The sequence below is a fragment of the Lampetra planeri genome, chromosome 23 (assembly GCF_965212315.1).
Source record: "Lampetra planeri chromosome 23, kcLamPlan1.2.h2, whole genome shotgun sequence".
In the NCBI taxonomy this organism is placed as follows: domain Eukaryota; kingdom Metazoa; phylum Chordata; class Hyperoartia; order Petromyzontiformes; family Petromyzontidae; genus Lampetra; species Lampetra planeri.
Window position 1 is genome coordinate 6,423,976 of NC_136129.1, and position 142,892 is coordinate 6,566,867.

At 46.4% G+C, this 142,892-nt stretch overlaps 7 protein-coding genes and 1 long non-coding RNA gene across 12 annotated transcripts; 4 read left to right on the forward strand and 4 right to left on the reverse strand.

The window, feature by feature from the left end:
- Nucleotides 1-1,181: 1,181 nt before the first annotated feature.
- LOC144726350 (cytochrome P450 3A8-like) lies at nt 1,182-19,453 on the forward strand. Its single transcript, XM_078604981.1, has 14 exons — nt 1,182-1,314; nt 4,008-4,108; nt 4,913-5,006; nt 8,578-8,630; nt 10,209-10,308; nt 10,805-10,918; nt 11,032-11,120; nt 12,344-12,492; nt 13,811-13,941; nt 14,556-14,640; nt 15,460-15,620; nt 16,599-16,825; nt 18,034-18,196; nt 18,345-19,453. The coding sequence occupies exons 2-14, from the start codon at nt 4,029-4,031 to the stop codon at nt 18,429-18,431; spliced, it is 1,533 nt and encodes a 510-aa protein (XP_078461107.1). The 5' UTR covers nt 1,182-1,314; nt 4,008-4,028; the 3' UTR covers nt 18,432-19,453.
- A 1,022-nt stretch (nt 19,454-20,475) lies between these two features.
- Nucleotides 20,476-32,830, forward strand: LOC144726347 (keratin, type II cytoskeletal 8-like). Of its 2 annotated transcripts, XM_078604977.1 has the most exons (10): nt 20,476-20,912; nt 21,945-22,457; nt 24,710-24,918; nt 25,158-25,218; nt 25,432-25,527; nt 26,417-26,581; nt 28,088-28,213; nt 28,822-29,042; nt 29,887-30,062; nt 31,638-32,830. In XM_078604977.1, exons 2-10 carry the CDS (start codon nt 22,035-22,037, stop codon nt 31,805-31,807), a joined length of 1,647 nt encoding a protein of 548 aa, XP_078461103.1. In that variant the 5' UTR covers nt 20,476-20,912; nt 21,945-22,034; the 3' UTR covers nt 31,808-32,830. The 2 variants fall into 2 exon arrangements, with proteins under 2 accessions (XP_078461103.1, XP_078461102.1); XM_078604976.1 differs by lacking the exon at nt 20,476-20,912 and having other exon boundaries at nt 20,920-22,457.
- Nucleotides 32,831-36,485: 3,655 nt separating this feature from the next.
- Nucleotides 36,486-50,627, forward strand: LRP11 (LDL receptor related protein 11). The gene is made up of 7 exons (XM_078605328.1): nt 36,486-36,601; nt 38,175-39,325; nt 41,371-41,528; nt 42,589-42,781; nt 44,385-44,456; nt 45,607-45,669; nt 46,158-50,627. The coding sequence occupies exons 1-7, from the start codon at nt 36,486-36,488 to the stop codon at nt 46,310-46,312; spliced, it is 1,908 nt and encodes a 635-aa protein (XP_078461454.1). The 3' UTR covers nt 46,313-50,627.
- Nucleotides 50,628-53,807: 3,180 nt separating this feature from the next.
- Nucleotides 53,808-58,110, reverse strand: AMT (aminomethyltransferase). The gene has a single exon (XM_078604949.1). It carries the CDS (start codon nt 57,388-57,390, stop codon nt 56,146-56,148), a length of 1,245 nt encoding a protein of 414 aa, XP_078461075.1. The 5' UTR covers nt 57,391-58,110; the 3' UTR covers nt 53,808-56,145.
- Nucleotides 58,111-59,873: 1,763 nt separating this feature from the next.
- Nucleotides 59,874-68,276, reverse strand: LOC144726333 (C-signal-like). The gene is made up of 7 exons (XM_078604950.1): nt 67,984-68,276; nt 66,490-66,661; nt 64,083-64,134; nt 63,230-63,417; nt 62,205-62,366; nt 61,680-61,790; nt 59,874-60,706 (listed from the first exon to the last, which is right to left on the reverse strand). The coding sequence occupies exons 2-7, from the start codon at nt 66,652-66,654 to the stop codon at nt 60,593-60,595; spliced, it is 792 nt and encodes a 263-aa protein (XP_078461076.1). The 5' UTR covers nt 66,655-66,661; nt 67,984-68,276; the 3' UTR covers nt 59,874-60,592.
- A 13,429-nt stretch (nt 68,277-81,705) lies between these two features.
- Nucleotides 81,706-101,399, reverse strand: FOXRED2 (FAD dependent oxidoreductase domain containing 2). 4 transcript variants are annotated; one of them, XM_078604953.1, is made up of 11 exons: nt 101,138-101,391; nt 99,249-99,417; nt 98,577-98,643; nt 95,777-96,407; nt 92,525-92,776; nt 90,305-90,577; nt 89,165-89,331; nt 87,908-88,073; nt 87,090-87,331; nt 85,940-86,110; nt 81,706-82,876 (listed from the first exon to the last, which is right to left on the reverse strand). In XM_078604953.1, the coding sequence occupies exons 4-11, from the start codon at nt 96,304-96,306 to the stop codon at nt 82,776-82,778; spliced, it is 1,902 nt and encodes a 633-aa protein (XP_078461079.1). In that variant the 5' UTR covers nt 96,307-96,407; nt 98,577-98,643; nt 99,249-99,417; nt 101,138-101,391; the 3' UTR covers nt 81,706-82,775. The 4 variants fall into 4 exon arrangements, with proteins under 4 accessions (XP_078461079.1, XP_078461078.1, XP_078461077.1 ...); XM_078604952.1 differs by having other exon boundaries at nt 99,130-99,417; XM_078604951.1 differs by lacking the exon at nt 99,249-99,417.
- Nucleotides 101,400-118,965: 17,566 nt separating this feature from the next.
- On the forward strand, nt 118,966-135,555 carry TMEM204 (transmembrane protein 204). The gene is made up of 3 exons (XM_078604955.1): nt 118,966-119,623; nt 124,450-124,605; nt 133,382-135,555. Exons 1-3 carry the CDS (start codon nt 119,320-119,322, stop codon nt 133,633-133,635), a joined length of 714 nt encoding a protein of 237 aa, XP_078461081.1. The 5' UTR covers nt 118,966-119,319; the 3' UTR covers nt 133,636-135,555.
- Nucleotides 132,343-137,532, reverse strand: LOC144726336 (uncharacterized). The gene is made up of 2 exons (XR_013587265.1): nt 136,358-137,532; nt 132,343-132,521 (listed from the first exon to the last, which is right to left on the reverse strand). It is a non-coding gene; the product is annotated as an uncharacterized LOC144726336 (long non-coding RNA).
- Between the last annotated feature and the right edge of the window lie 5,360 nt (nt 137,533-142,892).

Below are 142,892 nucleotides of genomic sequence, written 5' to 3' on the forward strand. Positions count from 1 at the left end.
GAGGACCCGGAGAAAAATCTACACGACCACGGGGAGAACACGCAAACTCCAAATATACAGGCGTGAGGGTCAGCATCGAACCCACGACCTCCTGTATAGAAGGCGAGGTAGTTAACATCCCGCGTGTTCACAGGCGTTGAGGGTTATAACGATGCTGTTCTTAACATTTCGCGGTAGCTCAACGAAGTGGCTTATCATGTGGAAATGTATAGATGCAAAATAATCTAAAAACGCATGTTGATCCTGTGGAGGGAAAAACCGGAGGATCCAGATAAAAAACCATGCGACCACGGGGAGAGACATGCAAACTCTAAATATACAGGCTTGAGGGATAGGATCGAACCCACGACCTCCTGCATACCAGGCAAGGCAGTTAACATCACATTATTTGTTAACTGAGGTTTTGCAGGTAGATAGGGGCCACGCCATGCAGTTGCTTTATAGGTTAGGAAAGCAACCTCGAATTCACCATTGGAACCTCATTTGCCAGTAAAAAATATGATAATTGTTTTTTTACCCTTTTATCTGGCAACAAAACTGATACCTTTTTTTCCAAGGAGTCATGTTTGCATTGACCACAATACCTGCAGTCATAGTGCAAACAAAAAACATAACTCTGATCATGTATGCACTGTCCTTGAAGTTGATTGGTCCACACCCGAGACAGCTTTCCTTAGAGCCTAGTCTCACATGGTGTTGGACCAGATGACGCCAAAAGGTGTCATCTGGTTCAACACCATGCAAACATGACTCCTTGCAAACATGACTTCTTGTTAAAAGGTGTCAGTTTTGTTGCCAGATAAAATGGTAAAAAAAACAATTATCAACCTCGAATTGTTGTAACTTTCTGACCCGGCCCGAACTGGAAGTCTGTGGAAAAAGAGCTTCACAGCTCATCGGATTTCTCCAGGATAAATAATTTACAAAAAATCTGATTCTGGATGCGGAAGCTGACCGTTAGTCAGCGCAAGCCGCAGATTTTCTTCAGTCACCACCAACACCAACCACCCTTTATCTCGAGTCCAGTGGGACTTTCAACCCGTCTTGTACCAACCCGGGTTGTAAAATCAGTTGCCTATATGGGGGACTCGTGGTGCCCTCTGCCCTGATTGCGCAATATTCTATTGCTGTTGCGCAACACGGAGTGGTGGGGTGGGAAGGACGTGACGGTGGTGGTCAGCCATATGGAGTTGCTTTTTTTTTCAAACCACGCACTCAGCATCCACTTGCGCTGCAGCCATTTTAAACGGAGGCCACGATTCGGAGGGGGAGGCTCGAGTCGAGCGTAACACCAAAAAGGGTTTCTCATTCGAGGTGAGTTTGCGTTGCCTTACAATATATATAAAAACACGTTTGGATTTATTGTGCGAAGGGAAATATTTCCAGCATCATTACTCCTATTATCCGCGCGCGCCTCTTTATTGGGATTCCTCTCCTACCTTCCCCTTCGAGTCTTGCCAACAACAAGCCACGGCCGCGGGTGACAGGCGATTTAATTTTTTTAAAATAAAAAAATAAATAAAATATGCGCGGCGCTCTGATCAAAGCAAGTTTCGCCTGTGCCTTTGGCCGTTACAGTCGCGTTGAAACTCGGAAGGGTTTGCTGGAGTTAAAAAAAATGTGTGATTTGTTACAACGGATCATCTCGTTATGAATCAGTTGTCCGTGGCGATTTTACACGAGAGATGAGAAATGCGTTTGGAGCGTGAGAGCAGAAACAGCAGCAGCAGACAAACGCGTCAATATTGCAGAGGGCGAGTAAAGAAAATTTCCGCGCACCGAACGAACGAGGTGTATGTGAAGAAAACACACCGCTAATTTAAATTAAGCTAAAAATAACCAATTGCCAGTATTAATATATGACGATGAAACGAATCCTTCACCACCCCACTCCCCACCAGACGCGACTACATGTACAGACACCGCACACACACGCGCACAGGTGAAGACGCACACACACGCACACAAGTGAAGACACACACACACGCACAGGTGAAGACGCACACACGCACACAGGTGAAGACACACACACACAGGTGAAGACACACACACACGCACAGGTGAAGACGCACACACGCACACAGGTGAAGACGCACACACGCACACAGGTGAAGACGCACAGAGACAGACAGACGCGTAGATGAAGAACGATCAGAAACATCCCCAGGGTAACATCATCGCAGCGTATTTGTAATGGCCAGCAAAGTTCAAGCATGCCTATTGAAACCCACAGCCGTCCATAAATGACGTCACGCACCTGGGGAGGGGGGGTGGGGGTCAGACATTGTGACGATGTGTGACGAGGGGGGGGGGGTTGAGGAATGTGACGTCACATCAAAATGCGCAACTTTAAGTAAATGCAGGTAGTCCCCGAGTTACGACGCTCCGACTTACGATATTTCGATCTTACGATGGCGATAGCGATACGACAAAATTGTCATCGACAACCTAACATCGTGCAACTGTGCAAACGACGGACAGAATATTGGTGAGTACAGGGCAATATGATACGTTACGATACGTTCAATGCATGAATGATACGTAGCTTTAGCGATTTCATTTTAGGGTTACCACGATACGATACGTTCAATGCATTTTAAAAGTTTTTTTTTATTATAGCAGATAGAATTGTTTCCTGAAAAAAACTTTCGATTTAATTGCAGTTCATATAGGTAGGCTAAGAATTTACCTTTTTTTTACTTTACATTTTACCGTGCAATAAAGTATTGTAATTAATAAATACATACGGTATATAGTTTATACAGTACGCTGCTGTAAATTGCTCTGTTTTGCTAAATTATCACCATTCTTTAAGACTCCTGGGCAGGCTAGGCCATCTTCGACTTACGATATTTTCGACTTACGATGGGGTTGTCGTAACGCATCTCCATCGTAAGTAGAGGACTACCTGTATAGACAACACGTTCTACTTAATTAAATAGGCTCTTTAATAAATGTTTTCTCCTACAACATCAGAGTGCATCGGCACGATTTGAAGCATGTTTTATTTGGGGGGGGGGGGCAGAGCTTTGTGACGTCACATTTGAGGGGGGGTCTGACTTTTTTTGACGCCGTGTGACGATTGGAGGGGGGGGGGGGTCAAACATCGTCCAAAATCGCCGTGCTTTGTAATGCCCAGCAATGATATTAATTAAGTACACTTTAATTATCCACGCCATTCTTACGACAGCGCACAGGCTAACCACGAAAGGCGGCGTCGTGGTTAAATGCTTCGCAAGAGACAAGGCGCAGAGGTGATGAGACACAATAAGACAGCGACACAAACCGTGGAGATACAGACTGAGATGCACGAGAGATTGAGAAATAATAAAAAAAACCACGGAGAGATTCACGGAGACAGGAAGACACGGATACATGCAGAGACACCAAGCCACGCGGACGGACAACGCTGACACACGGATCACACCCGTCAACCCCCTTATCAGTTCCTACCTTATTATAGACCAATTCAGACCGTATTGGTCAACCCCGTGCCCTTTTATAAACATGAACGTTCATCCTACAAAATCCCATCACAAGGGAGAAACACAAACAAATGGACAACACGTTTTTTTTTCATAATCAACGTTTTTGGGTTAGATCGCGTTATGTATAAATGTGTCGTAACCCTCCCCATACCCGGCATGGCCAATCAGCAAAAAAGTGTCACGTTGACAAAAGACAAATAGTTCACTACTTTAGCCTACCGGTGTGTTGAAGAGTGAAACCATAACATTTACAGTTTTTGAGTAGTACGACGTTTCGCTGGTAATTGCATCCAGCATCATCGGGCAATTCGCCAGAATGGTGAGGCTCTGCTCTTGCTCCCTGCACAAGAATACGGGGTGTAAAACCGCGTGGTTTGACACGGTATATGCACGCACAGACACAGAGACACAAACACATCAGAGATGCACACGCAGACACGAAGAGACAAAGATACACCGAGAAGGAGAGTAAGTGACCTGGAGGCACCTATGCACGCTGCGTTTGTCTGTTTGTTTCAGGTTTCTTTCTCGATCTGAACAATGGCTTACCTGTCCTGCCTGTGGGACGTGTCTCCCATCACCCTGGTCCTGATGGTGGCTGCGTTCACTTTGTCTGCGATGTAAGTGCTCGGCCTCAGCTCCACTTCCTTCACCTTACCTTAAACCAGTTAGTTTATGTAGTGCACGTATTTGAAGTCTTTATTGCTACAATTCATTTTCCTGCACAGCAATGTAAACGCTACCAGCCCTCGGCTAGTGTAAAATAGTCCGTCAAACCACGAGCCTGCTGAAAGAGCGTACACTTTGTAAGTTGATAAAAAAAAACATTTATTAAAAACGCACGCTATCTTGAACGTTAATTCTACAATTTCACGTTGTGTTGGAGATTGTGTAATGCACGCTTTTTTGATAGCACATTTGAGTTAAACGCTATAAATATATACTTTAAGGGCCAAGAGTTGTATTTAACCAATGTATCTCTGATTAGCACGGTTGGCTACGTACGGCGCGAAAGAAGTTCCAAGGCAACTTGATTTAATATTTATGCACTATAAGGAACTGATATGCATTTCTAGATTTTCCACAATACACTGCTAAATATTCTAGATTTGAAGTTTTCGTGACTGCAAGGATCCATACTCTTTAGTTCTTTCGGTAAAGTCACGTAGGTGAAAAAATAAAGAAATATTTTTTTATAAAAAATAAAAAATCACGACGTTTCGATTGCAACACAAGCAATCATCATCAGGTGTGACAACCACAGCAATAATTAATTTTATTTTTTCACCTACGTGACTTTACTAACAGAACCAAAGAGTATACTGCTGAATAGCCACATAACCTTAACTTGACTGGAACTCTTGGTTCAATAATGCACACTCTTGTATTTCATAATTAGACTCCAAAATAAATGTATCTTTCAGTTACCTGCTGTGGCCGTACAGAATCTTCAAAATGATGGGCGTTCCTGGGCCAACACCTCTGCCGTTATTCGGAACCTTCTTCCACTACGGCAAGGTAGGGTTTCCCTTGTATGCGAGGAAATTAGATTTAGTTAAGACGACGCGAGAGCCAACGGAGACTCTTTTTATTACACGCTTTCATTTAACTCACTCTGTCTGTTGTTGTTGTCGTTGTAGTTGTTGTCGTTGTTGTATCCTCAAATCTTGTAACTCAATTTTAACCAACTTCCCAATGTGGTATCGACTGCAAACTTGGTATACTTATGTCATGCTGATGACAAGACTATATTCTATTATAAAATACATATTTTGAAATATTATTTTTTATATGTTATGTTTCGGCTTGGGTCTAATTGTCCACGGTCAACTGATGTTGGCTGTAATTGGCCACGGTTCTTTACGTTATGGCAAGCTTCGGGGCCACTTCCTGGAGTTCTTCCAATACTCGTACATTTAATAAAAGCGTGTTTTTAAAAGTTGTTTTAAGTATTACTTTTACAAGGGAGACCGGGGAAAATTCAACAGTCAATTTTTTACAATTCTGATTCATAACGTGCTCAGAGACCACGCATAAAGATGCTGTACAACTTAAAAACCAGCAAGAATAACTGACCAAAAATACTACCGAGTATAAAAATAAGGAATACATGTAAGGACCTAAAATAATAGGCTATAATTGAAACTTCAATCGAACACAAATAAAGGTATACACTAAAGTGAGGTACAGCTGACAAATACATTCATATTTATAATTAATAGATTTAACTGATTATCCGAATTGTTAAGTAGATGCAATATTGTTCCATGTCAATTCGATGAGGCTGCTCACAGCAATCAATTCCTGTAGGCCTAAGTTTTTCCTTTGTAACAACTTCATTTGGCTGTCAGTCTATCTGAAGGATTGTTTCACGAATAGCAATGTCAAAAGTTCTTCAGATATAAGGATAGAATGGGACTGGCTTCACCGTTTGTTTCTACTCGTGACAAGGCTGATGCCGATATTTGATATTTACACTTTTTAAATCATCGGCCATCTGGGAAGAAGGCCTCCACAAGCTCCGGTCATCTCTCACAATCCTACAGTGGCGTTCTTTGGTCTAGTATCAGAGCATATTTATTTGCATGTTTTACCACGGATATGTGTGGTTAATGCAGACTTGATGCCTTTTAATAGGTGTCGATTTGGTATTTTAACACCACTTATTTCCAGAAAGGGTAAAGCCGTTTTTAAATCCTTTATATTAAGTTCGCATGCTTGCTTGCTTGCGTGCTTGCTTGCTTGCTTACGACCGTGCAAATCTTTCGGTCGTTTTTTAACCCACTTCCCGTGATCCAATCGAGCTGACATTTTCCACACAGACTCGTTGTGCGAGACAATTAATGTTCGTGAACATTTTTTTTCAAAAATTTTACACTTTTTAGGACAAAAATATTATATTTAATTACCAATTGCTTAATGGTGCAATGCAATCATCTGACCCATAGGTGGCAGCCATCTCAAGCCAGAGTACGAGAGGACTCTAGCCGCCACGCATATAAAGGATTTATAGTGAAAAACTTTGTTTGTACGGGTTATACTTGTTTATCATCTTAATTCTAGCAAAAAAAAGTCCCGTAAATAATCCATCTCGCGTTTGCGCACGAGCCAATTTACCCGCCTGCAACTCCCCAGTTGAAATCCCCTCCGTTGCATTTCCTTAATCTAGATTTGAAGTTTTCGTGACTGCAGGGATTCATACTCTTTGGTTATTTCGGTAAAGTCACGTAGGTAGAAAATAAAATGAATTAAATCACGACGTTTCTGGCGCAACACAAGCGTCCGTCATCAGGTGGGACAACCACAGCAATTGTTTCTTGCTACGCCCGAAACGTCGTGATTTAATCTATTTTATACCTACGCGACTTTACCGAAAGAACCAAAGAGTTTGCATTTCCTCACTTGGATGCCACTCATTATTCTTGGACATCGTTCATTCTCCCACGGCGACGTGTTTTGTCCAAGCCCATTTACCATTCTTAACGGTTCGAATGATGTCTTTATCCTGAATATGTTCCTTAATCCATGTGCGTCTCTTTTAGTCTCCCAATGTCCATTCACACAGGCGTCTCTCCATGCTTATTTGTGCCCTATTCATCTTTTGTTTAGTTGCCTGTATGTCCATGCTTCTGAACCATGTCATTGTAGATATCAAGGCCGGAGCCATGGAGTCAACATTGGGGGGGACCAAATCTTCCAGGGGGTGTGGGGTTCCCCCCCCCCCCAGAAAAAAAACATCTAAATTTAAAAACGAATTTCCTGCCTAAAATATAAAAAAATTCACTAACACATGGGATGGACGTTTTATTTATTTTTTACAATAATGTCTAATAGTGTATTGTATTACATTGCTCTGTTTTATCTTTTTTACCTTTTCTTGTTTCATTGTATGTAATGGCAGAGATTAGGGATTAATAAAGTACAACCATAACCACAATCATATAAACAGAAATCTATTTTATATCAATATATATATTGGGGGGGACATTTAGTGCATATTTGAATATTGGGGGGATGCGTCCCCCCCAAATATATACTATAATTACGGCCTTGGTAGGTAGTACGCACTGAGTAACAGGACCCTGCGGGGTGGGCTGGTAGGAATAATACTAATACCGGTACAGGGATATCGACCGGGTATAGAGGAGTTAAAAAGAAAATGATTTGTGCATGGGGGGTGAGCGATGACGTCCACACCCCCCTCCCCACTGACCCGCGCGCCCACAGAGCAATGACGTCAACACCCCCCTCCCCACTGACTCGCGCGCCCACAGAGCGATGACGTCCACACCCTCCTCCCCACTGACTCGCGCGCCCACAGAGCAAGGATTGCAACAGGCGATGTCATTGGCTGCGCCGGATGCGACGGCCATCTTGTTTAGTTTGTTTAGTTCACGGATCGCAGGGGGAGCGGGCGGCCATCTTGTCGGACAGACGGACAGTCGGACGGACGGACGGACACATTCATCTATTGGTGGTCTGGTCCACTTCGTTCCTACCAGTAAAAGCTATCTTATTTAGGCACAATGGTATGTTGCTTACGAGCTTTTTTTCCCCCCAAGGCACGCCAACCCACTCTCGGTCACCTCTTTAGTTTATAACAGTAATTTTGGTTCACTTTATTTAGCTGTCCTATGTGTACATATTCTGCTGTTTTTTTCCTGTTATCTCCCTCCAGCAGATATCTCCCGTCTGTTTAACAAACTTGTACAAGACTATTGTTTTGCGCACTGTACCGATCCTGAGACCGACTTTGCAGGTCACACTGAGATTACCCAATGAAAGCAGAGTACACAAATTATATTTTACAAGGAGAATATGACAAGATGACACAAGTTCAACGAAGTTATAATCAGAGAGACGGAAGGAATTTCATGAAAACTAGATTGGAAATAAATAAATAAAAGAAGAAATATTGACGGAGAAAAAAAGAAAGATTTCACATTTGCCAAGTCACATTGATAATGTAGTTATGATAAAGTTAATGAGCCTGGATGTCTGCTCATATATGCACTTGCGTGTTGTGCATAGGCCAGCTGTAAAACTTGTTAAAATGAATTCATAATTCTGTCGCTTCTATCTGACACAGGGCTTCCGAGCATTTGATGAAGAAAGTTTTAAAAAATACGGGAGAGTCTGGGGGTGAGTTCGTCTTGCTCGTCATTCCATTGTGTTGCTTGTTCAATTTCCACCAATTCTTGATTTGATTGCCACCAATTGCTTTTTGTTTGCTTTTCCATTAACCTATATGGTTCATTACATCAATAAAACCGGGGTTAATCAACCATTACAACACCTGCTTTGCAGATAAAAAAATGAGTTTTTGTAACAGTTAAAAATCACCATTACATCCACAACTGAGCGGCTACTTTTTTTATGCGTTATGGTGTAGAGCAGTGGTGAGCAACTTGTGGCACGTGGGCCGCGTGCGTGCCATAGGGCCCCTCACAGTGTCCCATTCTGAGTGTATGCAGGGCCCTATTATCCAAGAGGCCACAGTAGGCACTGTGCCTAGGGCCGACGAAAACTGATGGGCCAACGAAGAAAATGTTGACTATGTTTTTTGTTTGTATGATTAAAAAAAATGTCACCAAGATATCTTCTTGAATAAATATATTTATTCAGCAAGGATGGGAACTTTTCGAGATTTTTTAAAATTGCAAAATTAGCAATAAATCTCCAAATGTTTTTTTTTAGCACAATCTCATTCTCAATAGAAAGTAGTGCAAGAGAAGACATGCATTTCCTATAGTTGATCGGATACAGTTTTTTTATGAGATTTAATATGACCAGTATCAACTGTAAAAAGTTAACACTCAAGGCCTACGAAATAGAAGTGCCTAGGGCCTACAAGAACCTTAATCCTTCTTAATTTTGGAGCTTTCGTGACTGCAGGAATTATTCTTTGGTTCTTTCGGTAAAGTCACGTATAAAGATAAAATAATAAATTAAATAATAGCATAGTATGCTATTATTTATTATGCTATTATTTAATTTATTATTTTATCTTTATACGTGACTTTACCGAAAGAACCAAAGAATAACCTTAATCCTGCCCTGAGTGTACTTAGGGTGATGCACAAGTGCGATTTTAAGCTTGCGGGCCACTAAGGTCTTCGCCCACTCGACTCGTCTAGGTTGCCCGTCTGCTGGTGTAGAGGGTTCCTAAACTGTGGGTCACGACCCACTCACTCGTGGTTCGCAAGGTGTATCGTGGTGGTGTCGCAGAACAAAAGAGTGACATTATGAACGTATTTTTACTTTTCAATCATGAAATAATGACCCTTACATGTCTTTGTTCTAAGGATAAAAAACAGACAAAAGATAAGGGATTTAACACGAATATATAATTGGAATATAATTTGCATAAATATAAATCATATGTTCTTACACACCACCCAATTTTATGAGTGTATTGAAGCCTTAAGTGATTTTATCAAACCCCTAATAAATTGTGTGAAGCAGTTTTTAAATCAGTAAACATGAAAAAAGTGCACAAAAAATAGGCAGATTCTGTACTCATTATGCTACAGTCCTTTTAAAGGATTTTTCCATGCCTGGTTTTGAATCCGATCTTAATTGTCTTTATCAAAATCACTGTAAATAAATAAAACATAAAATGGGCATCTGAAACTGCATCGATCTCAGATTCAGCATAGCGTCTATGTACAACATGCCAACAATTGAAATGATGGAATACCCTTCTCTACATATCTACAGGATTTACGATGGCCGGTTGCCCGTGCTCATGGTAGCTGACACAAGCATGCTCAAACAAATCCTCGTGAAGGATTGCCTGGAGTTCTTCACCAACCACCGGGTAAAGCGGCGCAAACAGGAGTACAAATTAGCGATGCTGACGTGAGGTTCACGTCACGTACATATACTGGTCGGAACCTCCTGGTTATAGCAGCCCACATGGGATTATTGTGTCCGTCCGTCCGTCGTGAATCCAACAATGGGAGGGGTGGGGCTGGGTGGGGAGGGTGGGGAGGGGCTGGGTGGGGAGGGGCTGGGTGGGGAGGGTGGGGCTGGGTGGGGAGGGGAGGGAGGGGGAGTTTACTAAATGTGTAATGGTCTTGTTAATGTTATTCGCCATCATATTCACCTAAGTTAAATTATGTATGTAATTACAAATTACAAAAACGAATTTTTAGGAGAAACAGTACACGTGTCGAACAATGACATCTTCCAATTCCTGCCTCTTATCATACACATGTCATCGTTATTGCAAACAGTATTGTGATTTATTGTGTTTGAATATGTTTTATGCTATAAGTGCTTTAGTGCTGCCTTGTTCTTTTATTTTTACATAGAAAATCGGGCTGAATGAACTCTTCGGTGAAGGTTTGTCCACAGTTGACGATGAGCAGTGGAAGCGCATCCGTAGCATACTCTCGCCAACCTTCAGTAGCGGCAAAATCAAACAGGTAAAAAAAAAACCGAGCAAAACACTTCAAATTGTGTTTTTGTTAAGTTGTTTTGGTAGATCCAAAATATGTTCTATATCAAATAAAAGACAAATCGCTCCCTCCCTTTCTAGATGTGCCCACTGATTTTACGCTGCGCTGATGTGCTGGTGAAGAACCTCCATGAAAAATGCCAGTCTGGGAAGTCAGTGGATCTAAAAGAGTAAGTGCATGAAGCATTTGGGGGAACAAAACACTTTAAAACTGACAGTGATTGACAATAAAAACTCATCAGAGGGAACGGTGAGTGGAGGCTGGAAACAAGGAAGTTTAAGATACGTAAGTTGATCTTTAAACATCAAAAGGTGTGATCGTAGCAATTATCTATCTCCTGGCATCAGGTCTTGCAGGTCATGTGAAATCACCAAACTGCACGCATAATGCAATATGCTGTACATTACACTGTTACACATGTGTGCATATGGATAAATGGATAAAGTAAAATTGTAATTTCCAATTCACTTAAATAGAGAAGCAAGTAATATTGATCTGAAATAGATCTGTCACTGCACGTAAAAATATATTATTTTCACAGGCCATTGGCCGCACAGCCTTCTGGGAATGCATACTTTTAGCAGCATTAATTTAGTACAAGCAACTATCGACCGGATTCAACATACATTATCTCATAATTGAAGCATCATCAAAATAATAATTGAATTATGTATTACATAATTTTGCGTTGAATTATGACCCGTATTCTCAAGTAGTGTTCATTGCAAGGCCCGCGGGCCACTGTGGCCCCTGGTGGCCTTTAGTGCGGCCCCTGACAATACACAAATGTGAAGACACCCCATCATGCTGTTAAATCCCAATGGTATCAAATGTGTGGCGGCCCTCACGCTGATGATGTCTTATCGGCGAAAGTGGCCCCCCCTCTGAAAATTAGTGAAGAACACTGTTATAAAGAGAGGGTCACTGCCTATATAACATCTTGTAAAATTTCATAAATGTAAGATCAATTCACATGTCAAGTTTTGTAGATCACTGCATTGAGGGTCGATTTACTCTAACATCGTGGTATTGATTCTAGATTTGAAGTTTTTGTGACTGCAAAGATCTATACTCTTTGGTTCTTTCGGTAAAGTCAGGTAGGTGCAAATCAAAATAATAAAAATAAAATAAACATAACTGAATTAAATCACGACGTTTCGAAAGCAACACAAGCATCCGTCATCAGGTAGGACAGCCACAGCAAGAAATAATTTGCTGTGGCTGTCCTACCTGATGACGGAGGCTTGTGTTGCTTCCAAAACGTCGTCATTTGATTTAGTTACTTTCATTTTTATTTTATTTTTATTTTTATTATTTTTATTTTCACCTACGTGACTTTACCGAAAGAACCAAAGAGTATCGTGTTATTGATTTAAATGTTTCCTCTTCTAGGACATTTGGGGCGTACAGCATGGACGTGATTGCAAGCTCGGCGTTCAGTACGGACGTGGATTCTCAGAACAACCCCAACGATCCATTCGTCGTTAACGGGAGAAACATTTTCAAGATCAGCTTGTTAAACCCTTTACCTATTATAATTAGTAAGTGCAATAACTTTCCAGTTACAATTTCACGCATATGGTGTTATCTTCACTGAAAATGTATGAATTAAAAAACTCATTTGCCGCTTCAGTGAACTTACATGTGAAGACCAGATGGCCAAAATGGAGAACTTCCCTTACTATCATTGACAGTATATAAAAAAAATTCATTCTATGCATACAACAACTTTCACATTTTACTTATACATTTAATCAAACGTATGTTGACAACAAAGTCATTGCCTGTTAATGATCAAGCAGTCGTGGCATTAGGGTTACACGAAATAGGCGATTGCCTGGCTTGAAATATATTTACATATGTTGCACACACCGTATGTAGCCAACTATACTTATTGGAGGTGCAGAGGGAGGACACAAAGAACCAAACATAAAAAGCAGTTCATATTCTAGGTAAAAAATTAAAATTAATAAAAGTAAAATAAAATAAAAATCACGACGTTTCGGAGGCAACACAAGCTTCCGTCTTCAGGTGGAACCGTCACAGCCCGACAGCTGTATCAAGTAAATGAGAGATTACAGGAGATACCACTGTTGCCTCCGAAACGTCGTGATTTTTATTTTACTTTTATTAATTTTAATTTTTTACCTACGTGACTTTACCGAAAAAAAACCTAAGAATATGAATCCTTGCAGTCACGAAAGCTTCAAATCTAGAAATAAAAAGCAGTTCTAATGGAATGAGTTTTTAATCTAGATTTACAAGTGCATCGATCCAATAGCTTCCTAATATCGGAAGAGCGTTCCAGACGGCCGCAGAAGCACATCTGAAAGCGCACGATGCGGCGACCGTCTTTGTTCGATGGTTAGCCGCTGCGAGGCTGACCAAAGTTTGTGTGATGATTTATGCTCCTTGACTCGATCAGCAAGGTATTGTGGTTCATTTGTGGCAAGTACTTTCTGCGTAATGAGTGCGGCCTTATAATGTATTGTTTCGGCAACTGGAAGCCAATGGAACTCAGTGAGCACCGGACAGAAATGGACTGATCTTGCAGTACCCGTCACGACACGTGCTAGAGAATGTTGTACACGCTGCAGCCTGGAAACATTTTTGCAAGACGTGCTGTAGAGTAGCGTGTTGCAATATTCGAGCCTTGTCGAAACTGCTAACTTAATAACACCACAATGATCTGTGTATCACTGCCTGCATTGCCGTAGTTGTGTTTTTGGGGTGGGGGGCTGAGCACAGGTGGTGCTGAAGTATAGTTAAACGCCCCCCCCCCTCCTTTTGTCTCGCAGTGAAATGACAAAGGCTTATAAATTAATAGTTTATTTAATATGCAACGATTTTATCTTTCAGCACTCTTCCCAGTTTTTGTCCCACTTTTTGAATACATGGGATTATCTTTGTTTCCAAAAAAAGTCTGCATTTTTTTCAAGAACATCGTTCAGCAGATGAAAAAACAACGTCAAAGGGGACATCATGACATGGTGAGTCCAATTCTAAACTGATATTTCAATGAACTATTCAATGTTAAATTTTTATTTAAAGCTTTCGTGACTGCAGGGATTCATATTCGTGGTTCTTTCGGTAAAGTCACGTAGAAGGGAAACAATAAAATAATAAAAAATATATAACAATAAAATTCTCACGACGTTTCGACTGCAACACAAACAATCATCATCAGGTGTGAAAAACACAGCAAGGAATTTTGAAAAAAGTACTATCATGCATGTTTGTGATAAAATATTTAAAAGGCTGTCCCGAATGAGTATTTTGAGAAAGCAGATGTTTTTTTAAAAAATATAAAACAATACAACATTTGAAAAAAGTTAAACTTTTTTCAAATGTTGTATTGTTTTATATTTTTATTATTTTATTGTTTCCCTTCTACGTGACTTTACCGAAAGAACCAAGAATATTCAATGTTAGTTAACGTTTAGATTCCAATAAGAGTTCATGTCACTGACAATATATATATTTTTAGTGCAGTGCCATGTAATACAGTAATGTATCGCAGAGACTGAAGCCACTGGTGTTGTGTTTTCTGTCGAGAGAATGTAAAATCTAACATTTCTGAAAATTGTGACTTCTTTTTTTGAAGGGACGAGTCGACTTTCTCCAATTGATGGTAGATGCTCAACTTTCTGAAACCGTGCAAAATGGAGCTAATCCTCATTCAGAAAAGTGTAGGTATTTTTTATGGCACATTTGATGGAATAATCAAATTTACACCTAGATCTGAAATGTACACACATGCTGTCTGTACGGTGAGCTATGAAGCTCTCTCTCATAGGTGTCCAGTGCAATATATTGCGTGCAGTGCAATGCATTTAGCTGATGATAAGTAAATGATCAAATCATTAATAATTATATATTTAAGATATCACTATATTCTCAAAATCAAACACTATCATGCATTCTAGATTTGAAGCTTTCGTGACTGCAAAGATTCATACTCTTTGGTTTTTTTGGTAAAGTCACGTGACTTTACCGAACAAAAACCAGAGTACTATCATGCATGTTTGTGATAAAATATTTTAAAGGCTGTCCCGAATGAGTATTTTGAGAAAGCAGATGTTTTTTAAAAACAATTAACTCCACTGAAGTTGTCATAACTTGAGGTCACCAAAGCAAACCTAATTGCGAGTACAGTACATAACTATATTTACACATTACTGTTTGCAGTGGTATGGCTAAATTACCCAGAATGCACCCAACCTTATCAGGTGTAAAAAAAAAGACTAATAAGACTTGAGCCGGTTTCATCCCTAGATGGGTGGCCACCACACACAAACAGGGCATAGGAGAGCTTGTGGAGCCCGTATCAAGTAGCTGGAAAATAAGAAAATATCTGGAATTATTTAAGTTCAGTGCTCACCACCAAAATGCGTGCGCACATTACTAGGACAGCAGGAATTGAACACATTGCATGATATAAGAATCGATGTATATTACATTTCAAGGTATATTCGAAACTAATATTCCCTCTCAATTTTATATCACAGATCTGACTGACAGTGAACTGGAGGCACAGGCGATCTTGTTCCTACTGGCTGGTTTTGAGACCACAAGCACAGCCATCAGCTTTATGGCCTATTCTCTTGCTTGCAACCCTGATGTCCAGACTAAAGTTCAGCAAGAGATTGATGAATTTCTTCCGGATGACGTAAGACTTACCTTTTCAACTTAAATTGAATTGTCACAGTTCAAAACACTATTCGAAAGGTGTGTCTACACGAGCTTCATGTTTCAAAGTCTGAAAGGCATATACTATATGATGAATTTCTTCCGGATGACGTAAGACTTACATTTTTACTTAAACGTAAATTTCATAGTAACGGTGTGACACACACTCATTACACGCAAAGTGCTCACCCTCTTAAGCCTCACCTTACCATATGAATAAAAAGTGTGCCGTACTTGGCCCTTCCCCCCTCTCCAACCATTATATATACGGAGTGGTAGCTCTTGCAATCTCTCATTTACTTGATACAGCTGTCGTGGCTGTGACGGTTCCACCTGAAGACGGAAGCTTGTGTTGCCTCCGAAACGTCGTGATTTTTATTTTATTTTACTTTTATTAATTTTAATGTTTTACCTACGTGACTTTACCGAAAATACCTAAGAATATGAATCCTTGCAGTCACGAAAGCTTCAAATCTAGAATGCTTGCCACAAATGAACCACAACATCTTGCTGATTTTGTCAAGGGGCATAAACCATCACGCAAACTCCAGTCAGCCTCGCAGCGGCTAACCATCGAACACAGACGGTCACTGCATGGTGCACTTTCATATGTGCTTCTGTGGCCGTCTGGAACGCTCTTCCGATATTCGGAAGCCACTGGAGTTATGTATTTTTAAATTTAAATTCAAATCTCATGTTTTTAGAACTGCTTTTTGTGTTTAGTTTGTTGTCGTTCCCCCGCACCTTCGATTAGCACGGTTGGCTACGTACGGTGTGAAAGAAGTTCAACACACATACATAGTGCAATAAGATATGTTTTAACCAAATGAGCTTGTATTTCAATGTCTGATAAGTACAATGTATACTACAGAATAGTCTAGAATGTCTTTAGAATAAAACGCGTACTTAATTTTTGTCCCTTTGTTTATATATATATTTCCATTCCACTCGCATGCAGAAAGTTCCAAGTTACGAGATTCTGAATAAAATGGAGTATCTGGACATGGTCGTGAGCGAGACGATGCGGATGTACCCACCGGCCGCGCGTTTAGACCGCGTGTGTAAAAGGACGACTACGGTGGACAACCTGGTCATCCCCAAGGACGTGGTGATCACTGTCTCCACGTGGGTGCTCCACTATGACCCACAGCACTGGGAGGAGCCCAACGAGTTCAGGCCAGAACGGTGAGTGAATCACGTTGCCAAAATTGGGTGCGTTTGGAAACTCGCGTATCATATTTCAAAAACAAAGATCCATATTGGAGCTTGACAATACTAGGAATCAATTATATTGGGCCATGGCATGGGCACTAGAATCAAAACGAGTTGCTTGTTCAAGTCATGTACAGATAATTGTGTGTTGTAATTGTTTAATGGACTCTATACAGGATGACATCATGTTTGCCTTGTAATTTTCCCAATCTTGTGCTTAATAGACCTTCCAACTCAGGTTGAACGCGTGAATGAATGAGAGTCGTCCAGATGACCTGCCTGTCCATTGGATAGGGTCACAATAATAACTTTTAAAATGATCCAATAAAAATGTAATAGTGCTAAGCTGTGTTTCAATTTGGGACTTAATGTAGATAAAACTGGAACAAAAAATGGCCAAGACTCGGCAATAAAATCCAGCATATAATAGCAAAGCATATGATGTCATCACTTCTTTCTTATTGTGATGATATCATATGTCATCACATTGGCATGACATGATATGGTGTAATTTTCTGATGTCATGTGGAGCGTGATATCATCTCATTAACCAGCTCAAAAGCTAACACCATCAGCCATGAGCAATCCACTGCTGGATGAAGGCCCCAAGTTGCCGCCAGCTCGCACACACAATGTAACAATCCACCACGCACTTTCACATGAGCCCATTCCATCGCTTCATCTCTGCAGCGGATCTCAACCAAACCTGCAGTATTAATTTTAGTTAGATTTTATTTTAGTTAGTCTTAGTAAAGTTGACCACAGCCTGTGGAATTTTAGTCAAGTCTTAGGCTGTGGATTTCATTCATTTTCTTCGACTGCTTGACTACGTTTTGATTTAAAGCTTTCGTGACTGCAGGGATTCATAGGCTTGGCTCTTTCGGTAAAGTCACGTAGAAGGGAAATAATAAAATAATCGAAATATAAAACAATAAAAATTCTCACGACGTTTCGACTGCAACACAAGCAATCATCATCAGGTGTGAAATCCACAGCAAGATAATTTTTTATTGTTTTATATTTTTATTATTTTATTATTTCCCTTCTACGTGGCTTTACCGAAAGAACCAAGGATATGCTTGACTACGGTTAAAAATGTCGTCCCAAGTGTTATTAAGTGTTGGTTTGTCTAAATCCCGCTGTTCATGGATTCCGTGTGCGCACCACTGTGAATTGTGCAGATTCACCAAGGAGGCCAAGGAGGCGCGTGACCCCTACTGCTACCTGCCCTTCGGTCAAGGCCCCAGGAACTGCATCGGCATGCGCTTTGCCCTGATATCCCTGAAGATGGCTCTCTGTCGCATCCTGCAGCGCTACTCCTTCCACGCGTGCAGCGAGACCACGGTGCAGGATCACACCCCCTACTCCTCCGCTCTTTACTGTTCACGTAGAAAGGACTTTGTGGTGTTAATATTGATTCTGGTATTGCTCCAGGAGACAACTATTATATGGCAATGTTTAAAAACTATATCCTTGCTTTTGTTTCTTTCAGATTCCGCCAAAGCTCGCCAAGGGTAGCATATTACAAACGGAAATGCCACTTTTGCTGAAAGTTTCAGAAAGAAAGAAGGCTGATTAGAAACCAATAAAAGTCACAAAGCTCCACAGAAACAAAACAAGATTGAGAGAGGATTTGAGACGCATTAACACTGTAGGGCCAATTCGGATCACGACTTTTTAAAAGATGTTACTTAAAATTACTTGTGGATCTTAAAATAATTACTTGACAAATGGTGTTAATTTTTTAAATTATTTTTATATACTGTAATGTTTCCAGTCGAAATACAGTACTGTACTTGTTGGCTTTATGCAAATAGTACACGTGATTTCACAAAGATGTGAAAATTTGTAAAAATGATTACACTAATGCTGGTGAGTATTGTGCAGTACTCATATTCACTGGGGGTTTTGAGCAAGTGGGTGAAGTTCCACATTGTTATGGTGGAGACCGGTGCCTCTTTAATACAACTATTCCAGATGCCTGTGTAAAAAGAGGGCTAAAGTTTTGCCCAATCCTGGCAAGTTGGCTCAAAAATCTTAATCTTAAAAATCAACGAAACTGTTGATGCTAAATTCCTCTTGATATGCAAATTATTTTGTCAAGACGCTCTTCGCTCCTCCATCCCAGCATAAATAGTCGCTCCAAGCCTGCAGCGTGCCATTCAGACTCTGTCTACTTGACGGACCTGTTCTCCACCTGAGGACGGCTGCTTGCGTTGTGGCCGAAACGTCGTGAGAATTATTTAATTATGTTTTATTTTTATTATTTTATTACTTCCCTTCTACGTGACTTTACCGAAAGAACCAAGAAGATGAATCCCTGCAGTCACGAAAGCTTTAAATTGAAATTTAGTTCCACCAAGTATTGCTCAACAGGCAGTGCCTAATTTTACAGATCTCACGGGGTTTACAGACTGGGTTTATCATAATGGGAATTTAAACGTATGACCTTATGATTCAGAGTTCACTACACTGTCCAGGAAGCAGTCCAGCTACAATATAATTTGATATATTTTGCACAAGTAAAGATTTACGACAATTAATTTTCCCTCGATTTATAAAAATGCGTGTTGTAGTTCAATAAATGAGCAAAAACAATAACGTGACATTTTTACGACTTACTTTTTTTAATTGTCACTCGGGCTATGGTGTCGGTACGTGGACCTTGATTTCTGGTGGGGATGAGACCAGAAAAAGGATGGAAAGCCACATTCAAACTCTGTACTGTTCCAGCGAGCACGACTGAATGAACACCTCACCTTCGCTTAAAAACATACTGTAGATTTATTATTGAAATCTAGATAAACGTGCCCTTTTGGGTTCACATGGTGTACCTCCCATCGGAACACATTTGTTCGCACAGCGTATTTCTCAATAACATTGGACATAAAACTAGTCTTTAAATTATAAGGTTCGGGAATTTAAAACATTTGAAATTTCCTTTGATCCGAAACCTAATTGATTATCCTTTAACCCTGTTGAAATTATAATTAAGCCCAGGAATACATCACTAAATGCAATGTACCAGCAACATTGTATAACACTGTACTGTAATACAGTACTTTAAATGCAATAGATTTGAATTAGAAACACATTTTTTATATGTAAAGGTTTGTTACGTAACACCTACTCATAGGTAACTATTCATATGCCCACGTAAAGCGGGTTATCACACTAAACGTTTTAATATAATTATCATACACCACGGTATCAATAAGTGTCGTCTCCAACTCTTATTATCCACTCCATTATGTTTCCTTTAAAGGCAGTGAGTGGTTCGGTATGAACAGATGTGTTGCGTTCTTTCGTTTCAATAAAGGTGTGTCGCCCTGGGGCATTTTGCAAGCAGATTCTCGACCGGAGAAACTGGATTTTTGAAAATGAAATAGGCGGTGGCAGGGCAGTTGCAGCCGTGCGGGGTGCGGTGTTTAAGGTCGTGCAATGTTTTTGGGTGGATTTACTTAGCAACTTCACACACAACCTACCTGGTTTCCACATTGCGAGTCAAACGTACAGTACAGTATTAAGGCAGACTGTATACGAGATACTTCAAAGCAATGTTAAGTTTCAATATGAAAGTACTGTTGACTGTACATTATCATGATGGATGAAAGTGCTCAAAATGCATGATTTAAAATAAAAAGTTCTTACTCGGTTCCATTCCGACAATATTAAATAATTACATCAGTACAGGATTCGTTACGGATGTATATATTACGAGGTTGCAGAGTAATTTTTTGCCGTGTTTACATAATCCGTTTTGAACGCTGTGGTGGAAGTCAGAAATCAGAATGGTTATATCAAAGTGGAGAAATCCGATGAGCTATGAAGCTCTTCGCAGGCGCCCAGTAGAGACATTGAACAGGCCAGGCGTACCAATATAAAGGCGCATCAACTGCACGCGTAGTTGCATTGAGTTGCAAGTTAAAACAACATGCCACGTGCTGTACGAGTATGGTCAAAAGCCTCTTTACCCTGGGGTGCACGCAAACCCTGGGCGTGCGAGATGCCCTTTCTGGTGGTGGTGCTAGACATGCCAGATTATTTTTCTTGTTAAAAGGTAAGTCATCGAAACACAAGTACAACTACGTTGTTTCATAAAACCTATGTATGAGCATTACACATTTTTGTTTTTACTATTGAGAGCCAAAGGGGTGCAAGGTTGCAGAAAAGGTTAAGAACCACTGGTCTAAGAAATAATTGTCCAAGAAGCTAATTTCTTGCGATGTACGGTACAAATGCGTCTTTTTGAACATGGAGTAAAAACAAAGTAGTATGCATACAGTGCCGGATTATATCCTCGTAGCAAAAGTAGCTACATATGTAGCTACGGGTCCCGCACTTTCAAGGGCCCCCCGCTAAATGCTTTCAAGCTATCAATTCCGGTTCAATGATTCTGCACTTGCTCTATTGCTATAGTACTATACTGCCTTCAACTTTCATGAACGACTGGATGTTTAGGGTTAGCGATTTGTCGTATTATCTGGCTGTATAGCAAATGACAAAAATACAATTACTTTACTATGCAAGTTAAAATGTTACGTGTTTTCATGTTTATTTAAATTTAGGGCTCATTTATAACAACGTATGCTACAGGCCCCGCACTAGCTTCATCCGACACTCTATGCACACACAGAGTACACGCACATACATTTACTTTAGTCGCTGGAGCGTAATTATTTTTATTACAGGGTGCTTAAAAAAATATTTTAACACTTCTGAGAATTTGCAACAAATGCCCATAGCCCCACGTAAGTCTTTCGTGACTGCAGGAATCCATACTCTTTGTTTCTTTCCCTAAGTGTTAACATTTTATTTTTGTTTGCAAGCACCCTGCATTCGTACGGGGTGTTATAACCTTCTTCGACGGTGTATAAGCAATAATAATACTTCACCGTCGACAACCAATGATCAAAATAGCCTCCGGTCCTCACCGATGGGCGTTTAACTTGCGCGCCTTCCGATATTTCTGCAAAAGGAGGGGTCCCATTTGGTCGTGTTCCTCCTCCACTGACACCACGCAGCAAACGGATTCCAGTTCTCATCGTTACCCACTCACTCCCAATCCTCCTCCTCCTCCCGCGTTATACAGCCCTTCAAACGAAGACACAAAAACAAGGGGGAGTTTTTGCAGCTCTTCGTGACATCATTATTATTATTCGCCCCAAGACGCCGGCCGGTGATGTCCTTCAACTTTCCAAATTTCGCCACGACCGCTGGGTTCGTGCGCGGCGTCGGACCCCACCAGGGTGGTGGCGGCGGTCGCGGCGGCAGCGGCAGCGGCGGCCAATTTACGAGCCGCTCGTTCGCCGGACTCGACAGCAGCCAGCCGCGAAGTGAACGAGGGACGTGGAGCAAATCGAGCGTGCCCGGCGTTGTCGGCAGGAGAAGCGCCCTCCTCCTGGGCTACCGGGGTGGTGGTGGTGGCTCTGCGTACACCGGTGGTTCTGCGTACACCGGCGGCTATGGAAGGGGCTCGTCGAACGTGCGCGCGCGCGTTCCCGTCGCCGTCGTGGAGATCGACCGCTCCGTTCTGCCGATTCGGGCCCAGGAGAAGGAGGAAATTAAGATGCTCAACAATCGATTTGCAAACTTCATTGATAAGGTATCACCACCAGCAATACCACCACCACACACACACACACACGCGTTGTCCCAACCTATGCAGCATGCGCGTGTGTGGTGCGTGCGCGCGTGTGATAAAAGTCAAGCTTTTCTGAACGGTGCATTTTTATTTATTTGTCAGATTAAACACACATTTGTACTGGAAGAATCCGACGAACTATCAAGCTATTTTTCACAGATGTCCAGTAGGGGCAGGTCAGCACGTTACAAAAACAAACAACGCAAAAGTGATACGTATTGAATGTAAAACTACTGCGTAAAGGAACTTGACAGCTGTCCCAATTTTCCTGCTAAGTATCTTCTTCTATTGCCGGGCCACATCTCAGATTTTGTTCCGCCAGTAACATGGAAATGGCATGCATATTATTGTACACATGACAGTACAGTACCTCCGATTAGCGTGGTTGGCTACGTACGGTGCGAAAGAAGTTCATACAAACATACAGCCCTTCCCGCTTCTTGAAAACGTCCTATCATGGGTACTCTCCCATGGCGATTCCAGAGATGTGATGGGTCACACCGTCGTTCCTCACAACTTAATAATCTTCTCACTCTTAACGCCATTGACCTACTCCATCGGATGTGACAGCCCGAATAACCATGCGCAAGTACGCATCTCCAAGCACACCAATTTCTTAACAACAATCCCATCTGTATTCTTGGTTCTTTCGGTAAAGTCACGTAGAAGGGAAATAATAAAATAATAAAAATGAAACATAATAAGATAAAATTCTGACGACGTTTCGGCCACAACGCAAGTAGCCGTCCTCAGGTCCTCAGGTGAAGAACAGTCCTAATGTTAGGACGCTGTCTTTCCGACAGCCCTGTTCTTCACCTGAGGACAGCTGCTTGCGTTGTGGCCGAAACGTCGTGAGAATTGTATCTTATTATGTGATAAATTTATTATTTTATTATTTCCCTTCTACGTGACTTTACTGAAAGAACCAAGAATATGAATCCATGCAGTCACGAAAGCTTTAAATCGAAATCCCATCTGTGCTTTCCATAACGAGGGCTGCCCTCCTCTACGAAGCGTCTGTGCCACGTTATGCTGCGAGACTTATTTCAATGTATACAGCGCCTTCACTAACGGCGCTGAACAAACAATTTGCTATGTGCACGGCAGAATAGCGTGACGAGATGCGTCGATGCGAACGATGGTGGTGCCTGAGGAAGATGATGATGATGATGCGTGAAGTCAACGATGATGAGAGTGACAGTGAGCGGTTGATGATGAGCGGTTGATGATGGGTGGGTTGGGAAGTTTTGGAAGAGGGATGGAGTTGGTGATGGGGAATGGGGTAAAGCTAGCTTCAATAGGTTCCTCCACTTGACAACATCATCTCCGCACCTCTGATTAGCGCGGTGAGCGATGTATGTACGGTACGAACGGTGTTCAACATACATCTCCAGTTTAAACAATAGCCACCATTCCTAAGCTGATGACTCCAAACTACATATACAGTACTAATTGGCTGTGTCGGGTGGTGGCGGGTTTAACGACACCATAATGTTTACCCCATCTTACCCAAAAACCTCTATTATGGATACATATACAGTCGTATATATGTCAACTCTGCACACAAAACATTCTTGTCTATTGTCATATACCATCTTAAAGCAGTCTCATGCTGGATTGGTTCACGCTTCCTCCAGCGAAACATATCCAAAACTGAAGTCTTCCTCCCTGACAAAAAAACCCATCTGCTCTCCCAAGATTTTTGAGAGGCCACAGAAGCCCTCACTCACACCTGGCCCCCTCTGGACTGGAATTCCCTCCCGAGCTTCTGTGCTGCCAACTACTGCTACCTGTGCAAGTCCAGGCTCAATAACTGCTTCTTAACCTTAACCTACGACCGACGATCTCGTTTCTGCAATATGTCTTTAATCGCACCTTTCCTTAAACAACCCTCCCCATTAACCAATGATGTACTACATTTCCCAACTTTTAGCAAAAACCTTTTGAGATGCAGTAGTTGCATTTTATCACTATGTACCGTAAACAAAAAATGTATTGTCTGCATAAATCCAAAGAAATGAAATACGAAAACGATAACTACAATTTCACAACATTTTTGTTCATGTTTATTAAGCGCCTTTAAAAAATTAAATACTTGCAAACCAATGGGCCAAATAATATAGAACGTGAAAAAAACTTTTCGTGCCTGTACAGACCTGTACTTCAAATGAAGAGGGCCTCAATGTGTGCCCGTGCGTGTTCCCGTTGCATAGGTGCGCATCCTTGAACAGCAGAACAAGGTGTTGGAGGCACAGTGGTATGTGCTGCAGGATAAGGGAAAGGTCGACTGCAACATGGACGAGTTGTTCGAAGTCTACATTGAGGAACTGAGGAGACAGCTGCAGAGTCTGGGTCATAATGGAGCCAGAATGAACAGTGACCTGCAAATGATAAAGCATGCCGGAAAGGACTTCAGCAGCAAGTGAGATGAACTTTTAATTGAATGAACCAACAATTATGGGAACTGGGATACTAAACGAAACTAAACTGAATTTTTACTCGGTAAGGCTTGCTGAGCTATATGGCTCTTATTCAGAAACGACCTGGTCGCGAAAGCTCAATGAAGCGGCTTATTGTGTGGAAATGTATATAGCAGCCAAATATTGAACATGAATAAACCATGGCCTTGTTATTCCATTGTTTTCTCTCTCTCTCTCAAAGATATCAAGTGGAAGTTGCTACTCGTAAGAAAAAGGTGGAAGAACATGAACTGGTGAAGAAGGTAAAGTTTGTCACTTGGATATTCACCCTCAGCACTGGTCAAACTTCTGCTGGTTGAAGGCCTCCTCCTCTCCCCCCCCCAAAACCATCACCATTCCATCTCTCAATTATAAACGGATCATCGTGCATCAAAAAACACAACGTGCATACCATTGTACGTGCAAAAACTAATGTTTATCATGTAATGAATGTACTTTTGTTTTTCTTTCGGTAGGAAGCTGTTGAAGCTAGCTTTGTCAAAATTGAGCTTGAAGCCAAAATTCAGGGTCTTATTGAGGACATACATTTTCTGAGGGAAGCCTTCGCACAGGTGAGTTCCGTTTGTTGATGTTTACAAAGTTACCATGTCCCCTGCAGATGCGGTGATGTCACAGTCTCTGCACCATTTTCATTCTTTCATTTTTAGTTCAGCAGAGAAAAGTTCTGCCTCTGTTCCCTATCTCCCCGCATCATCATTATCATCATCAGCATCATCATTATCATCATCAGCATCATCATTATCATCAGCAGCAGCATCATGATCATCAGAAGCAGCAATATCAGCAACATCAGCAGCATCAGTATGATCAGTAATTGCATTAGAAGCGGTACCTTCTACACAATTAACAACAGTATCATCAGAAGCACCACCATCATCAGCACAATCAAAAGCAGCAACAGCATAATTTCCTGCACTTCCTATTACCATGGTTGGCTATGTACGGTGCGAAAGAAGTTCAACGTACATACATACATTTTTATTATATTGTTTTATTCAGTTGTACAGCATATTTCCATCCAATCACAGACCTTGGATTTAAGTAGAGACATTAAAGGTCGTTGGCTTTAGTATCTTTGTTTTGTTAAAGGATATTGGGAATTGGGCAGAGGGTTATGGATTTAGGGTTGAGTTCCAGATACACACCAGCCTCCTTCACCACAGTTCTCTGCGGTGAGTACAACATCTTTAAAAACAACGGCGCTATGTCTCTCTTAATAAAAAATATCTCTGTGCTGCTTGCGCATTACGAGATTCAGCGGTGAACGGGATGCACCCTGCGAATTGCAGATGTCTCGTAATGGCAAAATTGTTAAACCACGTTTTAATATGAAGCGCATAAAATAAAATAAAAACGTTACTCAAGGCTTCTTGTTCTCGGCGGAGATATGCTCACCCTCCACATTCATACGGGAAACTGATCCATGTTGTCCATTAACAGGAGCTACGCGAGTTGGAGGCGCAGATCAAGAACACCAATGTTCTCGTAGAGATCGACAACAGGCGGAGCTTGGACATGGATGGGATTATTTCTGAAGTACGAAAGCAGTACGAGTTCATCATGTCCCAAAGCCAAGCTGAAGCGGAAGCAATATACAAGCAGAAGGTGATTTTATTCATTAATTTTGCACGCTGCCAAAATGGATGATGCCAGCCATAGGGTTGCGCAATCGTTTGTTGAATGTCCGCACATTACAAATCCAGATTGAGGGCAACGAGTCTAAGCTTTCTCCAACATCACATTGTCACCTTGGGAGTAATTTAACGCAAAATGCCAGTCCACACATGAGGCTAAGAACATTAACGCCATTGCAGATCAGGTAGACTGTGCCACCCAAACCATAGACCCCAGATCTGACCTCCTTAAGTGTTTAGTCTGTTGAGCTCCTCAACGCACAGCATACACGAGGAATTGTTTAGAAAATAACGGCGCTGTCCACGGTGCTGTTTGTAAACGGTTATTGGATAGAGGGATCACTTCACCAAGATGGAGTGCTGAACCTGTGTTCCACATTGGCAGGAGTGCAAGAAAGGATGGCTATTTTTAAGCCTCCAAATGTTAATCCAGGAATAAATATAACAAGTTCCGCTCAATAAAAAAAGAGTTATTGAGAAACGTTGGCACGAATTACTGGAAATCTGTGATAAAGAGCTTCGTAGATCATCGGATTTCTCCAGAATAAATAGAGATTCTGATTCAAATGCACCCCTTATCCACTGGCACATCCGAACCAAACCAGTGCAGGGCCCTCACAGTACACATGGTTTCCACTGGCTACATTCCAGGAATCAATCAATGAGACATTTTAACATCACCAGCACCGCTCGGGTTCGGCAGTGGAAAAACAACCCGGTACCTGCAGAGCTGCGCTAGCTCAGCAGGTTGTGTGGTGGAAAAGGAGGTTTTTTAGAATGGCTAGATAATTTGCCTCACCTTTGGAGTGAAGTAACCTATAGCCTATTTTTAACATACAACCTATTTTTATATTCTTTGTTCTTTCGGTAAAGTCACGTAGAAGGGAAATAATAAAATAATAAAAATAGAACAATAAAATGCTCACGACGTTTCGATTGCAACACAAGCAATCATCATCAGAATTTTTTTCCAAGTTTTTTTCACTTTTTTCAAATGTTCTTGCTGTGGTTTTCACACCTGATGATTGCTTGTATTGCAATCGAAATGTCGTGAGAATTTAATTGTTTTATTTTTACTATTATATTATTCCCCTTCTACGTGACTTTACCGAAAGAGCCAAGAATATGAATCCCTGCAGTCACGAAAGCTTTAAATCGAAATTTAACCTATTTTTATTTAACCTGGTGAGCCCACGGTGCTACATAGCTCTTTTTCAGAAGCGACCTGGCCATAAATGATAGCTCAACGAAGTGGCTTATTATGTGGAAATGTCCAGTAGTCAAATACTCTCAACGCGTGATTCTAAACATGGAGGGGAAAACCGAAGGACCCGGAGAAAAATCCACGAGGTCAACTGGAAAATGTAAAGCATTGTCTGGGAGAATACGACCACTTTTAAACAAATGGTGGTTTGTAATTGTCAAATTGACATTTAAAACGTTTACATGTTTGATTGTTGTCCGTGTTTTACTCCAGTTTGACAAACTCCGCTCAGAGAGCGATCGAAGTGGCGAGGAGCTGCGCAAAGCCAAGGCCGAGATCAACGAAATCAAACGCCAGATCCACCAGATAAATTCGGAACTCGACATCTTGAAAAAGCAGGTAAGGATTATCGTCTTGAAATGGGTTTGGAGTTCACGCGGTTTAAATGTCTTTGAGCTGCAGTGAACCAATTATTATGCCGAGTAGATAATGTCCCATATAGCTGTTGTTCACAATTGCACCCAATAAAAAACACATACTGTAAGTGGTACAAACAGCACAGATCTTGAAACACACGAATAGTGCTTCTATTATTGTGTTGAATTACTAGTTAAAACAACTTGCATATATTAAGAGTAATACTATCCTTTATTTACCCAAGAAAGTCGCAGTGAGTCTCGAGACTCAAGAAAGTCCTACCCATGTTTTTGTGTTGGACGTGTGAGGAGGAAAATGCAGTTCCCAGAGAAAACCCACACACATTGGGTCTGCTGCTGCCATCTCTTGCCTATTGCACAGCCCAAACCGACGAAAGCTGATATTTCTAGACTCTCAAATCTCCAATAAAAGTACAAACAAGGCTCTGGAGAACACCCACGTTGCACTGGGAGCTCCGTATGGACAAATTTGAGAATGAAAAAGCCATTGTCGCTCTGCCATCTCATCGTTCCTTGTAAAAATAAAGCAATCAATGGACGTGCGTACGATGTTTTTTGTTTTTGTTTCAGCGAGAGAAACTGGAGGCGGCAATTTCTGAGCGAGAGGAAGGCGGTGCGAAGAACATCGGCGAGGCAAAGGCAGCCGTAGCAAAACTGGAGGAGGCCCTGGCAACAGCCAAGCATGACATGGTCAAGCACGTGCGCGACTTCACGGATTTAATGAACATCAAACTGGCCCTGGACACGGAGATCTTGACCTACCGCAAGCTTCTGGAGGGAGAGGAAGCTAGGTGATTGCACTTCCTGTTACTCTTTGACAGCGTCGATTATATACCGCTGTTCCACTTGGCACATCTGAAGTAAGAGCCAGTACAGGGCTCTCACGGTACAGCTAGTTGTCCGCTTGCGATTGGCAGGGTCGAGCCAGAAACAAAGCCACGCTAGACTGGCCCCAAGACATCCAGATCTGATTTGGGGGCAGAGCAAGCCAGGGGTGGGACTAAAAATGCATTAATTGCAGATGACGTGAATGGTACGGCTCTGCTTTTCAAGGGGGTAATACAATGTAGCGTCTCCAGAAATACGTCGATCCGGCTCACAAAGTCTTCACAAGGCTTTGTTGTTACACAGGGGAACAAACTTCAGTCGAGACTGTTTTCATGAGGATCCTCATGCATTGGAATGTTTATCCAGTTGCATTGATGAGTGTTGAGCATTGGGTGATGGGGGGGGGGGCTTGTAGCCAGAGGAAACCCATACACACAGAATAGTCACTCAGTACGGCCATCTCCTGGCCACTTAACATCAGTTGTACGTTATTAACTTACACATCGACTGGTTTTTTATTACCACGATTTTTCAGTTTGCATGGGACTCGTCTGTTTGTGTTCATAGTACTTTCACGATTGCATTGTATTACTGTCAGTAACAAAAATATTGACACAATGGATCTTGACATAATGGATATTGTGTTGCCCTTCTTCCGCACTTACGATTAGCACAGTGGGCTAAGTATGGTGCGAACGAAGTTCAACAAACACACGTACTCCGTTTGTACGAATTTCCCCATTTGTAAAACGATTGCTTTTTGCCGAGATATGTTTTGTTCAAGATAACCTCCACGTGTGTTCGTAGGCTCAATATATTTGCATCACGTGGGGGAGGCGGCGTTGCTTCATCCTCACCGGAGCCCGGCGGGGGTGTGAGAGAAAGACGAGGTGGGAGCTATGGGCAACATATTGGCGGCAGCCACGGCAAAGATTCGAAAAGCAACAGCAGCAGCAGCAACAACAATGCGTACGACTCTCTGGGTAAGAGCTCTCCGTGAGGATTTAACCCCATTGTGACAGTCAAATTATGTCAGAAAATGTTCCAAAATTACTGCCAACTGTAGGATAAATTGAGCTGCATGGGCCTTCAAAACTTATTATTATATGGATATGCTTTGTTAAATTATATTTTAGCATCTCCCTTAATTATTGAATGGTTGAAGAAATAAAAAAAAGCTTGAACTGACTACTGCCGCTAAATTGGCAAAAATCATGTTTTTACAAAAAATATATATTTTAAAAATTTATGCAGGTGCGTCATCCTCAAACTGTTAGAATAATTTCACATCTATCACCTATGTTTATATTAACAACGGTATCCATGTAGGATAGTTAAATCTAGTGCTTAATTTCAGCCAGAACAGTCCAGAATATTTTGGATTTCCACATTAATTACCTTAGTATTTGATACTACAGTATTGTCCCCATGATCCTGTTTATATGACTAATAACAATAATACTAGTTTAGATTCATAAGTCACCCTTAAAGCAATGGATCTCCAGAGCACCATGCATGCAAAGGAAAACAATAAGGAATAACCCGGGAGACAGAGACAAGAGAAACAAGATGAAGACGTTTTTAATATGGGCTCTTCAGCCAGGACTTAAATATCCTCCCATCGAGTTCATGAACTCCTAGGGTGGGGAATTCCAGAGCCTGGTCGCAGTGGAAATTAAAGCCTGCTGGACACCCCAGGTTTGAAGCCTGGAGTGCTTGTCACACTGACTCGGGGCACAATCGGTAGATTTCAGAGATCTTAGCAGAGTGTATGACTGCATGAACTCCGGGGATATAAAAGCGATGCCCATTTGAAGCCAAACAAGTATAACCCGTAAAAACAAAGTTTTTCACTATAAATCCTTTATATGCGTGGCGGCTAGAGTCCTCTCGTCCTCTGGCTTGAGATGGCTGCCACCTATGGGTCAGATGATTGCATGGCACCATTAAGCAATTGGTAATTAAATATAATATTTTTGTCCTAAAAAGTGTCAAATTTTGGAAAAAAAATTTCACGAACATTAATTGTCACGCACAACGAGTCTGTGTGGAAAATGTCAGCTCGATTGGATCACGGGAAGTGGGTTAAAAAACGACCGAAAGATTTGCACGGTCGTAAGCAAGCAAGCAAGCGCGCAAGTGAGCTTAATATAAAGGATTTAAAAAGTAGAAGAATACTTCAACTCAATGCAGGTGTGAACAGGAAACCAGTGCAAAGACGTGATCACAGGTTTGATAGGATCCCCTGAAAAGAAGCATGAGTGAGCACTCTGGTGGCCACAATTTGGACATATTGCAGTCTCCTAAGGAGATTACTCAGGTCTTTGGAAAGCAAGGCGTTGCAATAGTCAATTTGTAAAAAAATATTACTAATTAGAAGATTACCATGAACCTGTTTCTAGTGGTCGTCCCTTACACCGATGAACTGTAAGTTAAAGGTGGTCGAGCAGCATTCCAGACATTTTTGAAATTAAGCCCTTATCAAAAACACAAACTCGTATGAAATATGAATTAAGTTTTATTGCGTTGGCTCTCACACGTGCGTTCTCCTTAAACAGACAACGGGGTATTTGAAGCAAGCGCAAGAATGAACGGAACCCTTGGAAGAAGCGTGACAGTGGCCAGCGAACCACCAGAACAAGAGTTCAGAAAAACGGTGGTGATCAAGACCATCGAGACCAAGAATGGCCGTGTGGTCTCCGAATCATCCGCAGTGATTCTCGACTAAAAGTTCTAGCGGCTCTGGGTCATTTAAAATCGATTCTGGCCCCAGGAATGGCTCATTGTTGAAACGAACACGTTTATTGGGATTATAAAATACAGGTATGCAAGGTCAATCGTGGTTAGAAGGCAATGGGGGGTGGGAGGTTATAAAACACCACAATCGTCTCACAATCTTGCAATGCAGGCAAGTGACCACAATATAGTGTCGAGACTAGCCTTTTACGGGGTATTTTCTTAACAAATGGCCATATATAGTAGTTCCGTAGATCTGTACAGAGACGCTCCATATACGGCAAGATGCTATTGGTGGATGTAATGTGTTTGCCCTGCGACTCTCAATTGGTAGTCTGATGTGGAGGGGGGGGCAAAGACGAGAGTTTGGCACAGGTGTTGCTCAATATTATTTATTAAACTGCTCATCCCATGATTTTCGATCCACGCCACCACGGGAACTTCAACTGCTGCCGTTTTTGGTTGATATTTCCCAATTTTCCATGGATCAGCTCATTCTAATAAACGTGTAAGCCGAGTGAAATTATCGTCGAATGGTTGTACAAAAACGGTGTACCCTCTTTGGCCACAGACATATTTTCGTGGCCAGATGGACATTGTTGCCAAATCAGGAAGCTTTATTCTTGACTCTTTAAGGGGTGGTATCTGTTTTGTATTAAAAGGCGATGTAGAATTCATAAAAGCATACGGGGTGTTTTTTTTTATTAGAAGCAAAGTGAGAGATTTGGCATTTAAGCAGTTTGATGGATGTAGCCTGTCCAACAACCGCCACGATGTTACTGCAGACGGTTGTGGTTGTGGTGCCGTTTTTCAAGTTGTACCGCTGCTCTCGTCGTTTCGGGCTTTTGTGTTGCATTGCTTTTCGCGCCGCATTCTGGGAGTTTCTTCACGAAACGGATTTGCAATTCCCGAAAGCTTCCAGCACACCTCGGTAAACGATGCCGCACTGTTGCGTTTCCCAAAATGACCAAGCCCATTTGATCCTTTTTCGCGATTAAAAACGTGTAGAGCAAGTGATGGGGAGTCCTTTTTTCTACGGTTTTATTTCAACGGTTTTACTTAAATCGATTCCTGTGTCGTGGTCAAATCTTGTAATCAAAATTTTGTCCACTTCCCGTTGTCTAATCAATTCCACGTTTTGCACACGTACTCAGATCCGGTGACAATGCATACCTGTATCAAAATCGGCATCGATTAATCAATTAATTCGCTACTTTAAAGCAATTAACATTTTTTTATGGACGCCACATTATTTATATATTTATTTGTGTAGGTAAAAAAACGCCGCGTGCCTCTCAACTCTCCAATCGCTTCGCCCAAGAAGCAGGTGGCAAGTGTCTCAGGCGCGCGCCTGCTCCGTGTCGACGAGTTACTAGCACCCTCACTCCACACAAACAAAAGTTGTACATTGAAGATTAATTTATAAAGTAATCAATTAATTCAAGTAAGCGTTGATGTGGGAGCAGGCGCCGTATCATTGACGTCCTTCTCGACCGTGAGTTTAAAATCGTTGAATTTTTTAAAGGAGTTTATTTTGTCCTTTGAAGCCAAACAGTTGCACGTACACACACATACGCTCGTATCAGTTACAGGATGATGTTGCAAAAAACGGAACCCAAGTTCACAGATTAGTTTCGCGGTCACTGCGATACAAACATTCAACATAACACCATGGAGGTCTGTTCATCAACTGGGCAAAAAGTCCTCATCTAGATGTGTTGGGTCTGGTCACGTCGAATGGAATGAAAACCACTTAAAGCCATTGCATGTTATTGCAGTCGGTCCTATTCTATTGTCTTTAGCAAATCCCAAGATGGTGAGTGGTCATTTCTTAAACTTAAAACGTGAAAATCTAACGACAGCAGTCACCCAACTAGTCACCTGAAAAATCCGCAAAGCGTGCGAACAACTTCACCCAATTTGAAGAAACAAAAATGGGGAGAAGGTAGACTGGGTGTTTAAGGTTAGCGATTTGTCATATTATCTGGCTGTATATCAAATGCAAAAAATACAATTACTTTATTATGCAAGTAAAAAAATTAGTGATTTAATATTTGTATGTGTTTTTTTTTAATTAAGGGGCCCCTTTATAACATATGCTACAGGCCCTGCACTAGCTTAATCCGGCACTGTGTAACACGTTCCTGCGGAGGGAGCTGGTAGGAACACGTTGGGTTGCTCGGTCAATGGCCAGGGTCAACGGCGGCGTGGTGTATTCCGCAAATATGCCCGACTGTGAGGGCGGGCACAAGCCGGCGTGACTAGGTTAAACGTTGAGTTTTATAAGGGCACCACGGGGTGACCAGCCCCTCCCCACCCAGCCCTTCCCCACCCTCCCCACCCAGCCCTTCCCCACCCAGCCCCTCCCCACCCAGCCCCTCCCCACCCTCCCCTCCCCACCCAGCCCCTCCCTCCCCACCCAGCCCCTCCCTGCACGACGGACGGACACAATAATCCCCTGTGGGCTGGTGTAACCAGGAGGTTCCTACCAGTATAATTCTCATTCTGTCGCATGTTCATGTCATCCTGTGACAGCACTACAGGGCAGAGGTCGCAAGCGGGTTTTGATTCCTTACCCATACCCGTACCCGGCCGCACCAGGGTCGCAAACGGGTACCCATACCCGGCCGTACCCGTACCCTACCCGGCCGGGTACGGGTAGGGTACGGGTATCGGGTACCTGATTGCGATCTCTGGGATGAAGCCATGTTGCATGCGCGTGTGGGTTGATTCTAGGAACTTGAATTGTGAGAAGAGACAAGACGTTTGGAAATGAGTGACAAAAAGTTACTCACCAGTGACTCACGGTCTACCCGTACCCGTACCCGGCCGCACCAGGGTGGCAAACGGGTACCCGTACCCGTCCGGTATCGGGTAGGGTACGGGTATCGGGTACCCGGTTGCGACCTCTGCCACAGGGCCAGATGCTTTGATTGTTGTGGCGTCACACGAGCGCCATCCCCTGGGCGCCTTCGCCTTCTGCAGTGCCGAGCGAAGCCACAGAGATCCTCCCCCCTTGTTGTTAAAGCCTTGAAGTAACTTCCGTTACTTGGGGGGCAAAATTGACTGTTAGCTCGCAGTACCTGTGAAGGCCCCCGTACGGCACAATGAGGGGGGTGGGTGGGTGGATGGGTTGGCCAGTACCACGCACGGCCGCTTTTGTCTCCACACACTTGCACCGGGTAAACATTTTTTGAGACGGGGTTGACCTACAGTGGTGGTTCTCAACCGGGAACAATATTCCCAGGCGGGTGCGTGAGGTGCTTTATGAATGTGCGAAATTACATCAGACATGATGAGAGAGTCATTGGTGAATAATCACGTACGAATCTGGCAATATTAAACGACGATAATTGTTGTATTCGTATGGTAGACGAAATAAATTACCTTTCTAAACTGCAGAAAAAACGAATTCAAGCGTCGGCTGGTATAAAGTTGATCATTCGGCAACTTAAAAAAATTGTCCTTAAAAATCTGAGAAATGCATTAAGAAACATGAAACACCACCCAGTCCTACAAAAAAAGGTAAGAACGTTGTTAGGCAGCAGCGAATGGATGTTTACCCCCTCAATCCACGTGAAGACAAGGGTGAGTAAATGTGACAAATTCATGAGCGAGACAGCCAACACAAGCACCTTGTAAGGAACCTAAGCGATTATCTCTTGTCTGTTGAGAGATTAAAACAAATGCCTCGGTCAACTTAATACCACAAATGTAGACACGCAAACACCAACAAAGCCATAAGAAAAGCAAAGGTTAGAAATGACAATTGCAGGAGAGAAAAAAATCCCATGAAAATAAATATAAATACAAAAAAAAAATTCAAGATCCAGGGTTCAAAAGTGTTGTTTCACCAACTGCTTAGCTTCGGTCCGAGAGCAGAGTTCATTGACGGCGTTAAGTCGCCTTGCGGTCGATTGGGACAAAAAAAATCAAGCGTTAGTGGACAAAATGGCAAGTTGGCAAAGTGGACAAAACTTCCAAATTGCAGAACCATCTGCAGATTGAGAATCCCCCAACACACGAAAATGGTTTCTAAAGGCAAATAATTAACAAAGACGTACAACCATTGATATATTGATCACGATACAAATTATACATCTATAAACTTTTTTTCCCAGGTAAAGTCGACTGAGATACATAGCACTTTTTTAGAAGCGACCTGGCCACAAATGATAGCTCAACGAAGTGGCTTCTGAAAATTTATAGCGGCCAAATACTCTAAAGTCTAAACGCATGTGGATTCTAAATGTGGAGAGGAAAAAACCGGAGGAAAATCCACACGACCACGGAGAGAGAGAGACTTACAAACTCTAAATATACAGCAGGCGTCAAAGTCGGGATCGAACCCACGACTGCCTGTATACCAGGCGAGGGAGTTAACATCTCACCACCGCGGTTATGCCTCCCTTCTCCGCTTTTCCTCCACTTAACCTGCCAGACAGATAGAAGCCTCCTCGCCGAAGCGCAGGTTTAAATTCACGGCACCGAGCGCCATTCGGTATCTGCCGTCACGTCATTTATCGAAGTGGATGAACGTCTTGCTGACAGCGGCGCATCCTAATAAAGCAATTAAAGAACGACAGAGATGCACGCACGTGCATGAGCGCGCACGTGCATGCGCTGCTCCCACATTTCGCTGTATAAGCCATCTCCTGGTTTGCCACGAGATGGGGGTACATCTAAACGTGGGACTCCACCTGCAAGCGAGGTGGCGCGGTGTCTGGGAGGACGATGTGGGCCGGGATAAGCGGCGGTGCGGGATGGAGTTGGGGCGGGAGAGATGGTGGGGGGATGGAATGGAGGGGTCCATCACAGTCAGAGCCGGCCCAGCCACTAAGCGACCCTTGCAATTGCAAAGGGCCCCGTGGCCAGCAGAGGGCCCCCTAGAGTCACTGCTAGCTAGTGGGTGAAAAAAATCATACATCAAAGGGGCCTCCAACCAAATTTTGCTTAGGGCCCCCAAAGGTCTAGGGCCGGTTCTGATCACAGTCAAAAGGTCGCGTGTGGTGGAGTAAATTGAGGGTACTGCCACTTCTTCGAAGACGTCTGGCCAGCGGTGAGGAGGAGTAGGCCAAATACACTCATGAAGAGGCTCGTCTGTCATCGGTGGTGTGAGCAAGCATCTCCGATTGGCACGGTTGGCTACGTACGGTGCGAAAGAAGTTCAACACACGTACTGTACATACAAGCATTATCAGAGTGTTTGCACCTTGGCCTGACAGGACTGGGCATGTCAATGATTCCCAGGTGTGTGTGGGGCACAGCTGTTTGGCTTTCATAACACGTGGAGAGATTGACAATGAGATAAAGGCAATACATTTGGCACGGAGTGTAATTTAATCTGTACTATTCGCCATAGAACAACCGGCAACCTGCCATGTGGATGAGCAGACTATGTTCCATGTGTCCTTTTTCATTACCCTGGTTTAATAAAGGATGCAACAACGTTACGGAGTAAGAGTCAAGGCCGTAGCCATGGAGTCAACATTGGGGGGGACCAAATCTTCCAGAGTGTCTGGGGGGGTCCCAGCCCAGAAAAATATCTACATTTGAAAACTAATTTCCTGCCTAAAATATAAAAAATTTCCCTAACACATGGGATGGACTTTTTCTTTATTTTTTACAATAATGTCTAATGGTGTATTGTATTACATTGCTTTGTTTTTACTTTTTTACCATTTCTTGCTTCATTGTATGTAATGGCAGAGATTAGGGATTAATAAAGTACAACCATAACCACAATCATATAAAAAATCTATGCATTGACTTATATGAAGACAAGTCCAGATATTGTGGCCAAGGTTTAGCAAATTGTTTTTTTATTTACATAGCATAGCAATTATTATTACTTTTTAATATTTTTATAGCAATAGATTGGGGGGATATTTTGAGCATATTTGAATATTGGGGGGGGGGATGTGTCCCCCCAATATTTATTATAACTAGATTTACTACCCGGCTTCGCCCAGGACTTGGATTCACCACGCCCGGCCGCCTTTGTCTCCCCAGTGGCGATGTTCACACACCACACCAGTTGAGGCTGAATCGACCTAGGGGAGGCCCAGGACCGGTTCTAATGAGTGAAGAACAACAACAGATTTGTACTTCTAGATTTGAAGCTTTCGTGACTGCAAGGATTCATATTATTAGGTTTTTTCGGTAAAGTCACGTAGGTAAAAATTTTAAATTAATAAAAGTTAAATAAAATAAAAAAATCACGATGTTTCGGAGGCAACACAAGCTTCCGTCTTCAGGTGGTATTTTACTTTTATTAATTTTAATTTTTTACCTACGTGACTTTACCGAAAAAACCTAAGAACAGATGTGTAATCCATCGCTGCACTTCGACCTTCAAGCTCAGCGGGCACGGGGTGGGGGCTGGTGGCGGTCGCCGAATGCCACGGACGAGGCAACGTCGCCCCCTGGCGCTCGGTCCGCGTGGAACGCGCGCGTCGCCCCAATGACGAGAGGGCATTTGTTGAGTTGACATTGGACAGCAAGCAGCATCACCACCACCATCATCATCAGCGCGCTCACTCGCAGCTTCACATCGCCGGACCAAACACAATCACCACCGCCGCCGCCGCCTCGATGACGCCCAGCAAACGACAACACGAGCTACTCCAACAACAACAACAACCACAGCAGCGGCTGCAACAACAACGACAACCACAGCAAGGTGCCATGATGTCCAGGTCACTGCCGACGGCCACTCTGTGCGCACTGCTGCTGCTGCTCTGCCTGACGACAGCAGCAGCAGGAGCGGCCAAGATGACAGCCAGCGAGAAGCGAGAGACCGGCGGCGGCGGAGACTGGCGACATCCCATTGGACCGGAAGATCAACAACAACAACATCATCATCACAATCATCACTATCAGCAGCAGCGGAACAGAGGGCCGGCTGAATTGCTTCCAGCTCGACACATCAGCAGCAGCAATAACAACAACAACGGCATCATCAGCAGCAGCAGCATCAACAACAACGGCATCATCAGCATCATCAGCAGCAGCAGCGGCATCAGCAGCAGCAGCAGCCGCTGTGACAGGGACACGGATGTCTCCACGATGAGACGGCGAATAATCCGTCCGCAGGACTCGGTGGCTGCCGGGGCGCGCTTCGTGTCCGCGCCGCGGGGCGTGCGACGATGGGGAGGCTGCCTGGCCGCTTGCTGCTCGCACGCAGCCTGCTCGGTGGCTGTCCTACAAGGAGCTCCAGGAGATGATGATGATGATGGTGGTGGTGGTGATGATGGTGATGGTGGTGATGATGATGGACCGGAGCTGAACTGCTACCTCTTCGATTGCCCGCGGGGAGATGATGGACGCAATGTTTGCTCGTTTTCAGCACACCAGGGTTACACGAGTTTTGTGCTCAACGAGAATGGCAGAGGTGGTGGTGATGGTGGTGGTGGTGCTGATGGTGCTGATGATGGTGATGAGAAGGAAGAGGTGGATCAGGAAGATGGGGAGCAGACGCGGGGGAGACATGTGGACGACGGCACTGTCGGTGCGGTGCCCTTCACAATTGTTCTGTGTTACGATTTGTATTTATTTATAATGACCAGCGTGGTGAAGTATGGTTACAACAACAACAGAAATACTCCCACGTGGTTGAGGCCCTTCAACAAATTGTGGGATTGAGAATGGCCTTGAAATAATTGTTTTAATTACACCGTGTATGCTTTGTACGCTATCTAACACCACTGTTGTGTTTTCCAATTTGTATCGTATTCCTAAATGCGGTGTTCGTATGATGTACGCATGGCGGAATTCGACATTGCAGTGTTTGCTTAGCTGTGTGTGTAATGTGGTGTACTCGCACCTTGGGCAGTTTAAAGTAACGGTGTAGTTTGTTCGTCCGACGGTACAGGCTGGGACCTCCGCCGCAGCAACGTGGAATTTCCTCCCATTCAACGAGGTAGAGCCACGATTAAGGCGCAGCCCCTGCAATGTCTCTATAGGAGCCTCCAACTACAAACGCTCATTGCCGGGTTAAGCTATTGCGGGGCCTGGAGCACATGTTATGAAGAGGCCCTAAAATAAAATAAAAACATTAAAACACTAATTTTTAACTTGCATAGTAAAGTAATTGTATTTTTTTCGTTTGCTATACAGCCAGATAATACGACAAAACGCTAACCTTAAACACCCAGTCGTCCGTAAAAGTTGAAGGCGGTATAGTACTATAGTAATAGAGCAAGTGCAGAATCACCGAACCGGAATTGATAGCTTGAAAGCATTTGGCGCGTGGGGCCCTGCTACATGTGTAGCTGCTACATGTGTAGCTGCTACATGTGTAGCTGCTACATGTGTAGCTGCTACATGTGTAGCTGCTACATGTGTAGCTGCTACATGTGTAGCTGCTACGGGCCGCACACTTTCAAGGGCCCCCACGCGCTAAATGCTTTCAAGCTATCAATTCTGGTTCAGTGATTCTGCACTTGCTCTATTACTATAGTACTATAACGCTACTGGGATAACCCGGCACTGCAAACGATGGGGGGCAGCTCCAAGGCAGCCGTTGCCCCCGGGCTTGACGCAAGTTTGACACTGCCGACGAGAATACAACAACAACAACAAAAGAGAGAGACTTTTAAAGTTGCGGTCAAAGGCCCCTTCGTCATAGCTCGACTGTGACGTCAATGCACTTGGCGCAGTTGCGTTGGGGCGATAACGTCGTGGGCGGTGTCGTGATGACGTCATAGGAGCTGCGATGACGTCACAGGAGCTGCAATGACGCTCGTGATTTTTTTTCTTTCTAAAAGTATATATTTTTGTTTAAAGCATGGTCACGCAATTGACCCCCATGACCGACATGGCGCGGGGAGGCCTTCATCCAGCAGTGGATGGATCAAGGGCTTCTTGACATTTCGTTATTAACATGACCAGTTTTTGTTGTTGTGGATTTGCTGTGGGATGTATGTGATTGTGACCGGTGATTGTGCGACCCAATGGTGATCGTGATTGTGACAGGTGATTGTGTGCCCACGGGTGATCGGAGAGCGGTGGCGAAGCGGTTCGTGCGCTGCGCTACGAACCCGGCGACCCGAGGTCGATTCCCCCAGTGACGAATATCTGAACGGGTCCAGGGCCTAATCTAGGTCGACTCAGCCTCAAATAAGTACCTGTTGCGGTGTGTAAACATCGCCACTGGGGAAACAAAGGCGGTCGGGGGTGGTGCTGGCCACTCACTCCTGTGTGTACGGTGCAGGCATTCATAGGTGCTCGCTAACAGCACTTGCCCCAACAGTCTGTTAAGGCTACACGGGGGATATTTGTCTCTTTTTCTATGGGTGATTGCGTGTACTTTTGTGCCCATGAGTGATTGTGTGTGATATATAATGTCCCCTTATGTGATTGTGTCTGATTAGGTGTGCCATGAGTGATTTTGTGCCGCAGTGTGGGATTTCGTGTGATCGTGAGTCGAGTGATTGCGTGTCTGTGATTGTGTGGACCGTGTGTGATTGCGTGGCTGTGAGCGTGTGCGAATGTGTGCCAGCGTGTGCCCACTTGCATTCACGTGGAGGGTGGGTGTCCTATCCCCTGTGCCAGATAAAGACAAGCCACCGCAGGCCCAGGCGGGTGCTGACGTGATGCTTCGCGTGCCCGAGAGCGACGCCACCCTGAGCGGGCTGGGCAGCGTGGACGACCACGGCATCACGGCGTACCGCTGGAGGCTGCTCAGTGGAGATCCCTCCTTGCAGATGGCGGTCCGCACATGCCACCCACACGCAAACTACGGTCACCCTCGCAGCAGCGGCGGCGGCGGCAGTTTTTGGCTCGCCATCGAACAAAGACGGTCACTGCATCGTGCGCTTTCAGATGCGCTTCTGGAGCGCTCTTCCTTCCGATATTAGGAAGCCACTCATTTCTTTAAAAGTGTTTTTGGTATTTAGTTTGTTGTCCTTCCCCCGCACCTCCGATTAGCACGGTTGGCTACATATGGTGCGAAAGAAGTTCAACATATACACATATGCCGGCCAAATGACTGACATAATCAAAAGGCCCAAATTACCAAGCGGGTCAACTACAACACGCTTAAATATGTAATGGATAAGGGTTAAGTGTTGTAGAGTTTACCGGAACAAAAATATTAATATTCACAACCCCCAATGCTTTTTATCATGGATGTTGGCTATCAACAACAAGGCAACTCCTATGACTAATTGGGCATGGGACGCAAGCGTAGGATTGATCACCCTGTCGCTGGCCGCCTTTGGGGAGGGTGTATAGTGTGAAAGGCCGAAACACTCTAGGAACCAAAGGTACACTACTGACGATGCGCTCTCCAAATTTCACCAGGCTCACTGTTCATGAACTCTTGGAAGTGCTGGCACAAAGGATAGTAACATCTCATCCTGTGTTCTTGGAATCAATGTATGTATGTACGTTGAACTTCTTTCGTACACAGTCAACCACCCTGGACCATATGGGATACGTGCTTAAAGGAAAGGAGGCAGACTTTCAAAGAACATATGACCCATTCCTGAACAACTCACTTTACATTCAGAATCTTTATTTAGACTGGAGGAACCCGATGAGCTAATGAAGCTCTTTTTCTCAGATGTCAAATATGGGCAGGTGAGAAAGTTACTTAAACTGTCCTCATGTCTGAAACCCTCATGCCCTGTGTGACCAGGACACACACTGTAGAATATACCATGTGTCAGAAATGTGAATAAAAAAAAAATCTATCTCCGTATTGGCACCGTTGCAAGAACGTACAATAACGTCGCTGCCTTGTGCGTTACGATGGTTCGTGTTGTGCAGAGCTCGGAAGATGGACAGCTGAAGCTGTCTGGCCTCAGGGAGGGTGTGTACGTGATTCGTCTCACCGTCACGGACACGGCAAACCAGCAGGGATCGGACGAAGTTACCATCACCGTGCTCCCCTCGCCCGCCCACACGGACGTGCCTTCGCACGATCCGCCCGAGCCTGCGTTGCCTGCCAAAGCACCTACAGGTTCAGTAGAAGCCGGATAATTATCATGCCGTATATATGCACTGGGGTCGCCCAGAGAGGCCGGTGTCAGAGCAGGCAATTTGCTCCCCAGTCATACACAACCGGTCTGTTTTTTTTGTCGCTAACGAAGAAGGAGGCCCCACACAGCAGTCTGCGCAAGGCCTCCAGCCCCAGGCCTCCGGGAATCTCTGGGCTGGGCTACAGAGAGCCCCATTTCATTCTTTGCACCAGGGCCGGATGCCAACCATGCTATGCCATCGCCGTGTGTTGTTCGGTATGAAATGATGTCCGGCGTTTTGTTCCACGTGCTGGAGCTTCTTCAGGAGCTCAATTCAACGTAGCAAAACTTTGGACATCATGCCGAACAACACACTGCACAGCCCGAAAACACTTCAGATATAAGCACACACACGTGGCCTTGCTCCCAAGGAGTGTGTGCTTCTACTTAACAGTAATCGTCGGGTCGTATTGGCTATGGTATGGTATTGACAAGGTTGAAGGCACTGTCGCTTAATTGACTGCCTTGCCGATGTGTACAATGTGTGACATCATTGCGCTCATGGCAACTAAGTGCAGCTCAGTGCATTTGTTTCCCTCCCATATCAAAGGTTATGGGGCTCTCAGTGTTTACCAAAGCCACTGAATGGGGCCTTTGCAACCCGATGTGCGCCTTCACCTGGCAGTCAGGTCGTAGGTCGAATGCTGTACGTGTGCCCCCCCCCCTCCCTAGCAAAGATTATTGGACGTGACAAAAGGGCACTGTCATCTGCAGCTGGCCTAGTGTACACCAATGCAGAAAATACTGAACGTTTACAGCCCTTTGTCAGTTCAATAGTGGGTGGTCTCTCCACACCATGCCAGTCATGTTTGTTGTTTCTATGTATGTTGAGCTCTTTGTTGCACCGTACGTAGCCAATCGTGCGAATCGCCATACTAATGACCATACTTCACCACAATCGTCAGTGTGGGTTGGTGAAGGCAGGGGGGCCCGGGACCGGTTCAGATGTCACCTGCGACATTGACGTGAGCTGCGGCCGGCAATCGAACTCAAGATGGTCGGGTGCTAAACATTATCCCGACAGACGTATGTACCATTATTACTATTTTAAACCCACAGTAGTTGAAACCTTCAACCTGCACTGACGGATTTGGTGAAGTATGGTCAAGCAACCCCCATGACTGATACGGCATGCATGGGGAGGCTTCATCCAGCAGTGGGTTGACGGAGGGCTATAATTTAATCTTAATTTTGGAGCTTTCGCGACTGCGGGAATTATTCTTTGGTTCTTTCGGTTAAGTCACGTCTAAAGATAAAATAATAAATTAAAATAATGGCATATTACGACGTTTCGATTGCAACACAAGCAATCATCATCATGCCTGATGATTATCTTTATCATCATGCCTGATGATGATTGCTTGTGTTGCAATCGAAACGTCGTAATATGCCATTATTTTAATTTATTATTTTATCTTTAGACGTGACTTAACCGAAAGAACCAAAGAATAAGGCTATAATTTACATTGAACTATTTTAAGAAAATAGCGAAAATGTCCAGCATCTGTTTTCATACTCTTTGGTTTTGTCCTCAATTGTCCCCAGTGGCCCAAGATGTGCACAACATCTCGGAGAAGATGTATCAGCAGCCCTTCCAAGCACAGCAGCCTCTCTCCAGTAAGCCGAGCAGCATTCACTCAGCTGTTGTAAGCACATAGTAGCCAAACCGAGGTAACATAATTCACGTGGATGATGGCTGTTTGTTTATATTTTGTAGAGCGCCTCCACTCAAGCCACTGAAAAAACGGTGACAATACAATCATTTTTAGATGTATGTTTTTCCTCTCGAGACCGGGAGATCGATGATCGATGTTCGGTTGCCCGGTTGATGGCATTCGCCGTGATTTCTCACTTAGCAGAGTGGGCCACGTGAAGGCTGCCATCTTCCACTCAGAAATGTTTTGATGGCAGGGGCGTACCAGGATTGAGGATTGAACGACAGCAGTAGAGGGTAGGGGAGGGACGGGAAGGAGTGGAGGGGCTAGGGGAGGTAAGAGGAAGAGAATGGCCAATAGAGGTGCAGGAGGAAAATATGTCCAAAACAAAACCCAAGCTTAGAATGGAATTACACTCTAAATGTCCACACAGATGGGTTACAAAACCTGTTTGAATCTGTAACGCCATCTCATGAGCACCCCCTACCGTCGTGGGGGTGTGGGGGGTGCTAGAGGGGACTGAACCCCCCCTCCCCACTGCAGAAGGCTCAGCCCCCCCCGCCCCCCACCTACTTCTAACTTCCCTTAGACAAGTCTTTGAGGCCTTCCCTAGTCTACACAGGGGTAGAGAGCTCGAGCAGACTGCACGACTCAAGGAGATCATTTCCCATTAACGTTTCATTTAGAGTTCATGCCCACTTGAGTTTTTGTATCGCCCCCCCCCCAACTTTAAACAAGGGCACCACTGCAGGGTTGGCAGCAAATGTACGCGCTCCATCCCCAACCATTGCCTCCCAAGTGCTGGATTACAGACGTGTGCATGTGTGTGTATGTGCCACCATCCCGCCGGATCTAACACGGTCCTCATCGGAAGCGAGAGTTTTGTGACGCGAGAATCTGGTCACCTGGAACTGCAACGGGCGACAAAGAACTGCGCGTGGGTTTGTACTTCGTTCGGATTATCTCTGATGTGAGACATTCATAGATAATTATCGCTGGGTGGACAGGGCAGAGTTCTTTCGCTGAATTTGGATTGCAGCGCAGAGCGGTTTTGTCTTTTGTGGTGTAATTCACAGTGATCTATGTGTGTGTGTGTGTTGTGCGTATTGCAGTTCACACTAACCCCGGTGCCACGCAGAAGCAAGTGGATGCTGTTTATGTCGCACCAGAGTCTAGTAAGTTCAACTTTTGGAACACTCATTGCATACGGTTCAGTAGTGCTGACGAGTGAATCAGTGGGTGAAGTTCATGGGAGCTGTAACCGTTGTAATAACGATAGAAGAGTGATATGGAGGTGACTGACTGCTGGTGAGATAGTGACAGTAGTGAATCAATCGCTGATGAAGTTCATGGGAGCTGTAACCATGGTAATAGTGATAGGAGAGTAATGGTGACTCCCTGTGCGTGTGTGGCTTTGTGGGGAGCGGTGGCGCAGCGGTTAGCACGCTGCGCTACGAACCTGGCGAGCCGAGTTCGATTCCCACTCGCGGCCAACACCAGTGACGATCATCTGAGTCGGGAGGCAAAGGTGGCCGGGCGTGGCGCTGGCCACCCACCCCCTCGTCTGCCATGGCCAGCCTTCATAGGTGCTGCTCGCTAACAGCACTTGCCCCAGCAGTCTATGTGAAGGCTATACGGGGGATCTTTGTCTTTGTGTGAGCAGGTGCGGTGCTGCCACTGGCGCTGGGCCTCGCCGTGACGGTGCTGCTTCTCGTGATGCTGGGCGGCCGATTCTTCGTCGCTCGGAAGCGGCTCAAGAAAGGACGACCGCTCGTGTCCGAAGAGTCGGACTATCTCATCAACGGCATGTACCTCTGACGGCGCGCGCACGTCTCTCGCATCGCCCGCCCTCCTCACACGTCAACTAGTTTTTTCCGCTTTTGTGTTTTGTGTCAGGGTTTTCGTTGTTGTTTTTTTTCGTTGTAACAGTTTCTGTTTTGAATCACTTAAATTGTACGCGTTTAATTGCGACCTCCCGCTGCATCGTGTGTGAGCCGCGGTCTAGCATGCCTAAAGCACCAGGCAACTGGGTCAGTAATTCCCACCGGTTTGATCCGTAATCCCCAACAGCATAGCTACAATAGCAGAATTGTTATTTCCTTAACCAGGCTATAGCGCTTTTAACTCAAAGCGTGTGCGCCCGTCAGCAAATTATGGGTGAGAGATAGCACGTTGGATCGGCGAACGATATTAGTTGGGAAACTCGCAACACATTGCATAGAATCGCCGGAGAATCGATGAATGCAGATTCGTATATACATATTGCGTGCCGTGGTGTCCACGTGACCCCCAGAAAGCCACCGGAGGCCGCTGCAGTCACCACATTGTTCAGAGAGGAGAACCGATTGTAGAGTCGAAATGCGTTCCCCGGATCGTCACAATTTCATCGGATTACCGGCAGGGTCAATCGTTACATCCCTAGGTCAAGTCCGCCCAGAGTGGCGGTGGGGGGGGGGTCCATGCGGCATTTTGCCCTCGGCCTCTCGCCCTGGGCCTCTGTGGCTTCCTCTGGGTGACCGTGTCCCGAGCGTATCTTTGAGCAGCTCTCGTTTATACCCCCACTGCTTTGACAGCACCGCACTTGGTAGTCCGCACAGGTTTTTAGCGTGAAGCAGGTCTATCGCTGGGAGGATTTCACCACCTCACCGTGCCGCGAATTCCTGGCCATGTCTAGGAACGTGTGTATCCGAATAAACGAGCACTGAATTGCGTCCCTCATGTGGAAAATAACGGTTATAAGTGTGCAAAAGAACTTATCAATTTAATTGAAAACAATACTTTAAAACAAAGCCAAAAAACCTTGAAAGTCCTGGGATTCTGAGTGGACGATTTTGTAACTGGTGGGCTCGGTCGGACCTGGCAGCAAAGGTACCTGGTGGCAGTGTTTTTTCATGCATCGTTTGTGAACGTGAACAACGGTGTCCGTGATTGCGTTGCCACCAGCAGCCTTGTATGCTCCCGGCGATGTATTTATCACAAGGTACGCTCCCTCTCGTCGCCTGGCTTCTCCAAGTTTCCGTAACATTGCTCGATTCCAGACAGAGGTAGATTCATCCCTGCCGTGTCATCATTAGTGATCTTCGTTGCAGGCTGCTTTGCATGATAAGCCTGTGATCAAACATGATTCTTTCTATTCGACTGGGTGATATATAAAAAACATACATATATATTCAGCTCTCGAAGGTATTTAGTCTACTCTTCCACAGTGGCCAGATGTCTTGGAGGCGGTGTGAGTACCCACACTTTACCCCACCACACACCACCTGTCAATTAACTAACAGTCTGGCTGGACACCACGGCCGCGACTGGGGAAAATATAAAAGTAATTTTTATTTCGCTTCGTGGCACTGGTACCTGGGCATTCATTCTCACGTGACCTCATTTCTTGAGCTTACCAGGGATGTAACAGCGCAGAGATTAGACTATCTTGTTTATAACGAGTTCACGTGAACCCTGATGCTAACTTGAGGCCTGCTACATTCAATGGAGCGGGGATAAAAAAAAAAGATTCGACTCTTGAATCAAAGTGTGACCTCAAATCGCAACAATTCGCCACCTTGACAGAGGGTAGGAGGAATCCTTATGAACGATCCTGGCCCTGGAACGTGTGGTGCTGTGGCTCCTTCTATGTCATCAGTGTCGACGGGGGCCCAGTTGCTGTGAATGCCAAAGCTTGAAAGGACAGGTCTCCTGATCCGCGGAGGTATTCGCGGTTGTGCTCTACAGCTCTCCGTTGTGTCTTCGGGTTGTACCGCGCGTTTTGCGCGGCACGATGTCCGACTCTCAGCACGTGGAGCGAAATGTAACGTCGCACATCGCGCCGAACAGCACGAGGTACGACAGCTGTGCAGACTCGAGAAACTGCCGTCGGTAAAGTTGCTCAGTGGCTCTGTGCAGCTTCAGGGCTGAGTGGGACGACACGCATTTCTAAAAGTGTGTTTTAATGGAGTGGAAAATCTCCTTTTCTCCTCTATTCACACCAGAACCAAAGCTTGCGAACTGAACTCCGTGTTTGATAAAGCTGCTGCGTTAATGCACTTAAAAAGTTGGGGTAAAGACGATATGTGTTTTTATACGTATAATTTATAATGTAAATCGCAAGCATATCAATGCATTACAATTTCTAAGAATGCATTTCCTAACGTCGATCTACAGTTGGGTAAATTGTTCGACCACAAAATGTTGGCAACTTGTATCGAGAATGGCAAGACGGAAAAGCAACGGTTTTGAAATGAGTTGTTGTAGAACGCTAAGTTACTTCAATCAATCCAAGGAGGCAGCGATAGTCGCTGTGTGGATCGCAGCGACACCGCCAGGATGTTGCATGGATGGCGCGTCCGTCAGTGATGCGTTGTTTGATCGTTTTGACTTCACCGCAGTCGCAGTTCGGCGATTCTTTCAACGTCCGTTTGTGGAAGGTGTACGTGCGTCGCCCAGTTGTATGTACGCCTGTTGAAATTCTTTCGCACCGTACGTAGCCAACCGTGCTAATCAGAGGTGCGGGAGAAGGACAACAAACTAAACAGAATAAGCAGTTCTAAAGAAATTCGTTTTCAAACGAGATGATTTAAAAGTGCATAGCTCCCAGTGGCTTCCTAATATCGGAAGGAAGAGCGTTCCAGACGGCCACAGAAGCGCATCCGAACGCGTGCGATGTGGCGACCAGTCTTTGTTCCATGGCTTATCCAAAAAAGCTGCTGCTGCTGCTGCTGCTGCTGTGGCGAGGGCGAGAATGAAGCTGCGTTCGAGCGTTGTTCAGCGCGGTCCACAAGTTAAATTTCGATTTAAAGCTTTCGTGACTGCAGGGATTCATCTTCTTGGTTTTTTCGATAGAGTCACGTGACCATACCGAAAGAACCAAGAACATGGGTCCACAAGTTGCCGCGAGACACAAGAGAGAGACGGTACTGGGCGCAGTCGGCTCCTCGATGAGGCTTTTTTCGTTTTGCCACGTCGCCGAGTGTCGAGGTGTACTCTTTGGTTTTTTCGGTAAAGTCACGTAGGTAAAAAATTAAAATAAATTAAGTCACGACGTTTCGGGCGCAACACAAGTGTCCTTCTTCAGGTGAGGACAACTTAGCGAAAGCACACCGCTTAAGTGTTAAGCGGTGTGCTTTCGCTTGTGTTGCGCCCGAAACGTCGTGATTTAATTTATTTTAATTTTTTTGCCTACGTGACTTTACCGAAAAAACCAAAGAGTATGAATCCTTGCAGTCACGAAAACTTCAAATCTAGAATGTCGAGGTGTAGACAACGCCGACGCCGCAACATACGATGCAAACTCTACTCAACTCAGTCGGGGGAGGGGAGGGGGGGGGGGGAGATCCTCAGATATTTTTTCCCGAATAATTTTAGATGTTTCGCGTGCTTTTGGTTTGCAGTATCATAATCATCATTATCAGGCTATAGCGGTTTAACTCAAAGTGTTCGTCGTTAAACCCAGTGCTCCTCGTTGCGTCCGCACGACGGGCAATTCAATTGCAAACGTCATGCGTTAATTTAAAAGACATTAGGGACGGTATATGATAGGTTGCAGCGGGTTACAGAAGAGAGTGAAATATACGCTCATGTTTTTTTTTTAATAACAAGGTGAATATTTGTTGGAGAGTACAGCCTCAATGTGAGTGTTTAAGGTATTTTGTTGATAACACTGTTACATGACATCTTCGCTCAATTCTGTTCATCAAAGGGGGAAGTGACACATGCATATTCTGCCATCAGTTCGTCGACATACTTCATTCATAATCGACGTGTGAATTAATGTCCGGGCTGGGTTTTTTCATTTAACCTGTATTGGCCTTGAAATCGAGACATATGCACGAAGCGATATAAGGTAACATGCACGCGCACTGCCTACAGCTGAAAGTGTAGATATACTGAAGTGCAGTTGATGATTTACCAATTAAAATGCCCGTATACAATGATGAATGTCATAAAGCAAAGAACATTTCAATTTGCGTCAACGTGTCTTCAAAACTTACGTGTTATAACAAATTTGCTATTTATTGCGTGTGTAATGTCTTATTTAATATTTATTAATACCCAAATAATAATTTTAAAAAAAGCGCGCACAAATGGTACGTGTCCAATTCAGCCTGTATAGTTGCATACTTCCATTAAAATGTATTTGGTGTATTGTGTCCCTCGTCATTTAACACAAAACATTCTATTAACTCGCACGTTTGATTTTTCTGCTGCTCGTTGGCACACATGCCATTGCATGACAACAGATATGGACTGTTCACAGAAGAGTTGGAAGACAGAAGGTCGAGATACGATTGTATTCTCACATGCGAGATAGGAGGTGTATCGAAATGATTCTAAATATATTTAGAGAAGATGGCAGAGGTGCAATGAATTCGAAGAGATGTACAGAAGTACAAGCAAGTGGACCTCGGAATCTTTACTTATCCTGGATAAATCCGATGAGCTATTGAAGTATATTCTTAGGTTTTTTCGGTAAAGTCACGTAGGTAAAAAATTTAAATTAATAAAAGTAAAATAAATAAAATAAAAATCACGACGTTTCGATAGCTGTATCTTACTTGATACAGCTATCGTGCTGTGATGGTTCCACCTGAAGATGGAAGCTTGTGTTGCCTCCGAAACGCCGTGATTTTTATTTTATTTTACTTTTATTAATTCTAATTTTTTACCTACGTGACTTTACCGAAAAAACCTAAGAATATGAATCCTTGCAGTCACGAAAGCTTCAAATCTAGAGCTATTGAAGCTCTTCTTCGCAGATGTCCAGCAGGGGCACGTGATCAGAAAGTTATCTGCAGCAGTACCGCACAGGACAGCGCTTATTGGCATAATTTTTAGCCAAGAACTCCACCCCCCACCCCCCAGAGATGACATTCCCCGTGATTAGCGGTCGGCATCCTGAGAATCTTTAGGGACTGGCCTGGTGACGTTATGTATTAACACCGTCTCGTATTCACCACAGTGCATTGCGGTTCTTGAAATATTGAGGGTTTTATTTAAAAACGAAATTAGAAAATAATTGCGCTTTTTGTTGTTATGGTTGCCGACTCCTGGCCATGACCCAAACCTCCATCGTGTCACATGACCACAAACGCTGCAGGGTAGTAAGATGGGCCATCTAAAAAAAACGATTTCAAATGCGCGGCTTCGGTTTTTAATTGGTTTCCCTCGAGGCCCGCGGCCTGCTCGTGACATTGCAATGCACGCAAGAGGGCAACGAACATTGTTAATATTTTATTACTGCAGCAGCACATTGTAAAAAACAACAACACGTAGACACGAAAACCAAATTGACCCTCGTGAAGTATGGTCAAACAACCCGCCCTCCCCCCATAACTGACAGCGGTAAAGGTTCAACGTTAAACGTAAGTGCTTGTATACCATTATAACAATTCCAAGTGTTTATGCTAACCAGCAATGGATGTCCCATCAACAAGCAGGCGATATATAACTCAACTGATACAAATACATATTTAACAGGTCCCTGCGGGGTGGGCTGGTAGGAACGAACAAATGAATGACTATAATAAAATGAAATGGCGGGGGTACGATACGAAGGGAGAGTTTGAGGCCTAGTTCTAGGCTTTAGGCCTAGCTGTAGGCTTTAGGCCGCTGTGAGTTAATTTTGAATTTAAATGTTTTAATTAAAAACTATCTCAGGGAATTATAAGGGAATGTTACACTTGTTTAGCCAGGAAAGCCTCACTGAGTCTAAAGGTTTTGTTAGGGTCCTGCCAAGTGTTTGCAGTAGGGGGCGATGTTGCTACACCTAATCGGACATCGGACGGACGGACGATATAATCTATTGTAGGCTGGTTCACTTCGTTCCTACCAGTAAAATGTTGAGCCCATAACAGTTGATTGGCAGGTCACATGCGGTGGGGGTACAATGTGGGTACTCCTCACGCCTTCCAACACGTCCAGCCAGCTTGGAAGGGTTTGGTAAAAAAAAAAATATCCTCTGGATGGGCTCCATGGAGTTGACTCGAGTGGAGGCCCTTCTGCCAGCAGTGGCACGAGAAAATAATTTGCAGGGCTGCTCCTTTGTCGTTTATAGCGTTGCAGATTGATACATCACAACGTGCAGAGCACGCATTTTTTTTTTTGCTGAGCCACCGCAGAAAAAAATGGTAATCATACACCCCTCACGATACACACATTATACAATGAAGCAATCACGCCATTGAACCCTGTGGCACATGCCGAGCTCATCAGCTTCACTGTCGGGCGAATCAGGCCGAGCACACAGCTGTATTGGTGGGTGGATAGTGTTGTTACTGCAAGCCCGATACAGCTTAACCAATTTTTCGATTTAAAGCTTTCGTGACTGCAGGGATTCATCTTCTTGGTTCTTTCGGTAAAGTCACGTAGAAGGGAAATAATAAAAAAAAATCACGACGTTTCGGCCACAACGCAAGCAGCCGTCTTCAGGTGGAGAACAGGTCTGTCGAGAAGGCAGAGTCTGGGGCGTGTCATCCAGTCTCTGCCTTCTCGACAGACCTGTTCTCTACCTGAAGACGGCTGCTTGCGTTGTGGCCGAAACGTCGTCAGAATTATTTTATGTTTTATTTGTATTATTTTATTATTTCCATTCTACGTGACTTTATCGAAAGAACCAAGAATATGAATCCCTGCAGTCACGAAAGCTTTAAATCAAAATGTAATTGAGAGTTGTTCATGAATCGGGTGATAACCCACAGCATCTCATTGTCCAGCTCTCCAATGTGTTTTCAGACTGTACCGCGCACATCATTCGGCACAATGTCTGACGTTTCACTCAACGTGCTTGGAGCAACTTTGCACGCGCTGGGAGCTTCATAGGATACGGGAGCAGAACGTCGGACATCATGCAAAGCAAACACGCATGCACAACCCAAAAACAAATTGGAGAGCTATGTAGGACAACAGTGAAGACCGACGCAACGTTTGTTGCGAGTAGGCAGATCTCTCGCTGACCATGTGTGGGGGAGATGGTCAACAGTGAATTGCAAAGTTCCAATGAAGCTAGCATGGGTTATGTTTAAATTTTATGGGTTATCAACCAATGTATCCCTCAATTATCCTTCCATGTCACCTCTGACATTAATTTTATTTAATGGATGATGAAAACTGCCATTTAGCATGCTGCTTTGAAATAACCCAACTCACTGGATCATGTATCGAACAATGTCTCAAAACTTGACTGCCTCTTGTGAAAAATGCAAAGGTATAATGATATTAATTTTCCTTTTGTGACGTCTACATTTAAGACTGTGTAATATTATTCAGTAATTTGCTACATGCAATGTAAATCTAGTATATTTTAGAAAACAGTACAACAATTGTGCATATTTTAGCATTTAATGTAAACAAAATCAATAACAGCAAGAGAAGTACCTAAATCAAAAATAATTTTCACATGTTAATGGGGTTAGATGGCATTAGTATCTACGTATTTTAAAGTATTATCTTTGTTTGTAAAAATATCTGAGTTTGGAAGTGCTATTTCACACACCATACGTATTATACTCGTGGTATAAACATTTCCTTTCCCGTGCTGAGATAAAACCCACAATGCGAGTGGCACATCAAACAGGTGAATTGGTGTCAGGACAACGTATGGAAAAGTCTGGCTGCTACTGTTGCAGTTATTTTTCAGTTAAGTATACCCAAAGCGAGATTATTAAAAAAAATTGTGCACTCTCTTGCCTACTTCAGCATTTTCTTGCTGTGGTTGTTCCACCTGATGAAGATTGCTTGTGTTGCGATCGAAACGTCGTGATTTGTTTTATTTAATTTCTACCTACGTGACTTTACCGAAAGAACCAAAGAGTATGGATTCCTGCAGTCATGCAAGCTTCAAATCAAGAATGTTCATCACATCACAGTCAAACGGATTCTTATTTCCCAGGGCTGGATTCAAAGTCAAAGTGCAGGAACCAAAGTTAATGTTTCGTATTTTTTCGTGCCATCATTGCCCATCAGGCTCAGACAATGCACTCACTGCACCTGAAACCCCCACTTAATCACAGGTGGCTGTGATTAAATGGCCAACAAACTAAGAATAGAACTACCTGATTAAAGTTTCAAGCGTGTAGTGTGTTTGTTTACCATCCATCCAGCCAAGGTTCTGGATATATAAATAAATAAACTTCTCCTGGCTCTGTTACTTCACCCACCTACAAAGCATTCTAGAAAACACAGCTACAATAACGATTTGCTCGAATGCATTCACACCAAGAATGAGTTTCGGGGCAGCGCTCAGTCGATTGGGACAGATCTCTCGTGGTGGTGTAAAGTGTGGGTCCTCCACACATCTTCCAAGCAGGCTGACCAGCGTGGAAGAGGAGACCAACTATACTCTTGAGAGCCCTTTTGAGCGGAGTCCATTCAACCAGCAGTGGTTTGAGCAATCAATTGCAATGAGATGTGTGTAGATTCTTTACTTGTATATCGCCGTTCTTAATCTACATCGTTACATCATCTAAGCCATCACTGTGTTAGTAATTATTAACGTCGTTAAACCCATGTTATCTTTACTGTGAAAGTTTTGGAGGTGTAAATACCTTGCCACGTTTGTGTCACCACAGCCAACAGCGACTGATGCCACCCACCCGCTCCACAAAGTTAAATCTCACCACGGTGATCTATTACAAAAGCCCGGCGTTCCGTTTATCAGTCAACTAAATTATGAGAGCCTTCCAGAAGGCCCGAATCAAAAGGTTATAGAAAGTGGACACCACCTCCCCCCGGATGTGAGGGTAAAAAGTTGATCAAAAAGGTTTCAAAAAATTTACCCCCCAAAAAATGTGTTTCACCCCCCCCCACCAAAAAAAACACATTTTGTAGGCCTCTATGCCTACACATCCTACATACAATAGAGTCGAGATTTATTTTGTCGGCATTTATGTCAATATGTGTCTGTCACCACCACCCCCCCCCACCACTGATGTTCAGACGTCTCAGTTTGACTGCTCGGTTTGGTTTGGTCAAGGCTGGTGGTAAACAGGCGAGTAAAATACCAACACAGACATTTGAAGTTTGTACAATTTCTCTTTGCATCTAATGATGAACGTTGAGGTACAACCCAGTAGTATCTGCACACATGGGGGGGGGTGGGAGAGGACATCAGTGGGGGCGACGGGCGAGGCGTGAAGAGCCGAGAAGCCTTTTGCAGGAGCTAGAATTCGATATTTGTGTTTTTATTTTGTCCACCCATAATCATATTTTACTGTCAAGGTTTGGGGTGTCACTCACCGACTGAACGTCTCATAACACGTTAAACCCGACTACGAAAGCAACGATTCGTGGCGCAATACCATAATAGAGCAAAACATCAGTTTGGACTACGCATTAATCACCAATGAGCTGCTATTGAAATTGGCACTTGGAAAGATCTTAGATGCGTTCGCGCACACTTGCAAGCAGAGCTTCTTCCAAAATCTCACCACAACACCCTCGTCACACGCAGCACTTGCCCCTTGTCAATTGACGACGGGCAAGTGCCGTTTGCTCAATGGTGGTGAAAGTTAAAATGTGTCTTCTAATTGCGGGGCGCGTCTGCGTTGGGCATCACCGCCAAACGTCAGCCCACCTCGGGACTTTCGCCGTCGTCTTCCGTGCCACCCCCCCCCCCCCCCCACATTTGAGACGTGGGGTCAACTTCTCGCCTCGGTCCGCGCTCGTCAAACGCCCGCAAAGTAACGCGTGGGCACGAAGGGCATCTTGCTGACGACGACGTCCACCAGCTTCTTGCGGACCTCCACTCGCAGCCGCGTCCCTGGCTTGGCGAGTCCGCTCGGCACGTACCCCATGGCGATGTTCTTCTTGAGACACGGCGACGGACACCCGCTGGTCACCTCCCCGATCTTCTCGCCGTGCTCGTCGACAATGGGCGCGTGCTGGCGTGCGGGAGGCCCCGTCGAGATGAGACCGACCCTCTTCCTCGCCGGCTTCTGGGCGATCTGCTCGAGGATGACACCGGCGCCGGGGAAGTTCCCCTCGGCTCGCCTCCTCTTGCCGATGGTCCACAGCAAGGCGGCCTCCACGGGCGTCGTGCTCTCGTCGATGTCGTTGCCGTAGAGGCAGAGGCCGGCCTCCAGACGCAGACTGTCGCGGGGCCCCAGGGCGGCGAGTTTCACCTCTTCGCCGTTGCGCATCAGCAGCATCTCGGCGAGACGCACCGCGTGCTCGGGGGCCACGGAGATCTCCACGCCGTCCTCGCCCGTGTAGCCGCAGCGAGTGACCCGGCAGCCGGCCACGCCGAAGACGCTCATCTCGGCGCTGCGCATGAAGGCGAGCCCGCCGAGGTCACCCGACACGCCGGCTTGCAGGATCCTGGCCGTGGAGGGACCCTGCACGGCCAACAGAGCGGCGTCCAGGACCTCGAGGTCGACGTCGCGACCCGCGTTCTTGAATTCGCGCAGGCGCTCCTGCATGCGCGCCAGGTCCTTGTCGGCGCAGCCGGCGTTTGACACCACGTGGAGGTGTCCCGTGGAGGTCTTGGTGACGATGAGGTCGTCGACGATGCCACCGGCTTCGTTGGTGAACAGCGACAGGGTGCCCGTGTCGTCCTTCAGGCCGGCCACGTCGGCCACGGTGAGGCTCTCCATGAATGCCACGGCGTCTCTGCCCAGCACCTTGCACTGCATCATGTGCGAAACGTCGAAGACGGAGCAGCGTTCGCGCGTGTGCAAGTGCGACGAGATGAGGCTCTCCTTGTACTGCACGGGCATGCTCCAGCCGGCGAACCCGACCATCTTGCCGCCGTGCTCCCTGTGGAAGTCGTGCAGAGGCGTGCGCTTGAGGGGGGCCGCGGCCGTCTGGGGGCCCGTCGAGGCACGCCGAGTCGGGGCCGTCCAGCGCAGCAACCCGCGGGCACCACGGGAAGACACCCACGGCCACTTGGCGCTCACGAGTTGCGCGGTCATCGTTGGCGGCTCGCTCTCTCTCTCGTCTTCTCGTTGTTGCTGCTGTTGTTGCTGCTTCTGTTGTTGCTGTTGCTGCTGCTGTTGTTGCTGTTGTTGCTGTTTGCGCGTTCGCTTCTCACCCAGAGATTTTCTCCTGCGGGCTGAACGATCGTGAACGCGGGTGCGAATGTTTGCGTGCGCTGTATCGTTGAACTTCTTTCGCGCCGTACGTTGCCGAGCGTGATAATCGGAGGTGTGGGCGGGGAAGGGGGGGGGGGACAAGCTAAACGCAATGAGCAGTTCTTAATAAATAAATAAAAGCGTTTTCAATCGAGAAAGTTGTGATGCCGAGTCCTATTTGTGGTGGACAGTGTTGAGTTTGCTGCAAGTGTCAATCACCGCGGCACGACGAGTTACTTTTACGCAGAAGAGCTGTACGACAAAGTCTGCAAAACTCTCTTTCTTTCCTGTCGTCCACGTAACAACTTGCTGCTGCCAGCACGGCGGAGGGCCCAGCTGAGCAAGGAGTGTGAGAGGAGGATGACGATGATGAGGAGGAGGAAACCTCGGAATACCCCGGCAGGCAACACCCCCCCATCACGGCCAATCGCAGCCTCACCCGCCCCCTTAAGGAGGAGGCATCTCGCACCATCGCATCATCATCATCGTCACCATCCAAGGGTGTCTGTGGGACCTTTTTTGCCAGTGATCAAAATTATGAGGGGAAAAATAAGAATGGGCTTTGTTTGGTCCTTATATTCTTGTTTTTTTCGGTAAAGTCACGTAGAAGGGAAATAATAAAATTATGAAAATAAAATAAAATTCTAACGACATTTCGGCCACAACGCAAGCTGCTTGTGGCCGAAACGTCGTTAGAATAAAATAATGTTTGATTTTTTATTATTTTATTATTTCCCTTATACGTGACTTTACCTGCAGTCACGAAAGCTTTAAATCGAAATTTAGTCCTTATGTTGCCTGAAAAGGGTTAAGCCTATTTGTTTCATATCGATGGGACCTTTTTGCCAGTATGAAAACGATGGGGGAAAAAAAATAATACCATTTACCATTTTCATTGCCAGAAATGGTAAAGCCTATTCTTATTTTTTCATCATTTTGATTCTGGCAAAAATGTCCCATAGATAACAATACCCAACGACCCACACGGAATGGGGGAAGAGGCCCCCATCCCAGCAGTGGATGAACAAATGCCCTGCGCGTGTAGACACGAATGAGAAAGTAACGACTGCCTTGTATGCATTTCCTATGCAATCTCAGAAATTCATCATCCCGCGTCTAATTGGATTGCCAGTGAGAGTAACACTACACTTTGTTCGTTGCATATTAATCATTGATTTGTTTGTGTACCATAGCCTTGGCAGATTGTCGGCAATATTGGTCTCGCTTACAAAGGGGATGTGTTGTCCCAGAGGGTCCTGTACTGGTTATAAAGAATCTAATTGAAACATGTATTTATTTACGACGCAGTAACATGGTGAAAAGTCTATATCGCAAAGGTGACCTGTTGCATGCAAACGATAAGCACGCCGTATAGAAGCACATTCAACAACACCGTGGACTTAAACAGAAAACCCCTCCGATTACACGGTATATGTTTTCAGTATGTTTTCCTTTTAAGGCCACAATATACGCTGCCAAGCTTGGTGGTGTTCATTCAGACGCTGTCTTTCCGACAGACCTGTTCTTCACCTGAGGACGGCTGCTTGCGCTGTGGCCGAAACGTCGTGAGAATTGTATTTTATTGTTTTATTTTAATTCTTTTATTATTTCCCTTCTACGTGACTTTACCGAAAGAACCAAGAAGAATAGGCCACAGTGATGTTTAGGATTTTTTATTCGTTTGATTTGTTATGCTTAGGCTTGCGCACCACTGCCAACGAAGCTGCATCGCGGGATATTTCGTTTCGACCCAGGGTGGCAACTGCGCGCGTGTCCTCCTTAATTGTGGAGGCTGTCAGAAGCGAGTGCCTTGGGCTCTCGCTTCGGCTCTAGGGGCCGCGTCCAACATGTAGCCGAGCGTCTGAACAATGACACACGCATTTATTCTAGATTTGAAGCTTTCGTGACTACAAGGATTCATACTCTTAGGTTTTTTCGGTAAAGTCACGTAGGTAAAAATAAAAAAATTAATAAAAATAAAAATAGAAATAAAATAAAAAATAATATAACTAATAATAGAAATGAAAGGATTATAATTTATATTATAATTTATATTATTTAAAATGTATTATTTATTTTTTCCTACGTGACTTTACCGAAAAAACCTAAGACACACGCATTGACAATATGATCGTGCACATTACATTTGCCGTCACAATTAAACAACAACAACAACAAAAAGCCCCCCCCCCCCCCCCCACATTGTAAGAGATGGTATCCGTTCGCGGTTGTGACACGTTGTGGAGATGGCGTTGTAGCTCACGTGGATGTTGCGTGCGAAGATTGATGGAGGGGTTGGAAGGGGAAAAAATCCAAGGCTTAAATACATTGTAAATAAACTTTATTTACGTCCCACGACTCGGAACTCAGTCTCGCTGCGTCGTTACACACATCCATCGCAGAAACAACTCTTATAAGAACGGGAGACAGAGCAGAGCCTCACCATTCTGGCGAATTGCCCGATGATGCTGGATGCAATTACCAGCGAAACGTCGTGCTACTCAAAAATTGCAAATGTTGTGGTTTCACGCTTCAACACACCGGTGGGCTAAAGCAGTGAACTATTTGCCTTTTGTCAACGTGACACTTTTTTACTGATTGGCCGTGTCGGGTGGTGGAGGGTTATGCCGCATTTATAAATAACGCGATCTAAACCCAAAAACGTTGATTATGAATAATATTGGTCGCGATAACCTACGTGTTAAACTGACAACTCTTCCGCAAACTTTAATTCTTGAGTTCCAAGCAACGGCACGCCGTGAATTTGACGCGCCGTTATAAATCTTCGGGTGGTTTTGGGGGCAGTGGTCTTTCGGATAACATACCGTGTCAACCCATACGGTTTACCCCGTATTCTTGTACAGGGAAACTGAGTTTTCAGGTCCATACGGCGTACAGCCGTTTCTCCCTTGTGATGGGACTTTGTAGGATGAACGTTGAGATTTGTAAGGCCACGTGGTGACCAACAAGGTCTGAATTGGTCTGTAGCAAGGTAGGGCACTGATAAGGGGTTGACAGGTATGGGATAATGTTGCTGGCTGGGTCACCATGGTACAGTCTGACCCCGCCAGTCAAGGAACGAACCATTATCCTTCTCCGTGAGGCAAGCCATGACTCCTAGAATTCCGGTGATGCTCTCTTCAATGCCTATCTGTGCCTGGCAGAAGAGGAATACATTCGAAAATAAATGTTACGATATATGCGAAATGGCTCGCGTCCCATGACACTGAGTTCAGTGTCAGAGCTCGCAGTGATACTTGAACTAGTCCCGAGTCCTTCTTTGACCAAGGGACAATGATAAGATTATTGAAGTATGTCTTGAGGAGTAAATTGATAAAGGGCTGTGTATTTATGCAATAAAAATGAGACGTGGAGGGAAATATTTAGTAACAAATCATATTTTACCATTGACAAAAATGCAAGCTGAGCATGCCGTATCACACTTTGACATACTGTACATCACTTATGACACACAGCGGCGTTCTTCATTGCAAGACCCGTGGGACACTGGCGGCCCCTGGTGGCCTTAAGTGCGGCCCCTGACACTACATAAATGTGAAAACACCACCCATCATCGTGCTGTCAAACCGCAATGGTTTCAAATGTGTGGCGGCCCCTCACGCTGATGATGTCTTAGAGATGAAAGTGGTCACCCTTTGAAAATTAGTGAGGAACGCTGATATGCAGCAATACATATCCACAGTGGCGAGATGTTAACTACCTTGCCTGGTGTGCACGAGGTCGTGGGTTCGATCCCGACCATGACACCGGTGTATTTGGAGTTTGCATGTTTTCCTCGTGGTCACGTGGATTTTTTCTCCGGGTCCTCCGGTTTTTCCTTCCACATTTAGAAACGTGCGTTTAAAGTATTTGGCTGCTATAAATTTCCACGTGATGAGCCACTACGTTGAGCTATCGTTGGTGGCCAGGTCGCTTCTGAAAAAGCTCTATATAGATCAGTGGGCCTTACCTTGGTGAAATGTAAAAAAATTGTAATATCCTACAGCAATGCAGTACATGTATACAGGAGTCGCTCTCCGTTTAACTGCGGCCGAATGGCCTTTCGCACGAGACAAGTGGTGCCTTTTCAAATTGGGCATCTGTGGGGTGCGTCGAATGGAGCCACTTACTCGCGATCCACCCATTCTGGTCCTGACCCAACCTGGGTGCAAGGCCACGCACAGGATTCCCTGTTCCTTGAGCTCCTCGGCAAGGCATCTTATCAGCATGTTCAGGGCGGCCTGTGTCAGGCACAGCACACAAATAGGGGTTTTTTTTGTCACAGATCAGGCAGTGTAGGGTACAGGTAATGTAATACTTCATACCAAAAAATTATCATGGGTCTCACTGTGGAGAATATAAATGACAGAATAGATCATCAGATGTCTCTTTCGTATATGTATCTCCACATAAAACACAATAAACAAAACTATATGTTTTCATAACCTATCAGCTCACAATAATCAGTGTTAAACATTTCAGTTAAACATGACGTCATATCACACTACTTTTGAACGGAAGTGATGCAATTTTTAGGAAGAATGCAAAATTAAACAGTTTTTCAGACCATCCAAAATGTAATATCGCGTCCAATTTTTTGTAATTACAATTTTGAACATTCATCCAAAAATTGGGAACACATCCCTACACAGTACCTTGCTGGCACGGTAAGGGTAGACCTTGGAGATGTGGAAGTTGCCAGGCACACTTGAGATAGACCCAGCCTCAGAGCTCACGTTCACCACTGCTGCCTTTTGGCAGCCCATTGGTAGCTTCACATTGAAATCTGCTGCCCGGTTGAGCAGTGGTAGGAATGCCTGCAACGAAACACACCGACGATTGAACACACAAACGTGCGCATGTCAACTGATTTTTTTTTGTGTTAGCTTGAAGGACTGTTAGTTTTCGAAACACTGCTATAAGATGGTCAGGTGGCTAAGTGTTCAGGGGTCAGAGCATGAGGCTTCGAATGTAGGATTTGGCCACCAGTAATTATATTGAGCTTTCAGGTGAAGCGAGTTGATGGACTCAGCCTGCAAAATCAATGTTAACTTTGTTGCTTAATTTTCCAAAACTCCAGCACTGTGTATTAACATTTACGTAATGTTAATAGCTCAGCTTATTGGAGAGTATATTGAGCACATTGATTATATTGATGTAGTTTATATTTAGTTTTCTTCACATCGGTTTATTGTATGGTCGTAGGGTAGTTGCAGTTCTTTAGCGTCAATATGCTAAATTCCTCTGTTGATATGTAAACTCCTTTGTCAAGGCACTCTGCTCCTCCCACCCAGCTTAAATACGCTGCCAAGCTTAGCAGTGTTCATTGGAGCGCTGTCTTTCCGACAGCTCTGTTCTTCACCGGAGGACGGCTGCTTGTGTTGTGGCGGAAACGTCGTGATAATTGTATTTTATGAAGTAAAATTTTTTATTATTTCATTATTTCCCTTCTACGTGACTTTACAGAAAGAACCAAGAATATGTGTATTAACATTTTCAGTTTTGCTTCACCCGAGACGAACGCTCTTTGCAATACATAAAATGCGCACCCCGAGTGCGAAAACAACAACGATCCCTATTTAAGTGTGTTCAGCTAAATCGGGGCTACACGTCCCCTTCTCCATGGCTGTTGTTACCCGGACCACCTTGTTCTCGTCGCATGCACCGCATAGCTCCGTACCTCCGTGAGGATGGCAGGCGCCACAGCGTTGGTATGATAGCACTGCAGCATGGAGTCGGCCGACAGTGAACCGAGGGAGCCCGTTTGTAGAGTCCCGGCGTTGTTCACCAGAAGGTTGAGGCCTTCCTCCCCGACAGCCTCATCCACCACCCTCACCGCCCGCTCCACACTCGCGCGGTCTGTGATGTCTGTGCGAAATGCGTGCCAAGTGGAAAGCGAAACGCGAGAATGATTTGATTCACGAGGCAAAAACTAATGGCTGTGTTCACGTGCTCGGCATTTAGTTTCCACGAGTTAAAGCAATGTTTCCCTCTACGTGTCAAAGCACAGCAATACCACAGCCGTGAGGAAGCCTAATCAGGCAGCCAAGAATATATTCTAATTCAGTAATGAAACGTGTGATGTTTATGTATTTGTACATATACAGCCGTTTTGTCCATCTACTGCTGAATATGAGCCTTCTCACCTAGTGTTGGTCAATAGGGTTGTTTGACCATACTTCACCACACTGGTCAGTGTCGGTTGGTGAAGGGGGTATTTGTGCGTGGCAATCAAACCAAAATGTGTAAATTTCACAGCTAGAACAAGCAAAATTAAGCGAAACATCAAAATGAGTAAGTGATTGGTGACCAGGCTGAGACCACCAACGAGCGGACGCGAGGGAGCCCAGTTTGACCACTGCTGGTTGCTCAGATTATTACCCAAGATTCTCAGCGGTAGCAGTTTAGTGTCCTGACCACTGCACGATCCAGCCACTCATGAAACACGTTTGCTGCCACAAGTGCAAATCGGATGCGGGTGGTGTGCGGCGTTCAACTGGACAAACAGCCCTGTCATATTTATGTAAGCTCACCCATTTCCACCACCAGCAGGCTTGCGTGGTGTTCCGCCAAATTCCGCAATTCCTAGAAATGCAAAAAACAGACCGAATGTAAAGGAGGTCACGAGCATTGTCATCACCCAAGGCAGTCGCCACCTCCCACGACCTCGCAATGCCAGCAAGCAGCCATGGTGCCACGGTGGGCCTTCTTTCAACACCTCGTGTTCCATATATATTTGTAATGATTTGTTTTTACGTTTTACTTACCTAGCAGGTAAGGGCCCACTGAGCTATATCGCTATTTTTCATAAGCGACCTGGCGACAAACGATAGGTCGGCGAAGTGGCTTATCACATGAACATCTATAGCAGCCGAATACTCTAAACGCATGTTGATTCCAAATATGGATGGGAAAAACCGGAGAACCCAGAAATAAATCCACACGACCACGGGGAGAACATGCAAACTCCAAATATACAGCAGGCATCAGGGTCGGGATCAAACCCACGACCTCCTGTATACCAGGTGAGGTAGTTAACATCTTGCAACCGTGGCACTGTGGTGGAGATGGACACCATCTGGTGATATCTGGCGTTATTGGGTGATACCAGCCCAGAAATAATGAGCTTAACGTTCGAGATGCAATCCATATAACAAGAGGTTTTACCTCGACATTTCTCGTGTCATGTCAGAGGTTGTACCTTTATATCCCGAGTATCAGACCAGAGGTCTTACATCTAAATCTCTAGTGTTAGGACAGAGGTTTTGCCGCTAGATATCCAGTGACAGGGCAAAGGTATTTATTTATCTTTAGGGCGTTTTCCCCTTCTTTTTTTGAGCGACACTCTTGTATTAGATAATATGATTCATAACCTGTGAATCGGCCGGTGGCGAGATGTTAACTACCTCGCCTGGTATACAGAAAGTCATGGGTTCGATCCCGACCCTAATGCCTGCTGTATATTTTGAGTTTGCATGTTTTTTCTCCCCATGGTCGCGTGGAATTTTCCCCAGGTCGTCCGGGTTTTCCCTCCACATTTATAAACATTCGTTTGGAGTGTTTGTCTTGCTATACATTCCCACGTGAGAAGTAATTTCGTTGAGCTATAATTTTTGGCCAGATCGCTTTTGAATAATTAATAGCTATATAGCTCAGCAGGCCTTACCTGGTAAAATAAAAACAAATAGCAATATCCTACAGCAATGCAGTACACGTACACAGGAGTCGCTTTCCATTTCGTTGATTTCATCTATGGATATTCTTTAGGTCTTTCGGTAAAGTCATGTAGATAGGTTCAAAGAAAATAACAAAAAATAACCAAAAACTACAATGATTTTCTTTGAACCTATCTACGTGACTTTACTGAAAACCCCAAAGAATATGAATTCCTGCAGTCACGAAAGCTTTAAGTCAATATTTGATCTATGGACTATGAATCGTCAGTGTGGGCAATGTTGTCACACGTGGGCCATTGTCTGTTTCTGTTGACCGCAAAAGTCACACTGCAGACCGTTCTTAATTTCCTCTCAATGAAGGAGGTGACCGCATCTGTCGTGCCCTTCTCTGCAGCGATTTAGGGCTCACCACTGGTTCCTGGGTACATCTAACCCCGGGGAGATTAGGTGGACAATCGTGTTCAGCAGAGCGAGGGAGGGGAGGGAGGTTAAATTGTCTATCCACAGTCGAGTACTTATATAACAGCGGCACCGCAGAATTGAACCGAATTGCAGTTTGTGCTCTCCACTATTGCATCACTTTTGAATGGTCAAAAACAAGAAACAAACCCACGCCAATGTACTTTGTATTTCGTGTATTTTATTTTCACTATTTATATCTGTAGGCCGAGTTATTATCCACTTACGCAAAGCCCTCAACGTCACAGTTGAGTGCTTTCATGTTCAATACACCCCAATATCCACGATAATTCACGTGCACATTTGGGTCGGTGGCGTGCACGCACTGGCAAGTCCGGCACAATGCACGGCCCCCTTTGTCAATCCACTGAACGCCCCCCCCCCCTACCCGCTGTAGTTGAGGCCCTTCTGCCAGCAGTGGCTGTAAGCAAGCAGTTGCAGATATTCGAGATTTGAAGCTTTCGTGACTGCAAGTATTCATATTCTTAGGTTTTTTTCGGTAAAGTCACGTAGGTAAAAAAAAAAAATCTAAATTAATAAAAGTAAAATAAAAATAAAATAAAAATCACGACGTTTCGGAGGCAACACAAGCTTCCGTCTTCAGGTGGAACCGTCACAGCACGCTTGCTGTAATCAAGTAAATGAGAGATTCCAAGGGATACTACCCCGTATATATACTGGTTAAGGGGGAGGGGTATGGGCCAGGACCGGCCCAGCAGTTGCAGGGCTGCACCTTCATCTTTACCTTTTAACACACACAGTGTCCGCATATTACCCGCCCCGCCCGCCCCGCCCGCTCTCCCACCTTTGCGCTCTGCTCGTCCGCGCATCGGCAGGTGGCGAAGATGAAGCGTGGAGACGCCTGCTGCTGCTCGAGGAGGTGATGAACGATGCCGAGTCCAAGGCCGCGGTTCGCCCCCGTCACCAGCACCGAGTTGAGCACCAGCTCGTGGTTGGCGAGCCCGTTCATGACGAACCTGCGCAGAGGCAAAGGTTTAACAGCGTTGGAACAGACTTTTTGGGGCAAGCGCTGCTTGCGAGCATCTATGAAGGCCGACACGGGACACGGTGGTGGTGGGTGGCCAACACCACGCCCGGCCGCCTTTGTCTCCGCAGTAGGGTGATTGTTTACGCACCGCACCAGTTACTCATTTGAGGCTGAGTCGACCTAGGGGAGGCCCAGTTCAGATAATCGGTTCAGATAATCGTCAGCGGTGTTGGCCGTGAGCGGTAATCGAACTCGGGTCACCGGGTGCGTAGCGCAGCGCGTTAACTGCTGCAATACGCCGCTCCCCACAGACACGCACGCATGTAACTGTAGAGAGTCGGACGGTCCACATAATTAAGTAAAAAGTAAAAAAAAGAACACGTTGGTCAATTAAACGGTGGCCTCAAAAGGAAAACACGTGAACGGCGACGTTTTGGGCAATACCCTTCTTCATAGAACATGTTACGAATATCTCTCTACATCTTCGGATAAGGGAGGGCCTGTCCGTTGGAACATTTTAAATCTGCGCTCAAGACAAATCTGCGTATTCACCTTGCTTCTTGTGAGTTTAAATTCATGTTGGCGAAGCTGATATATTTTAATGTTATATATTTCTTGGATTTCAAATCTCATTATATTTTTGTAAGTGTACGAGCGCTAAAATACGTGCGTTCATTGTGCTCTATGCAATGTGGATATGTTTATTTATTGATTGATTGGCACGTCGGAGGAAACCCGGGGGGGAAAAAAACCCCAGAATGAGAAGTTATGCACTCAACTCCGCCAACTCCCGGTCACCTCGCAGCCCCTACGCCTATCACACCTGACAAGCCCCCTCGTAGTCACCCATCTAACGTACCCATCACACTCCACCCCGCTTAACTTCCGAGCTCGGACAAGATTCGGCACACTCAGGGTGACTTTGTTCGGAGGCATTTGGAGTTGCGTCGGTGTAAAGTCACAGTGTACACAAAGCCCTGCGAGATCGTGACAGGTGGCGTTAAATCATACAAATGGTTCCAGTGTGGCACATGCATATACATGCGAGATAAGGCCCCCCCCCCCCCACGTGTGGACACAAAAGTGCACTTAAGTGTAACTGCAAATGTACTACCACATAATAGACATTCCTCTTCTTTCGGAGACGCAGACCTAGTTAACACGATAAGCCCGAAATGGCCTTCAACCATCCACCCTTCAGTCCGCACCTCTTTATCACCCACCGCGTGACCCGAATAACAATTCTCAAACAAAAATCCTCAAAACATCACATCATCGCGTCGCCCGCAGGGATGTAGAAATGTAGGTCACCTGTTTCGAGTTGGAGGCGAGATGAGCGACGTCCCGTTGAAAAGACGGTGGAGGAGGGGGATTTAGGGGGGGGGGGGGTTCTGCAACAAATCGGATGACGCCTCGCGAACGTCGAGGGAAAATGACTTTAAACGTCGTGGAAGCGCAGAACGGGGGTAAGAAGCAGGACGGAGGCTTTGCCGGAGAGACAACTTGCGCGCGATCTCTGCAGTCGACAACTGGCCCGTGGGTGCCGTATAAATACAAGCCGAGACGACATCAATCAGCGCGTCAGCAGCAGCAGCAGCCTCTTTGTCTCGCCCGTGGCGGGGGCGGTGGCTGGGGGAAGTTGGTTGGGTGGGTGTCTGCGGGGAGTGGTGGTGCGGGGTGGGGTGGGTGAAGGTGTGTTCTACAAGACTTGGCATCGGAGAAGCAGGCTAACCCAACTCATTATTTGCTTCTTTCGGTAAAGTCACGTATAAAGATAAAATAATAAATTAAATTAAATACTAGCATACGACGTTTCGATTGCAACACAAGCAATCGTCATCAGGTATAAATTAAATAGAAACGCAAATCTAGTATACTTAGAAATGTAATGTAATACAACAGAGAGTCGGATAACATAACAGTCAACACCCTACCTGGTTGATTACGTTCTTCCTGAGAATGCTAAATTTGAGAGAGAGATAAAACACAGAACCACAGTCACGAAAGCTCCAAATTAAGTTGTAACCCAACTCACTTATTTTAGAAACCGCCAATACATTGGGCGCGAAACGAACCGCTGTTGATACGAGGGTTTGGCGGCGGCTGCCAAGTGGGTGCGGTATAGGGCAAGATAGAGAGAGAGAGGAGGGCATTTCACCTGCGCGTGGAATGCGAATATCCATCCCTGTTGCACTTCGCAGAGGCAGGTTTGGATGCTGCCCCGCCGGTGTTGTGGATACGGCACGTTGCACTTTGCAAAGCAATGGGTCGCCGGGTTTTTATCTCACTGCGCGGCTGTTGAAACAATGGCCACGTTTCTTGAATTCCACTCCCCTGCACCCCGGCGCCTCTTGTCCACCCAGCAGCAGTGGCAAAATGGGTTACGGCCGGCAAAATCGCGTGTGGTGGGTTAAAGTGTGGGCACTCCCAGATGCCTGGCCAGTTTGGAGGTCCTTCCACGAGACAGATTTTACGGGGATCAAGGACATGAATCGTGAATCTGCGTTGTTGGTTCCATGCTCCAACATCGAGCAGTGAAGCCACCCATCAGATGTGTTTAGATCAGTGGTTCTCAACCACGCTCCTGCACCCCTTGTTGAGTTTTGTTTCAACCGAGCACCGGCCTTGCCTAACCCAACACGGTTCTGCGAAATAAATGTGTGGACGATGAACATCGATGCTTTAACCAATTGCCCATTTTGTTGGGGGGTATCCTGACTTAGCAAGCAACTGCAAGCGAATAGAAAAAAACTAAATTCAACGGACGCTCTGGCTCGCGTGGGGTAATTTGTTCGCGCTCGCAGGGTCACTCTGGGGAACCGCGTTGTTTTACGATCAATGGGTGAGTCTAGAAAGGTCTTTTCCATCGTTCTGGGTTACCCCATGTGGATTTAAAATTGTATCGTAGTTATTTTATACTGGCAGATTCATACGTGATTATTCGCCGATGACTCTCATGCGTGATGCAATTTTACACGTTTAGACATCACCCCACGTACCCCTCCCTGGGACATTTCCACGTTACTCCTTAGGAGGTCCGCGTAGAACCCGACAAATGAGTCCGAGCGTGACGCTTGGCCACCAACACCACCACCACCATCTCGTATGGCGACGTTGACCTTAACAGCCACCCAGGAGACCTTTGCGTGCTTGTGGAATATGCGGGCATTGTGGGCGTTACGGTAGAGACGCAAAGTCGCGCGTTCGTTTTGCCGTGACCGTGTGCGTGGATCGCTCCCTCCTAGTAGAAGTTTACGCGTACCGAGTCAGCGCACCGCCAACGAAACCCCGACGCCTACTCCAGTTCAAGGCAAGATAACCGCCGCATTCTGTCATGCAGTAACCTCCTCGGCGAACCAAAACCAAGGACCATTGACAATTTGTCAGAATATAAGTGCTGGGCTGTTTGCGAAGTCGTTGCAGGCGCAATTGAGTGTGAATGGCGTCAGGGATAAGAATACTTTTGAAACGGTATCGGAAAATCGCGACACACTTGGGCCGAGGGTTGCCACCCGTCCCGGTTTTCTCAGGATCGTTTTCTTCCTTTTTAAAGATTGCTGCCCTGGGACACCTGTGAGTCTGTTGGAGGCGACATACAGAGTTCCCTTGACAGTCGCGGAAAAACACGACCGGTGCTTCATTTTAGCCGGAACAATGCGGAACCCTTTGATGCTCGCCAATTCAAAGCGCCCCCCACCCCCGGCCCCTCAAGAAACAAAAACTTGAGAATTGGTTTTACCCTTTTTTCTGGCAACAAAACAGGTGTTAAGATGTTAAAACACCAAACTGAAACCTTTTACAAGGAATCGTGTGTGCATTAACCACATTCTCAAACGGTGTTAACACCCCTTGAGACGAGGCTCGAAAGAAAGCTGTCTCTGGTGTGGACCAATCAGTTTCAAAAACAACGCATATGCTGTCAGAGTATGTTTTTTGTTTGCATTCTGACCACAAGTATTGTGGTTAATGCAGACATGATTCCTTGTAAAAGGTTTCAGTTTGGTGTTTTAACATCTTAACACATCTGTTTTGTTGCCAGAAAAAAAGGGGAAAACCTATCCTCATGTTTTGGTACTGGCAAAGGAGGTCCCATTATATAATAATAAAAAACATATTGGAACTCCCCCCCCCCCCGCGTTTCAATAAATGAAATCTTTGTGAAACGACGGAGGAAACTGTATACGGACGAGAGATGCAGATGACGCGAGATGATAACACATGCTCGACAAATCTAGAGATGCGGGGAGATGAGCGATATTGGCGTATTAATAGTGATGGTAATCAAATAAAAATGCGTGCCTATTACGTAACTGAACGTCTCAGCAGCCCCTCATGGAAGCTGCCTCTGTGCGGTACAAAAGTCAACAACAGGACCGGCCTGCAAGTGTTATTTCGCGTGTTGTTATTATATATATATTTTAAATTTAAATTACGATTTGACTTTTACATGTGATGTACCTTAAAACTTTCGTGACTGTATGAATTCATATTCTATGGTTCTTTCGGGAAAGTTACGTAGATAGAAAGAAAAGTGATTTGAAACATCACGACGTTTCGATCGCAACACAAGCGGTCGTCATCCGGAACATGGATGTTAGCCTCTGAATGCTTACCTTGATATTTTTTATCACTTAATTTTTTTTAATCTACGTGACTTTACCGAAAGAACCATAGAATATGTGATGTACCCATATGAATTGTGTAGGGGGGGGGGAGGTGCTTCTTGACCGACACGGGTCTCAAAACTTTTGCTTGGGTCTGCTCTTGCCTAGCGCCATTACTGTCTACGGGTCATATACCGAGGCGTTCTTTCCCTGACCACTGTAGCGGAACCACCAGGGGTGTAACCAGCCTTGTGAAATATGCAGCGCTTAGCGCGTGCGACAACGCGGCTTAAGTGGGCACATGGCTTAAAAGCCAGCGACTGCCATGACTGTCCACAGTAGGCGAATTATTTTTTATCTTCTTCACATTTTCATGACCGGCATGGTGAAGTATGGTCAAATCATCTCCACGACCAACGCAGCTGATGCACAGATGGGAAGTTAAAACGCTCCACAGTGTGTGCGACTGTTGTCATCCAGAAGGGACCCTTAGAACGTATAACGACGCAATGCCCGATCCACAAATACGACGTAGACATCACAGGGACACACTGCTCGTGACGCGTTTGTCTGGCTTGACCACCCTGAATGTGCGATGGTGGTTGTCGCTCTGCGTCTACTACATCAGCCGTACGAAAGAAGAAAGAACGAGATGACCAACGCAGCTTGAGGAGGCTTCAATCGAGCAACAGATTGACAATTGACTCAAAATATAAACGAATAATCAACAAATGGGTTATACAGTCGGCACTTTGAAAGAATAATCATAATTATAAGAATAGTCTTGATTTGAAGCTTTCGTGACTACAGGAATCCATACGCTTTTTTTTTTACCACGTAAGGCATACTCAGCTATACAGTACAGCTGTTTTTCAGAAGCGACCTGGCCTAAAAAATGATAACTCAACACAGTGGCTTATCACGTGGTAATTTACCGCAGCCAAATAATCTAAACGCATGTTTCTAAATATGCGGAGGGAAAACTTCGTAGCACCTGGAAGCAATTCCACGCGACCACGGGGAGAGAGAACGTGCAAACTCCAAATATGCAGCAGGCGTCAAGGTCGGTATCGAACCCACGACCTCCTGTACACCAGGCGAGGTAGTTAACATCTCGCCGCCGTGGCGCCCACGGTGGAAAATAATACACCAGACTCAACCTGATCATTGGACGGCAATTTAAAATAGTGTATCCACGGAGAATACATTTATTCGCCTATTAATTTACATGGAGCCCTCCACCCGGCTCGGGAAATGACAACTGATGAAAGGGGCGTGCGTGCCAAGGAGGATGGAAACTCCAGCAGAGCCAGGGAAATTCCAACTCCCCCCTTCCCCCCTACCTCTCCATCCAACGCATGGAATCCCCCACTCAAACACTCACTCATTGGCTCGTTTGTAACAGCCTCCGCGAGCCGTAACCCCAGACACGAGGTGGCGCGGCCTTTTGCATTCCGCGTGCTTTCGCGGCACCTGGCTACGGTGTTTTATTTTTCTTTGCCAAGCGATAAAAACCAAAAAAAAATCCAGATTATTGTGCCGAACAATTTTGTATCTTTCTTTTTGCTTGCACCATCGGGGCCACACCTCAACTGGCGGCGTAAATGGTGGGTGCGATGACCCATGTGGCTTTTTGCAAAGGTTACGGGTGTTGTGTTATTCGGCGGAAGCGAAGAGGAATACGTTTTTTTTCTTCCAATATTCAACGCTTGTTCTGTGAATGTCAAACCTATTTTTGTTTATCAACCGTGCTTCTTTTTAAGCGGTCTTAACGAGATGTCACAAAACGGAACAAATTATTTGGCGATTCTGCTGCTAAGTTGGTAGCAATGCGCAAGCGCAGTTAATAAAAAAACTGTAACACATTAATTAATTAATTATACAGCGTGGCCTTCAAAGGGAATCATGTATAAAAGGTGACATGTTTGTTGGGTGATGGTCCGTCTTCATAGCACTTCAAATAACAACAGGCCACGATTCGGGCAACGTTTGGACGACGCAACATTCATTAGAAGTGATATACAGAAGCGTTGCCTGAAACGTCACCTATTATATTTGTCCCTCTTCAAGACGCAGTGGAATCGATGAATGTGCTGAGTTGTCAGAAACATTGGGTGCCCGTGTTTTCGCAGTTTACGTTTGTAATAAACGCGAAAAAAAAAGTTTTTTCTTAAAATTCGTTTGACAGAAAATTGTTACTCCACTGCTGGATGAATGCCTTCCCATGTTGTGTCATTCACGGCGGATGTCTGACCATACCTCACCGCGCTGGAACACTGCAAGTTGATGAAGCGGCATTCGCTAAGGACCGGTTCAGATATCGATCGCCATTGATGTTAGCAGTGGCCAGGAATGAACCTCAGGGCGCCAGGTTCATAGCAGAGCGCGCGAACTCACCGCTGCTCATCCCGATAAGACAGGATTAAAAATGAATACCCATTGCATGTATATATGTCTATTTTTTCTGATTGTTTAGATTTGTTTTCTTCGAGTATGAATGTGATGGTGCTTTGAGTGATAAAGTGCGGGAATGGCGCCACGCGTGTAGACAAAAACGAACGATGAAAATTATAAGAATAAACATAACTTTTTTGATACTGGAAAAAAGTTTCGATAGAACAAAAATTTAATTAACTTGACTTTTTGGACTGCATTGCGTGGTTCGGCATGACGTCCAACGTTTTGATCTGTGAGCTGGGAGTTTATTGAGGAACGTGGTGCGAAACGTCGGCCATCGTGCCGAACGACACTTACACATCATTACGCGTTTTGCCTTGTCCGTGTCAATTGACACCCTCGACATTCTTCACCGCACCTCAGATGAGCACGGTTGCCTACGTACGGTGCGAAAGAAGTGCTACGTACGTATATACGCATGTTACACCTCAAAGGCCTGTGCGCCGGTTAAGTGATGTCATGGAATAGAACGGAAAACAAAACAACCCAGCAACATACTCTTTGTTTTTTCGGTAAAGTCGCGTAGGTAAAAAATAAAATAAATGAAAACAACTCAATTAAATCACGACGTTTCGGGCGCAACACAAGCGTCCTTCTTCAGGTGGGGACAACGTAGCGAAATCACAACCGCTTAAGGAGGCTTGTGTTGCTCCCGAAACGTCGTGATTTAATTGAGTTGTTTTCATTAATTTAATTTATTTTTGTACCTACGTGACTTTACCGAAACAAAACAAAGAGTACGAATCCTTGCAGTCACGAAAACCCAGCAACAACCTCGATTACCTACGCAGGAGTAAAATGTTCGCGGATGTTCTCGTGAAAAAAAAAAAGGAGGCAATAAGACGTCATCCTTTTTTTTTCGATTGCTGTCATATTTCTCGAAGGACTTGCGTCGCCGACAGAAAGCGTCCCATTGTTGGCAGCGTGGGTTTGGGTTTTTTTTTAGTCTTAAAGATCTACCAGACTCGTCGTGAACACTACGCAGGCACGCCAGGCGCTGAACGCGGGTAAGCGCTCTCGCGCGCAAACCGTACAGACGTGTTCTACTTACGAAAAGAAAAACGCATCGGTTTGTCCACCTGCAAGATAAGCGGCGAGCTTTGTATTCGCTACTCAAAAAGAGCAGTGCATGGGTGTGTTCCTTTATCGGAGACCTGACATCTCTTTGCTTTGCTATCATGTCACAACAAAGGGTGCAATTAGCGTTGCTGCTCAATGTCTCTGGCAACAAAGGGAGGGGGTTTTCGATGATGCGTTTGGCTCGCTCAAGTCAAAGTGATGACTTGCACAAATGAGCACGCGGTAAAGAAGCGGTTGCTCATCTTCTGTTGACAGCCACGATGAGACAATTTGTCGGAACATCTACATTCCTTTGGAGTTTGCGTGTGTGTCTCTCCCTTCCCATGGTCACGTGGATTTTTCTCCGGGTTCTCCGGTTTTTTCTCCTCCACATTTGTAAACCATGCGTTCAGAGTATTCGGCTGCAATAATTTTCTACATGATAGGCCACTGGTAAAGGAGATCTCATAGTGTAAATGCTTACCCCGAGCTCTCAATACTCTGATAGTGCGCTGTCTTTGAGTTGTACGCCTTTTGGCGACATCTGGTCCAACACCAATGGAGACTAGGCTCTAAGAAAAGCTGTCTCGGTTGTGGACCAATCAACTTCAAGGACAGTGCATATCATTATCATCATCAGAGTTGTTTCTTTTGTTTGCATCTTGACTGCTTGTGTTGTGGTTATTGCAAACATGATGCCTTGTATAAAGGTGTCAGTTTTTGTACCAGTTGAAAGGCTAAATACCTATTACTATAGGCCAGTCTGTTGAGCTATCTTTGTGCGGCCAGGTCACTTTTGAAAAAGAACTACAGTATATGGGCCTTACTTGGTAAAATAAAACTTAGTTTATCTTCTTGGTTCTTTCGGTAAAGTCACGTAGAAGGGAAATAATAAAATAATAAAAATAAAACATAATAAAACACAATTCTCCCGACGTTTCGGCCACAACGCAAGCAGCCATTCTCAGGTGAAGAACAGGTCTGTCGGAAAGACAGCGTCTGAATGGGCACCACCAGGCTTGGCAGCGTATATTTAAGCTGGGTTGGAGGGGGAAGGACGGCTGCTTGCGTTGTGGCCGAAACGTCGTGATAATTATTTTATGATGTTTCATTTTTTATTATTTTATTATTTCCCTTCTACGTGACTTTACCGAAATAACCAAGAAGATGAATCCCTGCAGTCACGAAAGCTTTAAATCGAAATAAAACTTAGTTTAGTTTTCGATAGGGGGATAGCAACGAGGTTTATCAGACATCACTCGCCACTGATGTTCTGCTGTTAGGTTTGGTTTGAGAATTCAACTTGGGTTCGTTACTTGGTAGGTTCAAAGAACATTGCGCTCACCATTGCGCCACCACTCCATTCCCGCAACGTATCGCTCAGTTTAAACCAGATGATACCTTCGCATGTTAAAACTCCACCGGACAGCCACATCAATTTTTTTTCCCGTGTTGATTGCATTTGGTTAAACGTAAGAGTCGGTATCAACCCGTGGCGGCTCGTGACATGTCCACTAGGTGGGGCTGTTGTGAGTGACCTCTGAAAAGATGGGGTTGTAATGAAGAAAATCGTCGTCATGTTATAATGGCCTCCCCGTGAAAGTGATGTAACTGTCTTATCTACCGACTGTAGGCATTTAGAAACAATACGACAACAAAACAACAAAGCACACAAATGCTGTCGCCATGACCCTCAAGTCCACAGCGCACAACCCCTTGGACACTGCCGAAAAGCCGTGAGCTGCTATATTTGCACAGTGCAACTTGGCGTTGTGACATCGTCTTTCATCACAGCCGTGGGCCCCTTTTTCACCGCCCTGAATGGGTCTCGAACGGCGTGGATAAAAAATTAACCCGTAAAAACAAAGTTTTTCACTATAAATCCTTTATATGTAAGATCACCTCTTGACATGCCCCGTATATTCCCGAGGGCACTAGCGTTGACCCGTTTTACCACTTTCAAGAACCTGGCGGCTTCAATTTAACTGCTCTATAAATAGTCTCCACTGTACAGCGTGGGGGCAGGGATTTCATGCCATGTGGTTAGTCAACATTTGCGTCATCATGAAACGGGCGGCTAGAGTCCTCTCGTCCTCTGGCTTGAGATGGCTGCCATCTATGGGTCAGATGATTTCTGCCACCATTAAGCAATTGGTAATTAAATATTTTTAAAAAATTCCCTAAACAGTGTAAAATTTTGCTAATTTTTTTTCACGAAAGTTAATTGTCACGCACAACGAGTCTGTGTGCAAAATGTCAGCTCGATTGGATCACGGGAAGTGGGTTAAAAAACGACCGAAAGATTTGCACGGTCGTAAGCAAGCAAGCAAGCACGCAAGCACGCAAGCAAGCAAGCAAGTGAACTTAATATAAAGGATTTAAAAATGCGAGAAGCTTCACAATGACCGAAGGGAAAACCTCTCACTCGGACACCTTCACAGCCACCCCCGAGAAGACCTCCCCCCAGGCACAAATCAGACAGGGGCGTTGCGGCGGTTTCTAATACGAACAACTTAAACAGTTATCTTCATTAGGCAATTCACGTTGAATGAATCATTATATATATTTATTAGGGGCCGTCCATAAATGACGTCACGTGATTTTGGACGATTTTTGACCCGCCCCCCCCCCCCTTCGTCACACGGCGTCACAGAAAGTCAGACCCCCCTCAAATATGACGTCACAAAGCTCTGCCCCCTCCCCGATTTTTTTTTAAACATGCTTCAAATCGCTTTAAACTATTGTCATTGTAGTGCGTATTTAATGTGGCGCTGCACTCTGATGTTGTAGGAGAAAACATTTATTACAAAGTCTATTTAATTAAGTAGAACGTGTTGTCCATATTTATTTAAAGTTGCGCATTTTGATGTGACGTCACATTTCTAAACCCCCCCCCCCTCATTACAAATGTCTGACTCCCCTCCCCCCCTAGGTGCGTGACGTCATTTATGGACGGCCCCTTAGAAAAATAATCTCTCATCTCCAGCTGCTTGGTGGGGCGGCGCCCCAACGCCCCTAGTGGATGAACCCGCGCCTGGTACCAACATTTGTGTCATTCTTCATTCATTTGAAGCTTTCGGTAAAGTCACGTAGATATAAAACATAATAAAGTAGAAGAAAACACGACGTTTCGGACGCTTGTGTTGCGACCGAAACGTCGTATTATTAGGTTTTTTCGGTAAATTCACTTAGGTAAAAAAAAAATTAATTAAAGTAAAATAAAAAAAAATTAAAATAAAAATCACGACACAGCACGATAGCTGATACGTCACAGCACGATAGCTGATACGATAGCTGATGCCTCCGAAACGTCGTGATTTTTATTTTATTTTATTTTACTTTTATTAATTTTCATTTTTTTTACCTACGTGACTTTACCGAAAAAAACCTAAGAATATGAGGTTTTTGACTATACCGAAATAACTAGAGAGTATTTGGGGCCGTCTATAAATGACGTCACGCACCTGGAGGGAGAGGGGGGGGTCAGACATTTGTGACGATGTGTGACGAAGGGGGGGGGGGGGGTGATAAATGTGACGTCACATAGAAATGCGCAACTTTAAATAAATATAGACAACGCGTTCTTCTTAATTAAATAGACTTTTTGATAAATGTTTTCTCCTACAACATCAGAGTGCAGCGCCACATTAAATACGCACTACAATGACAATAGTTTAAAGCGATTTGAAGCATGTTTTATTTTTGTGGGGGGGGGGGGGGGGGCAGAGCTTTGTAACGTCATATTTGAGGGGGGGGTCTGACTTTTTGTGACGTCGTGTGACGAAGGGGGGGGGGGGGTCAAAAATCGTCTAAAATAGCGTGACGTCTTTATGGACGGCCCCTTTGTGTCATTCTTGGACATGTGCCTTTGCTGTCACGTCCGGCATTTGAACCTTACGGCGTTACCCTGCCATCCCATAGTACCTCGGCTCTCACAGTTCCTATGATTGCTTTTTCATTGCTTTCATAGCTTTATTTTGGTAATTTCGAAAAGTGTATTGGTTTAGCCATGTTTGTTTGTTGTAGTACAGAGTTAGACTGATGGCCTTAATCTAAGTTGTCTTGTGGTTGTTGTTGGTTGTTTGACTTGCATCCCACTGGGATTTTTGCACACAGCGTTGGTGTACGGTGGTTTTTTGCAATATTTTGCTGTCTTTTCTTGGATTTTCTGTTGGCACTTAGTCACATATTCACTTTAAGATGTTTTTTGTTTTAGTTTTTTGTTTGTTGCGGTTGCACCCGATTCAAGAGCCGAATGGCTCACAGGGCTATACCTAATAAATGAACTTGAACTCTCGCGTAATGTCCGTGATGCGGTAATTTTTAGTCTGTTGATGGTCGGCGATGTGGCAATCGACTCATCTCGACGAGCTGTACACTACGATGCACCACTACTGTGACACGTACGAGCGTTCAGGGTTCCGGCGCAATCGTCCTCGCTGCGTTTCGACATCGCGGAGTGGCACCGATTTCGGATTGATTGGTTACCCCAGTCGCGGAGTTAAGTAACACCCCTGGGAAAAAAATAGCGTCCCAGAAATAATATATTTAATTTTCTGGGCCATTCTGTATCATTTGGAACCCCGGGGTACCGCCATGAGGATCATTTTCCCAGTGGATTTCAATCACCACACGATCGAGCTCGTTGTTCTGGCGACGTGTACAGCGCTACAGGCGACGACAGATTGACGCCGCCAAGTTCAGAAAGGCGAGTCGGCATCTGATCGCAGGGTTCCTTCCCCCAACACCAGACGTGGGAGGGAAGGCGGGCGGGGCGAGAGAGGCAGCGAGAGACGCGCGCTTCGAGACGGCCGTTCAGCGAGAGGGCTCGTCGGCATGCGGTTGAACACGAATGGGGTGAACACACAAACAAGTATAACCCGTAAAAACAACGTTTTTCACTATAAATCCTTTAGATGCGTGGCGGCTAGAGTCTTGTCGTCCTCTGGCTTGAGATGGCTGCCACCTATGGGTCAGATAATTGCATTGCACCATTAAGCAATTGGTAATTAAATATAATATTTTTGTCCTAAAAAGTGTAAAATTTTGGAAAAAAAAATTCACGAACATTAATTGTCACGCACGACGAGTCTGTGTGGAAAATGTCAGCTCGATTGGATCACGGGAAGTGGGTTAAAAAACGACCGAAAGATTTACACGGTCGTAAGCAAGCAAGCGAACTTAATATAAAGGATTTAAAAAAACGGGCGCGAGACGCAACGCTGAACAAAGGCCGGAGTTGAGTGCCACCTTCTGCGTTTTTCAGTCCGCGATTTCTTTGTGTCCGCACGTGCGTGCGCGCGCGCGGGCGTGCACGTGCATGCGCATGCTTCTGAAAAGAGCGCGTCGCCACCGTGGGTTTTTATAACGTTACCGGTCAACAAAACGACGCTAGACTTGTACAGTAGTCTAAAGAATCCCCGTGGGATCGTTTAAAAAAGAAAAGTGTGCGAACGAAGCCAGCGGGCCTGAATGTCAAAGCCGGTCGTAGGCTAACGGCAGGAGTGAGGGATATTGGATCGGGTGCTCATCATCATTTATTTTCTTGGATTTTCTGTTTGCACAGTCACATAAAGATGCTTTCTTGTTCATGTTTTTTGTTGTTGCAGTTGCACCCGATTCAAGAGCCGAATGGCTAACAGGGCTATACCAAATAAATGAAACTTAAAAAAACTGAAGTTACATCGCAAACGCGGAGAACCAAGTACACACGCCAACGTTCAATGTTTACTGGGATTAAGAACCACTGCGGCCAGGCAGTGACGGAATTTCTGCCTATCGGTGCTGTGCGTCCCGCCCCGAGCAGCGTGGCGAAGTATGGTCAAAGAACCCCCAGTGGCCGACACAGCGAGAGGGGGGGGGGAGGGCCTTCAACTAGTCGTAGTGGATTGAGACACAAGACGTGATCATCGTGGCCAAAGCTATCGGTGCAAACCTCCGGCTCGCCAACGCGTTGCACCCTCTGCGCTAGATTCCGTAGATGCTGCCGATTGGACGAGCGACCTCTCGAGATTTGCCCCCACAGTGTCCCACCGCCACCACCACCTGGGGTTAGGTCGACTTCCCCCCGTTGGTCAACGGACTCGTGAAGACCATTCCAATGTCGGTCTCGGAAAATGGCCATTCTCCCATTCTGCAAACATCCCACCCGGCTAAACTTTTTTTAGCCGATCATATCTGCGACACTTTTCTGCCTGCCGTGGTCTCTACCAGACCTTCTGCTGCGCGCACATCCTGGCTTGCCACATAATTTCCAGCATTCGTTTCCATTCGTTTCAAAACAGCTGTCCGATCCTACAGTAATAGATACACTCTTGCCTCAAATATTGTTTACACTCAGACTAACTCTAGATTTGAAGCTTTCGTGACTGCAAGGATTCATATTCTTAGGTATTTTCGGTAAAGTCACGTAGGTAAAAAATTAAAATTAATAAAACTATTATTAATTTTAATTTTTTTACTTCGTGACTTTACCGAAAAAACCTAAGAATATGGACTCAGACTAATCTCTGCTCGCTTCCGTAAACCATCAAAAACCTGGCTTCTTGCTTGACACCTTCCCTCGATCTACAAGCTGAGTTTTGAGCGACGTCCGAGTGAATACACCTTTGGACACAGACAACGTCTTGAAAGATGAGAAAATAAATGTTGGCCTCATGTAAATTTCAACGTGTGGATTCAGTCACATTATTATTATTCGGATTGCGCGACAGCACAGGGTAATGTGCTTAGTTCACCGTTGATGTGGCGAGAAGTTTGAAGGCAGAAATAATACATCTCAGGCACGCAGGCAAACGTTAATTACCGCGTGCACACAATTTGGTTTTCAGACGGCATCAGAATACAATTGCATCTCTCATCTTGGCATACCCATGATCGGGGGTTAGAGAATACGCAATAAAAAACAACAACGTATAGATGAAAGCAGATTTATACACATAGGTAACGTATATACAAACATGACTTTAATATATAGCAACGTTTAGATAAATAAATGAGTATCAAAAATGAGCTAACAGAGACTCCAGAAAATCAGTTTACACACAGTAAAAATAGGCCTTCGATTCGTTACAACAATAAAAATTATAATAATTTACCCGGAAAAGCCTCAAGACCCTTTTTCAGGAGGGTCCTGCATTGGTACGTTTGGGCCAATTCCACTCGTGAGTGATTGGCTTTCACGTTCAAGTTCATGTATTAGGTATAGCCCCGTGAGCCATGCGGCTCTTAAGTCGGGTGCAACCGCAACAAACAAAATATGAACACAGAACATCTTAAAGCGACGACGTGGGACGACGCCGGAGCAGTACCCGGAGGAAAACCCACCACGCATACGAGTGCCGAGATTCAGAGTTGGACATTTTTTTTTTTTTACAAAATCCACCCGCAGACGAAATGCATTCGGCCTCTATGCGTGCCGAGCGCCCATCGCTGTACTGCCATCTCACCGGCCACCGTGCAGCCCGCTGCCTCGGTGATTGCCTTCAGCAATGCCTGGCGTGCGTCCCGTACTGTACCGGCGGTTACCCCATTCGAGTGGTAAGCAGGGTTATTTGATCATCGGCAGATAAGAAAATATATATACGTGTCGAGAGAAGGGGAATCCCACTGCGTCCGTGATGCAAGGGACACCCGCGCACAGATTGTACCGCTTGGAAATAACGGTTGTAGACGAAGAATGAGTTTGGCGAGTTTTAACGTTTCAGATTTAGAAGGGAAATCGTAAAAAAAAATCACATTCACCAATTATTTCCATCGTGTAACTAATTTAAAATGTCTTTGCGCCGCCGACAGCGATGTCAACCCAATGCAACGTGGAGCCACGTTTCTTTTTGTTTTGGCTCCGATGAACCCCGTCCTGCAAGCGGTCGTGATGTAGCGCTCCTGCCAAAAAAATTCAGCCGTTCCAAGTGCTTGCCATGGCATGGCCCCCCAGCTGTGGGTACAAACAAACCGCCAGATGTCTGTGGAGCGGCGGCAGTGCTACACGAGGCCGTCGGTGGTCAGCGAGCGCCCCTCCGAGTAGCCCTGCTGGCAGGAGAGCGGCGACTGCTGACTCGTCAAGGCCATCTTGAAGCACGACTCTGCACACGGCACCACCGCAATCGCGTCACGCACCACAGCAATAGCGCCACGTACCGCCGCAATATCATCACGTGCCAAATGTAGAACTTCTTTTGTACCATACGTTGACAACTGTGCTAATGGGACGTGCGGGGGCAGGACAGCAAACTAAACACAACAAGCAGTTATAAAGAAATGGGTTTTCAATTAAGATTATTTAATAGCGTATAGCTCCAGTGGTTTCTGAATATGGTAAGGAAGAGCGTTCCATAGGATCGCAGAAGCGCATCTGAAAGCGCGCGATGCAGTGACCGTCTTTGTCCGATGGCCGCGCGACTGTGACCGGAGTTCTAGTGATGGTCTATGCTCCTAATTGCGGTGGTGCAATGGCGCCATTATTCTCACTCCGTACTGTGTCCCGTGCTGAGCAAACTCTAGTTGCGTGTTGTTGTTAATAACAACGCGAGTTGGAATACGACTGCGTAGGTTGTCGCGGTTGTACCGTATAGCCCTCCGGATGTGTGTTCATAGCAGAGGTCGCAATCGGGTACCCGATACCCGTACCCTACCCGATACCCGGCTACCCATACCCGGCCGGGTACGGGTACGGGTACCCGTTTGCTACCCTGGTGCAGCCGGGTACGGGTACGGGTAGGCCGTGAGTCACTGGTGAGTAACCGTTTGTCACTCATTTCCCAACGTCTTGTCTCTTCTCACAATTCAAGTTCCTAGAATCAACCCACCCGCGCCTGCAACATGGCTTCATCCCAGAGGTCGCAATCGGGTACCCGATACCCGTACCCTACCCGATACCCGGCTACCCGTACCCGGCCGGGTATCGGGTAGGGTACGGGTAGGGTACGGGTACCCGTTTGCGACCCTGGTGCGGCCGGGTACGGGTACGGGTAAGGAATCAAAACCCGTTTGCGACCTCTGGTTCATAGGCCGTGTCGTTCGATGTTCGTCGTGATTGTTGTTTCGCTCCACGTTGCCGCGACTTTTGCTTTGTCATCATTAGAAAGCCACTGGAGCCACATGCTTTTAATTCTAAACGTAAAATCACATTTCTTTAGAACTGCTTTTCGTGTTTAGTTTGTTGTCTTTCCCCCTAGCAACCTCCGATTGGCACGGTTGGCTATGTACGGTGAGAAAGAAGTTCAACGTACATACCTTCATACGTCATTCCGACCCCTGAAAAAGCTTCCAGCCACGCGGAGCGAAATGTCGGACAATCGCGCTAAGCAACATGCGGTGCAAACCCGAAACCACATCCGAGAGCTCACATGGTCCCGTTGACGTTTGCCGTTCCAGCGTTAAGGCCGTTGCACACCGAATCGTACAGTGTCGACCGTGATGTGCGCACCCCCCCCTCATTTTGGGTTTGGCAAAGCGAGTTGTCAACCGATGCGTGCATCCTGATCGTCAAAACAGGTTCTGACGGAACATTATACGCGCCAAACGGAATGCAGGTTCGCGTGCAGTCTGATCTTGGCAAGGCGGCGCTGGATGCAACGCTGTGGGAAGATGCAACAAATTCTCGAGACTTAGCGCGGAACCCTTCGCGGGTAACTGCATAGCCCTTTTATTTTCTTAATGAGGTAAATGGCGCAGAATGTGCCGAAGCTATGTTGAGTGAAAGTTATGGATTGATCGCTTCACCCCCTTCCATATTCTCTCCGGCCGACTGTACGAGTTGTCACGATGTCAAGACTCACAAATGAAGCAGAAACGAAGAAATGCGTGTTGCGTGTCTTTTTTTGCGGAACTTTCATCACAATTGCGCTCGCGGTGTGACGTCATGGGACGAGAATCATCCATTCCGATCTCTCGCGCGGCAAAGTGTACAAAAACAACTCGACGCACTGGTCAACGACGCGACAAAGAGGGCCCCCCCTTCTTCGTGGGCAACGTGGCACAGAGAGGCCCAGAGAGACGGAGCGACTGAGGGCTTCGAGACACGCCCAGCTGTCCGCCGTGGTCGAACAAACGGCCCAACGGAATCACCAACACCAGGGGTGGACCGATCCATGGACAGGAGTTGATTCCGAAACGCACTGGTCCGCGCTTTCCCTGCTCGTGCGGTTCGTATCAACCGGTACACGTGAGTGACGCCTGCAGCAGAGGCGGAGTTTGACTTCTATACTTGGGTGGAGGGGCGGGGGGGTTCACTTTGTCCCCTCACATTAGGAATCGCGGGTGCATATAATTCATTATGTTATTATCTTAACTACTGAAATATATAATGAGCCAAGAATATGTGTGTGTGTCCCGCGCGTGACGTCACTCCACATTAGGCCCGCCCCCCCACGTGACGTCACTCCACATGAGGCCTGCCCCCATCTAATTAATATTCATGAGTGGGTGGATTATTACACTTACACAGAGGAAGGTCGAGCTGAATTAATTAATGTATTACGCAAAGTCGCTTTAAATGACCTTTCTTTACAGAAAGTGACGGTAAAAAATTCATATAGGCACCACAGTGCTACATCCGTGCGTGACGTCACTGCAAAAGAGCCCCCCCCCCCTTCATTAATATTCATGCCCGCGTGGAAATTTACACTAACGCACAAGAAGGTCGTTCACTCAACATACCGCACCCCCCCCCCTCATTAATAATCATGAGCTCAACAATTTCTCTATTGAATATTTCAGATTTACTGAAATATACGCCTGTCCTTGGATGGCCAAAAGGCTAGTAAATTAATAAAGGTGCCCAGGTTTGGAACGGGTCTTAACCCCCACCCCGTGCCCCCCCTCCTCTGCAAACTCTGCCCATGCCCTGAAACCACTAGAGCTTGTTACTTCTCGCAGCAATGTTAAAAACAAAACCTACAAGCAACAACAAACATTATACTCCTTCTTGCTGTCTTTCCGACAGACCTGTTCTTCACCTGAGGACGGCTGCTTGCGTTGTGGCCGAAACGTCGTGAGAAATGAATCTCACTATGTTGTATTTTTATTATTTTATTATTTCCCTTCTACGTGACTTTACCGAAAGAACCAAGAAGATGAATCCCTGCAGTCACGAAAGCTTTAAATCGAAACATTATACTCCTTCAGGTTGCGCGTGTGTCATCTACCCGCAAAGTAGCTGCGCAGGTCTCTGTGCAGGCAGGCCTCCAGGAATCGGCGCAGTGGCAGCAGATGAGTGTTGGGAGCGCTCCAGTCGGTGAGGAAGTCCTCGACCATGTGGTGGATGGCGTCCGGCCGAGGGAGCGGCCACTTCTTGGGCCTCCTCCTCATTTCCGACTCTGCCGAGGGAATTGTCGACAGTGGGGTGCAGAGGGCAGGCGGGAGAGTATCCCACAGGAGGTGAGTTTCGAGCATCCGTGGGAGGATTTGCGTCGGGCTTGCGGATTAAAAGCGTGGCATTTTATAGGAAAAAATATAAAAGTGAAGAAAAAAAATAGCGTTCACGTGCATGCTGTTTTGTTTAGTCTTAGCTACTCCTCACTTGTCGGGGAGGCCGTAACTTCGTGCCCACATAAACCGCAAATGGGTTGACAAGTAGAACGATCACTTGAAGAGATAATAAAACACTTGAGACATTCCACATTATCACAGTCATTCTCTGCTTTTGAGGTGTGTTTTTTATTTATCCGGGCCCCGCCTCTACCAAGTAACTTGGTAACCCATTCCACGCTTTTTGCAGAGGGTCGCGATTCGAGTCCGGCAGGCCGCCCTGGTTAATATTTCACGCGAATTAACTTGAAAATACAACGTGCTGTTCACTTTGCAGTGGACGTTAAATATCCCATGACACCATTCAAAAAGAGTAGGCCATTATTAGCTGGTGTCTCTGGTCCAAATTTTCGCCAAATTTGTAAAGTTGCTTTCAAATTATTCAATTGAGATTACACACAGCAAGACTGTCCCCTGCTAAAAAAAACTACTGCAGGAATATGTGAATAAAACAGCCCCTTTCTTAATTGTCTTGCACCTTCATGGTTTACTAAACTGAAAATTAAACTATTTTTAATTTTAACAGCTAAGGCCCACTGAGCTTTTTCAGAAACAACCTGGGCACAAATGATAGCTCAACAAAGTGGCCGAAACGTCGTGAGAATGATTTTATTATGTAAATTTTTTATTATTTAATTATTTCCCTTCTACGTGACTTTACCGAAAGAACCAAGAAGATTTCCTCCGGTCCTCACACAAACGATGGGGACCCACAACAATGGGCCCTCGGGGGCCTCCAGGAGCCTCCGAGGCGGCCGTGGCTCCTACCGGTGGGCAGCCGCTCGTAGTAGTAGACGACGGGGTGGAGGAAGTTGGAGCGCCAGGCGTCGAGGGGCGCCCCGACGGCGCGGTTCGTGCGGAACACGTCCTCCCCGGGTCCCGAGAAGTTCTTGCCGTACTCCATGTTGACGACCAGCAGGCCGCCCTCCGCCGACTTGCCCGTGTTCGCGGTCAGCGCCGGCAGGGCCGCGATGGGGTACTCCTCCAGATACTCGAACTCGGTGCCGTCACTGGACAAGGACAGCGAAGGGGGCGCCAAGCCCTCGTTCGACAAACGCTGCCGTGCTGCGGCATCGCGAGGGGGGAGGCTGTCTGCACGGATGTGATGCCGTGGGGAGCTCTCCGGTGTGCGTTTTGGGGGTGTGCCGAATGGCACGCGGCCCAACGTTTCGCCCCCGGGGTTACGGTGAGCTATTTCGGGGAATGAAGGGGAACGAAATGGAGCCCCCAAAACGTGCGTGGAGAGAAACATCAGACGTCATGTAGAGCAACACCGATAAAACGGATATCTAAGTCTCAGAGCTGGACGTTATTTGAAGTGTACAACCAAGTCATTGGTGACCAGGCTAGGACGATCGACCCGCTACACTCGACAACCCAAGTTAAATCACAGGGCGTGACTGCCTGGATTCAAGCTCAGGATTCTCAGCAGTCTGACCCCTCAACTAGCAGACCCACCTCACTCACGGTGACTGAAAAATGTATTTGCAATTAAGCGCAGACAGCCGATGCAGACGCTTCAGCTACGGTGGGACTGTGACCACCCTCAATCTACACCGAGAGTGAAGAACGCTGGATCCTCTCACCGTTTGAGCAGGGCGATGTCCCCCAGCACGCTGAACATCTGGTAGGGCCCCGAGGCCTCGTTAATCCGCCGCGCGACCGTGGCGAGGAGCAGCGAGGACGGCAGAGTCTGCGACGGCCAGGGCACCCCGTGGTACCGCCACTCCATCGAGCGGAACACGGCCCTGGCTGAGGTCGCGCACGCGTTCACACGGACAAGTCAACGCGTGCGCGCGTGCCTTTCGCGTCTGCGACGTCGAAGCGTTAACAGACTCGGGCTTTCGCCACGCACTACTACTACTGCGACTTCTGACGATAGCCAGAGAGCTGGAGAGAAGAATTGCTCAATGTAAACGCCTTAATACACAGAGGACCAGAGAACTTTGGTAACAATTGTTGGCGCCGGCTCCCGGCCTGGGTGCCTTCCCGCTTGTTTGTGGTTCCTCGCGCCTCCGAGTCGTTCCCCCTCGCTTGTCGAGAATGCGCGAATCCCGCACGGCGCGTTTACAAGTTGACATTATTATATTCTTGTTTAAATATTTTTTTATTAGATTTTTGTCGTACCCAAGAACAAAGGGCCGCTGCAGAATGTTGGGCGACAAAAAAAAACAACCGCACGCGAATATCCACCAGGCCCCATGTACCAGGCGCATCCTGGTTGATGAGGTGGGGGGGGGGACAGATAACCTGAGGAGGGGGGAGGGGGGGTGTATGAGAAAGTAAAAGGAACAAAAAGGGGGTGGAAAGTCCCCGGCTTGTATGGTGGAGGAAGTGAGGGGAGAAGGCAAGTGGAGGATAAGCCGGGAGGGGGGGGGGGTCGCCCCAAAATCAACAAAACATAAGCGCGGCTGGTGCTCGACAACGCTTCCCCGCCAATAGGCCGAGTATTATAATGTTATTGTTGAATCTATGGCCGGGTATTAAAAATATGATAATTGTTTTTTTACCCTTTTATCTGGCAACAAAAGGGACACCTTTATTTTACGAGGAGTCATGTTCGCATAGACCACAATACCTGCAGCCATAATGCAAACAAAAAACATAACTCTGATAATGTATACACTGTCCTTGAAGTTCATTGGTCCACACCCGAGACAGTTTTCCTTAGAGCCTAGTCTCACATGGTGTTGGATCAGATGACGCCAAAAGGTTCTAACGGGTATTAAAAACTTCGGATTGCAGGGTTCACGGGGGGCATTGTGCTATCCACAGAGAATACCATCGTTGCGCTAAAAATGATCGCTCGTTGAATTACCACCGCGGCTTCGGTGTCCACTCACCTGTGTAACGGAAGCCGTGGATGAAGCCGCCGGCCGACCTTCTGTGGTCTACCGAGTGGCTGATCGTGCCAATGAAGAACATCCCTCTCGTGGTGGGCGATTCGTAGTCTGCCTTTATCTTTGGGTATTTTTTATTCTGACCTGATCCAGCTTTGGTCTTTGTCGAGCTAAATTGAAAGACATTTTGAGAAGGGTTGATATAACAAAATGTGGCAAGTGACATATTTCGAAAACGTAATCTGCTTTGCCGTGGATTCACTGCAATACGCGTTGATGGAAGAATGTGCACACACACTCCTAGCTTAGGGAAAATACGAATATTAAAACGCACATTTACTTATCTGGCAGTAAGTGGAAATCCTTCGCAGCACAGCAGTGGAAGTTCTTTGAGACTGCTACTCAAAATAAAATTTTGGCAATACATTTTCATGATTTTAAAACCTCACAGGTAACCAAAAAAGACGAATTGTCTTGCAATCTAGCTTTTGCATAAGCGGCAAAAATAACACTACAATTTTCCTTCGCTAATCGTTTTAATACTGAGTTTTAAATTACTTTCAAATCCATTTCCCTTATCGAGAACCCCAACCACGCTATGCGATGATGCGAATTCCCAAATGCACACACTGCACAAACCAATTATAGGTCTAGCAAAAAATTGCAAACACAGAAATTTATTTGGCTGCCGATAACCTTTCTGTGATAAGCACCACCTCCACCGGCGCACGAGACGTGCGATGTCAACTTCTACGAGACACAGATAATTAGCTTTTGTCGGAAGATCCATACAAGAGACTGCATCGAAACTTCACAGAGATGAAATGCACTTGGTATTACCGGAGAAATGTAATTGCGCCGCTTGCTTCACGGAAACTACGTACCCGTATTCGCCGCATTATAAGACGCTCCGAAAAGTTAGATGCTCCGAAAAGTTAGATGCACACGCCCGGTTGTCAATAAAGTTTTAACAAATCTGGTCACGCACTAAAACAAACAGCAAGTTGTTAGAAGCATTACCCCAAACTTGGGCATGTAAAACACACACAGAGAGAAAATTGCACCTCATGGTCCAGAGAACACGGTGCCCATTCTTGTTTATAAAAAACAACGGCAAAAACGTGAGCCAACACTTTGGCATACCTGTGAAAGACCGAGAAGTCGAATTCAAAGCCCAGGCAGCGGACGATGCGGTCGTACGGCTCGCGGAGGGAGAAGTTGTCCTTGTTCTTGCTGGGGTCGATAATTTTCGAGTGGCCGCCATTCGTCAGCGTCTTCCTCCCGTCCGTGTCGTGCAATAGAATACGCAGCTTCCCCTGCCGATTGCGCACCACCGCCATGGCCTCCATGGGCGCCTCCAGCAAACCGTCGAGGGACTTGAGTTGGTACGTGTCCAGCAGGCCATTGTTGATGGCTCTGCGGAGGCACAGCGGGGCGGAGGGCCGGAATGTCGGCGCAGGAGACAGTAGGGGCCCGATTTGTGGGGGATGGCCAAAGTAATTGTTAAAGGGCGTTTTTTTTTTGGCAAAAAAATAATGTTGAGCTGTGGTGCAAAAGGTCAGCGCATTGCGCTACAAACCCGCCGATCCAAGTTCGACTCCTGGCCACAGTTAGTATTGGTTGGTGGGTGAAATGTTGACCCAGCTCTGCCTCGCACCGATCCAAATTAGCAATGAGGTGGAGCTCATCTCCGGCTTATAGCTCCGAGCCAGTGGTGGAAATTGCACAGTCCTGTGGCAGGAGCAAAATCTCTCCCAAGGAGAATCATTGTTGACTTCCTCACAAAGTGGTACAAATTTTATTGGCCGACGAGGGATGATTAAAGAGCCGGGTCAACCTCTACCAGGATTTGACCTCGCAAAAGTCTCTCTATAAAGGACAACCATTGTTGATTTCCTCATATTACTGATTATATTGAGCGACGAGGGATGATAGGCTGGGTCAACCTCTGCCAGGATTTGAACTCGCAACCTTCTGAATGCGAGCGAATCGACCGCGCACTCCAGCGTTTGGAGCCACCGAGCGAAATCACGAGCAAAAATTCACACTTGGCATCCACTACTCCCTGAAGAATAGCGGCAATTAAAGCGCCGAGGGCATAAATGGGCCATCATGCGAGCTGTGAATAACCTCCCAGCGCGCGAAGGAGCCACGTGGGGCCTGTGTTTAACACCGGAGTGGAAAACATTTTGCGCCGCAATTATCGAGGTTTGTTGGCAACGAGGCACCCTGAACGCGCTCTCATTGACACATGTGCAAAACACAGCTGGCTCTCGATTGGTTAGCCAGGGTAATGGGGGAAGCGGAATGGCTGAGATAAAATAAAAGATACACGGATAATAATAATTATTATTACATCTGTTTACTCATTAAAGCGTCACTGATACTGGAGACATTTGCAGGAGGGTCCTGCTAAGTTTTCGCTGCAGCAGGTGGTGGGGGGGGTGTGACAATCGCGATGTGTTTCGTAATAAGTAATATGCGAGCAATTTTTAAAATTGGGTAAACTTGGCAGCATGATGCCAGCACACAGTGGGCCTTAGTCTTCTTTTGCAAATATGCCACGGCATTGTTTTTTTAATTGTATTTTTTTAATTTACTCAAGAGGCCGATACAGAACACGAAGGTCGGGGAGGGAAGCGCACAAATCACTCGCGAGCAACAAAACCGACGCCAGGTGCCCTCAGATCCGGGACCGGGGAAAGGTGTCTGGGGGATCACTTAAGGGAGGGGGGAGATGAGTGGAGAAGGGAGCGGGGGAAGGGCAGGGGGGGGGGGCAGAGAGAATATAAACAAACACACGGTCACGGCATGTTTAACGTCGACCGTGAAGCAGACGACGGGTACTTTACGGTTATTTGTCTTATTTCGGATCTATGGAGCGCCGTGCCTCAAGGCGCTTTACATCGTTTGAAAAAGGCGGACTTAGACGGCAGGGGCAGTGCAAGGGCCGTGGAATGAGCGAGCCCACCAGAGGGCACGTGGTGGGAGGGGGGGGTGTCACAAAAGGGCTTTCGGGGAGGGAGGGGCGAGGGGAGGGAAGAGGGCAATGAAGAAGAGGTGAGGCCACGTGATAGAGGAACGGAATGAGGTTAAAGGTGGGGGGGAGGGGGGGGGGCGCCGCAATCCGTAGTCGTCGTTGCTGTCGTTGACCGATACAACACAGGGGTGAAGAGTATGAACGCATCGCCAATATTTTTTTTTACGCTTAGGCAGTTTGGAACCCTCGGGGCCTGCAAATCGTGAGCCCAAAAAATAAAAACACCTAAAAATCCCCCCTCCCAGATGATCTGCCCACAAAAAGAATCGAGCGTTATCTGCACGGCTGCAGCCGAGGCTTGGCCATTGGCTTGTGAACCTGACCTGAGGTCTCCGACGTAGTGCGTGGCCCAGGAGAGGCGAAGGTGGGATCGGCCCAGCATGTGCACGAGGTTGGTGGAGCCCATGATGTTGTCGGCCGTCTCGAACGCGGAGTTCCCCCGGCCCAGGATCAGCACGCTCTGGCCCTCGAAGTCACTCGGGTTCACCGACACGTCCTCGTAGCCCTCCACCAGCTCGGAGCCGATGAACCGGGGAACTCTGGGCAGCCACATGCCCGTGGCCACCAACAAAACCCTGGCAGATGCAAAAAAAGTTGATAATATAAAAAAACGACAAAAACATCCACCTTCCTCGATTTAAAGCTTTCGTGACTGCAGGGATTCATCTTCTTGGTTCTTTCGGTAAAGTCACGTAGAAGGGAAGTAATAAAATAATAAAAATAAAACATAATAAAATAAAATAATTCTCACTGTAAAGTCACGTAGAAGGGAAGTAATAAAATAATAAAAATAAAACATAATAAAATAAAATAATTCTCACTATGTTTTATTTTTATTATTTTATTACTTCCCTTCTACGTGACTTTACCGAAAGAACCAAGAAGATGAATCCACCTGTCTATTGATTACCGCAGGTGGATACAGTTCCGAGGGGAAAGTAGGTCTGCCGCCTCACCTGGTGTACAGGAGGTTGTGGGTTCGATCCCAATCCTGCCAAATTGCATGCGCGGGCATGCGATTTAACAGATAGAGAAGTCGAACATTCTCTACTCCCCTTAAATTAATCAACCATTAGCGGTCGCGAACACCGCCGCTTGAAAGACCCCGAAGCACGAGATCACTGGCTTCGATCTTCCACGAGGCATCGACACGCAAACCATGGCAGCAGCAGATGGAGAGATTCATTGCACAAATGGAAAATTGAACACTCTGGCAGTGTGCGACTGTGGCCACCCAGAACAGACGAGGATTTTATTGAAGCGCCACGGTGGAGAGATGTTATCGATCTCGACTGATATACAGGAGGTTGTGGGTTTGATCCCAAACTTGACGCCTGTGTATTTGGAGTTTGCGTGTCTCTTTGTCTCCCCGTGGTCGCATGGATTTTTCTCTGCGGCCCTTCGGGTTTTTCCCTCCACATTTGGAATCAACGTGTTTAGAGTATTTGGCTATTATACATTTCCACCTGATGATAAGCCACTTCGTCGAGTTATAATTTCTGATAGCCAGGTTGCTTCTGAAAAAATAAAACTACGTAGCTCAGTGGACCTTAACCTGGTAAAGTAAGAATATCTATTTTTAAATAGTTTTTATTTCCACCTCTTGGCAACTGGAGGGTTGCACCTTTGAACCTCGTGCCTTTAAGCCACCGACATTACAACTCGAAGGGAATTACCTTCACGGACTATTTTAATGGTGAGCATTAAAGAACGCTAAAGCGTGATTTTAAAGAGCAGGCAATCGTGTTAATTTCATACAACAGATTACAAATACGACAATTTGTATTCACGACACACCACGTTTTCAGTTAAGCGTTGTGAATAAAATATGCACGCATAACCGTTAGCGGACCTTTGAGATAAAAGCATCTTTTCTTTTTGTGCAAATATAAATTCATAGTGCGGCTCAATATTGAATTTATGATTGATTAGGGCAGCACCCACTCTGCCCCCCCCCCACCACGAACATTTAAATGGCCAAAGGCGAATTGAAATCGTTTTTTAATGCCCTCATTCCTGTCTGGAAATTAGCGGCGCAGTAATAATGGCACGAACCCTGTAAAACACAATTTAAAAATTCGCCGGACGTTTGTGTAATCACCGTAGTCAATCTCACTGCATCGCCTTGTTACGGATGTGACACAGCGGACCAAGGTACAGTAAATATATTACCGTGATCAATCTATGTAAAAAAAAAATCCTTGCATAACTACGGGAATAATCTACAGAGGCAACATTGCCAAATTCCATGCGCGGGCATGCGACTTAACAGAGAGAAGTCAGACATTATTTTCTCTCGTTAAATTGATCAATCATTAAAAGTCGCAAACGCCTCCTCGTGGAAGACCCGACTTATAACATCCCTGGCTACGATCTTCCACGAAGCGTATGGGCCAAAACCCTGAGCCGCATCCACACGCAAACCGTGGCAGATGCAAATACTCGATGCACAAATGAAAAATTAAACACTCTGGCGGTGTGAGTATGCGACTCTGGCCATCCAGAACAGAACCATGGGACACATAATGACTCAATGCCCCATTCACAAACATGAAGGTGGCATTGGCTAGGCGATTCGCCGCTCGGCTACTCCTGACGCAATCATCTGGCTCAACCACTTCAACGTAAAATTAAAGTTGCTGCTCCACAACAACAACCGCCACTAAGTGGCGGTGACGTCACCACGACGTTTGTGCCAGGACAGGTGCACCTTGAAGCCACGTGAAGTGTCGAACGCCCGCTGGCAGGAGGTCACAGGGCAGACCCAGGTGCCACGGGTCGACTGACTGAGATGACCGAGATGACTGGCTGATGCACATCAACATCAGCCACACACACACACATCTACTGCTGGATGAAGGCCTCCTCCGCCTTGGGGTTCTTTGATCATATTTATCCACGCTGGTCTATTAGTTCACGCATAAAGCAGGTATTAGAGGCTGCTGCAGAGCTACACTGTGGCTGGCAGAGGGCAGTTCAACAAACCCATCGTCGTACGGCCCTCTGCTGCCACGTCCGGGGCGCCATGGTGGTGAGATGGTAACTACCTCGCCTGGTATACAGGAGATCGTGGGTTCAATCCCGACCCGGACGCCTGCTGTATTTGGAATTTGCATGTTCTCTCTCCCCCACCCCCCCCCAGTGATCGTGTGGATTTTTCTCTGGGTCCTCCGGTTTTTCCACTCAACATTTAGAATCGACGTGCGTTTCGGAGTATTCGGCTGCGATAAATGTCCACGCGGGAAGCCGGTTCGTTGAGCTATCATTTGTGGCCAGGTAGCTTCTGAAAAAGATCCTCATAGCTCCAGTGGGCCTTACCTGGTAAAATAAAAATAGTTTAAATAGTTAAGTTTATGCTCCCCGCTTTCCCCAACCCACGCCCACCGGCGTGACACTGTACATTCAGAGAAGCCCCCTTCCCCCCCCTCTCCACGACACGCACGGCGTAGCTCGGGCCCTCGCCCGGCAGCGGCCGAAAGTCGCGATAGGGCCGCCCGTGGCACAATGCCCGTGTCTCGCAAAAGCTTCGGATGCACGGGGGGTGGGTGGGAGGGGGAAAGAAACGCTCCACTTACTGGCACCGCCACTCATTGCCACTCTGGTCCCCGAGGACAAAGCGGTGTCCGTTCCAGGCGCTGCTGTCTGCCGTGGCCCTGATCTCGGTCACGTTCGTGTTGTAGCGCACATTCAGGCGGAACCGCTTGGCGTAATCGCTCAGGTATCGCACCATGTCGTCGGCGTGCGGGAAAAAGTCTCGGGAATAGTGGCGGAAGAGCATCGTCTCGTCGTGGCTCAGCAGGGAGTTCCAGTCGTGGCGAAGGTTGAACTCTTTGTTGCGCTTGCCCGTGTGCCGCTTGTTGATGCTGATGAGCTTGCGGTGCCGCGGGTACACGGCGAAGAAGGGACCCGGGGCGCTGCTTCTCTCCAGGATGACGTAATCTCGCCGGGACTGCTCGAGGTAGTAGCCCATCTGCAGGCCGGATGGCCCGGCGCCCACGACGCAGAAGTCCTTGGCGACGGAGGACGACGCGGCCCCCTTGGCATGGACGAGCAGCGCCAGGAGGCAGCATAGCGTCGGCTTGAAGGGAGCGAGTTTCATCGGCATGCTGTCTCTGCACGGCCGTACCGCCCCCCCCGCTGCCCCCTGCCACCTCCGGCGGCTCAGGATCGTCAGCTTCTTTGCAGCCGTGTCGGCGGTGTCATTTTCTAACCGGAGGCAGCAAAACGATATCAGAATCAGAATCTTTATTTGCACTGGAGGAATCCGAAGAGCTATAAAGCTCTTCTTCACAGATATCCATTAGGGGCTGGTCAGAAAGTTACAACAACAAACAATACAACAAACACGACAGAAGTGCAAAGTAGAGGAAAGTGTAGCAAAACACCAAAAAATTTAACTTTTAAATGTATGTATTTTACCAGGTAAAGCCCACTGAGCTACTAGCTTCTTTGCCAGAAGTGACCTGGCCACAAATGAAAGCTCAACAAAGCGGTTCATTATTTGTTGAAATTTATAGCAGCCAAATAATCTAAATAAATCATCTACATCAACTCGAAAGCAACACTCACATCACGGTTGGGAGTTGACTCGGCCCATCATTCCTACCAGGGTCGATAAAACGAGCACCACTTTGTGTGAAAGTCACCAGCGATTGTTCTCCGGAGAGATTTTGCCCCCCACTTACACATTATATGTGGAATTTCCACCACTGGCGTCAACTCCTCATTTGAGCAGCAAGCCACATTGACGTTTAGAAACAACCTTGGGGAGCGTGTGGGGTTAGTGCGGCGTGGTCGGCACACGACCGCGCGATGAACCCAACCACAATCTCGAGTTAGATTCTCGGCAACGGTGACAATCTGCGGCGAGATATATCCTAACCGAGTCCTGGACCTGGCTCCCCTACCTTCACCAAACCCACACTGACCAGCGTGGTGGCGACGGTACAGGTGAGAAAAACTTACAGCGTCCGGAGGCCGTCATCCAGCAGTGGATCGACCAAGGGCTGCGAATGAACGCGATCGATGAATGGGCAAATGTTTCCATCAGAATATCAGCAGGAGAAAAGAAGCCAAGCTGATTTTCGTCAACATCTGATTTCAGTGACGAAGCAGTTGAAAGCATTGTTTCCCGACTACTCGGCTAAAACATGACGTTGTGCTTTATATACATAAAAAAACACGAACATATAACCTTGGTTGCATTCATTTTCATTGAATAAAAAAAGTGTAGCGAACCAAGTACGCGGGAGATCACGGCAGACGGTAGCAACGTGGGGAGGCCTTCATCCAGCAGTGGATTGACCATCGCTGTTAACGAGGGTGACGATAACGCGTTCATGAAATGTTTTCTTCTTAACGAACCAAGACTGGCATTTCAACACGGAAGCACAACTTCTCTCCGCATGTGCATAACCAGACATACCGATGCACAGACAAAGATCTCCCGTATAGCCTTATGGTATTTTTTGGGGCAAGTGCTGTTAGTGAGCAGCACCTGTGAAGGCCAACACAGGCCACTAAGAAAGGGGGTGGGCGACCGGCACCACGCCCGGCCGCCTTTGTCTCCCTAAGTGGCGATGTTTACACACCGCACCAGGTACTCATTTGAGGCTGAGTCGACCTAGGGGAGGCCCCAGGACCGGTTCGGACAATCGTCACCAATGTTGGCCGAGGGCGTGAATCGAACCCTTGCACAGGAAGTAACCGGGGGGGGGGGGGGGTCAAGGTTAAAGGAAGAAAAATGCACAAAAAATCGTGACGGCAAATTAGGGGGTTAAACGCCTCCAGCCCTCTCCCCTCACCCACCACAACCCTAAACTTGAGAGAGAGAGCTCTCGTTTGAGGCTGTCACCAAACCCTCATAGGGGCACTACACACACACACGCATACCTCGTGTGCCACGGGTTGCTCGAGTCAACAGGGACATATATCGAGTTACAGAGAAACCGGCCCCACAAGGTTGACCCGACGGGATTGAAAACAAACGTCCCGGGTGGGCGGTAAGTGCATCCTGGCTTTCCTGCACGGACGGACGGACGGGACAGACGCCACCCGCGACGCTGTCGCGATCTTCCGTTTCGAAAAAAAACACGATCATAGCAAATGTTTGCTGTCGTCGTCGTCGTCAGCCTGTAACAACCTCCCACTGCTAGAGAGAGGCCTCACTCGCTGTCTCCTTCCTCCCTGCCTTGCGTCCATCCGATTGCCTTTTAAATATCCCGAGAAGAAATCATGGTAATAGGGGCCGTCCATAAATGACGCCATGCACATGGGGGGGGGGGGGGGTCAGACATTTGTGACGATTTGTGACGAGGGGGGGGGGGGTTTGAGAAATGTAAATTGCGCCCTATGGGAAGCGGGGGTTCGACTTACGACAGCCTCGACTTGCGACCGTCGTACAGGAGCCAATTAGGTTCGTAGGTGCGGGGGTCCCCTGTGCCTGGTAAAAAAAATAAAGTAAAAAAAGTTTAGTTTAATGATTACTACATTTTTTTGTGACTTGTTTACCCCTTTCTCTATTTTGCACTGCTATCGTTTTTTGTCGTTGTACTGTGTGCCACTGTGACTCGCTCACAGTGGCTTCATAGCTCCTTCAGTAGTCTAAATTCTGGTTCCGATTCCTTTCCCGAGTTGCCTCCCTGTCCAGCCGTGCCCCCCCGCCCCGCCCCCTTTGTTGTAGTACAGAGTTATACTGATGGCCTTAATCTAAGTTGTCTTGTGGTTGTTGTTGTTGTTTGACTTGCATCCCACTCAGATTTTTGCACACAACGTTGGTGTACGGTGTTTTTTTCTGCAATATTTTGCTGTCTTTTCTGTTTGCACTTAGTCACATATTCACTTTAAGATGTTTTCTTGTTCATGTTTTTGTTTTTTGTTTGTTGCGGTTGCACCCGATTCAAGAGCCGAATGGCTCACAGCGCTATACCTAATAAATGAACTTGAACTCTGTGACCTCGTCTCCGCCGCTGCCACCTTTCCTCCGCTCTACCCTTTGCCTCTCCTCGGCGTCCACCCCGTCTACGGTGATCGATTCCGTCTCCTCACCTCTCCTCCTCAGCTGCTTTCTCTCACCCGGCCTGCACATTTGCACTCGATTCGTCTCGCTTTAAACGGCAGCAGACAGCAAGTCAGCAGCGTCCAGCAAGTCGTCAGCATCGGGGTACCCACGTTCCTTTCCGTATGTATTTATTCCTCTCGTCTCACATGTCGACTTCTTCAAAACACACCAGACACACGCCACTGATCGACAAAACCCCGCACGGCCCACATTATGAACCAAAGCGCGCCTCTGCAATACCCACATCAAACACGCGCACACCAGAGATCTGCACTAAACTTATTACTGTAAATCAAATTATCAGTTCAACATCCTTTAAATATGTATTGATCGCCTAAAGTCAGTTGATGGCAATTTACTCTACAATCCCATATATATAATCGAACAATGATTGCCGCGTGATACCTGCGAGGTGGCTAGGAGATGTCAGTGTAGCGATGGATTATTGAATCCATCTGTGCGGAGCTTTGAGCGTTATTTCCCCCCCCCCCCTCCACGTCAATCCGGGTCCCACCGGATGTGTTCTCTCTTGCCAAACGCTCATGAATGGAACTGACCAAACAAACCAATGCATCATCCTCCTGACAAGCGTGGTGTCCTATTAGAGACCCAGGCGAGGCTCTCCGTGAAAAATAAGAGGGCATCATCATTATTTTAATTAATTTTATATTTTTTCACCTACGTGACTTTACCGAAAAAAACAAAGAGTACGGATCCTTGCAGTCACGAAAGCTTCAAATCTAGAATCATCATTATTATTATTTGCTGTCAAACACGGTGTATATATCGCTCAACACAATCGAATGGCCACAATCAGCAACCTCGACTAAAAATCAGGGGGCGCAAACCCGGACTCAAGAGACGAAAACGCGAATCGCCGATCGTCAGCGTTGCCGGCTCGACGCACTGACAAGGCCACCGTGAGCCTCTTCCACCAAACGTAGGAGAAGAATCATCACAGAGGCTGGAGGCGAGAGAAGCAAATACATAAATATCTCTCGCTCTCTCTCACAAAAAGACAAAGATCTCCCCACGTGTAGCCTGTAACAGATTGTTGGGGCAAGCGCTGTTAGCGAGCACTTATTAAGGCCAGAACGGCACACGAGCGGGTTGGGCGGCCAGCACCACGGCCGGTCGCCTTTGTCTCCCCAGTGGCGATGTTTACACACAGCACCAGGTACGCATTGGAGGCTGAGTCGACCTAGGGGAGGCCCAGGTGCCGGTTCAGATAATCGTCACTGATTTTGGCTGTGAGCGGGAATCGAACCCGGGTCGCCAGGATCGTAGCGCAGCGTAGCGCTAACCGCTACACCACCGCTCCTCGCACGCACACAGACAGACACAGACAGACAGACACACAGACACGTGTGCTCTGATGTACACAAACACACACACGCAGCAGTAACCACACTTGCGCTCCGAACCCGGCGAGCTGAGATTCGATTCGCAGCCACGGCTAACATCAGTGGCGAACGAAATCTGAACACGGTGCTGGACCCCCCCCTCCGTCACCAAACCTGCGCTGACCAGCGTGGTGAAGTATGGTCAAACACCCCCCACCCACCCCATCCTCACCCCCCACCCACCCCATTATCACCCCCCACCCACCCCATCCTCACCCCCCACCCACCCCATCCTCACCCCCCACCCATGACCGACACACAGCGTGGGGGGGGGGGTACATTTTCATCCAGCAGTGAATTTTCGAAAAGGCTCTGTCTAACAAAGGCACATACCGATAGTCACGAACGCGTGAAGGCGCACGCACACACGCACACACGTGCAGTAGTGTCCCACAACAAGCGGCGCGTACGTTCGCGCAAGACGCTGCTGCCGCTGCTGCTGCTACGTGCGGGACTGTGGCTCCGAGACGAACCTCACAACAATCACCAGACGCCGTTGTGTCGAAGTGGTCCGCTCCTGCCAGCAGCCGCCACTGCCGCTATTGCTGGTGGTGCTGCTGGTGGTGGTGCTGGTGGTGGTGCTGGTGGTGGTGCTGCTGGTGGTGCTGCTGGTGGTGCTGGTGGTGGTGGTGGTTCTCCGTGGTAGGTGACGTGGGGTTGAGAGCGAACGAGCCGATCCGAGCACGCGCACGCGGCGCGCACGGCGTCGTGACATCGACCGCGCTTGTTAAAGGGGCCGCGCGCTGCTTCCGTGAGCGGCTCCACAGTGACGTCAGCACCAGGAGGCCCTCACCCCCCTCACCCCCCTACCCTCCCTCCACGCCATCGCAAATGGTCTCGTGAAATTTTTTTTATGGAATTTGCCTTGCGACAAAAAAATGTAATCCACCGAACGTTGCAGGAACCTCCTGAAAGTGTATTAATTAATGAGAAAAAATAAACTTTGATTCGTATTTATGCACATATAACACCTCACCCACCCCTGCCCGCCGCCGCAACTTCGTTTTAAAAATACATTTGTTCAGTTGATATGTAATAATATATTTATACATATAGCGTCGTTAATGCGAAACTGCATCTCACAGCGATGTACATCAAGAAAATAAAAAATAATATAAATAAATAAATAAATAATAAATATTGCCCTTTGCAAAAAGCACAGCACACCCAAACCAAAGTCTGCGCAATTTAAGGCCACCGTCAACAAACCGGTTTTGAAATGTATAAATGTACGTCTACCTTCGTTCGCGCCGTACCTAGCCAAGCAATGGGACTTAAGTAGTCGAATAAACGTGGGTCTGGTGCCCACAATATTTGATGGGCACGTCGAACAAAGACGGCGGCCATCGGTGCTTTCAGATGCGCTTCTGCGGCCGTCTGGAACGCTCTTCTACTTCCCGATGTTAGGAATCCACTTGGAGCTACGCACTTTAAAATCATCATCATCATCTAGATTGAAAGCTCATTTCTTTCGAACTGCCTTTTTGCGTTTAGTTTGTTATCCTCCACCACCCAGCGCACCTCCGACGAGCAAGACTGGCTATGTGCGCTGTAAAAGAAGTTCAACATATACACATTCATAAAATGATAAAGATGATAATCTTTAGACTGCACAAATCCGATGAACTACGAAGCTCTTGTTACACAGGAGAGAACTCTTAACCTGATACATCAAGGCGACCCTGCAAAATGTGTTTGAACAGGATACACACACGCACACTGACTTGCATGGCTGATGAGACTGAAAATTGAAACCGCAGGTTTTATCACATCAGCAAAACCCTGCTGGGGAAAGAAATGGTCCCAGAAAGCTGATAGAAGCCGATGGTTGTACAACACAGACTCTGTTGTCTCTTTCACTCTTACCTTTTGGCTTCGATCAACTTCATTCCGTTCACTTTGGTTCAAACCTTTCATTTTAATTCACTTGCTTTGAATTGCACTGCCTTAACCCGGAATCAGAATGTGTATTTATGCTGGAGGAATCCGATGAGCTATAAAGCTCTTTTTCACAGATGTGTGTCTTACAGAGAGTCACGCACAGTGTAGAGTTTGAGACAGTATATACCATTGACGGATACGCCTCTTACCTGAGCGAAATAAACGAGTGGCTGTACATAAATACATATACCCTTGCGTGTTGACAAGTAAAAGTTCACCATTAAACGCTCCGCGGTCTCGGCAAACATTCATTATGAACTCTCACTGGGTTTTTTTTTAAAATGTCGTCTCTGTTTTCAATTCGGGCACAAAACCTTTATGTACGGCTACAAAGCGTAGATTGTTTGGGGAGCTCACGCGGTTCAGGTTATAGTTTGTGCGAATCATTCCCAAAGCAATTGCAAGACTGGTGTGGCATTTCAAATCCAACGCCCTCTGTAAATAGAGAGGGGGAACCCGTTGGGGAAATGTATGCAGGCTGGAAACAAATACTAGATGTAACAGCACGCAAAGAGTTGCGCTGCTGCTCATAAACACAGCAGGAAGGCCACGACTCCCCCGAAATGTTAATTAAATCGCCCGGTATACAGGAGGACGTGGGTTCGATCTCGACCCTGACGCCTGCTGTATATTTGGAGTTTGGGTGTCTCTCTCCCCCGTGATCGCGTGGATTTTTCTCCGGGCCCTCCGGTTTTTGTTCCCCTCCGTTTATAGAAACGTGCGTTTAGAGTGTTTGGCTGCTAGAATTTCCCACGTGATAAGCCACTTCGCTGAGCTGTAAATGTGTGGCCAAGTCGCTTCTTAAAAATAGATATATAGGTCAGCGGACTTTATCTGGTAAAATCAAAATAGTAAAAAAAATATGCCTTGCGTGCGTGCGTGTCGCGTGACCACTGCAATGCGTGTACAGTATAGAGTTCTCAGCCTTGTCGAGACCACCAGCTCAGGAGAATCAACTGCATGCGGGAGTGTGCTGCTCACAAACAGCAGGGGACGCACGATTGCCATCGTGAAAAAGATCTTCATAGCTTATCGGATTCCTCCAGTATAAGTAAATGTTCCGGTTCTGATTCTGCCTGTCACGTGACCTCCACACTGCATTGTTGGCGGTATAAACAATTACAAAGCAATAATGTGCCCGATCATGCAGCTCTTTTGAGCTGTGGGTCTAGATAAGGCGAGCATCATTGTATATGCAGTGTGTGTGTTTGGTGTTTGTCACTGCTAATGTAGTCAAAAGGTGGTCACATCATGCTGAACAAAGTGCCTAGCGATCCATTATGAAACTTATAACGCGCACAAATTGAACTTTAAAGGGACATGAAGAGACGGCGGAAAGAGAGAAAGAGAGAGAGAGAAGTCGTGTGCTTCCGAATACAAGGCTGACATCGACGATGAGAGAACACACAGTACCGTGACTTCATTTGGAACGGCCCGCGGCCACAGCACCACAGCGATCATGGACTTTCACATAGAGACCCGTAAACTCACACAGAGTGCAGTGGTTTTACTACGACGCGGACTGAGAGACTCATGAGACTTACACAGGCACCATTAGATTCACATAAAGTGCCCAGTGGATCACCACTATGTCGTCTCACATACAGACGCACAGACTCAGACAGAGATTCATAGACTCTAGATTTGAAGCTTTCGTGACTGCAAAGATTCATACTCTTAGGTTTTTCGGTAAAGTCACGTAGGTAAAACAGTAAATAATAAATAATACAATTGAAAAATAATAGAAATAAAATAATAAATCACGACGTTTCGTTTTACCGTGACAGTAAATCTAGCTGTGACGGTCTCACCTGATGACGGAGACTTGTGTTGCCTCCGAAACGTCGTGATTTATTATTTTATTTCTATTGTTTTTTCAATTATATTAATTTTTTTACCTACGTGACTTTACCGAAAAACCTAAGAGTATTCATAGACTCCATCATCATCATCATGGCTTGGCTTCGCGAACGAAGATCTTGGAAGGACATCCACATCTTCTGCAAGCACGCTGGTGGCTGGCAAGGCCTATGCGGGACAAGCAGGTCCTGCCACAACGGCTGCAAGTATAGGTCTGATCTGGGATGGGTGCTGAGGGATCATGGTTCTTCCTCCTTCTCCTTTTGTCCTCCATACGGGCCCTGCGGGTATCTTCGAAGAAGGAGGTGGCCTGGTGGACTGTGTGCCGCCAGGAGTTGCGATCAGCTGCTTGTGTTGCCCACTGACGGTGATCGATGCAGCAAGTAGTGAGGGACTTCTTCAGGGAGTCTTTGTATCGCTTTTGTGGTGCCCCTATGTCGCGATGGCCAGAGGACAGTTCCCCATACAGCACAATCTTAGCTAAGCGGTGGTTCTCCATCCTGGCGATGTGCCCTGCCCAACGAAGCTGTATCTTGAGGACCATGGCCTCGATCTTGTTACACAGGAGAGAACTCTTAGACTCGTATAGATACCTACAGATGTATTGAGAGGCCACGGCGGTCCACTGCGACGTGGTCAACGGTCGGGATCGTGTTTCTTTAATCACTTGCAGGGATTTGTACAATTGTAGCAATGTAGCTGGGATCCTCTAGAGGGCGCATTTGCTTTTCCCACAACGGCCAGCCGGTCAAAACATTTTGTCTCATGTTTTCTCATGACATGTCCGAGAAATGCCACTTGCATCTCTCTAATAATTATTGTAGATTTTCTTTTTGTACCTGTTATCCGCATATTGTGTCTGTCCGTGCAATGTTTAACATTCTTATATATATATATAAAAAAATATTTCTGGTGCTTCAAGTTTTCTTTGTATAGGGTCTTTGAAATATTTGAGATTGGAATATTCCTCCAAAGTGCGTCACAGAGTTATTCACGTAACAATAGAAACGTTCCCGTTGCCGATGACCATGCATTAATGTGCAAGCAGCAATGGGAATTGTACAGTCCGTGGTAGCTGACTTGGCAATTGGGTTACAAATAATAACAATACATACTCTTTGTTTTTTTCGGTAAAGTCACGTAAGTAAAAAAGAAAAAGAAAATAAATTAAATCACGACGTTTCGGAGGCAACTACATTATTACAAAATTACTGTGGCGGTGCCACCTGAAGATGGAAGCTTGTGTTGCCTCCGAAACGTCGTGATTTAATTTATTTTTATTAAATTTTTTACCTACGCAACTTTATCGAAAAAACCAAAGAGTATGGGACCCTTGAAGTCACGAAAACTTCAAATCTAGAAATAACAATACACTCACAATTCCTTTGCCAATCTACCGCAGGATCAAAGTCTGCCCGCAACTTCGCATCGGCTGGTTGGTCAGTGTGGGCTCGCAGGGACGGCAGTAGGGCGGGCTGCGGGTCAGATATCAGTCGCTACTGGTGCAGTCAACCGTGGCCTGGAATCAAATGGAGTTGGCCACTTAAACACTGCCCTCCGAGGGCAGTTTGCTCACCACTCGGGCCATCTGGCTTGCGTTATCCAGCCAGACTGCGAGTCTGAAAAAATGCGAGCGTTTAGACCGCGGCTGTTCCACGTGTGTGTTTATGTAATAATGTAGTCTACCCGGACTGTGAATTGATGTTTTTTTCTTCTGCGGCCTCGACCAGCCTAATTACGTCGGAGGCTTATGTAAGCAGAAGAGCTCGTAATCTATGGATTCGAGCCACTCCCCCGGCACTTGAAGCATACAAATTTGGCACGCGTTTACCAACAGAAACGCCACTGCCAAGGGCATTTTGTTTTATTCCATTGCAGACTTTCAAATAAACATCCTAGGAGGAGCATCGCGAGTTAGGTTCAAGGACATTTTCCCAAGGCAAACTAGTAAAAGTGGGTATATCAGGCCACACGTCCCCAAGGGCCTCTCTAACATCAGAGCAAGTGGCTTCACAACACAAAAAGGAAATCAACTCTGCCAATATCAGCTTAAAAGAAGGAGGGGGAAAAATGCTACTTGCATATGTTTCCTTTAAAAGGTTAAATTGTTCTTAAACAAATCTGGATATTGTAGAACTGCTATTATTGGAACATGCTCTCATTGAAATGCCTTCATTTGCCTCCACCGTAATTACTGCCAATTGCTCCTCTAAGGAATAACTAAATCGCCGACAGGCTAGAAAACACTTCGCATCACATGGAATGCTGCTAGGAGGAGGAGCTGGCCTGGTGATTCAGGCGTCAGAGCAGGGAGCTGGCACCTCGAGTAAGACCCAGAGGGTTCAAATCCAGGTGGCCACTTGTGATTAAATCTGCTTCTCACATTAAGTGAATCTGATCGTCTCAGCTTGGCCACCGATGACCACACAAAACACCACCCTATTGAACCGTCCTTACGTGGGATTAGCACGCTCGGCTACGTAGGGTGCGAAAAAAGTTCTACGTACACAAACCACGTGTTTCCACTGTGCTTCTTTTCCCAGGATCGCTTTTAGTGTGAAACCTCAACCTTTGACCTTTGCCGCCATGGGGTGACCCTAGCAGGAGCACGAGGCTCCCGACGGCTTTACTTTCGCGATGTTGGGTGCCACGGTGGCAGAGACGTTAACTACCTCGCCTGGTCGGGCTCGATCCCGACCCTGACGCCTGCTCTAGATTTGGAGTTTGCGTGTTCTCCCCGTGGTCACGTGAATTTAGTTTTCGCCTCCACATTGAGAACCGAGTATTTGGCTGCGATACATTTCCACGCTATTAGGGGCCGTCCATAAATGACGTCACGCACCTAGGGGGGGGGGTCAGACTTTTGTGACGATGTGTGACAAGGGGGGGGGGGGGGTGAGAAATGTGACGTCACATCAATAAATATAGACAACACGTTCTACTTAATTAGACTTTTAAATACACGTTTTCTCCTACAACATCAGAGTGCAGCGGCACATTAAATACGCACTACAATGACAATAGTTTAAAGCGATTTTAAGCATGTTTTATTTTTTTTGGGGGGGGGGGGGGGCAGAGCTTTGTGACGTCATATTTGAGGGGGGGGTCTGACTTTTTGTGACGCCGTGTGACGATGGGGGGGGGGGGTCAGAAATCGTCCAAAATCGCGTGACGTCATTTATGGACGGCCCCTTAGCCACTTCGTAGAGCTATCGCTTGTGGCCAGGTCGCTTCTGAAAAAGAGCGATGCGGTACTGTGTAGCTCAGCGTGCCTTACCTGGGTAAAATAAACATCATTAATAGTTAGTTCGTCTTCACCACGATAACGTCGGAGAGGAAGGCCTCTTCACCCGACAAAGCCTCGCGCTCGAGTCGCAAGGCTCTTGTTCAGTAAGGGCCCTGCCGGGCTTTAGCAGTAGGGGGCGACGTCGCTGTCGTGCCAATTGAATAATGTGCAGGTCGCGTTCGGGCGGTGGTCTTCACTCGTTTTTAGGGCCGTGGGGGAGTGTTGAGGGCCGCCACATATTTGAAGCCATTGGGGGTTGACAGCACGACGATGATTGGGGGGGGTCTTTTATTACATTTGTGTATTTGGTATTTATTGGGGGGGGGGGGGGGCGCACGAAAGGCCACCAGGGGCCGGCAGGGGCCCGCGGGCCTTGCAATGAAGACCGCTTTGTTACAGCATTGGGATGTTTTTGGCCAATACCAGGTGCATTGTTTTTTTTAGCTATGAGAGGAAACCGGACAACCCGAAAGAAACCCACGCAGAACAGGAGAGAACGTATAAACTCCACACATCTTCTTGGTTCTTTCGGTAAAGTCACGTAGAACAGACTCTGTCTTCTCGACAGACCTGTTCTCCACCTGAGGACGGCTGCTTGCGTTGTGGCCGAAACGTCGTGAGAATTATTTTATTATGTTTTATTTTTATTATTTTATTATTTCCCTTCTACGTGACTTTACCGAAAGAACCAAGAAGATGAATCCCTGCAGTCACGAAAGATTTAAATCGAAACTCCACACAGCTCGGCGGCCTCGTCAGAAATCGACCTCAGGCCTTTTTGCTGTAATTGGTAATTATTATGTATAAATGACACACCTCAAAATAATAGGTAATTTTTTATCACGTAGGCTTTCGCGACCAATATTATTCATAATCAACGTTTTTGGGTTCGATCGCGTTATTTATAAATGTGTCGTAACCCTCCACCACCCGACACGGCCAATCAGCAAAAAAGTGTCACGTTGACAAAAGACAAATAGTTCACTGCTTTAGCAATTGTAAATGTTGTGGTTTCACGCTTCAACACACCGGTGGGCTAAAGCAGTGAACTATTTGTCTTTTGTCAACGTGACACTTTTTTGCTGATTGGCCGTATCGGGTGGTGGAGGGTTACGACACATTTAAAAATAACGCGATCTAACCCAAAAAAAGTTGATTATGCAGGTAATTTTTACGTAACGCACACGAGACACGTTTAATCGGTTATTTGTATCTACATTACTTACGAACAGTATTTTGTGTTACGTGTTTTGCCCATCTCTGTAGAGAAGCCTGATGTTTTAGGCACGAGTCACTGCTCGGGATATTTATATTGCACAAGCATCATTTCTCAGACATTTCCTGAAGACAACCCAACGTTTTACGCAACTCGCAGAGAGACTGGATTATTCTCGGAGTCACGGATATCGTTGAGGCGTGTGCGTGGGTGCGCGCCGTCCGCTTCACGTCGCAATACGCGACACATCCCGTGACGTCGTTTGGAAATACGAGGCCATTGTGTGCCACCGTCATGGAGTGGAATATCATGGCAGCCCTCACGCCGACCTACTCTGTTCAGTGTGAAGATCACGACGAATGCTATCAACGCGGGCGACCGAACATCGCTCATCGATCTCCCGGTCTCCAGAGCAACAACAACAACACAAGCCAACTTCTTGGTTCTTTCGGTAAAGTCACGCTGTCTCCCAGACAGACCTGGTCTTCACCTGAGGACGCTATCTCCCCGACAGACCTGGTCTTCACCTGAGGACGGCTGCTTGCGTTGTGGCCGAAACGTCGTGAGAATTAGTTTATTATGTTTTATTATTTTATTACTGCCCTTCTACGTGACTTTACCGAAAGAACCAAGAAGATGAATCCCTGCAGTCACGAAAGCTTTAAATCGAAATAAAATACAATTCTCACAATTTTATTTTATTATGTTTGAGAATTGTATTTTATTATGTTTTATTTTTGTATTTTATTATGATTTATTATTTTATTATTTTATTACTTCCCTTCTACGTGACTTTACCGAAAGAACCAAGAGGATGAATCCCTGCAGTCACGAAAGCTTTAAATCGAAACTCAAGCCAAGCCAACGGTCCTCTTCAGGACCAAACGGCAACGCGCCAGATAGGCCCTGGGACAAGGATCCTCCAATTGAACATTGAGGGACTCTCCCGAGGGGAATTGGTTATCTGGCTTAAGCACGAAAGAAGATGTTCCAAATTGGCCACATTTGAAAAATTCTATACACAAATCACTCTATTGGATTTTAAATTTCGATTTAAAGCTTTCGTGACTGCAGGGATTCATATTCTTGGTTCTTTTGGTAAAGTCACGTAGAAGGGAAATAATAAAATAATAAAAATAAAACATGAGAAAATTCTCCCGATGGCTGCTTGCGTTGTGGCCGAAAGGTCGTGAGAATTGTATTGTTTTATTTTTATCACTCTATTGGAATTACGTGGAGCGATCATCACCCTCCACCCCCCCTCTCGCTACTGACAAACTAATGCCCACTTGCAGATCAGTGCTGAGGCATATTATGCCACACAGGGGCAGTTACCACTGGGGATTCCCCTTTCAATGGTTGAGATGAGATGTGATGTAAAGGGCTTTGAGTCACTGGGACATTTCAGAATAGTATTATGATTATGTTGCGAGAATTATCTGCGGGTCGTCCAACGTGCAGTTTATTGGATTTCTTTGTGAACTCACCATGAAATTGGCAACGCTGTACCACCGGCAGACGTCCGTACGAAAATATACGGCTCACGTGACTCGTTTGGCTAAACTGTCCAGATGGGATTTTGGGAAAATTACAAAAGTGTTCCAACAAGAACAGCCATAATTTTCATACAATGTACCGATGACAGCATGGAACGAAAACTACCATGATGCAACGGGCCGCATGGCACGGATTAAAACGACAGGGACAGCAGGGGGGCATTTCCAGGATCAGCTAATTATAGCGCTTCCCTCCGCCGTACGGGCTAGTGTTTCCTCTCGGCGACCCATCGTGGGTCAGCCTGCCCTCTCGGCGTCTCCAGCAGTCTGTTCTTCATTAGGACGCTAACTTACGGCAACCGGGGGGGTCTTGGCATCGGGCGAGTGGGTGCCACAAATTTGTTGTGAAAAACTTCTGGCGTTTTTTGTTGTTGCAAATGTGGATGTCTGAAAACGCTGGCACTCAATAATAACATGGGGCGTATGCCGGTCAGCGATGTTTCATGAGTGGCATGAAATCGGATAAAATAATTGAGAATAAGAGTGTTGAGGTCACCAATGACAGTACAACCCCCCCCCCACCTTTTTTTGTTACTAATTAGGCAACAATTTGGCAAACATGCTGAGAATGTTAAATAAAGCTCTGCCCCCCCCCCCCCCCCAAAAAAAAAAACATGCTTCAAATTGAATTAAACTATTGTCATTGTAGTGCGTATTTAATGTTGCGCAGCACTCTGATGTTGTAGGAGAAAACATTTATAAAACAAGTCTATTTAATTAAGTAGAACGCGTTGTCTATATTTATTTAAAGTTGCGCGTTTTGATGTGACGTCACATTTCTCACCCCCCCCCCTTCCCTCGTCACACATCGTCACAAATGTCTGACCCCCCCCCCCTAGGTGCGTGACGTCATTTATGGACGGCCCCAAAGAGGAAGTTCTACGATATATTCCTCTGCAGGCGACTCTCTAACACACAGGGTGATACATCGCTGACTGTGCAAACAATCGGAATCGTGCACCTTGTGACGTGCCACCGATATCACAGAAGGAATAAAGTTGAAGATAAGAACAGATGCAAAGACAGAAATATATTTCACACGTAGGCAGTGCATACCCATTGTCATTTATACGCATTCATTAATCCCCCCCCCCCCCACACTTGGCTCAAGAAGGTCCCACAAGTGACGTCATCACATCTATCCCTCTATTTAAGGGACGAAACAGGAGGCGGATTTCTCCACAACTCTGTCTGCCGCCTGATGATGCCGGTTGTAATTACTGGTGAAACGTCGTGTTCAGATTGTAAATGTCGTGGATTTGATCTCCAACACACTACCGGTGTGCTGTACTAGTGACGAATTGGCATGTTTTGTCTACGTGACAAACCTTACTAGTTGGCTGTGTCGGGTGGTGGCAGGTTTAACGACACATTTATATATTTAAGCGATCCAACCCACAAAGAATTTCATGCGGGAGATAACATTAAGTGGCTTACATGAAATTCACCATTTTTGGTTAAAATTGACCAAGTAAAAGAAAAAACTTGCAAGTTATTAAATTGCAGAAACCCCCCCCCCCCAGAAACATCGCCCCTTACTGGCAGAAAAGTTCCCACTTGTAGGTCGGTGCTGTGTCCATCTTGTGCGCTGCACCATGGACAGCTGCCATCAGGGGGTCACCTACGCTAAATAAGTAAAAAAAGTAGTTTTAAACACGTTTTATTGAAATGTACCGTACGAGTTATGGCAGAACTCCACAACTCCAGGAAGTGGCCCGGCAGCTTGCCGTTACGTAAGGGAGCCGTGGTGATTTACAGCCAACGTGAGTTGAGCGTGGACAATTAGACCCAAGCCGAAAGATCATATATTAAAAATATTGTATAAAAATAAATATTTTATTTCTAATTATAGAATATAGTAATCACCATTATGACATACGTATACTAAGTTTGCAGTCGATAGCACATTGGGAAGTGGGTAAAAATTGAGTTACAAGATTTTTTGAGGATACTACGACAGACAGAGTGAGTTAAATAAAAGTGCGTATATAAAAAGAGAAAATCTCCGCACTCCGAGACGTGTGTTCCACACCTCCGATTAGCACGCTTGGCTACGTACGGTGCGAAAGAAGTTCGACACACGTACATGTTATGGGACGCAACATAAATATGAGTGGGCGATTAAATAATTTATTTGCTTAATCAGGATAAACCCTTGCGATTCCGGATCACGTCTCTGTGCGAGTCCTGGCGAGATGACAACGATGAACTAATTCCACCGAAGAAGAAACAAAAATAATGCCGACATTCTTTAAGACATAATGCTACCGCCACAATTTGTATGATATAATGTTGTTGTTATTGTTATTTGACGATGACAAACAAGCAAAGGCGACGACACGCTGGACCTTCATTAAAGGGAATTGGGGTCTTTGCTTTTTAGGGGAAGCTTCCCCCCCCAGCTCGGCAGGAAAGGGCTGCTGTTCATTTTCTGTAACAAAGTGGTGCATACACGGTCTCCCACTTATGGGAAGAGAAGAACACGTGGCGTTTCGGAACGAAAAAAAATATAACAACTCTGGCCACGTCTGGCTCGTCCCATTTTGTAATCAGCATTTCCTCCGCGTGCTTAAAAGTTCCCACACGGTGTCATAATTGTTCCTGCCCTCCGTGGCGTTCCTCACGTACTCGTCCAGATGCTCGAGGAGGGTGAGTCGCAGCTCACGTCACGCCGCGTTTCTGCAGCGTGATTTTATGAAGACGTTCTGCTCCACGTACGTACGTGGTACTTCTTTAGCACCGTACGTAGCCAACTGAGCTCATCGATTTTTTTTTCCGCAGATGAGACGATGTCACGAGACGAGGGGTCCATGCGGATGTCTCACAGAGCAGTCCCTCGCCCCGTGTTTTAGAGAACGGCCCACGGAAGTTGATGTGAAAGAAGTACTTCTGAGCCCCCCCTCCCCCTCCCCCCAGTGACCTCTGATCCACACAATAGGGGGCAGAATTCTCCCACTCGCTCTGCCACCGAGAGAATTGTCCGCAGAAATTCTCCCTCACACTCCTTCGTTTAGCACGCTTGGCTACGTACGGTGTGAAAGAAGTCCAGCGTGCATACATACGGTATATTGAATTCACAGAGGTGAAATTTAGCTCTGAGAATTAGTGCAGAACCAACTTGAAGTGCCATCATTGGCAACTGGACTGAGACCATTAGCTTACTGCACTTCAGAACCCAGCTGTGTTTGTGCAACCCCATGTCTTTAAAGTGGCCTTTCCTCTTAAGTTTAGTCTGTTGCCCTGGTTGATGTTTTTTTTGTTTCCTGCTTTTCATGCATTGCGCATTCGGATCCCGGGATTGAATGCGCATGATACATGTTAACAATGATTAAGTTGACACCGCGACTGGGTGACCTTTACCCAGCAGCGGATCGGAATGACCGCATTCACCATGAGACCGGGCAAGATATTTGCCAACACGTGGTTTGTTTTTTTGTTTGCTATTAAGTCGGTCTTCATTTATTTTTGTTTTTAGACAGTTGCAGTGCCCTTTGTTTTGTTGTTTGGTAATGAAGGATGTCCATGCAAATGCCCATTTCGCCGCTTGTTTTGTCTAAGGCATCGTCCTTGATGCTCTTGCACACGCTTAGCTGTAGATGTTTTATCCACTCGTTATTTTCGCATTTACTAAATGCGAAACAAACAAGCAAGTCCAACTGTGTTCTCAATTGCTCTGAACTAAACTAGATATTTTTTTTTTTTACCAGGTAACGACCACTGAGCTATATAACTCTTTTTCAGATGCGACCTGGCCACAAATGATAGCTCAAACCAAGTGGTTTATTACGTGGATATCTCTCACAGCCAAATGTTCTAAACGCACGAATCTAAATGTGGAGAGTAAAACGGGAGGCCCCGGAGAGAAATCCACGCGAACACGGGTAGAGAGAGAGAGAGACACGCAAGACTCCAAATATACAACAGGCGTCAGGGTCGAGATCGAACCCACGACCTCCTGCACACCGGGCGAGGTAGTTAACATCTCCTAGCCACCGCGGCGATCTTCATCTTCACCAGGAGCCATTGTCTTTGCACTGCTGGATGAAGCCTTCCAGACGCCGTGGCCGCTGCCACCGCCGTCACGCAAGATCCGTCCCCGCTCCTGCACCCGAGCGTTGATCTCGTCGCTCCATCTCCCCGGCCGGTCATTCCTGCCGGCCGCGTGCATTGCCTTCGGTTGCCATTCGTTGACCATGCGGTTAGTTTCGCCCACTGGCAACTCATCCATTCGCGCGGTCATGTCCAGCTCGAAGCCTACTTTGCGCAAACGAATGTGATGTCTCCGCGTTTCATTCGCTCCCCAAATCGATTGTCTTCTCCTCTTCCTTCTAGATTTGAAGCTTTCGTGACTGCAAGGATTCATATTCTTAGGTTTTTTCGGTAAAGTCACGTAGGTAAAAAATTAAAATTACACGCACCTTTACATCAGCCGCACCTAGTTTACACAACAAAGGCTCATTCCTAACAGCGTGCTTCAGCCGCACCGAACCTCACAAAAATAATATTCAGGGCCTACCTTGGCTTCTCCCACCCTCAACCAGTATATATACAAGGACTGTTTTCTTGGAATTTCTCTTACTTGATGCAGCTATCGTGCTGTGACGGTTCCACCTGAAGACGGAAGCTTGTGTTGCTTCCGAAACGTCGTGATTTTAATTTTTTATTTTACTTTCATTAATTTTTATTTTTTACCTACGTGACTTTACCGAAACAACCTTAGAATATTCTCCTCTTCCTGTCTCTCGGTGTGATTTCAAGTGTGCATCTTCCCTCTGTGCTCCTTTAACGTTGTTTTTATTTATTTATACGTCAATGCCCACGTCTCTGATCCGTATGTCACAGCGGACAATTTCGTGACAATTTAAAGCAACTCTCTCTTGAACTCACTCCTGTCCACCGTAATCCGTTTGATTCAGTTCTACCTTTAATAGTCGACCCTGGTATGCAGTTTGGCTCTGTTGTGTTCGCAAGGCATCTCCCCTCCAACACTGATTTATCTTCAGTCCATCTTCATGGCCTTCTTTGTGAACTTAGCTATGAAGTGAACTTGTGTTTTTTTTCTAGCTTAGCTGGGTGATGTTGCTGATTTAAAGGGGGTAGTTTGAGGACGTCTACTGAAGTATATATGAAATAAATATTCTGTCGTACACGTTCAAGGGTTTTAACGGGAAGCCAGGACGGCAATCTAGCACAGTTCATTTCAATAAGTAGGCAATGTATCGTGTGATTGATCTGAACACCAAACAAAAGCCTTTTCTTCCAGACCAAAGGCTGGCCTTCAATGAACAAAGATAATTTAAATTAAAAGCTATTATTTAATTTCAAACAATTATTCGTTCAAGAAAAAAATTCTTTAAATTATTATATTGACATCACCTCTGATTCCATTGGCTGTCAATGCAGTAATAAAATAAAATAAATTTAATTAAGTTTTTAAAATTATTCTATTGACATCGAGTCAATAACAGTATTGTTAAAGTTAGTCGAGATTTGTTACGTTAATAATATAAAAAAAACATATATATTATGTTTACTTAAAATATCTCTATGCTACCCCAAAGAAGCTCAACACATCCGTCAATAACATTGTCTTAAAATATATGTATGTGCTGTGAAAAAGGGCCATTGCCTGAAACGTCGCCTATTATACATATTTTTCCTTGAAGACCACAGAGTTATTGACGATTTTGTTGGATGTCTGTATATTCACTGTGCTTGTGCACCACTGCCAATGCAGCAGCAGCAGCGTCACCTACATAATTCGATTGATGCAATCCAGGTTGCGAAAGAGTCAATGATGTGTCACGTGTCACAATTAGGTTAAATTCACTTCATGGTTAAATGAAAGAGACCTACTGACTTACACCCAGGGCGGGCCAGTGAAGGGGCCATTCAGGAGATGTTTTAACATCACCCACCACTGACATTAGCTGTGGCTGGGAATCGAACTCAGGTGGGCGAGTTCATCGCGAAGTGAATGAATCAAGGTGACGACTGCTCCCCCTGTCCGCAGGCATCCACTGACAATAAAAGTACAGAACATCGTGTACAAGTATGCATTCACGAACACTGTGAACGTAGCCGTGGTGTCACGGATTGCATACTCCTGAGCTGAGCAGTTCGATCCTCCGGCGCGGCAGTTGAAACAATGGGCAGGTTTATTGACTCCCCCCCCCCCCCACAACGACTTTGCTGTTTTTTCCTGGATTTTTCTGTTTGCGCGTAGTCACTTTAAGATGTTTTCTTGTTCATGTTTTTGTTTGTTGCGGTTGCACCCGAGTCAAGAGCCGAATGGCTCACAGGGCTATACCTAATAAATGAAACTGAAAACTGAAAAAAAAAATCCGCCTCCGTCCACCCTGCAGTGCGAAACTGTTGCACCGCAGTTCACTGTGATCGGCAGGTCGCGCGCGGTGGGGTAAAGTGTGGGGACTCCCACCTCTTCCACGATGTCTTCTTGCCAGCAGGGAAGAGCAGGCCACGACACCCTATAGACGTGCTCTCTAGAGTTTCCTCTCGGTGGAGGTCCTGCCGTCAGCGGCACCTTTCCCTTCACCTTCGATATCATATTTAGGTTGAAATGCTTGTGAACATTTAAACAAGTCTTACATTTGCTGTTTCCTCAAAAAACAATTCCGCCCCCTGCCATCCGCCCACGCCCATCCACGATGGCAGAGAAAGAGAGACTGGCTGAGTGACCTCACCGATATCCTGCCGTTAATCTTATCTCAGAGTGCAAATATAGCCGCAAACAGCAAGCGGTCAGGCGGCGATTCATTATAAATAGTCTACAAAAATGGAATAGTATAAATATGTCAACGCGGGCTCGCATTGTGGATTGTTATACCCTGCTCAGAGCCAAGGACGGTTTCGTCTCTGCCAAATGCTCCGAGGTCTTGCTCATGCAGTGGCACGACAGGGTGGAATAGAGGGCCCACGTTTTTTTCAGCAAGGCAGTGGAATCAATCTTTGTCAATGACTGCACTGGCACATTTCCCACGATTTTTTTCCCATTCCAAAAATTTTTGTTGTGATTTTTATTTGATTGAAAGGCAGTTTGAGGCTGTGTGTGCATGATTATAAGTTAATTAATGATAATGCTTTTTGGACGAAGACGATGATTAGGAAAGTCAGGTAGTGTTACTGATTTCATTGAAGATTCAAAATCTTGAATGGATTTTTCAACACGTTGCCATCTCACGTTTTTTTTTTTTAAACACAATAGGAATATAATTTGGAGGATAAAACGACCGAGTAATAATAGCATTTAAAAGGTTGATATTTATGCATATTTAGCATAGTTTTATTTATTTAAAAAAATGCAAGCAGGTCAAATAGACGAATTAGTGCTGCAGGATTAAATTGTCACGAATTAAATAATCACATTGTCCAACTTCCAATATCGGCGGAGGCCATGAATTTCGAACAACAACAACAACAATCCCATTGAGTGACCCGTTCTAGTGCACTTTGCGCGATGGATGAGAAGTACCACACACTGTTGGTCTACGAAATAAATGAATTTAGGCTTTCACGGTGGGGGGGGGGCGACGACAGGATATCTGACGTGGAATTGGAACGGACACGCTTCCATCATCCACACCCTCCCGTAGGTGGCGTCTCAGACGCAACACCGAGTCTGCGTCAGCACAAGGGGGGAAGAGGAGGAGGAGGGGGGGATAGCCGGGCCACTCTAAGATTTATCACGCGCACTCCTGACGTACAGTACGTGCTGGCCAGCCATGGGACAGGAAGCGTCAGCGCAGATCCCCAAACAGCCGAGTGTGGGAAGAGCTGCGAGCGAGACCCACCGCTTGATGTCAACATCCTGGTTGGCTATAATCGCCTGCCCCCGCCACATCCCTCCGCGTCTCTCGCCGCCCGTCCTGCAGGCACACACACAGGGATGTCCAGCCGCCCCCCCCCCCACGTCGAGCCATTGCAATGCCCCCCACCCACCACTTCGCTCCCGACAAATGTAGCAGCAACTCCTTGCCACATCCTCGGTCAGCACCCCACCCCTCTCCAGCCAGCCAGCCAGCCACCGACCACCACCTCCACCTCCTCCCAACAGCTTCCTCCCATGCTTTGCTGTGCTCCTGCGGGGTGGGGTGATGAGGTTGGTGGTAGTGATGGTGGAGGATGGGAGTTGAGGGGAGGAGGAGTGGTGAGGTGGGTGGGGTAGGGGGGGGGAGAGAATTTGCTACCAAAACCCCCATTTTTCCTTCCACCCGATAGGAAACAGATCCTGTTTAAGCGGTGTTCGTGGGAGGCTACATATAAATAAATAAAAGTCACCGCCTTTCTATTCAGTCGCCGCGTGCGCAAATGTGCATCCACTTGGGCGGCAGGAGCCTCCTCTCGCATTGAACTGCCGTGCGCATCAGGAGTTTGAGGGAGGGAGGGAGGTGGGGTGGGTGGTGGGTGGGGACGGGAGAATCATTGGCCATTAGCAGACGCGGTTACCGGGGCCAGGTGAGCTGCTGCGAGGGAGATCCGCGCAACAACAAAAAAAAGAGGCTGACCGGGAGCGCATTGCACCGAGAGAAAGTCCAAGTCGTCGAGTGAAATTCAAAAGAGCCCCAAGGCGCTGCAGCTCCTGCCGGCGGGGTCGCCCGAGCACTACGACGCGGGCATGGCCCAGCGCACATGGCCTCACCCCGCATGCGAGCGTGCACCGGCCATGGCCCATCGGAGTAAAGCGCTCGGCGGAGGGCAGCGATTGACGACGGCCTCGGCACCGGGAGCGGCGGGGGGGCGGGCGAAGTTTTGCCGTTGCCAGCGCGCACCTCAGCGATGGTTTTGAACGCCAAATTGGTGGCGCTGGCCGTGGCTGTGGCGCTGGTTTCCTTGGTCCTCAACAATGTGGCGGCGTTCACGGCCAACTGGGTCTACCAGAGTCTCGAGGAGGGTCGTCGGCGGAGCGTGGGACTCTGGCGCATGTGCTACGCCGGAACGGAGGCGAACGGCGGAGCGGCAACGCAGGGCGGCGAGACCCCCGGGGAAAGGCAGGAGCAGAGGGGGCCCAGCGTGCCGTGCGTGAACTTGGGGTGGGGGTCTGACCCTGCGGGATACCTGGAGTCGCATGCCACCGTCAAGCGTAAGGCGACTCTTTCGCACCTCCTCTTCCCGTACACGTGGCGACGGCGTTGCTTCACTCGGACGCGCGCAGATTTCGATTGACGCGGCGGTATTATCTCCGCAGCAGAATTGCCGCGGAATTGGTGGTCTCATTAAATGTGCGTACGTACGTATGTGGAATTTCTTTCGCGCCGTACGTAGCAAAACCGTTGCGAATCAGAGGTGCGTGGGTGGGACAACACACTGGACGCCAAAAAACGATTCTAAAGAATGTGTGTCCAATGGAATGTATTTGAGTTGTAATGACAATTCTGCAGGTGTGTGCGGATGAAATTCCGCCTTTCCGACGTGTGCGTTGGGTCGTACCGTTGTGTTCGCCCGCACAGTGCCCGACGTTTGCACTCGACGTGCCCGGGAGCTTCTCCATAGGAACCTGAATTGTTGCGTTGAAATGCATTCGTGAGATTTTGATGTACGCCTAAAGTGGGCTTGGCATTTCTTTTTTTGCTTGCCATGGAGCGAGCCATCAGTGTGTCAAAATTTCCAATCGCAAAATCTTTAACTTCCGTCGCCCTTTTAATTGCAGTGAGTATGTCCAAAGGGGAGCCCCCCAGCTCCCGTGCCATGTGGACGTGCGTCAATGGGCCTGCGTTGGCGAATGAAGTTACATCGGTTTTTAAATAAGTGGAACCATCGTGCGCACGTGTCGTTTGTTCAAACGCCACGCTTCAAACATCACTGCCGCTCAGTTTAAAGAACGCATAACACTCCAGATGTGGTGTAGGATTAGTCGAGACCTTTTTGTGCGGCAGAAGGGATTATAACATGCCGTTAGACTCTCACCTGATCATATAATTATTAATGGACGCAATTGTACTAGAAACGCAAGTCTATAGATTGTCTTATAAGATTTAAAGCTTTCGTGACTGCAGGGATTCATCTTCTTGGTTCTTTCGGTAAAGTCACGTAGAAGGGAAATAATGAAAATAATAAAATAAAATTCTCACGACGTTTCGGCCACAACGCATTGCGTTATTATTTTATTATTTCCCTTCTACGTGACATTACCGAAAGAACCAAGAAGATGTCCGATAAGAGTATCGTTAAACTGCCATGGGAAAGACGTGAACTCCTGTTTTTGGCGTGTGGCAGTTTGTATTTAGATAATTCAGTTTAAGGATTATTGGGACCATCTTGTGAACACAGCATACACACTAAGGTGAACACAAAGACATCCATTGCCTTTAACTAGACGAAATTGTCATCGTAGATTCAGATGAGGGTGAAATGTGAATAGCAACACAAGACATTTGAAAACGTCGTAAAGGAAATAGGGCAATAATGATTGCGGAAAAAAACGTGTGCATCTCACAGCAAATTGATTTACGGGCAATAATATTCGTTAACTTAATCATAGAATGTGGTATTTCTGTTCTGCCAACCACCAGAATCGACATCTTTTGTTGAAAGTGAGTGGGAGTTTATTGCGATTAAAAGTCTCGAGGGAGTAAATTAGTTTTTCAATTGCCCCCCCCCTCCTCCTCCGCCCCCCCACCACCCCCCCCTAAAAAAAGGTCTCCAGGGAGACCTGGGTAGCAGCACCAAGCTGTGCTCATTCACTGTGACAAAAAAATCCTTCATACAAAATCATTTGCTGCAGGCTGTGTGATCACTTCAACTCTGATCGGTCATCGTTGAGATCTGAAATAGTACATTTTGTAAACAGACTAAGTAAAACGATGCGTCTATATTTTTAACAAGGTTCTTGAAAATATTATTTTGTTTCTTATAATCTTTTTTTTTTATTAAGCAAGCGCCTGGTACAGAGCGAGCGCCGCAGGGAGCTTGCAAAAACTTAAAAAAAAATAGATACAGGCTACATCAAGGATATGCAGTGGTGTGCAATTATATCTATTTTTAATGACCTGTTACTGGAATCAAAACGTAGATTTTTTTTTTTAAAAGACAATTTGGCTGTGCATAGTATAGAAAATTGCAGGTTGATGAGAGATTGTGGTGAATTAGAGTGGACTTTATCCAGCAGTGGATTGACCACGGCTAACAATGATAGTCAAAACTTGATTTGAAGCTTTCGTGACTGCAGGAATTACTCTTTGGTTCTTTCGGTAAAGCCACGTAGGAAGAAAATAAATGAAATAACAGAATACGACGTTTCGATTGCAACACGAGCAACCATCAGCAGGTAAGAATGAATGAGAAAACAAAAATAGTAAACTTAGAAATATAATGCAATACAACACAGAGAGTCGGCTAACACAACAGTCAACACCCCACCTGGTTGATTACGTTCTTCCAAAGATCGCTACATTTCAGAGAGAGACAAAACACAGACACGGAGGCACATCGACAGACACACAAGCAGAGAGAGATTCACACAGAGACAAACAGAGAGAGACACACACGTAGACTCTATGTATTTGTTGTCCTTCCCCCGCACCTCCGATTCGCACGGTTGGCTATGTACGGCGCGAAATGAGTTAAACATACATACATATACACATACGGTGCATTATGTGTCACATTTTCCTGAATATTGGAATCGCTCGCATGGCCTGAGACAACGATGGAAGCCATAAAGTGGATGGACGCCAAATCCTGTATCCCAAAAGAGCCTCTTTAGGGTCCATTCAGGGCACCCTCGAGTGGAGGCCCTTCTACCAGCAGTGCCGTGGGCAAGACATTGCAGGGCTGCACCTTCACATTTTTACAGCACATGGGAAGCTTTGTGAATCTCTTGCAGAATTGGCACGTGGCTGTTGACAGAGATGCAATTGACTCTGCGCGAAAGTTGCTCAGGAGTGAGTGCGCTGACCAATATTGCCACCTTGTAAGCCGCCTGATGTGGGGACGAAGTGAAACGTGAGGTGGCCGGGTGAGTTCAGGGGTTGCCTGAGCCAGCACCGCTAAGATTCTGGGTTTGAATCTGGGTTCGAATCGTGGTCGCAGACAGGTCGCCAATCACGAAACAGTTTTGGTTTTATTTCGATTTAAAGCTTTCGTGACTGTAGGGATTCATCTTCTTGGTTCTTTCGGTAAAGTCACGTAGAAGGGAAGTAATAAAATAATAAAAATAAAACATTTTTATGTTTCGATTTAAAGCTTTCGTGACTGCAGGGATTCATCTTCTTGGTTCTTTCGGTAAAGTCACGTAGAAGGGAAATAATAAAATAATAAAAATAAAACATTTTTATGTTTCGATTTAAAGCTTTCGTGACTGCAGGGATTCATCTTCTTGGTTCTTTCGGTAAAGTCACATAGAAGGGAAGTAATAAAATAATACAAATAAAACATTTTTATGTTTCGATTTAAAGCTTTCGTGACTGCAGGGATTCATCTTATTGGTTCTTTCGGTAAAGTCACGTAGAAGGGAAATAATAACATAATAAAAATAAAACATAATAAAATGCCCTTCGTTTTGGGTTGAAATTCCATCCCTGAAAATTAAACATTACCACGGGCCATGTAATTCTGCGCCCTTGGGGGAAGGGGAACAAAATGTGAAATTTGCCTCGGGCCCGACACCAAGGTGGACCTCAACAATGGGCCAATTCTTTTGTCGCTAATGAAAAAGGAGGCGCCACGTGGCATTCTGCCCTGGGTCCTCGTTTCATGAAATGATGCCGAGAGCACGACTGGAATAAAAATTGGGAACAAAAAACTAAAAGAGAGAAAGTGAAAATTAGCAATGTGGCAGTTCTGGTTACCCAAGTTTGACGTCAGTGAAAAAGAGCACGCTTGCTCATCGGATTTCTCCAGGATAAATAACGATTCTGAGAGATTCTGAAGTTATAGGGCCAGGAGTACGGAACCTTTCCTTACTGAGGGCTGAGTAGGGCTTTCAGATATTTTTGGTTGGCAACCACACATTGACACAAACCGAGACCTCGGTCACTCCTGTCACAGCAAGACGCTCGTGCAACAACAGAAGTGACCGAGCATATTAAAATTAGAACGCGGTGTTTGGGAGGTAAAAAAAGAAATTCCCCTAAAGTTTGTGATTATTTCGACAAAGTGGCTTTAGAGTGACGGATACATTTTGGTTAAGAGGCATTTACATTTTTAGGCAGTGGTGGTGCTCACCCTATTCTTTTTAGGGACCCCTCGATGTCATGAATACAATTCGGGTGAGATGACGAGAGATATAGATAAGATATGTAGAGATGATGTGAGGTAATATACAATATCTACCGTTGTAAGATAAAAAATTAGAGATGCAGACAAGATAGAAATGATGGCATTGCCATTGTAAATATAATACGATCATTAGCCTTTGCGTGTGCCGATGATTTGCTTACACATCTCTATTTTTTAAACCCTTTATATTAAGTTCGCTTGCTTTTTTAGGACCGTGCAAATCTTTCGGTCGTTTTTAACCCACTTCCCGTGATCCAATCGAGCTGACATTTTGCACACAGACTCGTTGTGCGTGACAATGCATTTTCGTGAAAAAGATTTTTCCAAAATTTTACACTGTTTAGGGAATTTTTTTAAAATATTTAATTACCAATTGTTTAATGCTGCCAGACAATCATCTGACCCATAGGTGGCAGCCATCTCAAGCCAGAGGACGAGAGGACTCTAGCCGCCCCGATGCCACGCATATAAAGGATTTATAGTGAAAAACTTTGTTTTTACGGGTTTACTTGTTCCCCGTGAATTTCAGGGCAACATTGAGCCTCCTTGCTGTGCCCTAAGCCTCCGCTCGCTTTCTCATTCGCAGTGCCACCACTGTTGGTCGGCCTCACGTGGGCCGGCTGTGACCCATGGGCCCCGTTTTGAGATTTTTGTTTTGCCGCTGTCACCAAACCCCCCACCCCCCCACAGTGCAATTCGACATGATGCGGGGGTGCAACCTGATTGCGAGTGCTGCCCTCTTCCTCGGCTTGCTGCTCTACGTGTTCGCGTGGGCCCGGTCGCCCTGCCTCAACCCCAACACCGACTGGTGGGAGGAGGCCATGGCGGGTACCTTCCAGCTGGCATGTGAGTGGTGGGCACCAAACTTAATTTGGAGCTTTCGTGACTGCAGGAATTATTCTCTGGTTCTTTCGGTAACGTCACGTATCAAGATAAAATAATAAATTAAATTCAATACTAGCATACGACGGTTCGATTGCAACACAAGCAATCATCATCATGTGGGCACCACTCTGTAAACATACAAAACTATAAAAGATAACAATAGGGTTTCTCCCCTTTTTTCTGGCAACAAAACTGAAACCTTTTACGAGGAAACATGTCTGCATTAACCACAATACATGTGGTCAGAATCCCCCCCCCCAAAAAACATACTCTGTCCTTGAAACTGAACACCGTTTGAGACTAGGCTCAAAAGAAAGCTGTCTCTGGTGTAGACCAATCAGTTTCAAGGACAATGCATATATGATCAGAGTGTGTTTTTTTGTTTGCATTCTGACCAAAAGTATTGTGGTTAATGCAGACATGATTCTTTGTAAAAAGTTTTCAGTTTTTTGGTATTGGCTAAAGAGGCCTCATGATTTAGTTTAAAAAATACATTCACGCTGTTGCCCTCCGCACGTTTGTCCGCGGTTATGGAGGCGTGCGGAGGAGGAGTGGTCAAATGGCTGTGGGATTTAAATAATAATAACAACAACAACAATAACAACAATAACAATATAATTTAATGGTCTACAAGCGAGTCACCCGGAATGCTCCCGTGCTCGTCGCATCTCGTCATCTTAGCAGCGGGAGTTTGAGTCTGCATAGCACTGGGAGGATGGGTGACCCACCATCAATGCACGACGGGCGCATGGGTGGTGGTCAGCAGATGACAGTGCAGACACATCCATTGCTATTCTGCACTTGTACACTCGAGAAAAGTGGAAACAAATTGCGAAATGTGCGGTGCACACCTACGGGCTACCTGCCCATGGATCGTGACGACGACGACGATGACGATGACGATGACACTAGCGCGTCTGTGCTCCCCCGGACCTTCAGCAACCCGCACTGGCCAGCATTGTATGTGGTGAAGTATGGTGAAGTATGGTGAAACACAGTAACTGCCACAACCCGCACGGCAGCACATGTACGTGCACACGCCGCATTGGTCAGTTCGGACTGGTGCAGTGTGTGTCCAGGACCGATTCAGAAATCACTCGCCGCTGATGTTAGACGTGGCCAGGATTTAAACTCGAGTCACCGGGTTCATAGTGCGGTGTGCTAGCCACTGCCCAACCGCTGCACCCGTACGGGATTTAGATGTTAATCAAATCACACCCACCACAGTGGCGAGATGAATACTCCCTCGCCTGGTATGCAGCAGGTCATATGTTAAATTCCTGACCCTGACGCCTGTATATTTGTAGTTTGCATGTTCTCCCCGTGGTCACGTGGATTTTTCTCCGGGTCCTCCAGGGTTTTCCCTCCACATTTAGAAGCGTGCGTGAAGAGTGTTTGGCCGCTCGACATTTGCACGCGATGAGCCACTCCGTTGAGCTGTCATTTGTGGCCAGGTCACTTTTGAAAAAGAGCTACACAGCTCAGTGGGCTGTACCTGGTAAAATAAAGATAAAGAAAGAGAGTTATCAGTGTTTTGAAATAAAACAAAGCAACCAATTTATAGATAAAACTAAGAAACAATCAAAAATGCTGATAGGAACCTCCTGGTTACACCAGCCCACAGGGGATTATTGTGTCCGTCCGTCCATCGTGCAGGGAGGGGCTGGGTGGGGAGGGAGGGGCTGGGTGGGGAGGGGCTGGGTGGGGAGGGAGGGTCTGGGTGGGGAGGGGCTGGGTGGGGAGGGTGGAGCTTGGTGGGTAGGGGCTGGGTGGGGGCTGGGAGGGGTGGGGCTGGGTGGGGAGGGGCTGGTCACCCCGTGGTGCCCTTATAAAACTCAACGTTTAACCTACTCACGCCGGCTTGTGCCCGCCCTCACAGTCGGGCATATTTGCGGAATACACCACGCCGCCGTTGACCCTGGCCATTGACCAAGCAACCCAACGTTCCCACCAGCTCCCTCCGCAGGAATGTGTTGTATGGCACACACCTTCGGCATCAGTGTTCTCTCCACCACTGGATGAAGTGCTCTTGACTAACGCTTCACGTACGGAGCGAGACGTCGGACATCGTGTACAGAGGAGCACGTGGTACAAACCCAAAAACGCATCGGAGAGCCGTACAACACATCCGCGGGGGGGGAAAAAAACTCCGCAGATTTCCTATCGCCTTGCTTAAAATAGACACAGCAATGATTCATACGAGGTACGTGCACAGATCAATGGTGAGTACCTATTACTGGTGCTTCCTTCACTTGATCATCATAAATAGCCACGGCCAATCCACTGCTGGTTCAAGGACTTCCCCCAAGCTGCCGCCGCCACCTCTCACGATCCCGCGATGTAAATAATCCACCCAGCAGCTGCACACGAACCAATTGAATCGCTCCATCTCCTCGGTGGCCTTGCACCTCGAGTGTGCGTTCCATCCCTTGGCCGCCGCTCCGTTATTATGCTTGCCCATCGTCCGTTAGGCCGTGTTGTGTCCTGCCCAAGCACGCTCTTCTGTCTGAACGTCGTTCACGGACCTGCGTAGGTTCTCCAATCCACTCCCTCCTCCTTCTGTCTCAATGCAATTCCCAGCATGCAACTCTCAACGCTTCTCTGCGCACTTTTCTTGCTCCGTGAACGACGACCGCGCCTCGGAACCGTGTTGCGGCAGGCGGCGCGAGCGGTCGCGTACGATGACCGTTATCAGTGGCTTGCTTGCAAAGGTCACGTGTCGGGAAACACGGGGGCCAGCAGCTGCAAGTACCTTTACTAGGGTTAGAGGGCTGCTATCAGATGGAGGGCGGTGTGGGTGGGTGGGGGGGAGAAACCAGGCCTGCCCCTTTCCTTCTCTCCCACCACCCCTCTCCTCTGCTTGCTCTGGGGCACTGCTGCTGCAGTTTGCAGAATAAAAAAACAAACGTGCAGCAAATCTGGTTCATCTGTGCGAAAGGGGTGACTTGTCTCAGGGGGGGAGGCTGCGCACGCACGCACACACGCAGCGCACACACGCAGCGCACACACTCGCCCGCGCGCACGCACGTGGTGTGTGCGCGGGCGCGCTGACATGGATGAGCGTAAATAAAAGGCGGCCCACTCAGGAAGACACCTGGCTTCGTGCAGCTGCGCCGAAGGGCCAACCCCCCCCCCCCCAGTGTGATTTTCTTCTTTGGCTGGTTATCGTGCAGTTCAAATTCTTCTCACTTGTTACATAACGCACATCGCACACCGAGCAATGTAAGACGGTGTTTTTTTTTATTGCACCAGAGCCTCCATAAAATGTACCATACGGGCACGAGCGGGCTTTGGTAGTTTCAAATCCGCGCTTGAAAAATATTCCCCCAAAGCGTGCCTTTTCATAATGCATTCCCTTTCATGTTGTTTTCGAATATTTGATTGCGTAATTTTGCTCGCAGACCATGCCCTGGTGGATTTCTTTTAGTTGTTATTAGGCTGTGCCACAACGTGAAAAATTGCCGAAATTCCTTTGCAAGCCTCACCAGGGCACATGTGTGGGTTATTTGCATGCCTCTCGTGTCTACCCTACACACCAGCCTAAAAAGGCAGAAAGCATTTTCATTTGAAATTCCACAGCGGCAAAACAGCAGCACGCCTCCAAGCCACCATATATTGGTCACATGATAGTATTCATTATCAGTGGTCAAACGTAAAGGAGAACTGACTAATCTTTTCCACTGGCACACCCGTGCCGTGATGGGGCCGTACCGAGCCCCCCCCCTTGTTTAACCACTGCAGAAGCTGAGCTGTCACGCTCGGGAAATCCACCGAGTCAGCTGGTGTTTTACCGCTTTCATATGTTAAGTGACGCATTCTGTGCGTCACATGCACCGAAAGCGTCACTAGACCCGCCCCTGGCCCTGCTTGGCCCAGAACCAGATTATGGCAAAGAATGACATTAATAGGAGAACATTAATAGGAGAACGACATTAATAGGAGCACGACGTTGAAAAGTTAGAGCAATTATAAATGAACCGTGTCAGTCTTCTGTATGTGTTACTCCCACCTCTTCGCCGTTTCAATGCAATGTTTATTTGTTATATGGAAAATCCCATTTAGCCAATTACTCAGCTTGCTTCGGTTTCAATGGCCCGCAGCCACTAACAACAACAGAGTTATTGTCGAGGTCGACAGGAGCCCAGCCATCAGCCAGCCAGGACATTCTAGACACAAATAATTTTTAGTGTTAGAATTCTTGAATTAAAAAAAAAATGTACGTGATTATTTTCTTACAGTTTTTATTTTGTTATTAGCGTGCGATTAGAGGGCACACGCATGTTGAATGCCACCATTCAAAACTGCTGAAGAAAAGTCGACCTGGGCGCAGGGCGTGTCGCGGCCAGAAGCGACGGTGTCTGATGGTCAAGAAGAATAATAATAACGACGGCAGTGGCAGCCAAGGAATGGAACGCATCTTAAAGAATCCGTCCATCGTGGAGATGGAGCGATAAAAAAAAAATCGGTTCATGCTCAGGCGCTCGGTGGATTATGACATCGCAGCAGCATTGCGGGAGGTGGCGGCGGTGTCAGCGGCGGTGGTGGCAGCGGCAGAAGCGACGGCGGCTACTTTTGGGAGGCTTTCATCCGGGCCAGGAGATTTGACCACGGCTGGAGATGATGACGACGATTCACGAACAGATACGACGTCGAGTTTGCAGGCGCAGATGCAGCACATGCGTCGTTAACGATCGCGGCTCGGTGTTTGGTGGCTGGGTTAGCGGGGCGGGGGAGGATGGGGGGGGAGGGGAGAGGGGGCTTTTGTGAAAGAGAAGCTTGGCTTGTGCGTGGAAAGACGAATCGAGCTGCGCCGCGCTCTTGCAGCCTTTGTTTGCACGGCGGCCTCGTCCGAGGCGTCTGAATGCGGGTGGCCGTTGACTGCTAATATTAGTCCCACTGCGCCAGTTCGCGGGAAACAGCTAAAAATACAGCGACTCGGGGGCGTCAGGATATCCTCCGCTGCCGCCACAGGATGTAACTTGCTACGGCGTGGGGAGGGAGGAGGACGCTTGGACTTGGCACTGCCGCGGAGAAGCAGCGCACGCACGCAGCGCGCACGAGGCGCTCCAAAACCAATGCTCGTCCTTTTGTCGCGCCGGCCGCGGTTGCTATCCAGTGCCTCCACTTTTCGCGAGAGATGCCAAGGAGCGCGAAGGTGGTGCGGGGGATGGCAGGACGGTGTGTGTGTGGGGGGGGGGGTATGATAAAGAATGATTCCCCCGGTGGTTATTGCTTAAATTAGAGATAGGATCTGAAAAACTCGTCTCCCCACCACCACCACCACCACGAACCACCAGAGCCATCTCTAGGGTACGGCGGACCGGGGTGCAATACTTGCGGTTGAGTCTGAAGGCATCTGGGGGGCCCACACGGTGTGGTTTGCCCCGGGCCCCACACCCCCCACCCCACTTTGGTAGGTCAGATAAGTGTTACTGTATTACAGGTGCAGTTAAAGGTGCAGCCCTGCAAATTGCTTGATCATGTCCCTGCCGGCGGAAGGGCCTTCACTAGAGGGAACTCGGGAGAGCCATTCTTGAGTGTATTTGGCCTGCTGTTCCACGCTGGCGGGATGTCGACAAGGAAGAGGTGGGGGTTGGGGGGGAGTTCCCACACTTTATTCCATCGCAGGCAATCCGTCGCCCCGACCTCTGCCTTACACCACATCGGCATCCCCCACTGTGCTGTTCATTGTAATTATGTGGGGTGCCACGGTGGCGAAATGTTAACTGCCTCGCCTGGTATACAGGAGGTTGTGGGTTCGATCCCGACCCTGACGCCTGCTGTATATTTGGAGTTTGCGTGTGTCTCTCCCCGTGGTCGCGTGGATTTTCCTCCGGGTCCTCCGATGTTTTCCTCCACATTTAAATTCAACTCGCGTTTAGAGTATTTGGCTGCTATGCATTTCCACATGATGAGCCACTTCGTTGAGCTATCGTATGTGGCCAGGTCGCTTCTGCATAAGAGCTATATAGCCCAGTGGGCCTTACATGGCAAATAAAAAAAATGTGAATAGTTTGTTTATATTTCAATTATATATCACATTTTCAGATATACTTAGTGGCCGCTGATTCAGTGCTTGAGCCTCCTGTTCGTGCGCTAGCTCATGGGAATTTCAATGTTTCACCTTCGCCACAAGCAGCACTTACGTCACCTGGTGGAAGGCAAGACGAGCGTGGCCCCAAAAATACAGTGCCGTGATTTTTGTCCAAATTTGTGTGTTAGATTTGAAGTTTTCGTGACTGCAAGGATTCATGTTTTTTTCGGTAAAGTCACGTAGGTATAAAATAAAAATACGTTAAATCACGACGTTTCGGAGGAAACACAAGCTGCCAAACACAAGCTGCCTCCGAAACGTCGTGATTTCATTTATTTAAATGTTTTACCTACGTGACTTTACCGAAAAAACCAAAGAGTACACATTTGTGTGGCCATCTCTCAGCCACATCCAAAACTACATTTCGGTGGGGGGAGGGTTGGTTATGGGAGAGGGGAGAGGGTGCAGTCACCCACAACACCCACAGCGCCTGCGCGCTTGGATCGAGAGCGCTAAATTTAATCCCTCCGTCGTAATGGGCCCGCTGGGATGCGTAAATAACACAACAGGAAAATCGTGAATGCCCGAGCTGAAGGCATTATTCATTTATTTATTTACCCAAGAAAGCCTCCTTTTCAGAAATGTCCCGCTAAAGTTGTGCAGTTGAGGGGTCGACGTTTGCATGTGTGAACGCAGTTGAGTAACTTATGGGGTCATTTTTTTTTATTTTGACTGTGACGCCCTCGTACATTATGTGCTTCTGCGGCCGTGTGAAACGCTCCTCCTTGCGATATTAGGAAGACACTGGAGTTATGCACTTTTAAATCTAGATTGAAAAGTAATTTCTTTAGAACTGCTTTTTGGTGTTTTGTTGGTTGTCCTTCACTCGCACCTCTGATTATGACGGTTGGCTACGTATGGTGCGAAAAAAGTCCAACATACATATATTACTACAGTATTTGTATTTTAGCAGGTAAGGCCCACTGAGCTGTATAGCTCTTTTTCAGAAGTGACCTGGCCACAAATGGTAGCTCAACGAAGTGGCTTGTCACGTGGAAATGTACAGCAGCCAAATTACTCTAAACGTGCGTTTCTAAATGTGGAGGGGAAAAAACCGGAGGACCCGGAGAAAAATCCATTTTACCACGTGGAGAACACGCAAACTCCAAATATACATACCTCAGGGTCGGGATCGAACCGACGTCCTCCTGTATACCAGGCGAGGCAGTCAACATATCGCCACCGTGGCATCCACGTACATACATGGCCCCATTTTTTTTATCCCACATGGCTCTATTGCGTTGTTTCGAATGAGGTCACGGGATCTCTGACATTCCACCGTGAAGCAGACGGTCCTCTCATTCGCGGTTAACTATTAACCAGGGCGGCCACGGGGCTCGGAACCGCGAGTCTCTTGCATCGAGCGGCACGCGCGAGCGCTCGGCCACATCACGCCGCCCCTCCCTTTACGCTTCATTCGAGACCGTCGTGTTTACAGCCCGAGCTACAACAAAACCCATATAGGGCTTCTTCATAAATAATTCGTGCCGGGAGTATTTCCAGCGAAGTTACAGAAAAGGGGGGGGGGGGACATGAAAAAAAAGACTAAAACTGGACGTCCAGTTTTTACGGGAGAAGACGAAACATTTTGAGAAGGAGCCAAGTTTGGAGGCTTTGGCGAAGCCGTGGATTTTATTGACTTGTAGGGGGAGACTGGCCAGGATGCTCAGGTTAGCACCTATGCCCCCGATGGAACCGAGCCACGGGCCACACACAATTCCTCTGTTTAAGGACCTCGACTGGAACAATCCACAGCGATCCGCGATCCAAGTCCAACGCTCCTCTGTGAACGCAAAGGAAACTCATCACAAGTGGAGAATACGGTTCACGGTTGGGAAACAAAATAGAATAAACGACACAGGACGGTGAGCTGCTGTTCACAAACAGCTGTTCACAAACAGCAGCTAGGCACTACCCTCATTCATGCCTTGCATGCATGTAATGTGACCACCACATTGCATGTACAATGCTCAGCCACCAAGCTCAACAAGAGCTGATGTCCGTGGCCTTTCTGGAATGACCACATTTTCACTCTTCTCGAGTTGGTAGCCTAAATAAGAATTTTTTTTATATAATACGTAACATCTTTCATACAAAATACGGTAGTATTAAAAAACATGATTGCGTTTTTTTTCTGATGGAGTTCATGCGTTATGGATTGTTTTTAGGTTTATTAGGCTGCGGCAAACGTCATGGGAAATTGCCACAATTCCTTTTCAGGCCTCACCAGGGCACATGCATCGGTAATTTGCATGCCGCTCATGTCTCCTCCGGTCACTAGCCTAAGAGGCTGAAAGTGTTTCCATTTGAAATCTCACAGCGGCAACATAGCGGCACGCCACCACCCCACCAACACATTGATTAGAGGTTTGAAATTGTTATTGCCGATCAACCGTATTGGATAGCAAGCATTTTTTGTTAGTAATTCGTTAAAACCAAAGAGAGCCGCGATGCGATGATGCTCCTCGATAAACAACGACATCAGGAAGCAGCAGTCCTTAGAGAGCCGCATGCGGCTATGGATCCGCAGGTATGGGAGAACTACCGCCCGTTTTCGACGGACACATCCGAGGCGCCGGCTCGTTCTTTGTTTGTTCCCCCGCTGCGGCAAAGCCAACCGACACCGTTCTCTCTCGCCTGCAGGCTTCGTGCTGGTGATCGGTCTGGCCACGTTCTTCCGCGTGGGGCCCTACACGCAGCTGGCGTGGTCCTGCTACGTGGAGGTGGTGGCGTGCCTCCTGGCCACCGCCGCCGCCGCCATGCTCATCTGGGACGTCATGCAGCTTCCCGACGAATGCCTGCCTCCGCGGCAGAACATCATCATCCGCCACCCGCTGCCATCGCCCTGCCCGCCCAGGCCCAACTTCCAGAACGAGTACGTGGAGACTCCCTGCTAGTGCCCGCTAGCCCCGCTGGCCCCTGCGAAGGGTCTCGGTAAGGAGAGGGGGTTGCCACCTCTGAGGTACACGCGCAAAACCTGGACATATCATGGGAAGAAGAATATTTCGCAACACCGGAAGAGGGGAGCGCTACGCGCAAACGCATTGTCTCGAGCGCTGCATGATTACGCGATGGACAAAAGCCGGGACTTTTCATGCACCGGAGAAGACTTGTAGATTTCCCAGGACGGTGACCTCGACAAGAAGACGATGCTGGAAAAAAACACCAGGACAGGTGGCAACCCTTGGTCTCGGCCGGAGGTGTTTTACATCAGAAGGGCAGAAACATTTCCCCTGCTCCCCCCGGCTGCCACCACCTTCCCCCCCCCCCCCCGCCGACTCCACTGCTTCGACAGCTCCCGCGACGACGAGGGATTAGAGGAGCCAAGTTTGGTTGGTCCTACCGTGGTGGCAGGACTTGAAAGTGTTTCGGCGAGGGCCCGCGAGGAACGAAAACGAGCGATTCGATTGGACAGACTTCTCTGCCACCTGTCGCTTCGTGGCGATTTGACAGATCCCCGTGGTGGTTTGCCCGATGGGCCTTTATGCAAACTCGCATGAGGTTGTGGAGGGGGGAGGGGTGGGGGGCTCACGGTGTCTCACGCATGCGGAACGTCCACTGCGTGAGTGCGGCTCGCGTGGGAGAAATCTCATCGCGGGCTCGCCGTCCTGAGAGGCGCGCGTGCCCTCCGTGTATGCAATTATTTATGGTATAAAACACGCGCACACACGCACGCACGCACACGCGCGCACACGCGCGCACACGTCTGTTTGCCATTCAGAGGGTGCCATGTCCCACCGTTCAAAGTAAAGAACGCCATCGTTCTTTTCCGCGCTACGTATGGTGCGAAAGAGGTTCAGCGAACATACGTCGTTCAACAACTTCATGAATCTGTCGAGCTTTACAGACCTGGTCATTGGCTCATCCATTCTACCAAGTTGCTGGTCACAATCGGAAAGCAAATTCACTCGTGTTTTCTTCAATTATTATACCAAATAAGACGTATTGGCGGTACGCCGGCCCTCGTAAAACAATCTAAAATCTATATTTGCACCGACATTCAGTCTTCCGACTGCTTCGACATGACGAGAACTGATTTTGACGCACGATCTCGCAAGTTTTTCGGAACAGGCTTTGCGAATCGCGGGTAAAATAAATAATAATTGCGAAAAAAAAATCGCTTTTTTTCTTTTACATATATACCACCCGCCACCGGTGTTCCGCCAATACGTTCAAATGTCAGCCCTTTGCTGGATGATGGTCTCCCCGTGCCACGTCCAGCACAGGTCTGGCTTGCTTTGTCGTCGTCACTTTCACCACGACGATCGTTGTCACGCCGCCGTGGTTGGGCAGGCGGAGCGGACGAGCTCGGAACGGCTTCAAAGTCCCACGCCACTGACGTCAGATCCCTGGCCGGGATTCGAACTCGGGTCGACCGGGCGCGGATCGTGATGCAGACCACGAAGCCGCCGCTTAAATTGAAGCTGGGCGGCAATGGGTTCTCAACTTTAAAGGAGAGGTTTGTGTTGTTGTCGTTGTTGTTGTTGTTTTTTTGTTTAACTCGTGGAGTAAACTCAATGGGAAAACAGTTCTCCGGTAGCTTTCGTACAATTAGATGAAACTGCGATCTTAATTGAAAATACGTTGACAAAGATCTCAAGGGGATGATGGTGCAGAGCAACGCAGCGTCCGTGTGCTGCGATTCTGCTCGTACGTCAGACCCTCGAGTTTTGCTGCAACTGAACATCGAGCACATCCGTACGACGAAAAAAAACGCAACTAATATTGTGTTAAACAACTAATATTGCCAACGGATTTTCGTTACCTTTTTACCAACTGGGTCTGAATGAAAACGAATGAAAACAAATGAAAACTCGGAGGCTCGTGGCAGTTGAACTTTTTTTAGCGAGGGAGGTGGTTGGCAGGGGGAGGGGGGGCAGGGGGGGGGTCAAATGACGGCCCTTGCTGTCGGCGAACAATGGACTATGGATTACGGAAGTTTGGAGAAGCAACTTTTATACCCACGGGACTTGCCAGACAACAACCACAGCCCCCTTACCCACCTCCGCCTTACCCCCCCCGCTGCCGCCAGCCCACCAACCTTTACTTGCTGCAAGAGTTTGTCGAACGCACAGAGAATTATACGAGATGAGGTATCGTACGAGATTCTACGTAACCGCCAAGCACCCAATGAGGCGCCGCTGATGGCACGGTGATGCTATGGCCCCGGCCGGTTTTTCGCGCAACTGTTCAAACGGCGAGACCTGTCCCAATGATTCTGCCGCGCCTGTTGTGTGTGCATATCCCTGTGCATCTTCGTGAACGATAAAAAAACATTGTTTTTAACCAGGTAAGGTCCACTGAGCTTATACGGCTCTTTTTCATAAATGGTAGCCAAATGAAGTGCCCTTTCTCCGCACCTCCGATTCGCACGGTTGGCTACGTAAGGTTGGCTACGTATGATGCGTGAGAAAGAACATACGCACATGTGCATACATACAAGTGGCTTATCATGCGGAACGTCAATTCTGTACGAAGGTGCAATTTGAAACGAGCGTGCTTGCAGCCACATTTCCAGACACGTTCTGCATCAGGGGCGGACACTTTAGGTGGATAAACTCCAGCTCCGGAAATTAAAATATCGGGTTGACTGTCATGCAACGTATAGGTAGCACTTACCACAATGCAGCGGTAAGTGCTGCCCCTTTACCACGTGTCGACCAGAGGTGGCTTGAAGGGATCGCAGGGAGTAAGCCCGTGATATCTGCTTCCGTGGGCTGGGGTCACACTGCTCTGGGAAAGATCCGAAAGGATACTTTGACTTATGACGCCACCGCCAGCAGCACAATCGGGATAACATTTGGGGGGGGGGCGGGGTGTGGAAGGGAAATGACAACAACAAAATCAGTACAGGGGCTGAGTGAGAGTTCAAAAGTTCATAAAATTGTTTGTCTTACAGTGTTAAAACGCACACTGCATTTGTGACCTACGTGTGTATGTTGAACTTCTTTCGCACCGTACGTAGATAACCACGCTAATTGGAGGTGCGGGCGAAGGACAACAAACTAAACACAAAAAAGCAGTTCTGAAGAAATTCGTTTTCAATATAAATAAAGAAAAAAAATGCATAGCCTCCTGTGGCTTCCTAATATCGGAAGGAAGAGCATTCCAGACGGCCACAAAAACGCATCTGAAAAAGCACGCGATGCGGCGACCGATAAAAAACGGCAAAGCAGCAAGCGTATGCACGAGATGCACAGCAGCGCACAGGCAACGCAGAGGGGACGGTTGAGAGTAGATTGATGTCGGAGCTGAAATCTGAGAATCACAATTAAGCGACATTCATCTGAGGAGCCGGGACAGCCACTGCATCTTTTACCGTCGGTCGAAAACAATCATTACCCCCCACCCCCCCCCACCGTGTTCACTCTGAGCTTTGAGATACTGATTGAAGGAAAAAATGTACCTTTACTTTGCACAAGGATGAGGTGAAGTTAAGGTGTTCACACTTTATTTATTAACGTTATTATAAAGGCTACCTAACATTCAATAGTTTTGCTATCTCGCACTCTACGTATGTTGCCCACCTGCAGTAGAGTTGGACTCGCTTCCGGTTCAGCATCCTGGGAGGACAAGGAGCCGACAGACGTGGGCGGTTAGCAAACTTTGTAAAAATAGCAAAAAAAAAATAACCGTGTATTATAGTATTTAAATCGGTGGGCTGTTATAATCGTTGGACTGTTAATGTAACAATGGTTTAAAACTTTAAGCCGTTGGGCAATAAGCAGTTTTGAGAATGGCATATCAAGGGGTTAGCAAAGACAAATAAGACAAAGACTCCCCCCCCCCCCGGTATAGCCTTAACAGGCTGTTGGGGGCAAGTGCTGTTAGCGAGCACCTATGAAGGCATCGACTCATTCAATGTCACCCGCAAGAGCAAGGCGCCATGTCACGACTGGTAGGCAAGTAATGACGCATCGATTCAAATATAAATTCGTACCCTCAAATCGATTACTTAAGGACAAATGCAGAAGTCACGCGAATTTTTATTTTGCGATACTGCGTTGGCAGTGCCTTCAAAGGAAAAGTATGTGACAGTTTTAGGAAATGGGGCCTATGAAAGAGGGCCTATTATATATTTGTTTCCTTTCAGGGCCACGCAGGGATGTGTTGAGATGTTGCAAACGTTACAGTTAGGATAATGGAGCCAAGGACAGAAAGCATGACGAGACAGAGCAACACGAGAGCACGGACGAGATGGTTAAAATTAAACAACGGCAATTGATGTTGAATCGAATCGTGATCCTGTATCGTTAGGAGTAAAGGGGGCGGGAGCGAGGGGTGCGGTGGATCGTGACACGACTGTTGATTATTAAACAACAACCGAGGCTTCGCGAAAAAATCAACAGTAGGTTGATTTGTTTCCAAATCCTTTCGGAGCCTTCGCAGAGCAGTGCATACGCAGTGTGCTCGGGGATGGGCGCGCGGAAAAAGACATCCAAGAACTACTTCCATTTTTTTTAAACACCATGTCAGAGAGGCACAAGTATCCACAATGGCTGCTGAGTGACCGTTTTGAAATCTCAGAGCTGGAATGTAGTCAAATTAGGTGAAAATTCAAATGCCATTTGAATTTAGTGTGCTATCATTGGTGACCAGGCTGAGAACCTCCATTCGCTACACCTGAGAAATCCGGTTGAATCACAAGTGGCTGAAATCCGGATTTGAACCGAGGCTCTTCGCAGTGGCGTCTCATTTCATTGCTTTGGCCTCTGAGCCACCCGGCCACTCAAAGTGTCCAAGACGTAGAATATTCTGATAAAACGCACACAGCTTGTTTTTTTTCAGAAAAAAAAAAACCATTAAAAGGATGATCATTCTAAATGCATACTATGTAACGAAGAGTTATTGTTGCCAATTTCGCAGACAGATATTCCGCTCTAACTATGAACTAAACTTGCACGGCCAAAACCACAATGTGCGTTGGGGGGCTTTTAGACTTGGTACACAATTATTTTTCGTACCACCGTGGAAAGCCATGAAAGTTGTTCTAAGCAAACGTGCAGCCCTGCGATAGTTTTCTCACACCACTGCTGGCAGAAAGGGCCTCGACTGAAGGGAGCCCTAGATTGGCCCTGTAGATGGCATTCGACCTAATCTTCCAGGCTGATCGACTGTCAAAGTGATTTGTGTATCATTCTTAGGCCCCAGTCAATGGATGTATAACACTGCGGCGTGGAAAAATGGCTCAGAGTCGTCGGTTGATTAGGCCAATGGGAGAGAAGTGTACATGCCACTGGGCCAGCTCGTATGCAGTCGTGATTGGCTCAATGGTCACAGCCGTGAGTCAATAATCTGTGGGACATTCCGAGAGCTGTAAAGGTGTGACACGACTCTCAAGAGCAGCCCACTGTGTGCTCGAGTCATAATCCAAGTCCCAACATATACATTTTACCCAAAGCTAAATTACAAAGTAATAATATTTATTATAACAATTAAAAACATATTAACGGTCACTGCATTGTACGTGTGCCCATGTCTCTCTCCCTTGCCCAAAAAAAGGCATATTGTATGTGAACGGGTGCTCGTACGGTTATAAATAAAACGCGAGTGATTGGCGTAAACCGGTGACGTGCATTCTTTAAGGGTGACGCCGAAAAATGTTACACGGCGGTGACTTACGTTCACCATCCTGACTCAGACGCATCCTGTCTGGAGTCATCCACTAACAGACAGCTTTTCGAAGACACGTGCGTTTTTTTATATTTCACATCAAGTAATAAGCATGCCAGCTTCTTAAAACATGAGAACGAGTCTAGGTGGTTTCCTGCTCGAATGAACATTGAGGCCGGTGCTCGTTTCCTGTTTACAGCCCTGAGGCAGTGGTGGAGATTCCCCAGTTCTGTGGCGGGGGCGAGGACATCTACAGGACAGCCACTGTTGACTTCCCTATAAAAGTGGCAAACGTTTTATCGACAACCGGTTGAATGTTAGGGGCCGTCCATAAATGACGTCACGCGATTTTGGACGATTTTTTTACCCCCCCCCCCCCTTCGTCACACGGCGTCACAAAAAGTCAGACCCCCCCCCCTCAAATATGTCGTCACAAAGCTCTGCCCCCCCAAAAAAGCGATTTGAAGCATGTTTCATTTTCTTTGGGGGGGGGGGGCAGAGCTTTGTGACGACATATTTGAGGGGGGGGGGGTCTGACTTTTTGTGACGTCGTGTGACGAAGGGGGGGGGGGGGTCAAAAATCGTCCAAAATCGCGTGACGTCATTTATGGACGGCCCCTTATCCGTGACGGAGAAATCGCAAATCGGCCGCCGGGTTCATGGTGACGCAATGCGCCAAGCGCTCAACACCCCGGGATTTCTCATTGTTAATACGAACTACAAACGAGGTAAACAACACGACTGGTCGCCGACTTGTTTCCTGCAAGGTGCTTTGTTGTGTAACCACAAGGAATGTTGGTAAACGATGCAATCCCCCCCTCCACCCCCCACCGTTTGAGAATAATTGCTTACGGGCGGGCAGCCGCGACATCGTGTTTACATTTCATCACACGACGGTGAAATTGTAGTAAACAAATAACAACCCATACTCTTTGGTTCTTTCGGTAAAGTCACGTAGGTAGAAAAATAAAATAAAACAAATCACGACGTTTCGATCGCAACGCAAGCAATCGTCATCAGGTGGGACAACCACAGCAAAAGAATGCTGGTCTCCCCCCCCCCTTTCTCTCTCCCCCCTTGCCTCCCCTCTTTCTTACCGATATAACCTCTTGCCACGGCAACTCTCTCGCCGACTTCAGCAGTTCTTTGCTGTGGTTGTTCCACCTGATGAAGATTGCTTGTGTTGCGATCGAAACGTCGCGATATATTTTATTTAATTTCTACCTACGTGACTCTAACGAAAGAACCAAAGAGTATGGATTCCTGCAGTCACGAAAGCTTCAAATCAAGATTGACGGTTATATTTTTATTTAAAGCTTTCGTGACTGCAGGGATTCATATTCTTGGTTCTTTCGGTAAAGTCACGTAGAAGGGAAATAATAAAAGAATATAAATATAAAACAATACAAATTCTCACGACGTTTCGACTGCAACACAAGCAATAATATATTATTTTATTATTTCCCTTCTACGTGACTTTACCGAAAGAACCAAGAATATGGTTATATTGTAATAAACAAAATAACAACCTATAATATAATAACAGTGCATGTTGGGGAAAACCGTGATTTTTTGATTTTTTAACGAGAGCTAGAACACGTGCTAAAAGCACGCGTGCTGCCGGCCCTTTCAAAACCCATGCGCATTTTCTAGAGAAGTACCATTGTGGCCCTCTTGCCTTAAGGCAGGGGTGGGGAACGTCCGGCCCGCGGTCCGTATGAGGCCCGCGAAATCATTTGGGTCTGGCCCTGCCAAGGCAACCGCAGGCGGGACTCGAAATTCAATAAATCTAGGAGCAAACCTGGAAAAGTAGTTGCGAGTAGCAACAACATCATCAATACCAGCTAACATCACACGCCTCACCAAAGAGACGCAGTTCCAGCCATCGCATTAGGGGTGAGTTAATTAAATGTTTGACCAAATATAAACAGGCTAATTTTTAAGTTGATAATTTTGTATGGCCCGCGAATGATGTTCTAAATATCCAAATGGCCCTTGGCATAAAAAAGGTTCCCCACCCCTGCCTTAGGGGCACAATCACGGCACACTCTGAGTGAGTGTCACCGACCGACAGCAGCTGTGAGACGCACTGATGGACAAATGTGCGGGCAGCTTTCGTCATTCGGACGATTCTGTGCTGATGAGTCCTAATGGGGATGAAACCAGTCCACACGGGGCAGGGGGGGGGTCTATAATCACTGCATCACTGCTGCGGTGAGTCGGGCACAACCGTTGAGATTTATTTTGATGGTTACCTTAAACAACAGAGCTACGGTGCGATTCTTTAGGATCAGCTGATGGGATTTGTAGTTGCTGAAAAATGCACAACGGCCGTGTGGTTTTGACACATTTCTTTTGGTGAGTGGTCTTAACTTTGGAGTTGTTCTTCGCGTTTTCGTCGTGTTGCGTTTGTGCTCTGATGAAGTTCAAATGCAAAAAATAATTAGGTTCGCTATTCAACTGTACTTCACTCAACTCACCCCAGAGCTTGCCACGTGTCTTCTAACCGCTGTACACAGGGCGCCACGGTGGCGAGATGTAAACTACCTCGCCTGGTATACAGGAGGTCGTGGGTTCGACCCCGACTTTGACGCCTGCTGTATATCTGGAGTTTGCATGCTCTTTCCGTGGTCGCGTGGATTTTTGTCCGGGTGCTTCCGGGTTTTCACCTCCACGTTTAGAAACTTGCGTTTACAGTATCTGGCTGCGATAAACGTCCACGTGATACGCCACTTGGTTGAGCTATCATTTGTGATAACCAGGTCGTTTTTCAAAAACATATCTAAATAGCTCAGTGGGCCTTCCCTGGTACATAAATAAATAAAACTGTAACTTTACGCTCATGCCAACAATGCTCAACATCGATTGCTAAAAAAATCGTGTTACAACACTCATTGAACGGATAATACGGTCCTATGATCTTTTTTTTACTTTAATTCATATGATTAAAATTGTAGACTTATATTTTTGTGAATACTTCGTGGGGGAATGAAGGCTAACAAAAAAAATGCAAAAATTAAAGCAACAAAATTCACGAAACGACAATATTATTTCTGCCGCCATTCATTGCGGATCTTATCGTGCGATATATCGTAAGCGTGGCGTCCGCTCCAGTGGCACGGTTGCACAACGCCTGAAGTGACATTCCCCCCCACCCCGTCCCTCAATCTACACTTACTTCGGAAACTAAAATGTTCCCTAAAGTTGTTTTATACGCAACCAACTCCGGACCTCTAAACCAAGAGTCAACCAGCGGCGTCCCGTTATACGCCCTGGAAATGGTTTCCCATCGTGTGGTCCAAGCCCAAAATATCATCGAATTCCAGCCCAAAAAACAAACATCAAACATCGGACATCCTGGCATGAAAGAGGATCAACGCCCTTTGCTGTTTGCTTCTTTGACAAACTTTTTTTTATGGGAACATTTCCAAGGATACGTGAATGGAAGCACGTTTCTTACATCAGCCCATCCCCCCCTCCCCCCGCGCTTTCAACACCACAGCGAACCAATTAATTACAGGCACCAACAAACAACGGATAA

What these genes read in the sequence shown, in the direction of transcription:
- FOXRED2 (XM_078604954.1), bottom strand. Translation starts at nt 96,306, where the DNA reads ATGCCGATGAAACTCGCTCCCTTCAAGCCGACGCTATGCTGCCTCCTG. An exon ending in CACTACGTCGGAGACCTCAG is followed by an intron (nt 90,578 to 92,524) that starts GTCAGGTTCACA and finishes GTGCCTCCGCAG; the next exon opens with AGCCATCAACAATGGCCTGC. An exon ending in GACTTCTCGGTCTTTCACAG is followed by an intron (nt 89,332 to 90,304) that starts GTATGCCAAAGT and finishes CTTTCAATTTAG; the next exon opens with CTCGACAAAGACCAAAGCTG.
- LOC144726333 (XM_078604950.1), bottom strand. Translation starts at nt 66,654, where the DNA reads ATGAACGGGCTCGCCAACCACGAGCTGGTGCTCAACTCGGTGCTGGTG. An exon ending in CCTGCTGGTGGTGGAAATGG is followed by an intron (nt 63,418 to 64,082) that starts GTGAGCTTACAT and finishes CATTTCGCACAG; the next exon opens with ACATCACAGACCGCGCGAGT. An exon ending in ACCCTTACCGTGCCAGCAAG is followed by an intron (nt 61,791 to 62,204) that starts GTACTGTGTAGG and finishes TGCCTGACACAG; the next exon opens with GCCGCCCTGAACATGCTGAT.
- TMEM204 (XM_078604955.1), top strand. Translation starts at nt 119,320, where the DNA reads ATGGTTTTGAACGCCAAATTGGTGGCGCTGGCCGTGGCTGTGGCGCTG. An exon ending in GTCGCATGCCACCGTCAAGC is followed by an intron (nt 119,624 to 124,449) that starts GTAAGGCGACTC and finishes ACCCCCCCACAG; the next exon opens with TGCAATTCGACATGATGCGG. An exon ending in GGGTACCTTCCAGCTGGCAT is followed by an intron (nt 124,606 to 133,381) that starts GTGAGTGGTGGG and finishes TCTCGCCTGCAG; the next exon opens with GCTTCGTGCTGGTGATCGGT.
- LOC144726347 (XM_078604977.1), top strand. Translation starts at nt 22,035, where the DNA reads ATGTCCTTCAACTTTCCAAATTTCGCCACGACCGCTGGGTTCGTGCGC. An exon ending in CTGGAGGGAGAGGAAGCTAG is followed by an intron (nt 29,043 to 29,886) that starts GTGATTGCACTT and finishes GTGTGTTCGTAG; the next exon opens with GCTCAATATATTTGCATCAC. An exon ending in CAATGCGTACGACTCTCTGG is followed by an intron (nt 30,063 to 31,637) that starts GTAAGAGCTCTC and finishes CTCCTTAAACAG; the next exon opens with ACAACGGGGTATTTGAAGCA.
- LOC144726350 (XM_078604981.1), top strand. Translation starts at nt 4,029, where the DNA reads ATGGCTTACCTGTCCTGCCTGTGGGACGTGTCTCCCATCACCCTGGTC. An exon ending in AAGTCAGTGGATCTAAAAGA is followed by an intron (nt 11,121 to 12,343) that starts GTAAGTGCATGA and finishes TTCCTCTTCTAG; the next exon opens with GACATTTGGGGCGTACAGCA. An exon ending in TAATCCTCATTCAGAAAAGT is followed by an intron (nt 14,641 to 15,459) that starts GTAGGTATTTTT and finishes TTTATATCACAG; the next exon opens with ATCTGACTGACAGTGAACTG.
- AMT (XM_078604949.1), bottom strand. Translation starts at nt 57,390, where the DNA reads ATGACCGCGCAACTCGTGAGCGCCAAGTGGCCGTGGGTGTCTTCCCGT.
- LRP11 (XM_078605328.1), top strand. Translation starts at nt 36,486, where the DNA reads ATGGGGGTACATCTAAACGTGGGACTCCACCTGCAAGCGAGGTGGCGC. An exon ending in ATCCCTCCTTGCAGATGGCG is followed by an intron (nt 41,529 to 42,588) that starts GTCCGCACATGC and finishes CGTGTTGTGCAG; the next exon opens with AGCTCGGAAGATGGACAGCT. An exon ending in TTATGTCGCACCAGAGTCTA is followed by an intron (nt 45,670 to 46,157) that starts GTAAGTTCAACT and finishes TTGTGTGAGCAG; the next exon opens with GTGCGGTGCTGCCACTGGCG.